The sequence below is a fragment of the Chionomys nivalis genome, chromosome 17 (assembly GCF_950005125.1).
Source record: "Chionomys nivalis chromosome 17, mChiNiv1.1, whole genome shotgun sequence".
NCBI classification, from domain to species: Eukaryota; Metazoa; Chordata; class Mammalia; order Rodentia; family Cricetidae; genus Chionomys; species Chionomys nivalis.
In genome coordinates, this window is record NC_080102.1 from 20,849,527 (window position 1) to 20,993,705 (window position 144,179).

General features: G+C 42.2%; 2 protein-coding genes across 3 annotated transcripts; both read right to left on the reverse strand.

The window, feature by feature from the left end:
* Positions 1 to 15,713: 15,713 nt before the first annotated feature.
* Lratd2 (LRAT domain containing 2) lies at positions 15,714 to 21,443 on the reverse strand. 2 transcript variants are annotated; one of them, XM_057792484.1, is made up of 3 exons: positions 20,968 to 21,443; positions 19,232 to 20,443; positions 15,714 to 16,756 (listed from the first exon to the last, which is right to left on the reverse strand). In XM_057792484.1, the coding sequence occupies exon 2, from the start codon at positions 20,345 to 20,347 to the stop codon at positions 19,415 to 19,417; it is 933 nt and encodes a 310-aa protein (XP_057648467.1). In that variant the 5' UTR covers positions 20,348 to 20,443; positions 20,968 to 21,443; the 3' UTR covers positions 15,714 to 16,756; positions 19,232 to 19,414. The 2 variants fall into 2 exon arrangements, with proteins under 2 accessions (XP_057648467.1, XP_057648468.1); XM_057792485.1 differs by having other exon boundaries at positions 19,214 to 20,443.
* On the reverse strand, positions 20,978 to 116,697 carry A1bg (alpha-1-B glycoprotein). Its single transcript, XM_057792194.1, has 11 exons — positions 116,664 to 116,697; positions 116,553 to 116,588; positions 116,149 to 116,454; positions 115,538 to 115,810; positions 115,078 to 115,374; positions 113,909 to 114,205; positions 112,875 to 113,165; positions 108,819 to 108,876; positions 107,602 to 107,707; positions 107,430 to 107,501; positions 20,978 to 21,388 (listed from the first exon to the last, which is right to left on the reverse strand). The coding sequence occupies exons 1-11, from the start codon at positions 116,695 to 116,697 to the stop codon at positions 20,978 to 20,980; spliced, it is 2,181 nt and encodes a 726-aa protein (XP_057648177.1).
* Between the last annotated feature and the right edge of the window lie 27,482 nt (positions 116,698 to 144,179).

Below are 144,179 nucleotides of genomic sequence, written 5' to 3' on the forward strand. Positions count from 1 at the left end.
ACAGGAAAGGGGAAGGGTGAGGAAAAGGTAAGCACATATACATCATGCTTCCAGTGACTGACCTGACTTCCTCCAAATTAGACCCCTCTTCCAACTTTCTACTACCTTCTAGATATCGATCATATTATGAATTAATTAAGGTATTAATCCTGATGAAATCAGAACTTCTATGATCTGATCGCTTTTGAATACCCCTGCCTCTGAACGTTTTCTCCATGGGAAACCAGAACTTCAACCTATGAACCCTTTCAGACTTATTTCATATCCAGACTATAACAACCTCCCCAACTGTGAACTAAACCAAATAGATATTTCTTGGTTGTCATAGAAAACGAGTGGATACAGGCTGTTAATAGTAAACTCCCTCAGGTTAGATGGCTGTGAGGCAAACAGGAAATGGTGTGATCAGGTTCGCATAGTCACCTGCTTCAGAGTTCTAGATGGCCAACTTCTCGTTACATTATTATTTTTTTTGGCAGAGTTTCCCTGTGTAAGAGCCCTGGAACCAGGCTGGCTTCAAACTCAGAGAAATCCACCTGTATCTGCCCTCCCCTTCTAAGTTCTGGGATTAAAAATGTGCACCACCATGCTGGGCTTCTCTCTCTCTCTCTCTCTCTCTCTCTCTCTCTCTCTCTCTCTCTCTCTTCTCTTCTCTTCTCTCTTCTCTTCTTTCTTTTCTTCTTCTTTCTTTTTTTTTTTACATTAAACACTAGCACCCTTCACGAGGAGTCTACCCTCAGAAGCTACCCCTCTCATCTATCAATACTGCCATATATTATTCCAGTACTATTCATATTTTATCATATGAATTTCTAAAAATTTATTCTTTCTTCCCATAGCTCCCTCCCACATTCACTCCTCAGAAAGGATAAGGTCTCCCATGGGGAGTCAATAAAGTCTAACACATCACTTTGAAGCAGGACCAAGATTCTCCCCCATATATCTCAGCTGAGCAAGGTATCCCTTTAAAGAGAATGTGCTCCAAGACGCCAGTTCAAGTATTAGGGATGATATCCTGATCCCATTGCCGGTGGCCCCACAGGCTGCCCAACTGTCCCCCACATTCATTGGGCCTAGTTTGGTCCTATGCAGGTTCCCCCACTGTCAGTGCAGAGTCAGTGAGCTCTCACTAGCTCAGGTCAGCTGTTTCTGTGGCTATCACCATTTTGGTCTTGACCCCTTTGCTCATATTTTCACTCCTCCCTCTCTTGGACTGGTCTCAGGTAGCTTGACTCAGTGTTTCGCTGTGAATCTATGTATCTGCTTCCATCAGTTGCTGGTTGAAGGTTCTATGATGACAATTAAGGTAGTCATTAGTCTGATTACAGGTGAAGGCCATTTAGGCATCCTCCCCACTGTTGCTTCGAGTCTTTAAGCTGGGGTCATCCTTGTGGATTCCTGGGGATTTCCCTAGTGCCATGTTTCTCGCTAGCCCCTTAATGGCTCCCTCAACCAAGATATCTCTTTGCTTTCTCACCCTCTCGGTTTTCCCCTTCTTGAGTTCCTTCATGTTCTCCTCCTTCCTCCCCTTCTTCCCTCCTTTTTTACTCTCCCTTCCCCCTCCCAATTTTCTCAGGAGATCTTATCTGTTTCCCCTTCCCAGGGAGATCCATGTATGTATCTCTTAGGGTTCTCCTTGTTACCTAGCTTCTCTGGGATCGTGGACTATAGGCTGGTTATCCTTTGCTTTACGCACACATAGGTGGATATTAGATGTAAAGCTTCTAACTTTCCAGTCTGGTTTTTCCTACTGGCACACACTACTGAAGCATCCCCTGTCCCCTACTGCCCTTACTGCAGGGCTATGGATATGCTACAGTCATGGTAAACATTTGTGTTTGAAGTCACCCATTCCCTTCATTCATGAAACCTGCCAAACCTCTTTCCTCTATAACAACAAACTTTCCCTTTTCCCAATTTCTTCCCATCCCTTAACTTTCTTCAGCCAAAACCCATCCTTTATGTTTTCCTTTCCTTTACTCTGAGATCCCCACTCTCTCTGTCATAGTTTCTCTACAGATGTACACAGAGTCCATCTTGAACCACCTGATTTTATTCCTTATTATCTTCTGCTGTCACCATCAATAGCGTAGCTACTTAAAATGACCCTCGTTTCCATTCTTACTCTCTTACCCCCAAATAAGACCGTCCCAATTATACCAACTATACTGGGCTTTAAAAATCACAAGCCAGCTCAAGCTGTGCCCCCAATTAAAAAAATTAATAGGTTTTTATTTAAAATAAAACAAAATATTTTGCCATTTTGAAACCCAAACATTTATATGGTACTGCCTATAGTTAGGTTCATTCACCAATGAATGTGTATTGTATATATGAGACATGCGGCAATTAAGAAGAACAGTAGGCAGAAGTCCTTGTCCTTATGTATAACCTTTCAGTGCAGTTCTCTTACCCCTTTAACCTCGACCCACAGAAGCACACTTCACTTTCTGTCCACACTCACAGTGCCGTTTATACGATGAATGGTTTGCCCAACCATGTAAGATAACACAGTAACCTAAGCATTTATCCAGTACGACTGTTGCTAAGATACCTATGGTGCACTCTGATGTTTTCTCAAAGGAATCTATTACCAAAAATGAAAATGTGTTTACAATGATTGGAGCTGATTTTTTGACTCAGTAGAACAAGTCGCTGTGCTCATCATTCTTACCAGGCCTCCTGATACTGACATTGTGACCCCAGAAATGTCACCTATCTTGTAAGACTCTTTTCATCTTTTTAGAGAGTAAGAAGCTTTCACAAAGAGGTGGATTAGCTTGTTGAAATGCCCAATGACAAATCCTGGAAAGAGGTGGGAACTTAGCACATGGCCATCTTAGCTCATGCCAACCTTCTCCATACCCAATTCATTTGAAGACCTTGGAGACATTACAGTTCTGTCTTCCCTGTGGCTCTTTTCCCCAAAAATGTCATCTGGTTGTCCCTCATTTTTAATAATGTTAGCTTTCCTATCATTTCACTATCTCTCCTGGATGACTGTCTCATGAAACTATCTGAAGTAATTGTTTTAGTTCACTATGCAACATTTTTCTGGTTTGCTGTTGTTCTGTTTTCCTCAGTTCATGTTCTTTCTCTTCCCCAGAGTCAGGAGTTGGTGTGGAAATGAAGCTTTGCCTCACTCTTCCAGAGCTCCGATCACACCACTTAAATGTCTGAACAAAGGTAGCTGCTGGAGACACACTCACCAAGTAAACAGGTGGTCCAGAGGACACACACTCGTCAGAGTCAGGAAGTATGGAGAAGCGTCAGTTGAAAAGACTCCCCCTGAAGATAACAGAGGATTTGGAGCTATAAGCGATGGATCCAGGTTTTCCTTTACTAGCCCCCTAACTGTCATATCCTCAGAGGTTGTCCCCAAAGTTCAAATGTCACAGTCCTAATACTTAGCTTCTCACACAGTGACTGCATTGGCACAGATTCTTTAGTAATCTGTGATGAAGTGAAGTAATCAAGATTAAATGAGGTTATTAAGATGAGTTCTAATTTAGGATGACAGCACCTTTTTAAGAAGAGGAATTTAGACTCAGTCAGAGAGAAGGTTGTGTGAAGAAGACACAAGGGAAGGACAGCTGTGTACAAGGGACCTTAAAAACCATTCCCACCAGCACCTTGATCTTGGGTTTTTAGTATGCAGAGCTGGCGGGGAACGGAGAGGGGCTAGATTCCTGTTGTCTGTGTCACCAGTCCCATCAGGACTAATTATGAAACATTTTTTTTCTGCTGCTTATTTTGTAACATGAAGATGGCACTTCATGCAGGAGTCAGTTTTGCAAACTCACAATCACAGATCCAAGTTCACAACAGGATGTTAGCACAGGTTTAAGCTCACCTGCCCCAGTCATTTTTTTTTCTTTACTCTTAATTTAAAAATATGGATTTTTGGAAGTTCATTAAAACCTGCCAGATCAGGTGGTACTGGGATGCGCACCATCCTGATAATCCTTGGGACTAGGGTACTTGCAGGCTGACTGGAGCCAGGGCATTTGCAGGTCTCAATCCACACACCCAGAAGAGGAAGAATTACCCATGATGTTGTTTTCCCTTAGAAGACAGAATTCAATCTAAACCCCCCAGTTTTCCATGGTTGAAGAAGAATTTCACAGAATCCTTTGACTTGTTCTCCATGCTAATTTATACCAACGTTTTGGGAAGGTCTTTGCATCTTGAGTCTCCTTTGGTCTTCTGGCCCCATAATTTCCAATCCTGCACTTAAGGGACTCAGGAAAATGCAGGACATCTTATACACAAAACATGACCTCTGAGTTCCAAGTGGCCACACTATATGTCCTAGATTCGTTCACACAGCCCTTCAAGGAAGGGCTATCTATCTATCTATCTATCTATCTATCTATCTATCTATCTAAATTATATGTGATGAAAAATTTAAGACACACTTGCAATTTGAAATTCACATTTTATTAGGTATCCTGTATTTTAACTGGCAATTTTTAAGTTAATTCCATAGGAAAATCTCTTTGAGTCAGGATTCTCAAACTTGAGCTCCCTGAGACCCTCCGGGGCGCTTGTTAAATCAGATAGCTAAGCATCACTCTAAGATTCTGTGACTTAATAGATATGAGCCAGGCCCAAGAACTAACTTCTTCAGCAGATTTCCAGGTAACAGGAATCTTGCTTGTTCAGGAGTCACGTGTTGAGAACAACTGTCCTAGAAAATGGAGGGAGAATAAAGTTCACTTGAGTTTAGCAAGTTACGGGACTTGAAAGTGTTTCTTTTATGTGCTGGCTAAATTCTGTTGTAAACTTGACAAGACTGAGAAATCCATAGGTTTAGGGCACTAGTGAAGCACACCGTGTGTGTGTGTGTGTGTGTGTGTGTGTGTGTGTATGCGCACACGTGTGCGTGTGTCAAGGTGGAGATTGGGGAAACATTTCCAGAAAGGATGAACTGAAGCCCCTCTCTGAAAGGGGGTAATACTTTCTCACGTACTGGAGTCTTGGGCCAAATGAAATGGGAATCAAGGGCAAAGGCATGTGTAAACATTTGCCTGCTTCCTGGCTGCAGCGGGCAGATCATGACTAGGCACAACACGCTCCTGCCCCCGTGCCTCCCTCACCAGGAAGGACTGCATCCCTCAAACTGTGGACTAAAACTGTGAGCCAAAGTTGAGAGGCAAACAAGTTCTTTCTTCTTTCTTTTCTTCCTTCCTTCCTTCCTTGCTCCCTCTTCCTCCCCTTCTCTCCCCCTCCGTTCCTTTCCTTTCCTTCCTTCCTTCCTTCATTTACTTTCTGTAGGTGTTTGATCACAGTGAAGAGTAATTTAGCAGCTATTAGAATAACTGTAGCATGGAAAGAGTAATAACAAAAGCCTTTACCTACTTCTTAGCATTCTTTGCAGGATTAAATGGGTTTACAAATAGAAATCTTTTAGTAGAGCCTGGCACTTTGGTGTACTGCACAGGCAGGGGTGAGCATTTTATTATCAATGATATCACCATATTACCTTTGTCTCCAGATTTAAAATGTATTATTCTTTCCCTAACCTTAATTTTCCTGACCATACGGAGTTGCCAAGGAAAGTCAAAATGATAATAGAATGAGTAGCTCCAGATTTAAAAATAGAAAGCATTGTATATTAGAAGTAATTAACTAAAAATGATAAAATTCATAGTCTAACTACTGTGGCTCTGGCACATGTTCAAAAAATTGATCATAGGATCACCATATGGACCATCAATTTTACTGTTACTGATAGTCCCCAAAGAAGAGAGTACAAATCAGGAATTCAGAAAGATAGCTATGCGTCAATAGTCATAGCATCATTTTCCCCAGAAGCCAAAGGATGCAAGTGGTTCAAATTTCTATCAATGGATGAGTGAATGAACAACGTGTGGCCCAAACCACAGAGATGCGTTCCAGTCACAGTGAGAGACGAAGGACAAGCACAGTGCACTATTGCTGCTCTTGAGAGATGCCAACTGAAAACATTCAGCCATGAAGAGCTGCATATGGTACAGTTACATGAAAGATCCAAGGTAGGTGTGCCTGTAAAGACAGAGAAGCTGGTAGTTCCTGGAACCAGAGAGAAGGGGCTTGGAGTGGCTGCATAATGCATATGGGTTTTCCATTTGTACAGATGGAAACGTTCCAGAACGACACAGTTATGGCTGTCCAGCACCATAAATCACATAATTTCCACTGAGTTGGACACCTGAACTGGTTGAAATGATAAATTTTACACAACACATTTCTACCTTTCTTAGAAAACAAAGTACAAAATAAGCCCTTGAAAGTAGACAGCTTGTGTTTTTTTTTTTTTTTTGGAGTTTACAAGACCCTAGGAAGCATTGCCTTGTGCCTTCTGGACTGGGTGGCTTCCCAGTTGAGTAGTTAACATCTAAGGCCTGGTTGCACTTAGCTCCTGTCTGCAGCCACTCCCCTCACATGTGCAACCAATGTGCATTGTGATTCTTCCTCTGTGCCTCAATTTTCTCATTAATAAATTGGTTTTAAGAATATTTTAAGGAGCACCAGATAATTGAAAACACATTATAGATTCTAACTCTTCTAAGGTATGGTGGTCATAAGGCAAGTTCAGCAGGTGTTTGCTGTTCAAATACGGTTATCCTTTTCTCTCCAGGCTAAAGTGGTTCTGTGGATACCCAAAATTTAAGATGTTCCAATTCCTTTTATAAATGCCATAGCAATTGTATATAACACTCTCCACACACAACTGGGATACATATACTATGAAATACAGAGTAAATGCTATGGAAAGTCTCATGCTGTATGACAAGGGATGAATCTTTGCAGTATAGAGACACTTACTTTCCAAATATTTACAACTTGTGGTGGGTTCAATCTGCAGATGCGTAAACCACTGAAATGGACAATTGACCACAATCAATTCACTAGCTCTATGAGCAAATACAGTGCATAGCTATAGCAAATTAGCACAAAACTCTAGACTTCAACATCACAAATGTTTTATCTTGTATTTTTAGTACTCAGAGGTCTGACAGAGGTCACGGTAGACTAAAGTCATTAGAATTGCTACATCGCTTCTGTAGGCTCCATGGCTTATTCGGTAAGCTTGCCTTTCCTACTTCTAGAAGTTGCTTGCCTGCCTTGGCTCGTGGCTCCTTCTTCTGTCTTTAAAACCAGCAGATGTACCTCCTATAATCTCATTATATAATTGATTGCCGCTACAGTCTAATTCTCAAAGACCAAAAGGTAAAAAAATAAAAATAAAAAAGAAAATAAGAAAGCTAAGTGTCAGTTAGTGTATAAACAAAGCATGCTGTACACCTACAACACAAATATTATTCCATTATTCAGCATTGAGAGAATGGAGTTCTGATACACGATGCTAAGTGCAAACAGTCTCATTCTCCTGCCTCCTTCTTATAAAGCTTTTGAGATGACTTTATGCAGGATAATCTCATATCTAAATCCTTAGTCTCTTGCACCCACAAAGTCCCCTTTGACAAGGAAGATAAGCTATTCACAGGCTCTGGGAAATTAGGTGTGGGTATTGTTCTGCTTTGAAGGGGAGAATTATTCTATCATCATATTACCACACGGTAGGAAAGCAGAAACATGGACCTTGTGACATCAGTCTCGCCCCTTAGTGGCCATGCTACCCTACCTACCTAATCTTCCGCATTACCCTTAACGTGGGGATGGTAGCTGCTCTTGGGGCCAGCATGAGGAAAATGGGATGAATTACTAGGAACCAGCACAGGAAACTTTCTCGGTGTTCTCAGCGCATCATAATAATATGTTATCATAATCCTCTTACCTTTTCAGCAGGATTACGATAAGGTTTAGATATTTGCAAAACCATCAGGTGAAATGCAAAGTTTTATCCAGATACTGGTTGTGGATTTTTTTTTTAAATCAACTTGTACAATCCATTTTTCTTTCTTTTTTTTTTTTTTTAACATTTTTCATTTTGTTCCCAGTCATTCTGGGACAACGAGGAAGGTAAAACTGGATGGACAATCTGCCTAGTAGTCCCTGCTCTTCATGACCATACATTCTGTGTCTGGAGACAGCATAAGCCTGGCTACCTTTTGATTTCTTATTTAGAGAGAGCTGGAGAGCTCCTGACTTAAAATTTTACTGAGACTTTTCTATGATCTAAAGCACTGGCAGCATAGAGGGACCTTGCTGGACTGTGACATGAAGGAAAACAAATTCTCAGTGTGTAAAATACAAGCCCTGCTGTTCATTGTAAGTATTTATGGCACGCTTACTATTTTCCAAACACCATCTTGCATGCTGGATGGACTGCAGTGAAAAATGCAAACTGGATTCTTGCCCTTCTTCTCATGAGGAGAGATATACAATAAAGAGATGGAAACATTATGTAAGTAGATAATTACAATTTTTGAAAATTGGTATAAAGCAAATAGAGTTCTGTAGTGGAATAATGAAATTGGCCAGAACAGCATAGTGAGATAATATTTATTCTGAGACACAAAAGGCTTGAAGGAGAGCCAAGGCCTCTACCTCCAGAGGGAGGAAGCCTGGGAGTGCTTCAGGCACTGTTTTGCAAACACTGGGTCTTGCATTAATAAGTTGTCAGATTCATTTAGTGGCTACTAACAAGTTTATTTCCCCTCCAATAAATGAGTCAGAATGAAGTAAATCAGACAAGGTGACATTAAAGTATGCCATGGAACAAGACAGAATGCCTAGCGATATTTTAGTTTGGTTACATGCAGACACATCCCTATGCGGGAAAGAGCAGTCATGCAGAGTTTTATTTCTTATGCAGGTCAGTAGTCTGGAAGGCTGAACGATGCTGTTCTATGATAAAGGAAAAGGCCTCGGTGTGTTTAAAGAAACAAGGAGTGTCATAGATGGACCCTACCCTTCAAGGGGAATCAATAAGAAACCACATGAACAGAAGCCAGATTGTGCAGGCTAACAGTAGGGAACTGAGACTTCAGGCTACATACCATGGGAAACCACTGGTTGATGTATGGTGGCGGATGGCACACTCTGATGCACATATTTTAAAAGAAGGATAATTTTGAATACCTACTGCTCGTGCCTCTCTACTCTTCATCTAATCTCATAGGTTGGATTCTAGAATTCACCACACTGATCCAACAACCAAATGCTTTGGTGGGCATTCAAATGTACAATATAGAAGAAGGTTGGTGGACCCACTGATTTCAGTTCTTGCCAAAACATATGTGACCAGGTGGTAAATGTGAAACACAGGGATGTAAACATCAATGCAGTATTTAAAAAAAATCTACCAGTGAGCAAAAATTTTTAAACACTTGAGAATGTCATCAGTATCCCCATAAACGTGAAGACTTTTGTAGAGGGTCACAGGGTCTTCCTATCAAGTTTAAATTGTGCACAACCTTTACCAAGAAATCTCATGTCAATGATTATATCTTTTACACACACACATAGGCACAGCACACATGCACCAGGAACAGTTATAGCAAAGTGCGTGTGTTACACTCATTATTATAAACCATTGGAAACACTGTTAAAGAGCCATTAACAGGAGAATTGGCAAATAAGAAATAAAGCTTTTACTGTGTTAGATAGTTAAACATATCCTTGATACTTCACATTATAATACAAAAGTCCTAAAGTACTGATGAGAAAATATAAATGAGAAATATCAATAGCATGATGTAATCTTAGTTCAAATCAAAGCAAAAACGGAAAAGGTCTGTGTGAGGTGTAATGAGAGCTGAATGGTTACAGAAAAGCAAAAATCTAAGCCGGACACTGTCTTAGTTTGGGTTTCTGTTGTGTGACGAAACACCATGACCATAACAACTTTTTTTTCCCTCCCACCCGACCATAACAACTTTTACAAAATAAAACATTTAATTGGGGTGGCAGCTTATAGTTCAGAGGTCCAGTCCCTTATTATCATGGCAGGAAGCATGGCGGCATATAGGCAGATGTACTGGAGGAAGAGCTGAAAGTCCTACATATTTTAGGCAACTTAGACACTAGGCAGTATCCTGAGCATAGGAAATCTCAAAGCCCATCCACAGGGTGACACACTTCCTCCAACAAGGCCATAACCACTCCAACATAGCCACACATCTAAGAGTAGATGAGAGTGTGAGGGGGTGGCTGAAGAGGCCATTCTTTTCCTTAAAAAACATTGACACTTGACTTTATTTTACATTAAGCACATCCTATTTTTTGAACATGTAAAAAATAATAACAAAATTATCTAAAGTAAAAAGATATTCACAGGCAAAGCAAGCAAAAAAGGGCAGTGATCAGGGAGATAAGAAAAGGGTCATCTATCTATGGTGTCTCGATTCCCCAGAGCTTCAGCCGTTAGATGCTCACTTTGAAGGAAGCTGTTAGTGTGTATATGTGAATACATTGTGTGTGTGTCTACAGATTACTTAGGTGTTTTCTCAAATGCTCAGGAATGTGATTTTTTTTCCCTCAGAAAAATCAAATGTTGAACCATTTTAATTGGATTTAATACTGAATGGCCAACTGCTTTAACTCCATTTGAGGTTGGCTGAATCTGTTCCAATCAGAAATAAATCTATGAGATTCTGGTGTAGATTCACAAGCCTTGAGTGGAAGTAAGAGAGGGACCAGGACTATGGACAATTATCCATCTCTGAGCTTGTAAAGCCTGCCAGGCCTCAGGACCTGGAATGCGCACCCTGACTGTAACTCTTACCTACTAGCTGCTGTGTTTCTGTAACTTTGCAAATGAAGACTTATGAGCTTATGTGCGTGGGTGGCCCAGCGATGAGAGGTCCTGGGGTGACCCTGTACACCGTGTAATACCTCTCAGTTCCTTCAAGATAGGAAGGTCTTGGGTCCTTACTGTGTTGGACCTTCAGTGCTATTTTCAAGGCAAGCTGAGCGAAGGTACTCAGATAAGAGATTGATTTTAGTGTAGTAAAGTGAAGATTGGTGCAGTTGGTCATAATGCATATGTTATAATAATATAGGTTGTACATAATATTATAGAACCTATGTGGCTGAAATCCATAGCGGAACTATGAGGGGGCAGTGGGAGAGCTTCTAACGAAATTATAGTACTTGTTTCTATTCCCCTCTTCCTATTTCACTAGCCACACAGAATTATAACCCAGAGTTGAAGAGAACAGACCAGAATCAGGCTGTCGACTGATAAGATCTCCAGCCCTTAAGCCATCCCTAGAAGTTTCTCCTGGGATTCTCCCCTGACAAGGTGATACTGCTCCTATGCCTGGAGCCTGCCTGGCCACTCATCACTCTGTCACGAGCCAGTCTGTCTTCTCTCAAGGTATGTAGGCGTGCACCTGGACCATGCAAGATTCCTGATGGTCCAGGCCTGGCAGGTCTCACGAATTCTTAAAGAATGAATGAACAGCCTTGTAGCAAGGAATGTTATAGGGACTGTTAAGGAAAGTTAGGTGGCTTACAGGGAAGTTTCTATTAAGGATGAATAGATGAATAAGAGGAGCTGAAAACAGCTCAGCCCGGGGAGGAGGAGGAGGAGATGAAGGAAAAGAGACTGGGGTAAAAGCTGTAATGGTGGCTACAGCAGTCAAAGTTTGTAGAGCACACCCCACACCGTGAGTCTTAATGTAAACTGTGGGCTGGAGAGTTAATGATGCATCAGGGTGAGCTCATGGACCAAGACAAGGGCGCCACAGTGATGCTCGGCGTTAGGTGCTGCTGATGTGGTACACAAAAGCTCTCTGTGAACCTAAACATAATTCAATATTTCAGAATGTATGTCAGTCCAAGGAACAACCACCATTTAATGCTTTATGGATTTATGGACAAACAACTCTGAAGTGTGATAAGAAAAAGACTCCCTTCCTAGAGATCATGTATGTCCAGTGAGACTATGTCCCATAGTGTATGATGCACTGGCCAGGAAGAGAGCAAAGCAGCAAAGGGAAACACTCTGATATGGAATTAGTATTAAATATAGCAATACTGAAAGCAAACAGAAACACACAATCCCTTTAAATGATTTTTTCAAAATAAAGAAAACTTAAATGAATTTACTATTTCCTTTTTTCCATTCACTCTCAGCCTCGGTTTCTTTCTGTCTTCTGTCTTTTTTTTTTTTTTTTTTTTGAGACAGGCTGGCCTCAAACTCATAGAGACAGGCCTGCCTCTGCCTCCCAAGTGCTGGGATTAAAGGCATGCACCACCATCGCCTGCCTTCAGCCTTGCTTTCTAATATTAAATATAGTGATAAATCTTGCTAGTACTAAAACAAATACAAGAAAGTAGTCTTGAGAATATTTTCTGAAAATCAGTCAATTATTATTACTATGTTAATTTGATACTTAATTATATGATGGCAGAATTAATTTTTTAAATAATTCTCCCTGAAAAGAAATTCTCCAAACCTAAAGGGAAGATTTCCTTCCTGTGTGTGTGTGTGTGTGTGCAAGTGCACACGCATCTGTGCCTGACTGCGTGCATATGTGGAGGACAAACGTTGATGCCAGGCATCTTCCTCCATTACTGTACACATTAATTTATAGGTCACTCTCTCTTGTTGAATCTCAAGCTTGCCAATTTGGCTAGACTGGCCGGCTAGCGAGCTGCGGGAATCCACCTATAACCCATGGGCGTTACAGATAAGAGATGTGTGCTGCTCCAGCCAGCTTTCACGTGGGTCCAGGGAATCCAAACTCAGCTGCCATGTTTTCCCAGAAAGCACTCTACCAAGTGCGCTACCTGTGACGGCCTGAATTTTCCTTCCTAATTCCAGTTGTTATTGTTGGGGGACTCTAAGGACTTGTTTCATTTTGCCCTTATGACTGACATTAAGATATAGTCCAAATGTATATTAATTATAATGTATATATAAATATTTATATTAACTTCTGTTATTATAAGTCTTAGATGCTACAGTGTCATATACACAGAGGATTATTATACAATATGACTGAAATAGTGCATTGTACAAAAGAAGAAATCTCGTATTACAGGAAGTATGTAATTTCTTCCTGGTTTCACGGGCTAATAAGCAGAGGCCACAGTAGAAAAATGCAGGTCCTTTGACTGTGAAGTCTCAGCCATACTTTGTGTCCAGGCAGACCTTTATCCTCAGGGAAGCATCCTAAGTTACAAGACTAAGAAGAATGTACTGAATAGTGAGAGGCACCCTGCGACTTGAGTTCCATGCTTCCCAAAGGACGTAGTCTAGAGAGCATCCTTGGAGCCATCCGTGACCACTCGTGAGATCATTACAGCACTAGCGGCTCACAGCAGCGGCTTACCAGCTGAACACAATTCTTTCCTCCCCAGTAATGAGTCCAAGACTGTAAATCCTGCTATTTACCTCTCATCTAGCCGTGTCCACCCACGTGCCACGTGTCTACTCTCCTGCATTGGGCCGAGGCATGAATCCACACTCTACTCCCTAACCTAGTAATCTAAAGCCTGCATAGTATTCAAAGGACAATCTCCAGCTCTGTCAGTCAGTCATTGGCTGTCCACCCCCAGGCCTCTTAAAAAGCCCACCGTGAGATGACAGAACATTTGATCCAGCGAAACCTGACTTGATACACATCCAGCCGTTCAGTCACTGCCTTTATTCTGCTCCCAGGAACAAAAGAACTCATGAATGAGTTGGAGAAGTCCATGAGTATCAGCAGGTGGAACAAAGGCATTTTGAGAGCATTAAAAGTCCATTCATTTACTCTCCAGTCTTCCTGTCTTGATGAATGTGTCTGTACTCGCTCCCAAGCGCATGATCCATCCCCTGCCTCTTGACATGTATGTAGCATTCTGACTCACAGGCGGAGAGCACCTCATCTGCACACGACACATCTTCCCTGAACTCCATCACAGCTTCTGTCATTTTGTTGTTGTTACCTGTCTTGTCTAGTTAAATGGACGGGACTATGGATATACTTCGTGGTACTTTAGGTACGCTATGGGAACTAAGGAGCCTCCCAGCTGGGGACTTAGTAAATATCAGCTCTGGTGGTGACTCATGATCTCTATCATTTGCACTTGTGCTTCTGATTCTATGACAGGCTTCTTTTCTGCCAGCTGCAAACTCTTACTTAAATGTGCATGTTTCCTTTATTCATATACCTACCTATAAAACGGCAGCCTTTTGCAGAACCATCTCTATTATAGCCTGTCCCACATAAATGATTTCCCTTTACCAACAAGTTCAGGGACTGGACCATTTCATATATATTTTAATAAAAATGCATATATTTTAAATTCCTTGTGTTCTGACTCCTAGTGAGAAAGATGAAAATTATATCGGAGTCAAAATGGAGTCTCTTGGCCAGGAAGTCATGACTAGTTATTATGTGAGTCTCTGATAGTCTCTAGAGCAAAAGACTCTGCCAAAACCACAAGCTTCCACAGAAGCCATGGAACCTTTGACCAAACGAACTCTAAGGGGCAGCTGCCTGGCAACTGTCTGCTCAACCACTCTTCTTATCTACTGTGGTTACTGCTTCCCAAACCCTGTGTTTAGGCCGTCCCCTTGGCCTCAACTTGTTTGAGCTCACTCATAGTTTAGCGTGGCACATGTATTGCTAGTCCCAAATAAGCATCATTCTTCTTTAAAGAATCTCTTTGCCGGGCGGTGGTGGCACATGCCTTTAATCCTAGCACTTGGGTGGCAGAGGCAGGTGAATCTCTGTGAGTTCGAGACCAGCCTGGTGTACAAGAGCTAGTTCCAGTACAGGCTCCAAAGCCACAGAGAAACCCTGTCTCGAAAAACAAAAAAACAAAAAAAGAATCTCTTTTTTTCTTTTTTTTTTTTTTTTTTTTTTTTTAACAGACTGACGCAGGGCTGGGCTCAACATCCTCTGGCCCTTCATAATGCTCAGAACCGTACCCTTACTGTGATTGCAAGTGCATTTATTCCCCAGGGAAATTGCTATATTTGTTTAATAAGCAGTTTCCCCAGCGAACTCAGTAAAAGGAAATAGAACCCTTTTGCACCTATTCTGAGCCGGTTCATTTTAGAGGTCCTTTTAAATGCTTTGGAAACATGTCATTTTCTTACATCAGGCAAGCTAAGTCCACTTAGAAAAAGCAGGAACAGCAGCCTCTACCAAGACTACCAAAGAATTAGCACAAATTCTACCTTAGGTTCTCCTCCTCAAAGCATCTTGTGTAAGGAGAACTGTGAGACTCCAGGAGGGAAAATGGCCTCTTGCTGCTTGGGCTTCTTGTCACCTCACTCAACTTTGTTACTTAGAACTCTCAGCCTGGGTTGAAATCTCTTGAGATGGTGGTGATAATTTCAGAGGCTGAGGGGCCTCCAAGGAACCCTCTTAGATGTCGTGTTTGTTCTCCCAACTACACGCACCTGTATCCGTTGCCATGCCAACCACATGATAAGGATGGTGCTTTACCCGAGGCTGTGAAACCAATGAAAGTTCAACACAAGTTGCCGAACACAGAACTTCCCATTGTAGACTCCATAAGTATATCTTCTGGCCACACTGACATTGTTTCTGAAAACTTCATCTTGAAGATGTGTGGTCTCAAGACCCTTCAAGAACACAGACAGCATAAAGCAATGGCTGATTAACTCCCGTCTGATAAATACATTAGTTTGGACCACTAAAGGAATCCACTAAACTGTTCCCTGAAGAACGCAAGGAGGACACACACTAATATTTTTCAAACATTATTACAGTAAGCTGCTGAGCAGCTTGAATTAAGATAAAAAATGTCAAAAGAAAAGGTGTGTATGTGGAGAAATGAATGCAATGAGCTCTGATAATAGATGGTTTATTGGGAACCCTCATAACATTTTTCAAAAGAACTTGACAGCTTTTATTTTAATAAGACAGAGTGAACAGGAAATGGCGTAAAAGATGCCATCAGTCTTTTATTTAGCTAAGTACTGCCCTTCATTTTGAAGGAAATGACACAATTTCAAACTAGAACCTTCTCCTCAAGAAGTGGTGAAAGAAAATTGATCTAACATACAACCTTCAAACAAAATTAAGGTTTCTACAATTTTCTGGGAAACAAAATGCATGTGGAGTCTGTATCCTGATGGTAATTCTACACAGGCCACAGAATTAGAACCAAGAACAAAACAACATAATGAAAAGATGGAGAAAGTGGTCAAATTTATCATTATCCTGATTTTTAAATAATTCACAAAATCTAACTTTCCAAACAAATTTGTCGGATGACTATTAGCACTTCTAATTTGTTTTTAAAAAAATGGCTAGACAAGCACATACTATATCAAGAGTCTTCAACACAGTGGATCCCATTTTAAGAAAAAGAAACAAAAAGAAAAACAAGTAGTTCTTAAATTTTCTTAGCTTTCCATAGTATATATCATATAAAATTAAAGTTTTGCTTCCAAAAAATATGTTTTCACGTGGTTGTTCTTGTCCAAGGGTGCCCTGAGGCCCAGAAGCACCGATGCTTTGAGAGGCTGAACCACTGAACCATTTTCATAAAAACTAAAAATCATCTTCAAGATCTGGAATAAAGTCTTCTGCTAGACATTTCACTGCTACAAAGTCATTTTAAATTAAACGTGGAATAAAAGCTACAAAAGTACCAGTTCTTCCCATAGAAAAAGTTGTGTAGCCGAAGTTGTAGGCTCCTTTGACATACATAAGCAGTCTCAATAAAATATTTGCTCAGGTAAGAAAATAGAATTTGTCTGGTTTCTTTTAGTGCGTGTTTCACAGGGTCCTGCTCATCCCTTCCACAGCTTCAGAAGAACATTTGAATCAATATTTCTTCCCTTCAAAGAGCGTCCATAATTCACAGTACAAAATAGTTTTATGTCTTATTCCTAAGGAGAAACAAAAATTATTAAATATACTTTTGTTTTCTAAAGTGCCAAACGTAGCCATTGCCAGGACATTAAAAGAAATCATTTTTGCCCTCACAACACGGATGTCTTAAAAACCAAGAGCTGACACAACCCTCTTCTTAGAGCCCTAAATTGATGCTGTTTTACTTCAAACCAGCGGTTCTCAACCTTCCTGATGCTGAGACCCTTTAATACAACCCCTCACATTGTGGTGACTTCCAACCATCCAATTACCTCATTGCCACTTCATAACTGTAATTTTGCTACCGTTATGAATTGTAATGTAAATATCTGATATCCAGGATACCTGGTATGTACCCCAAAGTGTCTCGATACACAGGTTCAGAACCACTAGTAAAGACCTTCTGCCCCCAAGAGGATTTCCAATGGGCTAGCTCTTCCTAAGTATTACACACTTGTCCTCACTGGTACCCAGCTGAATTGTTGGCACCACAGTCGAAAAAATACCACCTGGAAAACATCTAGCTCCAAAAAGCAAGAATGCGACAGGTGTGGTAGAAGAAGCTACGAGTTCTCCCTTTGGGGGCACTCCATGTATAATACAAATCACCTGCTACACTGGATGTGACCAGACTGTGTGTGGGGGGGGGGATGATGAAGAAGGCAGAGATGGGAGAGCAGGAAGAGTTGGCTATTCCAAAACCACTGGGGACAGCTGTTCTGTTGTTCACTAACTGAAATCTGTTAGACATAGGTTTTCCTAAATGTCATTGCCTGCTGTGTGTCTTGTTCTGCTCTTCCAAGAACAAGACCATATAAACAAATAACTATAGAACACCGAAATCAGATCTACATTCCCATCAGAAACTGATTCTCCCGCAATGTCCCAAACCATGGCTGGTATATACTCATCTTTAACATTCAAAGGAACAAGAACTTGTTTGGTAAATCACCATGAAAGCAGGAGATTTATTTAATGCCTTTATAATGAAAAAGTTTCATGCTGAGATACTATGAAAATCTAGGCTTTAAAAAAATAGCATATCAACTTTTATGTCTAAAAAAAAAGTGGAATTAAGAGATTCCTAAGCAAGGAGCCCAAGAATGGCCATGGCTTCAGGGCACTCAAGTAAGAACTAAGTCATAAATAACTTGTCCAGTGTAGTACAATGACTGTAGGAGGCAGGAAAGGCCTTTAACCATGCTCAACTTTTGAGAGCAGTTGACAGTACTCTGCTGTAAAAGGCCTGCTCACAATTTAGGGGACAGGCTGCAGCCATCATAAAGCTTTGCACTAAAGTGCATGGGAGTTCAGCAGCAGACCCAATTGCTGTCAATCAGCCACCAACACATTCCAGCATCACCAGCCTACATTTGGGACCATAATCAAAACCTGTGTGATTCATGTCACCACTCTTAAGTCACTGAGAAACTGAGTCCCATATAACAAGACTTTGCATCTTGAATGAAACTTCTCAACCATGGATGGCAAAGTAAACCTAATCCTAACCAGACCACAGCAACCGTCTGTTACCACCAGGCAGAACAAAGCCATGGTGAGGAAGGTGGACCAAGAAGAGAAAAACAAAAAGCAAAAAGAATCCTAGGTCCAGCTTTATTTTTACAGGGTTACTCTCACCATCGGCAAGGGGATAAGGAGAGATTTGATTCTTGCCAGGGCATCACTGGCGGATTCCCTAGAGGATATTTTATGGGGTGGCACAAGCCAACCCCATCTGTGACCTGCAGATGAACGTGCCAAGCAGGTTTAATTAGATCAGAGACACAAAGGGCTATTGCCTCCCTTGATAACACCGCCATAGCTCTAAGAGTCCACAACAGCAGGCCAAAAACAGAGGCAGCAGAAGGGCACCTTAATTGAATCCTTTCTCTGACTGGCCCTTGACAATGATTTACTTGTAACCGGGGAAAGGGTTGGGAGCCAGACTCTGCTTAGAGCCAGCTTCCCAAGAGGAGGTACTTAGGGATGGAAAGAACAGAGGTAGAGATTCTGTTTGTAGCCTGTAGCCTGAGTTTGCTAAAGTATTTGTTGCACTTAATAAGGGGGCTGTTTGGTTTCGGTCTGCTGCTCCCAGATATTGTGGTTTCAGCAGCCCTGTGCCCCAGGAACCCATAAAATAAATCACTCCAGCCTCTAGGATCCTAAGCACAGCTCAGTGGGGGAAGCAGATAAGCAGCTCTTCCAGCTGCCCCGTGGCTGCGCCTCCCAACCCCCTCCGGCCTTTGTACCCTTCATCCTCCAAGCAGAAAGTAGGGAGGGACACAGAGAGGCCAAATGCAGGGCACAGTTACTCCGTAATTCCCCAAGCCTGTTTGTATAAGGAAGGGTTGAATTTGGTCCCAGATCTGTCAGGGTTGAAACTCCAAGCAAGTTCACACTTTACCTCAACTCAGAAAGGAAGGCAGACGGAGGTCCCCTCCCCCCGGAAGAAAATGCTCCCCATGGCCACCTACCAGCCAAAGTGCTCCTACCTGCTCCCTCCGTCCCCTTCCTCCTCCCCCATTCAAAGTCGGCTGTGCTTTTCATAAACTCTGCGTTTTCCAGAAGGCCCAGGAATATCAAATGAGGCCCAGGCGAAGGGGGTAGGGTGGGGAGGAAGGGGGCGCGGCCGTTGCAAACAGCTCCCTTTTGCAGCTCTGAGTCTAGGCTAAGTATCAGTGCACCACCGAGTCTCCATTCTCCTCCTCGGAGCCCGGTGCAGGGGGGCGCAGGGGAGACGGTGTAGTCCGAGCCGCGTCGCTGTCGCCCTCATCTGGCTCAGCCGGGTGTAGGTGCGTGGCGAGCTCCTGTAGCACCGCCGCGCGTCCGATTTGGTCGTTGCGCCGCTTCTCCATGATCAAATCCTCCAGACTCTGGAACTCGAGAGTGTGGCTGCGCTGGGCCGAGAGCTGAATCTGCAAACGGTAGGGCTGCTTGCCGATGCGCAGCTCGCCACCGATTTTGAACTCGCGTTTGCCATAGCGGCACCAGGCGGCAAAGCTCTCCGAATTGCGCCAGCTGAGCTCGCGCTCCTTGGCGCCCACGTGGGCCAGCGCGTTCCTCACCACAGCGCTGGGGCTCAGTGGCTTGTAGCGATACAGATCGTTGACCACGCGGCCACGTCGACCCTGGCTTGCATCGGTCAGGAAGCTGTTGCTCACCTCCAACCGGTGCAAATGCACCACTTGGAAATTGCCCACGTAGACAGCCCAGTGCGGGTACTGCGCCTGCGACACAAACTCCACGAGGTCGCCCGGACTGCACTTGTTGAGCAGGTTCTCCGGTGTGTAGGTGCTTAGTGCTGCCGACCCCGGCGCGAAGCTTTTCTGGTAGATGCACTCGTCGCGATAAAACACTGAGCATTCCACCTCATGCTGCCGCGGGTCATAGGGCTGCGGCGGGGGCAGGGGAGACCGGTCCCCGGAGTCCGGCAACGCTCCGCCATCAGGCCCCTGGGGCGGTGGCTGCGGTTCCACGTCCTCGTCGTCATTGGAGAAAATATAAGAGACTCCTATGCGGGGCCCATCGTCTCGGTCCACGCCGGTCGGGTCGGCCGTGGGAACTTCCTTGTAACTTAGGTGGGTCAGTTTCTCCACCTGATTGCCCATCACGCTGTGGACACTCGTTCACAGGACTGCGAGAGGAGAAAGCGAAACCACCGCCAGAGTCATTGGCACTGGTCCCGGGGCAGGGGCTAAAGCCACCTGTTGGAAGAGGAGACAAGAAAAATGTATTTGTAGGTGCCACTCAAGGGAAAGACGTTTTGTTCCGGTGAAAGAAACGGGGGGGGGGGGTTACCTGGAGCCATTTTAGGGGGATTCTAGGGAGCGAGCTTCCTCGCGTTTCTCCAGCTCTAGGGTCACGACTACCGGAGACACGGTCACTCCAGCTGCCCCCAGCCTCTAGCTCTCACCTGGCCCCGGTCAAAGCGCATTGCATCAGCTGTTCCTACAGCTTCCGCCCGCGCCCTACCTGCCAACCCAGGTCAGGAGAGGGGAAGGAAATGGAAACTTTATTCCAATTTCCTTCTCTTTCCTAACTTCCCCTCCCACTCCGGGTCCTTACTAGCCCTTAGACGTCCCACAATGCCTGCACCCCCTAGAAATCAGAGAGGCTCCCCCGGCGTGGCCGTGGCAGGTGAGCCAACCCCCTGGCTCACCTGCGACAAAGTCCTCGCTGCGGCTTGCCGGCCCCTCCCCCGCGCGCCCGCCCTGGGGGTTCCGATTACCTGCGCCGACTCACTCGCGGAGAGGTGGAAGCCCTGGGGGACCGGGAGGGGCGCCCTGCCGCACCCTGAGACTTCTAGGGCGAGTTGGCAGGTGTGGGCTCCGCAGTGCCTCCTCTCCCAGCGCGGACCGGGACGAAGCCAGGCAGCGGGGAAAGACGCATTTCTCCCCTTCCCGCCCCGCACGGCTGCGTAGCACCCCAAGAAATGAAGATGGTGGGGGCAATGCCTGTTCACGCTCGCTGCTGTACAACCCCTCACTCAGATCTCCCGGAAGGTGGAGCACACGAAGAGGAAAGGAGACGGAGGTAGCTGGGCTTCCCGCTGTCCGCAGCTCCCGCTCGGACCGGGCGAGCAACAAGCGCCGGAGCGGGAGGGACGGGATTGTAGATCCGGCTCCGGGCAGCCGGGAGGGAGCGAAGCCCTTGGCATTTAAAGAGACAGACGCTGGCTCCCGGAGCTCGCGTCTTTCTTGCACCCGGCTTAGCCTCCCGGAGCCCCGCCCCCGCCCCGCCCACCCAAGCCGCGCCGCCTTTCCACAGCCACGCCCCCTCCGTAGCGGGTTTAAATCCCGCTGGTAGCTAGTCTACCCACCGTGGGAGCTGGCTTCCTGCACCGCCCTAGTCCGCCTGCCTTCCTGTTGGGGTTCTGAGAACTTGGAAGTTAAATGCCACCTGGAAGTAAAGAAATGCGAAATGCGAGGGGCCAGAAGAATTTGGTGTTTCTTCCTCATCGCCTTCCATTTCTTCTTACATGGAGTATCTAAAGAGGGAGGGTCTGCCTTTTCTTATGCAGAACATAATTATGACCTAAAGGATTCTATGCTGCAACAGCTATGGAAACGCCTCAGCTACGACGTTTCCAGAACAAGTAATATTTTGGGACAGTAGAAAACAAAACAAAGCATATTCGTCTTGTTTTGTTATCAGAAAGAGGAAGCAGTATGAAGCAGTTATTGGCTGACTCCCAAGGCCGGTGATGATTATTAGGTGTTCCTTCAAGTGAAGCCAAAGTTAATTTCATAGACTTCTTTGTTACCAGACTTTTTAATTTTTTATTTTATTTTTTATCTAGTTGTGAGAGGAAAGCCTGCAGAAGCTGGGTGGGAGTGTAGAATTGCCTAATTGTCCTTAAATTGGAAACAAATTAGCAAAGGCTGCTGGTGAATATATTTCCTTCCCCCCTGATTTAGAAATCACAGCCCTGTTGCTTATTAACCTCCCCAAGAGGATACTTTCCCCTCTGCACAGCTCATTTCTGTACCCCAGACCTAAACTTCTAAGTAACCTTTGCTTATTTTTTTAATAATGGGTCAGAATGGATAGTGTAGAATCCTTAGTGCCGTTCACAATGGACAAGCAAAGGAAGCACCCAAACCAGTTCACAGTGCAATTCAAGACCAGCACCTTGTTTTCCATGGACCAAAGTTTTCCAAGTAACATTATTATTTATTCATTCAGTGTACAGCAGCATGTGGAAACAGGAATATACTAACACTGCTATGATCCTTTTTAGTTTGAGAGGGGGAAGCAAAAATCAATCTACTTATGTATCTTTAAGCCAGAACAATCAATATTGTCAGGACTGTGATGGAAGTTAGTTCTTGGGCAAGCCTAAGATCACAGTGTGCACTAGACCAAAGGAGAGATTTGTGTGGGTTCTGAAGATTTAATTTCAATATTTTCTGACTGACTGCAGATAGATGAGGTTAGGAGAACAGTTCCTGGACCTTTGCAAAACATGATCCAGGGACCACTGTTCCTACCATGTGAGCACAGAGAGGCCAGGGTTATACTTAGAACTTGCCTGCTGAATAGGGAGTCTATGGTCAGATACTGTGGGGCCAGTTTGTCCCTGTATGACATTGGATAGGCTGGCTGGAGATAGAATCTATGGAGGAGAACAGATACACAGTAGACAGCTGCTGGCACCCTAGGGTCAAGTCCTAATGAGGGAGAGAGCTGGACTTCCTTGACTTATGTTCTCTTATAACCACAGTAGTGGTTCAGCTGTTCAGCTGGCCAACTGTAAAGTCCATTCAGTTAATAAGTGTTTAGAAGGTGGTGGAGGGGAACTCTGCCATAGACCAAGAATTGCTTCCTAAGGGCTAGATATAGTTTAATGATAGAGTGTTTGCCTAGAATGTGGGAAGCCCTGGATTTGATTCTCTCTCTCTCTCTCTCTCTCTCTCTCTCTCTCTCTCTCTCTCTCTCTCTCTCTCTCACACACACACACACACACACACCTCTCTCTCTCTCTCTCTCTCACACACACACACACACACACCTCTCTCTCACACACACACGCACACACACACAGAGAGCGAGAGACAGAGACAGAGAGAGAAAGAGAGAGAGAAGGAAAGAAGGAGAAAAATAAGTAATGTCCTGGTTTTATGAGGCAATCAGCAAGTCAACACGTGATACCTTTGATAACCAGTAGATTTTTTTTTTTTAATTAATGAATGTGTAGCTCTCAACCTCCATCTGGCCAGCTAGATCATTGGGTCAGAGGTTGTACAAAGGCTGCGATAAAGGCTTTATTCATCTCAAATAATTATTTAATAATAATTGAGGTTATCAGATTTATTGAAGAAACCTAAGGATATAAACCCATCAGACCTATTACCCAGAATGGTAAGCAACAAGGAACTGGAGCTGAGGTGGCTCACAAGAGTTCTCAACTTGTGGGTCATGACCCCACTGGGGTCAGAGGGCCCTTTCACAGGTGCCACATGTCAGATAGCCTATATATCAGACATTTGCATTATGATTCATAACAGTAGCAAAATTATAGTTAGGAAGTGGAAGTAGCAATGGAAATAGTTTTACGGCTAGGGCCACCACATCATGAGGCGCTGTATTTAAAGGGCCGCAGCATTAGGAAGATTTTGACCAATTGCTTCAGAGATAAGGCAGTCGTGAGTCGCTGCCTTCCAGATGTGTCCTCTGCAGTTGCTATATTCCTGTCCTGTTACCTCATCTACAAGGTCTGCCTGGCCCTAAAAGTCTCCCTGCTGACCCCTTTTCCCTATAGTGTACACACCCTCCATACCTTATCACTTGATTAGATATTATTCAGTTCATGATCATATGTTATTTCTCATTGTTTCCTAATTCATTTCAACACACAGTCTCACTAGGTTGTCTAGGCTGGCATTGACTTCTTTATGTAGCTAGCCGAGTCAGGCCTTGAACTTTGAATCTTCCTGCCTTGGCCTTCCAAGGACTCTGTTACCAGACTTAGCTCTAATTCAAATATTTAATATTCTTTTGTTTTATTTCAATTTTTAAGATTCATTTTATTTTTAATTGTGTGTGTGTGTGGTTTGCATGTGCGTTTGTTCTGAGCCACCTAATTTTGGTGCAAGAATAAACCCTTTAGTGCTGAGCTGTATCTCTAGCCTCTGTTCTGCTCAAAAGAAAGAATTTCATTCTAAATATTCCTGGAAGATATTTTAGATGTGTGGCGGTCACACCACGCATTCATTCTACAAGTCTACCACATACCTTACTGGATACTCTGTCCACCAAGAGCTCAGTGCAGAGGGGGACACAGACAGATGGAGTCTTTATGATTCAGTGTTCTACAGGAACAGAAAACAGGAGAGACTGGGGGGAGGGGCAGAGTGAATCCCAAAGCCTATGGGTGATAGATGACAAAGGGCTTGTCATTGGGATTTTAGACTGTTGGGCTAACAAAATGTGAAAATCAAGAGTAACTACCATTGAGTGGCCTCTGGGAGTGAAAGCTTTAGAGAAGCCACATCATCTCCCAAACTGGGAAGATGGAAAGTCACACCTGTCTGCTTTACTTTCAGGCCTGCGGTTTCTTAAGCTCTTATTGTAAAGCAGAGACAGAGTCTATGACATTTGACATATATTGGAGTGTCTGCTTTTATCTAGCTTATAGCATATCAGTTATTGTGTCCTTCTCATCTTGAATGCAGGAGTATGGTGGTTTGAATGTAATTGGCTTCCAGAAGCTCATAGGGAGTGACACTATTTGTTTTGATTTTGTCGGAGTAGGTGTGGCCTTGTTGGAGGAAATGGGTCACTATGGTGGGCTTTGCAAGTTCAAGGCACACCCAGTGTGTCTCAGACCACTTCCTGCTGCCTGGGAGTCAAGATCTAAGAGTCTCAGCTCCTTCTCCAGCACTGTGTCTGCCTGTGTGCTGCCTCGCTTCCTGCCATGATGATAATGGACTAAACTTCTGAACTGTAAGCCAGTCACCCCAATTAAATGTTTTCCTTTATTAGAATTGGCATGGTCATAATGTCTCTTACAACAGTAGAAGCCCTAACTAAGGTAAGGAGGCAGATGATAAATAAACAGATGAATATTAGATCAAGGGTGTGTGAAGGGTAAAATAGCACCCTGGGATTGAACAGCTGTAGTGAAGCAAACGGTTACAGGAAAGTGGGATACACAAGACAGTCCAAGAGGACCCACAGGAACTGAAATTTGGGCTAAGGCATGCAGGATGAGAAGGGTTGGCATTGGCATCCTCTCCAGAAGAAAGACTGAAAGTAAAAAACTTATCGGTAGGATGGAACTGGGAAAGAGGGAAAAGGGAAAAATAAGGCCTAGAGTACCTGGAAGGCAGGTCTGGGAGAAGCTGATAGAGAAAGAGAAGCCTAGGGTCCTGGCTTATCCCTCTGGTCACCCAGGACTGTAGGACAGAAAAGGAAACAGGTGTTGTAGATGACCCAGACATGAGAATGAGACAAAACCCCGAGTCCCAAAAATGGAGTCAGTAAAGACACCCCCTCAGTACCGTTTAGGTTTTTTGCAGTACTTTGTAGTTTTATAATTCAGCACAGTATACCAAATGTCTTATTCTCTACACCTCCTCTAAGAAGAGATTAAATGAAAACAAGCTGTATTGAATGCCAGCCAGTCTCTCTCAGAGTTCCTATCTAAGCCACGAGGATGAACTGAGAACCGACCTTTCTACCCCAGGAGACCGGGAGTCTGACGCTGCAGATAGGGTGAGCTATTGGGTTGAAAAGCGTGACTCTAAGAATGTACACCACAGGGGATTAGTGAACTGTGTGGTTAGGCAATCTAGACTTCTGCCTGTCCCCAGGCTGGGCCTCAGGCTCACAGACACAACAGCATTTTCTGAAAACCAGCTTCCTCTGAACTGCCCTCTGTCTCAATCCCTGTAGTCTGATCTCTATCTATTCTCCCTGAGGGGTTCTGGCCATCTTGGAAAGTGAACAGTGGCAGAGTGGAGCCGATAATTTGTTATTCCTGGTGTTTGCCAAGGGTATGATGCTATGATGTTAGGACTGTCCCTTCTCCATGCTCACCTGGCTTCTCAGCCTTCCCGGTGAGGCTGGCAATCTCTGTCTCACTGTAGATGTCCACAGGAAAGCGATGTGCAGAAGCACCCTGTAAGTCTTAAAGTTCACGTGCATGTTGGCTGTGGTTCACAAGCCAGGTAAAAGCCAGACGACAACTTTGTGTAAGGAGTAGAAGGATAGCCAACTGCCACTGGCTTCGCTGTACTAAATCTCCATGCAGTCCCGACTCTGTGTCTCCCCAGTAAGCACACTCTATCCAAAGGAAGTATGACTCCTGCTCATTATCAAGGAAGAGGTCTGAAGAGATCAGATTCAGGTATGAACCTGGCTGCGTCGAAGTCTGGTTTTCACATTGCATCAAGCAGACTGGGGTAGGGTTAGAATGCTCCCGTCCTGTGTGTGTTTGCTTGGCTCGAAACCAGTAGATCTGCATGACCAGCTTGTCTTGATTTGCTAGGGCCTTGCCTGGTTTTAGCCCTGAACATTTTCTGGTCAAATCAAATGGTGACAGTGGTCATCGTGGGTGCCTCCCTGTCTTGGTCATTGTCCTCCCTGAGCCAAGAGCTCTCATGAGAACTGAGTTGGGCAGGTTGCAGGGAGGGGAAAGAGTGGGCATAGTAAGCAGGAAAATTGGGTATTTAGATATCTCACTTTTAATAGGCCTTATATAGGGACAGAGACAGAATCATTCAACCAAATACTCTATACTTTGAACACTCATTCTGGGATTTTGCTTTTCAGGCCTGTTCTTTGGGATAGGTGATAGCTGCTGTAGCCACCTCACCTTTGAGAACTACTAACCAGAAACTATGTTCCAGAACCTTCCAAACCAGCTGGATGTTGGCTACAAAATCAGCATAGGAGCGTGACCCATCCACACAACCCCCAGCTTAAGGAGAGAAGCGTCAGAGGCTGCCCAATCAAGAGAGTTTCTGTTTCATTTGTCCTCAGCTCACCAGACCAGACTCTTCCCAGCAGACTGGGCAGGAGCCACTCCAAATATGGACAGGGATGGGGGGGGGGGAGCCCTGGAGAAGGGGCTAGGAGCTGCACCTGAGGACTGGAACCTCAGGCCATCCTACCTGCTTTTCATGTATTTCTCTTGATGGCAGGCTGTCTCTGAGAGTGAAGAGATGGAGCTGGCCCCTCCAGCAAGCCCACTGCCTCAGGGGGCCTGTGATCATATTGTCGATGTTGCTGAAAGCGTGATTTGTGCTCAGGAGTCGGAGCTTGTAGCTGGGCTCCTGCAGGAGCCTCATGAAAGATGCATTTTGCCAGGCAGTTCCAGGGGAGAGACTGGCTTAAATTACAGCACTCCGAATCCAAATATTGGCATATCTGCAAATCCAAATGTGGGGATTAAATGAAAAAAATCTAAATTTCAAGAATCTTATTCTGCACTTCTTGTGTATCAAAGGGAGGATGAGATATTGAGAAAGGAGAGACTGTCAGTAGTCTGGGACTTTAGAGAGTGCACCCCACCCCCCTTTCCCTTTCTCTTCCCCTTCGTGCTCTCAAGGAGACAGGCTGTGACACAAAATAAAATATAGCGTTTGTTCAGTGTGACGCTCCATGTCAGACCCAGAAGGGCTCAGCAATCTACAGGACCAATCCCTGTCTGCCTTCCTCGATCGAGCTACTTTTCCGGGCCTAGGACCAAGGCTACCCATGGATTAGTATCTGCACTGCCAATATTCAAAGCCCAACAGGGCCAGGGATCCTGCACTGCTGTGGGGAAAGCCAAGTTATTTCTGTGCTCAGAATCTTCATGTGACTCCCTATCTGCCTAGGAGAGGAGCAGGGTGTTCCCAGCGTAGTCTCCAAGGTCCTTCCACTAGCTTTCTCCCCAATACCTCAAGACAAAGTGGCCCTTTGATACTCCCTTCCCCATGGCAAGCACACTTGTCTCCCAGAACCTAAGCTTTCCCATGCCTTCTGCCTGTGTACTCGCTCTTGCAAATCCTATCATCCTCTTTCCAGTCTTGAGTCATATTTTAAGATGCCAGCTTCCTGATATGCATCCATGGTGATGTTTAAAAAACCCTGGTGTCTTACCCCGGTGTCTTCTGATACATGTTCTCATGCCTCTCAGTGACTGACATGTACTGCCAATGACCCCTGTGTCTGTGGCTTGGTCATTACCATTACTGAAATTGTGGCCCTTTAAAGAGTGACATCACCTCAGAGGTAGTTAGATCATTGGTGGCACTTACAGAAGATAGAATTATGTCAGTTCTGGATTCTTGATTAGTTCCCAAGAACATAAGTTGTTAGCAAAGAGCAAGTCTGAACTCAGAAATCTCTGTTTGGCTTCCTGTCTCATCATGTGACCTCCCTCCTGCACATGCTACAGCTACTGTGATGTCATCCACCATGAGTCACATGCCAAGCAGGAGTTGGTACCATGGTCTACCTTCTCTAAACCTGAATAAATAAACTTTTCTCTTCGAAAGTACCTAGCCTTGGGTGTTTAGCTATAATGGTGAAAATGGAGAATCTGTTAGGTATTATTTAACCTGCTCACTTGTTTCCTTTTGCTATTTTGTATAACTTAGTAACTTTATTTGGTTGACATCTCTCATATATTATAAGCTCTGAAATTATTGGTCCTTGTTTTGCTTCCTGGAATACCCCCAAAATCCAGGGAAATTTCTTGGTACAGTCTAGGTTCAGTCAACTATAGATGAATGAGCAATTGAGAGTACTTTTATGGGCCATCTCTGTCCATCTCTACAACTGTCTTCACAGTATGAATTCTTTTCAGTTTGCAGAGGGAATACGAATTCTAAAATTTAGTAAGTGCCTATATTGTGACCAGCACAATAGTCTAGACATTTGGCCTTCTGCCAAGTCTTTGAGTTGGATTCAGGTGCATTGAGAAATATAACTTTGTGCTACCTAACATGGTATCCCTAAATTGGGTATGGCTACTGTGTATCTGACTTGAAATATGCCCTCGATGCAAGGTGCTCGGTAAATTCCAAGATATAGTAGAACAAACCAAACCAAACACAAAACTTTACTTTGTATATTTATTGCATGTTGAAATGGTGATAATTAGGTTTTCGGTAACATGGAATATATTACCAAAATCAATATCATCTACTTCTGTTCCCTTTGAAAATGTGGCTGCTATAAGATTGTAGATTATATCTGTGGTCGTGTGTGTTGAACTGCATCTCTCCAGCTGTTTTCATTGCTCTTCTGTGTTTGTCTTCAAGGACATTACTCTTCAGACTCCAGAAAAAGATGGTGACCTTGTCCTTCTTATCAGAACGATGAGGAATAGAATGTATCAGGTCTCAAAGGTGCCAAAACACCTGCCCTAGTCAGTTCTGGTCTTGATAACAGCATTGGATAAGAAAGTGTGTGAAGAGGTGTGTGTGGGGGGGTAGAGACACAGAAGGTCACTTCTCACAATTCTGTCCTGGAGATGGGGTGTGTGCGGGTTAGTCTGGGGCGGTTGTTGGTTTGTTTTCTCTCTACTTTACACAAACTATGGTAATCCGGGAAAAGGAGACCTCAACTGAGAAAATGCCTCCATTTGTCTGGCCTGTGGGGAGATCCATTGGGCATTTTCCTGCATAATGGTTGATGCTGGTGATTTCCCCCGCCTCAGCAGGTAGTCCTGGGCACGTAAGAGAGCAAACTGAGCAAGCCATGCCCGGTAAGCAGAGCTTCTCTATAGCAGTGAGTCTCAACCTGTGGTGCTCAAATATCAGATATCCTGTATATCAGATATCTACGATTATGATTCATAACAGTAGAAAGAATATAGTTATGATGTAGCAATGAAATAATTTTATGGTTGTAATCACCGTAGCATGAGGAACTGTATTAAAATGTCCCAGCATTATGAAGGTTGAGAACCAGTGGTCTAGGACCTTTGTTTCAGTTCCTGCCTCCAGGTTCCTACCTGGAGTTGCTACACTAACTTCCCTTTATGATAGACTGTCATCAGAATATGTAGGTCAAGTTAACCCTTTTTTCCCCCAAGCTGCTTTTAGGCCATGGTATTTTACCACAGCAATAGAAAACTAAGTCGGACAGGGAACCAACATGACGGGGCTCAGGAGAGAGCTATCTTCCGGGTTGAAGACTGCCATCTTCTGGCTGTACTTCTTTAGGCAGACCAATGGCTAGAGAACTGTCTGGAATCTTGTACAGTGGCACTAATTTTATACATGAAGTCACCGTCTTCATAGCCTAAGCACCTCTCAAAGTTTCCACCTTCAATACCGTCACATTCTGTAGACTGATACCCAAATCATACATAAACTTTCTGACTATAGCAGCCAGCTCCCTGAAGAACCTGGAGAGGAGGGGAAGTGAGGAGGAATTCCCACGGGGATAAGTTGCCTGCAGCTGCCTGTCACTCACTGTCAGAGCATTCAGCATTCACTTGATTGAGCACTTTCAAGTCCCTGATGACAAAATGACCCTCTGAGTGGCATTTGGCTTCAATGTGGAAACACTTATAGAGACTGCAAGTCAGCCTGATAATTTATTCCCTTTCTTCTTTCCTTCCTTTGCTCCCTTCCTTGCTTCTCCCTCCCTCTCTCCCTTCCATCTTTCCTCTCTTTCTCCCTTTCCTCCTTCTGTCTTTGCCCATCAGCAAGCTGCCAGTCTGGTTTATACCAGATTCTGTGTGCTGTGTTACATGAACCGCTTCAATGAACTGACAGAGTAGTGATTCTGAGCTTGTGAACTTGAGGCTCACACTTCAAAGGACGTGACAAGTAGCAACAGCTAGTGACTTTTAGTGTTACTGTACCCCAAACCCCTGAGAGCCCCATATGTATCCCCATGCCCTTGCATGGGAAGCAATTATTGCCATTTCTTTATTTTACAAATGAAAAAACAGTGGAAGGAATATAAATAGCTTGGGCATGGGGACACAAGTAGTATTGTGCACAGTCCAAGTCAGACATGAGGCAGTGCCATGCTCTGGACTTACCTCTGGGCAAGCTCCTCACCCCAGCACAGACACCAGCCATAACTACTATAGCTGAGGGGCTCTGTCTTCATCTTTGCACCCTTCCTTGATCCTTGGGTGAGTCACCTTCTCAGTCCGCTGTCCACCGCCAGCCAAGTCTAATCTTTTCCTGTTCTTTTAACCTCATTTCCCCCTAGTTTCCTGTTTCCCAGCTCTGCCCGACAGCACAGGCCTTGCTTTCGGTTCCACAGAGAGGTCAAGGTTACCTCTGCCTAGCTGAAGCTGTTTTCAGGACCTGAGGTGCCTGGAATCCTGTGCATTTCTAGAACTGGATGCTTTGCATTCTTTATGCCTCAATTCAAACCCTCCAGGCACCAGGCACACCAGTATCTAATCTACCTCACTCTTCCTCCTCAGCCCTTAGCCTCTTATATAACAGGCACTGGGAGGCGTCTGACTTCCTTAAGCCTCCCGGTTAATTTCTCCTTTAGGAAGTCGGTCTTGGGCTGGACTTGTAACTGATAGATGGCTGACCCATCTAGAAGCCTACTCTATGAGATGCCACATCTGCACCCCCATCTTCCAGTGTTGTGACCTCTTCATTTTAAATGCTTAATCAATAAATGTAGTGTAAATGAATCTTTCTTTGGGTGAGTCCAGTAGTCTACTCTGGGACAAGGGGCAGGGTAAGAGAATACCTTCTTCAGACAATCATACTGACTTTTAAATATATATTGACTGCTTTTGCCAAACTGAGGCGTTCAGTGGAACCAGGAGAAAGTTAACAATAAAATGTAGTTCAAGACAGAAAATAGAGAGTGAGGGGGAAGGGAGAAAGGAAGAGGGAAAGGAGAGAGGAAGAAGGAATGGGAGAGAGAAGAGGCAGGGATGGAAAGCAGGAAAAACAGATGGAAGAGAGGGGGAAGAAGGGAGGGAGGGCAGGAAGTAAGAAGAGGAGAGCGATGAAGATTTATTAAGAATAAATATCAAAAAAAAGATTTTGCTGAAGGTGGTTCCATTGGAAGTAGGTTGATAGTTTCTTGAGTGACTTGAATGAGGGGTGGCATAGAGCTCTTGCTACAAATAGCCAGGAGTTGTCTTTAGTCTAACTAAGGCGAGGGTCTGTATTCTATAGAGCAGCCCAACAGAATTTGGCAAGATCCTAGGAGCCCTGTAGTCACCAAATTAATATGAAGGAGGCCTGAAACCTGGTTCGGCCCTCTAAGGCTCTCATTCCTATCATGCCAAGAGGCGCTTGGTGATCAGTATGCATTTTGAAGTAATAGATTATGAGTGTGTAGGATTAAACTATGGAAATCGGTGGAGGATGCCAAACAGGGATTATTTAGAGATGGAATCTAAAGCATAAATTTGAAAGCTGTATTTCCTTAGCTTCTGCAAATCAGAATAGCCTAAACTGCCCTATGCATAGTTGTTAACTTGCAAAAAGGAGGGAAGGGAAGGGGGGAATTATAATCTCAAAAAATAAAAAAGTAATAAAATATATAATATATATAATATATTAATAAAATATTTCTTCAATAAAATCATCTACTTTTCATGACCAAACCACTAGACCTGAATTCTTCCACAGCTTTGGATGCCATGATCCTGGTTTGGCCTGAGTGTGGTCCCTAAAAGCTTACTGTAGCTCCTCATTGTAGTAATGGTGGCATCTGTGTCTTTGTCCTCTTACTACTGACATTAGACCTTCTCAGATTTTATCATTTTGCTTTGTTTTGTTTTTCCTGAGACAGGGTTTCTCTGTGTAACAGTCCTGGCTGCCCTGGAACTCACTTTGTAGACCAGGCTAGCCTTGAACTCACTGAGATCCACCTGCCTCTGCCTCCCAAATGCTGGGATTAAAGGTGTGCACCACCACCTTCTGGACAGTCTTTATCATTTTGTGAATCTTCCCCCCAATGCATATCCTTTGTCTGTCTGCATACTTATCTACCTTTTTTTTTTTTTTTTTCCGGTTTTTCGAGACAGGGTTTCTCTGTGGTTTTGGAGCCTGTCCTGCAACTAGCTCTTGTTGACCAGGCTGGTCTCGAACTCACAGAGATCCGCCTGCCTCTGCCTCCCAAGTGCTGGGATTAAAGGCGTGCGCCAACACGGCCCAGTTCACTATCTACCTTCTTATTCACCCACCCTACTTATCCATCTCTGATTGGTTTGGTCTCTGTGGGGAACCCTGATGGTAACGCATCCTGGCACTGGTGGTTTAACAGGATCTGACCCAGGCAAGACTGACCCTGAAGCACAGGCTCCCTTCCCGCTCTAGCCGGTGTCCACCCTACCACTGTCACAAATGTGTGACAAGAGAGCGCTGTTGGCCAAGGTGAGATACCACTATTAGCAACGTCTCCCTTGCTCCTCTTCCATCTCAGACTCCAAGCAGACTGTGAGTCCCCAGAACAACCATCCAAGTGCTTCTGTTGGGACCTTAGAGTTCAGCCTACCCAGGGAGATTTCAGAAACAGATTGAGAGGGAAAGGACCAACTGGGACATGACCTCACCTTTCTATACAAAGATTGCCTGGAGTAGATAGGGTGGAGGGTGACCCAGGGATCCTGGCTAATTTGACAAATGAATTAATTACCAAGAGAGGATGTGAATCGTTAGAGCTCTGGGGGCATGCCAACACAGATAAATACATTGGATTTCAATGTGCTGTCCTGAATCACTGAGCTCCTGCAGGCACTTACACACAAAGCCAGACTGAGTGTGAAAGAGTCTGCCTTTTTGCCAAGGTCAAAACAGGTCCCTCCTATTCCTACCAGGCAATTTACCCTCCCCTAGTGACCAACCGATTACTGTGCAAATTGTCAAGAAGTAGATCCTTGTTCCACCAAAGGCTCTTTAGCTACTTCCTGTCATTATCCACAAGTCCCAGGAGGCCTTGGCTCCTTCATTCATTATGTAAATATCTTAGAGACAGAATCTAGCAGATTCATTTGCAATGCTCTCCTCTGAATATCTCTAGCTAACCAAATTGCTGTTTAACCGGAGCTAAGTAAAACCTGCCGGGCTGCATCCTTCGCTACTGAAAATCTTTCTAAACTGTGTTACTTCATGTACCTGCCTGAGAACTTGGAGCAGAATGAAAATAATTGCATTTTTGCTTCATGATCAGGTGTCTTGCAGTGCCCTCAGGGCACTATCCTGCCTCTCTAGGAGGATTCAAATTCAACTGCAGTTACAGAGTTTGGAGCGACATCAGCCCCGCCTGCTCTGAGTTGAAGAAGAAATCTGTGAGTCTTTGTGGGAACTGCAGACCCTGGCCTTCAGAGGCTTAGGAGCCTGCTCTCAAAATTGCCAAGGAAACCCAGGAGTACTGATATGGTGTTTATTTCTTGTAGGATGTGTTTCCCCATAATTGCAAGCACTTAGAATTTTATTTTTTAATGTTGCCGGTGATTGAGAGACAAGTTAGAGACTGGGTGGCATGACACGCCATTTCCTTTGAATGGTCGCGCAATGAGTGCTAGTCTTCGTGGGCTTTCTTTGTATTCTACAGATGAAGACGGACAGAGAGACTAGGTGACTGGCTTCATGGTCGTCCCAAACTGGCCTCACGGGTATACCTGGGAATGCAAGCAGCAAGATGACCCTGAACTGCTAAGATGTGATGCACTTTAACAATGTCTCCAGGCTGTTTGTGTGTATGTGTGTGTTGTGTATGTTTGGTTGGGTGTGTATGCGTGTGTGGTGTGCGTGTATGTATGTGGTGTGTGGGTATGTGTTGGTGTGTGTGTATGTGTGGTGTATGTGTGTGTGGTTGGGTGTGTGATGTGTGTGTGTATGTGTGGTGTGTGTGTGATGTGTGTGTGTGTGTGTGTGTGTGGTGTGCATGTGTGTCCTTGGAAGCACTGATTTAAAGCACAGCCTCGGGGAAAACCACTGGCTTTCCTCCAGCCTCTAGCACTTTCTTTTATTTCTCTGTGGCCCTAGGCGACTCACTTGCAGTCTCTGTGTTCAGTCCCTAATGTTTACAGCACTTTCCTCTCTGCACTTTTTGAGCCTCCCAGGGAACGTACCTGGAGGCCTGAAGACAGCTAAAAGCAGTACACACGTGCAGAGCACACACACGTGTCTGTAGCAAATATTCATGTATTCCCAGTGCTGTTTGTTCCCTAGGCTACACTTCTCATCTCTGAGGTCCAGGCGCCTACAGCAAAGATCTTTACCTTGATGGTTTGAATTACTTGTTAACTTTATAGATGGTTTTCCCTTTTTCAAATGGAGCCTGGCCACTTGGTATTGGGACTGTCAATGGCACTGACATCCCATTACACGTGTTCTTTGCCATGGGGCATCGTGCATTCAAACTGACCACTCCAAAACAGTGAATTTACCAGAGGCCAGGAAAGTTCTGGGTCTGGTTCCACAGTCTATCAGAGCAGGGCTCTTCTGCTTGAGTGGGTCTTCCCAGCAGCTGGAATCTGATCACACCCTTGCAAGGAGAGGTTCCTGCTGCCTCAGAGACTGTGACCACCCTCCCTTGTCTTCCATTGTCTCTAAAAGTGAGAGTGTCCTCTAGTGCAAATAACATTCAAGGGCCTGGAGCCAGCAAAAAAAAATCTTGAACAAAAGTGAACAGCTAACCAAGCAGAGTTTGTGAGAGATTTACACAGGAACCGATCGTCAGGAACAGCCATGGGATTTATAACAAGGCTGGGTAATTTGTTCTTGCATGCTAAGATAAGGGTAAACAAATTTCATGCTGAGATGTAAGCCCCTATCTGCAGAAGTCAGGGAGGAGTCTGTGCCCTGTTGCTCAATTGCTGGCTTGACAAATTGTCCCCAGAAACTCATTTCTTGCAGACTTTATCAAGAGGTCACACTGAGACCCAAGTGTGAAAGGTAGAGGTGACTTGCCTTAATGCAGAGCTGGTTCTTGTGCGCCTCTGAGTATAAAAGCTCAGAAATGGAAGTGACCACATTATTCGGAAGACCATAGAAGGGCACTGTGCTAGTCTTGAGCAACTCTGTGGCACCCAGGTGGGACGAAGATACATGTCAGAAAGCCAGAGTTGGCCTCGGGTTCTGAACCACATCCACAGGGGACCTGACTGTGGTAATTAAACATTCTGTTTCTTGTGGTTCTTGTCCGATCAGCGTGGAATGGACTATCCAGTGAGCTGGTGCAACTGGGCAGCTTTCCTTCCCACAGTGACATCCATCTGTCAGGGGATAGGACCACCCCTCTATTGTCTTAGTACTCATTATTCATAAGCATGTTCTGGGCACTGGTGATATTTTCAGAAATAAGAAATCTAGAGGTCTGAAGCTAAGCACCTTTGAAAAATATGGGCATGAAACCTAAAATTTGGACAGTATAGGGATGAGAGACATGGCTCAGTGCTTAAGAGGACATGCACTCAATTCCCAGCATCCACAGGGCAGCTCTCAATGTCTGTAGTTCCAAAAGGGGCTCTAACGCCCTCTTCTGGCCTCCTCAGGTACTACATGCATGTGGCACATGGACACAGAAGCAGACAAAACATTCATAGACAGAAAATAAAAAAAAATACAGGTTAAAAAAATTGGAGCATCATCATCCAATAAAAGACCTTATTTGGTATTCTCTGTGCTTTTTAAAAAAAATGATTTCAAGCCGGGTGGTGGTAGCGCACACCTTTAATCCCAGCACTCAGGAGGCAGAGGCAGGTGGGTCTCTGTGAGTTTGAGGCCAGCCTGGTCTACAAGAACTAGTTATAGGACAGGCTCCAAAGTTATAGAAAAACCCTGTCATGAAAAACAAAACAAACAAATAAATAAATGATTTCAAGCATTCTGTGATATAAGCATTATGACTCCCACATTACAGATATGGGAACTGAGGCTTCAGAAATAAGAAATTCAGCCCAGAAAACACAGCCAAAGAAGGTCAGAATAGGCACGGGGGAGCAGAGCATTGGCTGTTCTAACACATTTATCAGGTAAGTCAAGCCAGGCTGTTCACCTGATGCTGAACCTAGAAGGACTGAGGAATGTAAACTAGGCAGAGCAGATTCTTGTTTTGCTTTCTAAAAGGAGATAACTGCGCCTGCTGGGCAGAGTTCCCGGACTGCCCCATGCACACAGGGCTGGGAACTGGCTAGGAGAGAAGACTTCACTGAGAACTTCCTCTGGTAGAGACAGGGCCATGGTCTGGTAGTTGCAGGTCTTATTTAAATCTCACACAATCGTCCCACTCTATCCATGAAAAAAATCAAGACATCAAGACATCAACTGGCCTAAAAGCTTCTAACTAATGAGGTAGACTCACCATTTGACGTTAGGTCTTCGTGACACCAAGCTTTACCTAGTACCCTGTAGAATAGTGGTTCTCAACCACCCTAATGCTTCAACCCTTTAATACAGTTCCTCATGTTGTGGCGACCCACAACTTTTATTTATTTTTGTTGCTACTTCATGACTCTAAGTTTTGCTACTGTTTTGAATCGTAATGTAAATATCTGATATGCATGCTACCTCGTGTGCAGTCCCTGTGAAAGGATCGTTCGACCCCCAAAGGGGCTGCAACCCACAGGATGAGAACCACTGCTCTCTAGAAGCAAAGGCACTGGGATCCACTGCCCACCAGAAACTGGCAAGGAAGCATCGTAAAAGAATGGCTTTCACTGCTGGCTGCTTCAGGACCGTGTGCAAAGCTGCAGGACCATGTGCCAACCCTGCAGCTGGACCAACTGCCAGAGCGTCTAGTTCAACAGGTCAGGGATGGACACTAAGCCCCTGCATCTCTAGCAGCTGAGGCATCTCTCAGCTGATGCTGAAGTTGTGGTTGGAGGACTTCACTTTGAAAAACATTGCTTTAAGTAAAGATCAGAGCAGGGATTCCGGAGAACTTCTGTGGTGACACAGGGTCAAAATGTGGTGAGGAAGAGCAATTTCACATGGTTTAATTGTTTATATTCCTTTCCCTTGTATTAGTCTTTAGATTTCAATACTGTGGGGTTAGAGAGGTAGGAGATGTAGTTCCTTTGACAGAATGCTTGCCGAGCCTGGATAAAGTCCCGGATTCAATCTCCAGCCCCACAAACACTGAGGGTAGAGTACACCCCTGTTATCTTAAAAACACTCAGGGGGTGGCGACAGGAGTATCAGAAGTTCAAGACCAACAATGGCTATATCAAGCTTGAGGCTGACCTGGGCTACCACTGACCCTAACCCAAATCTAAATACTTTGTGTAAATATCTATCTATCTATCTATCTATCTATCTATCTATCTATCTATCTATCTATCTATCATCTATCTATCTATCTATCTATCTATCTATCTATCTATCTATCTATTTTTTGGTTTTTTGAGACAGGGTTTCGCTGTAGCCTTGTAGCCTGTCCTGGAACTAGCTCTTGTAGACCAGGCTGGCCTCGAACTCCCAGAGATCTGCCTGCCTCTGCCTCCCGAGTGCTGGGATTAAAGGTGTGCGCCACCACCGCCGGGCAAAATATCTATTTATCTTAAGCAAAAGAGGGACAGGACTTTCTGTTTACATATGTGCTCGAGAGAAAAATCAGATCCTTTTACCTTATGGTATAACCAGACTCAGTCATATTAATTATTAGTCTTCTGCTAGAAGCGATGGAAGTCAAATCCAATGTTCTTTCGAGATCTTATTTATCTGCATATAACTTTACACAGATGTCCAGAAAGCACACTTCTGTTTTTCTTGTACAATGGCATTTCTGGAACTTTAGTAGCCCCAAAACATTCCTTAGTAGTCCTTTAAAGCAACCTTTGCTGGCCTGTTAACATTCTCATACATTTCCTCTGATATTCAGGGTCTCAGTTGGCTGCTATGGTCCAGTCATCTTATGTGTGTTCTAGCGACTGCAGGAAGAAAACCTCCAGCATTCTCATCTGTCTCTGCTTTCTAACTCAATGCAATGTGACCTGCCATCTCCTGGACCCACTGCCATCTCTGTCTGTTGTGATGAACCCTGTTGGCTCAAACTGTTGTAGCCAGAACAACATTCCAAAATATGAGAGGGGAGGAGAAAGGAGGAAGAAGAAAGGGAAATAGGAAGGAAGGGGGCAGGAATGTGACCCATGTTATCAGGTGGTCACATCCACCTTTATGGTTTCATCTGTATAACATATGTAACCTTATCTACTAGCTGGGGAAATGGGTAAAGTAGGTGTTTAGTTGAGAAATTGTTTTTCTGCACGACATGAGAATTTTGCAGGGAGGAGGGGTGATTACCTATTAGGAATCCTCTTGAACAACTTGCTGTAACAGTTTGGGCAAGATCAGCAGACCTTGGCTCTATGAAAATGACAGGAATAGAATAGCTGCTGAGAAGATAGAGGATCTTTTCTACCCTCAAAGGATGTGACTTTTAAGTTTAAAGGTGAACTCAAACAGGCACCTATCTGCTTACGACGCTGGGTTGGAAGGCAGAGCTGGACTCACCTGGAGACACAACTCTGCTCCGTGTGGTCTCAGCCTGGTTTGATGCTCTCCAGGGGCTCGGCAGGACTGCTAGACAAGGGTTTTCACTCTACACAGTGTCCAGACCTACAGTCAGTCTTTTCACAAGGTAAAGGTTTCAGAGAGCTACAAGTTACTGACTATTGGGTCACAGAAGACTCAGAACCTGGTAAAAAATAACCATTTTATTTATTTGCTCATAGCTGGAAGTCCTCATTTGAGGTGGACTCAGGGTGATGAGTCTCTGCTAATCTCTTCTTGTGTCCTCTGTGTGACTTACAATGACCAGGGATGGTCTTCTCAGGACTCTAGATGGTACTGGGTTATTGGCTGGGATTCCTGTCCCTAGGAGGTTATATGGGCTTCACATGGCGAAAAAGTTCTTGGAGTCACAAGCAAAAGTTCCCTTGTTCAAGTGCTTCCCAAGTCTCTATTATCATCCCATTTGGCCACACCCACTGGCCAAAGCAGCACCATGGGCAAACCTATGGTCAAGCTCCACATCAGATCTGGGGTTCAGGTGAGAAGGCCTGAGCACAGTAGTGTGTGCATCAAGATTAACTTTTGGAGCAGTTACTATCTCTCCTCTACCATGTATGATTAAACTAGGCATGTATAGCCTACAGCCATTGAGCTGTGTGCCCTTAGGCCAGCTGGAAAGGTAGTCCAACACATTTCTAACTGATAGTGATATTGTGTCACAATGCTAAAAGACTGAACAACCTTGAAAGGACTCATATGTCCCCAGAACTTTCCCTGCCACAGATTTCCCTTTGGATGCATATTTTCCTCATTACTTTAAATGCAGTCCAGGCCCCCACAGCTGACCTCTGCCCCAGGAAGCACTTCCTTTGCTTCCCAGCCAGAGGGAAAACGCACTTTCTCCTTAGTTCTATTCTGAGGCTTGCTGGGGAGAAGGGGCTGATTAATGATGGGACAGATGCATGTCCTGAGGCTAAGCAAGTGGATGACTGTGATTGGCAGTTCCCATTTGAACTTCATGGTTAGACAGACACAGAGGAAAGAGGAGTTTGGGAGGCACCATTGTAAAAATGAGGGGGTGTTCTTCTGAAACGAGGGACATACTGGCCAGATAAATAGGCACAATGGTAAGAACTGTGGGCGCCAAAACACTTTCTTCTGGGAGTGTCCTATTTGTTTTGTTAGATGGCTAGAGTCTAGGGTCTAGTTTCAAGGAGAATTTTAGCAAGTTTAAATCCACTTTCTATCTTCTCTATTACTTTGTTAAACCAGTATCAACAACATATTCTTTGAAAAAAAAATGTGCACTGCCATCCCCTGCAGGCCCTGTAGGATAACTTTTGACAGGGTGTTCTGTGTGGAAAATGTGCAATAGCGATTACATTGTCTTGTCACTCATATCCCCTGAAGTTGTGCTAGGAACCAGAGCAAAAGGCAGAACAACAAAAGAGGATCCGGGGGTCTTAATTGCCTTTCATCTTCCAGTCTGGCTAAGACGTTAAAACACACTAATGATGCTCCATACCAGGCCCTATGCATATCAGATACATGGCAAACAGAAACAATGGAATCCTCTGAGCCGTGCACAACCTGTGAGCCATGCCTTCCCATTGGGTTGTGTTGAAGGGCCCCAGCATGTGTGGGCAGAATAGCAAACCCTCTCCTTGCCTCTTTGTTTGGAGAAGGCAGAGTAGGGAGAGGCAGATACTGAGTAGTGCTTGAGAGTGAAGGCATGTTGGCCTTGGGAAGATGCTCTCCAGCTTCCACAAATAGCATTTCTTGAAAGGCTCTGCAGCGGCTCTGTGACATAGGTAGCCATGGCGATGTGATGCCTCCGTCTTCTGCTGCCAGCTCCTTTCCCCGGGACCTGAGCTAGCTTTGCCATCACTTGTCTCACAGACTCTCTTAGACAAAGCACCGCTCACAGGCACTTCTTAATTGGTGGCACAGGCTCCTTGCTGTCTGGTGCCCTGCGGCATTACAGAGCCTCTCTGCCCAGCGAGAAACTGCAAAGAATTGTGGTGTCTCCTCTACGGTTGGCAGGTATCGGCTCGGCTTCAAGGAGTTGTGGAGTTCACCTGAATTCTTTCTTGGCAGTGGGACATACTTCAGCAGGCTGTCGGAGGAGTCTGGGCTGTGGCTTAGGAGTAAGAGAATGCTGGCTCCTCTCCATGTCCCACCAGCTTTCACAGCCCCTGGTCATCGGTGTGTCTCAGGAACCAGGGAGCAAAGTGAGAATGCAGATGTGTTTGTAAGTACCAAGTGGGACACGGGCTAAGATACCTCTTCACCCCAACAGAGCCAGTGAATGTTAATTTCTTTTTTCATGTCTTCAGAAAAAAATGAGTAGAAATACAAAGTCTTCATATTTCTTTCCTCCATTTTTTTCCTCATCATTAATATCTGGCACTAATGTAGCACATTTACTACGGTTAGAACTGATGAACCAATACTGATATATTACCATTAGCTAGCACCTACAGACTCTATTATGGTCCGCTCCTAACTGTATGTTAGCAAATGCCGAGTGCTGTGCACATTACAGCATCATATAGAAGATTTCCCCCCACCCTGAAAATGTCCTGTGCACAGCCTATCTATTCCTCCCTCATTCCTGTTGAACTTTGGTCTCTTCGTAGTCTACCTGGCTTTGCTTTTTCTAGACTGATTTATAGCTGCAATTACAGTGGTGGTAGATTTTTCAGGCTGGTTTCCCAGCAGTATCTTTTAGCTTTCCTCCATACCTTGGTGTCATTGACTGATATTCAATTGTATGAATGCATTATGATTTATTAGATAGATTCTATGTATTCCAGGATAGCCTTGAACTCACCATCCTCCTACCTCAGTTGGGATTTTATGCACATTTATAGACAATATGGTTAGGGCTGGAGACCTGGTTGCATAGGGAAAAGCTCTTGCCACACAAATGTGAGGATGTGCATTCAGATTCCAAGGGTCTCCTTGAAAGCTGGATACTCTAGTGTAAGCATCTATAATCCCACCGAGCCTACAGGAAACAGCAGGCAGAGACAGAGCTATTTCTGGAAGTTTGTAGGCCAGCTATCCCCCAGCTTATGTAGTGGCAAAGAGATGCTGTTTTAAACAAGGAGGAAAACAAAGAACTGATATCCAAGGTTGTCACTTGGCTTTCACATGCATGCCTGTAATGCATGCGCTGCACCCCCTATGCAAGTATATATTCAAACACAAGTATATACACATACATACTCATTACATAAAATACAATAAACAAATACATACATTCACAAAATATGGGTAGGAAAAACACCCATCATTTTAGTGCTTATGACTTGCTTTGATGAGATAGTCAAGATATAGTGTGTAATATACTAACATAATGTCCACAGAATCAGATGAGGGGTGAAATAAGAATACCTGAGTTACAGCAATCTCCTGCCCATCTATTTTAAATGGCCCATGTTTAGGACAAAACAGTGGACCAAGAATGAAACCATGTGGTCCAGTGTAAGTAAGCAGACTAAGAAATTATCCATCCAGCCACCCATTTATTCATGCATCTATCTGCATTCCCTCTGTTAATGTTGGTATTTTTGATGCCTGACTAGATATTATATCATACCTGGCTCTGGGAATAACACAGATGCAGATGCAGTTTTGACTGGTGGAACTTGCTAGCAAGTTGGGGATTCCTCAGAAATCCCATTACTGAGCATGTAATCAGAAGTAGAGGGAAGCCCTGTGAAGGAAGGAAACTCTCTTGGGGGTCAAGACACATTTCCTTGAGAAGGGACACTTGAAAGGACTCTTTATTCAACAATCAGCTTGGAGGTTAGCCTTCTTCTGAGACAAGTTCCACTATCACCCTGCTTCTGAAGCCTGACTTCCTCTGTCTCCTGCTAGGGTGCCTCCACGTTGGAACTGTCATTCATTTGGAATGACTAGGGTATATGGGACGTGGGATCCTATGACACAATCCCAAACTGCAGGCAAAGCACCTCCAAGAGATACAGGAGGGCAATGGTTAAGGGAATTTTATTTCTTTGACTGCATCCCCCACCTCACTTTTCCTACAAAATATGTCTTGAACAGCCAGGATGTTCCAAACACAGTGGTATAAAATTAAACGAAGAAAATGATCTCAGCCTTGATGGTTGAAGCTCTCGAGTCAACCCAGAGTTGCATAATGTGCTGTTAGCAGGCGTCACGGGGTCCTCTAGGGACATCCATGTATCTGTTCACCCTGTAGCATACACTGAGTGCATTCTGTGTGCCTGGTGTTGGGCTGGGCCAAAGATGGAGATGAGAAAGAGATACGCCATCCACCTACAGGTGCCTCGTTTTTTAGCGCGGGGGGGGGGCAACTTGTTAATGCTATCAGGGCAGCTAATTTTGAGCTGAAGACATGAGGTAATGGAACTTTGGGAGAAGGCACTTCAAGAGCCCTTGCTTCCAAACTGTTTTGCTTTCTGCAGAGGAAATAGTCCTCTTCCTATTTTACAGTAACATCACTTATGGAAATGTATATGACTGTTTTAGCTAAAATATTCTCTTCAAGCAATCTGAGACCTGGGATGACGAATTCCTGAACGTGCAGAGGGAGGCTTAGAATCCCGGCTCTAAATAGACAGCATTCTGCTTCCTGCAGTGGAGGACAGAAGCGGGCAAGCGGAGAGGTCAGTCCTGCTCAGATGCAAACAGCACTTAGTTATTTCCCAGGACACATCTTCCTGGTGTCTTATAAATGAGCTGGGTAGTCTCAGGGAAAGGTAGACCCGACTTTTCTTCTGATATAAAGAATTAATCGTTGTCTGTCCTGGTATGTTTGGTTATTCTCAGGTAGGCTCTGCCTCAGTTGTAACCCATTTTGGTTCACCCAGGACAATAACAGCAAAGCCAGTGTGGCATGGGATGTGTTCCTGACTAGGATTTGAATGTGGGTGGGGTCTGGCAGTCCCTCACAGCCTGTTTGTACTAGTAGACACTCCGCTGCACCGTGAGTCAGGCTTGAGGGTGAGAGAATCACAGGCACAGTGGAGATGCCATGCGTTCTACTAATGCCCTTCTCTCCGTCTGATGGATTTGGATAAGTAGCTATCAGGAAGGAGCGACCCTCCTTTCCCCACACAATGTAGTTCTCCCTCAGTGCACTGCTGTTAGGACTCCCTGCATGTCCCAAGCCCCGAGCTTGCCACACTGTCCAAAACTCTCCAGTGTTGCTAGGGCACTGCACCTGAGAACGGGGGCATGGTATTGGAAACTGAGCTCTGCTGCTAATTAGCAATGGGGTCACGGGCAAGTTGTTTTATCTCTTTAAGAGTTGCCTGTTAAGTGGGTTCCATTGTAGTAGTCAGGATCCGAACAGGAAACATGCAGCACTCACGTTAGCTTGTTTACCGAGGGACAACTTATAAATGTATAGGAATCGTTTAGAAAAATTACCAAAGGGCTTTGGAGAGATGGCTCAGCTGGTGGAGGTGTTTGCTGCCCAGAGATGGAAATCCTGTGACCTGAGTTTGGTCCCCAGAACTCATGTGGAAGAGCTGTTCACAGAGCTGTTCCTCATCTCCACACAAATACTGCAGCTTCCCTCCAGTCTTACACACACACACACTTACACACTTACACACATACACACACACACTTACACACACACCTTTTTTAAGCAGAAGGAAAACTGCAAAAGATGAACTAGGCAAGGCAACAGATTAGAAAAGAAAGAAATTCCAAAAGCTTAGAGCTGGGGGTTGATGCTTAGAAAAGGTGTCTTCTTCTTCTTCTTCTTCTTCTTCTTCTTCTTCTTCTTCTTCTTCTTCTTCTTCTTCTTCTTCTTCTTCTTCTTCTTCTTCTTCTTCTTCTTCTTCTTCTTCTTCTCCTTCTCCTTCTCCTTCTCCTTCTCCTTCTCCTTCTCCTCCTTCTCCTCCTCCTCCTCCTCTTCCTCCTTCTCAAAACAGTGTTTTTGCTAGTTTCATATAATCTATTCTGATCTTATTCATTCCCCTGGCATAGCTCCTCCCAGGTGAGGAAATGCTGACATTTAATAGAACTGCTTCTTAAAGAGAGGCCATGGTCTTTCAATCTACCAGAAATGAACTTTCAGGAAAGGAATCTAGCTTTGTTTGATTTCCTTCCCACAAAAATCCAAAACAGGGCTCTCCTGAGGCCTTCCAAGGAGAAACTAGAGGACAAAGAAACAGCCGACAGGATTTCTTGGAGTGGCCTCGCAGGGAAATGGAAAGGCGTGGCCAGGGCTGTGGAAGGCCGCTGGATGTACCCAGCACCAACTGCACTGCAAGCTGAGGAGCTGATTAAATCATGTGATGGTGTCAGGTGCTCTGCACAGTCCCTGGCACCAGGTGTTTAAAGAAAGGCCACTATCAGCATTGCTGTTGTCTAGATCAAGTGTGGAAGAATAGCTAATGTTGGAGCACTAAGGGCGTGCAGAAGGATGCAACCTATGTGGCAGAGGTTATTCAACCCTGCCCCAAGCACAGGTAATGATGAATTAGTGTTTCTTTTGCCGTGAGAAGAAAATTTGTGTTTTGACCTCTCTTCTGGCTTGAAGAAAGCTTCCATGTTTCTTCCAAGCTTGCTCACTCTCTGCATGTGTGCTGTCTTTTCTGTCCATTTCTGTTCCAAACATGCTCTTATGAAGAAAACGTGATTCCAGATATAATCAACCGAAGTCATAGTTTTCAGAAGAGCACAGGTTCTTGGGGTTTCTGGAGGGATGGGAAGTGGGGCCTCACTGTGCCAAGACACAGCTATGTGTGAATGGCACCCACAAGAGCCAGTATCACATCAGAGTCCAGCTAGTCGGGATGCAGAGAGATGTCTCCTGCCTCAGAATCCATACTCTTTCCACAGGGCCTTCTTTGGCCTTTAACTCTCTGTGTGACAACTGTCATATTACCTAGATTTCTGTCAGTCACAGTTTTACCACACAGCATCACACTGCTACAAATCATCAGGGAACAGGATAGTTTCTTTACATGAAGAGGAAGAATCCAAATGGTCACTTGACTTCCTACCACTCACCCCTGCTTTCTGGGCTGGGGGATTGTCCTGGAGGAAGGGAAGCTGGGATGAGCAGAAAGGAGATAATGATGTTTCTACTTAGTAACTATTTAACTGATTGCAGGAGGAGGGTAGAGGGCACACAGAGTTGAAAACCTCCAGACAGGCTGCACGAAAGAACGGCCAAGAATAGCTTTGGCGTTCTCTAGTCGAGATAGGCATGCCACCTGATTCGACTTCTTCCTGATGCTGTGAAGTCGGGAGAGCTGGTCATTTTCTTCACCTGCCTTCTCATTTGCTCAAGTGAGAGAAGAATATCTCACCTCCCGTCACAGGCCTGTAATTCCTGCGCTCAGGAAGTGGATACCCAAGGAACATGAGTTAAAGGCCAGCTTGGGTCACTTGGTGAGACCAAGTAATTGGTGAGACCAGTCTCAGAACAAACAAACACATGAATTGCTTGTTGGATATTTTTGAGCAAATAAGAGTCCGAGAGCAAAGAGCTAGTTCATGTTCTATAAAGGTTCTCTCTCTCCCTCTCCCCCCCCCCCCCAGTTGCTTTTATTGCACTTTATCTAAAACCAAACCAAGCCAACCAAAATAAAACCCCCAAACCCAGCAAGAGATGTAGCTGCCTTGGTAGGATGCTTGCCTAGCATGCATAAGACCCTTGGTAATTCACTTCTCAACTGAATATAAAGCCGGGCACACGCCTGTAATTCCAGGACTTTGGAGGTGGAAACAGGACGATCATCCTTCATTACCTAAAAAGTCCTATGCCAACCTGGGCTATATGAGACTCTGTCTGAAACATGAGAAGAAACAATGATAAAAGCAGCTATAAATGCACCAATATTAGGGAGACATGGAGTCCTCAGAGGCTCTTTAGTTTTCTGAACCACTACCACCATGGTGATGAGGCTTAAGAGGATGCTGAGCTCAGCACTTCAAAGGCAGTCTGCTGCTCCACAGAATCCCTCTTATGGAGAATACGATTCTGCATGCAGAAAATTCCTTTGCAGGACATATACAAGTACTGCGTGCGTGTGCGTGTGTGCGTGCGCACACACACACACATACACATCATACTTGCCATCGTTTTTTTTTCCTTAGGAAGGCATAGGGTGGGAGGATCAGAGAGTTAAGATTGTAACCATCTCTGTGCTGATGTAGGAAAATTCCAATAATTGCCATTTAGAATGTTGCCTGGGGTGAGACACAGCTAAAATCTGCACATAGGAGTGAGATTAAATGTTATCACTGTTCAGACTTGACTACAATTTAACCTCAAGGTCACTGGGAGGCCAGGGGAGAAGGAAGGAAGGAACGAAACGTTGGCCTGGGAACCAATTCAGCCTAAGGCAGTTAAGTTTGCCTGGTTTGTGTCTTAGCCTCCCCACCTCTGAGTTTCTAGCTGTGTCTGACAGTACCAGGCGTACACGAATTAGCCGGGTGCTTCTAACTCCAGCTAGGGAGCACCGCCTTTTTGCCAGGCAGGAAATGAACTCCCTGGGTGACCTGCACTCCTCCTTGCCGGCACGGCCCCTCTCCCCACTCACACAAAAGAGTCTTTCAGAACCTGGCTCCTGAGAGCTGAACTGTTCAACAAGGCTTTTTGTGTTTTGCCTTTAAGCTCCACGGCAGAAATACCAGATTCGGCAGTTGCTAAGATTAAGCATTTTCTTCTTTCTTTTCTCTTTTAGCTCAGTTTCTTTTGAGGAGGAGAGACCTAGAGATAGATTACTGTTTCCTTGGCAAATAGAGAGAGGGTGCTTGGGCCGCTGGGGCATTTGGAAGAGTTTAGCTAGGATTCGGACTTCTGTTACCAGTCCCTAGTTACTAGTCACACACATTTGTGTGGGTAACTAAGGCCTACTGCAACCACTCAGCTCTATGTGCACACAAGGGGACCATGCATTGGAGTAAGAGGTCATCTAGCATGAATATTTGTGCATTTGTAGCCTACATGCTGTGATCCAGTGAGCTTATTTCCATGTCGTCCATTTTCTTCCCATTTATTGCAAAGACAGGGTTATTAACAGTATAGCACATCAAGGTAGGTTTCCTTTTTCTGTTTCTTTTTAAATTAATTTTCCTGTTTTCTAATCTATTTCTAGGAAAGTGTGCCAAGACCGTCAAAATCTAGGAGATTTGGGAATTTCATTCACATTTTGGTGTTTTGTTAGGTGCTTATCACTTATCACAGAGATTGTGTGAGTCCTATAGCCAAGGTCACTCACATCAATCAACTGACAGGAATCACCATTCTCTATTTTTTTTGAGTGGAAATAGAAGAAAAGACATTTCTATTAATTATTACTACTACTACTATTATTATTATTAATCCTCATCATCATTATTATTAACTTAAGGTCTTACTTTAGAGCCCAGGATGGCATCAAAACTGTGACTCTCCTGTCTCAGCATGCAGAGTGCTGAAAGAATAGTTAGGTAGCATCGCATAGGCCTCAGGATCAGCATTTCTAGAATGTTCACTGGGTGCCTATGGCTTGGAGTTAGAACAGTGGCTTCACAGCCCAGCAATGCCACTGCTTCCCTCTTTGATGTTAGGAAATACTGTGAGCCTCCCCTTGCTTTTATAGGAAATTAAAACATTGGCAGAACTTTCTCCATAGAGATGCTACATATGAAAACACCTGAAATGCACACTGGTGTTCGCTTGCTTGGTCCTTTACAAACCTGAAGCTGGTAATGGCACACATATGATCTGAACAGTAGCCCAGGAGGAGGATGAGACACTGCCTGGTCTAGCAGGGAGATTCTTGTCCCAAGACAATAACGAATACAATTTGGAATGAGCTGTCTGGACCACGTCTGTTTCTTTTCACAGCTCTCTCTCTCTCTCTCTCTCTCTCTCTCTCTCTCTCAATTTGAAATCTGGCCATTTTGAGATTTTGAGCTTTGGGGGCCCCTTCTTCAGTTCTGGATCCAAATGATAAAAATGATTCACCTGGGGTTTTTCTCACACTAGATCCCATGTAAAGTTTAAAGTTTTTAGAAATGTTGTGTTACTTTTTTGAGTCCTGATGAGTTCCTTAGTGCTGGAAACCATGATCTCGACACCAACATTCCCTGGTATACTGCAGTGTGACCATAAACTGTTGAGACATTTGTCACTGAACCCCAAGTGATAATACCCTGTCCATCTCTTGATGACATTCCCAGGAATGGTCAGAAAGAGCCGTTAGGGTACTGAGGGCTGTGAGGGAGATGGGACAGTTGCCTAACCTGTGGGAACAGAAACTGGATGTTACCTCCCAGTTTCTAGGCAGCAGGCCATAAGCACTAGATGTTGTTATCGTGAGGAGCGTTTGGACTGAATAATGAAAGAACACTTTAAATCCCAAATCAGATCAGTTGTAGAATAAATTCCAATGAGTTAAATTTTGCACATTGACAACTCTGTTTTATGGTCTAGAAGCCATTTTTAAACATGCTAGTCCAAGAATTGTTCGTTGTCAAGAACATAACTAAGATGCCTTCTGTTATTGCGATATATCTGATGCCTAACCACTTGCAAAAGGCTTTTCTTTTTATATTTTATTTCACTCATTCATATGTAGGTCATTGGCTGGCATCAGAAAGCTACTCTGTCTCTGGAGACTGTAGACAGCAGCAGAAGTTATTTATTTATTAATTTAAATTATTTTAAATAAATAAAGAACAGTACAAAATAGTACAGACATGACTTGGAGATTCATGGGACAGGATTTCAAGGCAACCCCAACAATAACTAGTCTGTTTTCCCCAATAGTATAATAATAAATATAATAAATTCTCTCCCAAATATCTTGATGTTCATATCCAATCAAGGGCACAGAAGAATGTATGTGGAATATTCCTTTGAATATATGTTGCTATGATTGGGTTAGTAAAGAAGCTGACTGGCCAATAGCTAGACAGGTTAAGGTTACACAGGAGAACCAGACTAAGAACGGTGGGAAGGAGGGCAGAATCAGAAGAGCTGCTAGCAAGACATGAGCGAAAACACAAAGTACGAGATGAAAGATACATAGCACCATGTGGTAGAATGTAGAGGAATAGAATTGGGTTAATTTGAGTTGTAAGACCTAGTTAGTAATAAGCTTGAGCTATCTGTCAAACATTTATAATTAATATTAAATCCCCATGCCTTTATTGATGAGCCAGATCTCCCAGCAAAAAGTCCACCTATATAAAAGGACTAACTAACAGAGTTAATGGAGATATAGATATATAGAGAGATAGAACAATAGAGCTAGCTAGATAATAAATAATAGATAGATAAATGATAGATAGATATAGGTGATAGATTTATAGAATGATGATAGATAAATGATAGATAGATAGATAGATAGATAGATAGATAGATAGATAGCAGGCAATAGATATAGGTGGTAGACTAATAGAATGATGATAGATTAATAGGTAGGTAGATAGATAGATAGATAGATAGATAGAAAGAATATGAGGCATTGTTATGGAAATCTGAAAGAACAAAACATGCTGGGTATTGTAGTTAGCTTTAGCTGTCAGTCTGTCATGGCTCAGAGTCACTTGGGAAAAAGGGAACTCAAGTTGAGGAATTGCCTAGATCAGACTGACTTGGGTTCCTGTCTGTAAGATTTTTTTCTTAATTACTAACCGATATAAAAGAGGCCAGCTTACTGTCAGCAATGCCATCCCTAGGCCTCCTATAAGCCTAGTTCCTCTGAGGCCTCTGCTTCAGTTTCTGCTTCTGTCTTGAGCTTTCCTTCAGTGATAGACTTTAAAATGTAAGATGTAAAATTAAATTAACCCTTTTTTTCTCTCAAGATGGTTTTGGTCAGTGTTTTAGCACAGCAACAAAAACAAATGAGGACACTAGGGATCATAAGCAGTTCTGCTTCTGTGGAATAGAGTGTATGGAGTGAGTATTGAGAGGATATGGGACTGAAGAGAGGGACCGTAGGTGGACATAACGGCAACATTTTCTCTTTCCAGTCAACAGACCAAGTCTTTTTAGCCCTGGAGTTTGAGTTGCCCATGGGACTTGGATTAGCCAATGAGAAATTAACAATATGTCATAGGAGATTCTTGAGAAATGCCTACACAGGCATTCATGGTGCTGTTTGAACTAGAAACTGACATTGGTATAAACTTAAGAGTAGTCTGTCGGATGGGAAGAGACTTTTGTCCCAGTTTCTTAGTCACCTTAAGACATAAACTGTGAGATCCAGAATCCGAATGGCCTAAGTGACCAATGGGCAGTAGCCTAGCTGAGCTCAGCAGAAATGCCCTACTGAGCCCAGACCAATGTACTGATCTTTGGAATCGTGAGCTAAATAAATAGCTCTGGTTGTATTACAATTCATTAGGTTTGAATGTGTACATGCATGCAAGGGTGTGTGTGTGTGTGTGTGTGTAAACTTTGATTAATCCTTTCAGTAAAGTTCAGTGACATGCATTCATGGCTATCTAAAATCCATGCGAAGGAATTTGGACTTCAATCTGAGAGTGTCATGAATACTTCAAAGATGAGGATTCATGAAAGCAGGAGCATCCCAATCACATTTCAGAAACACCATTGGTCCTAGCCAAGGACATCGTGTGTCCTTAAGTACATTGCAAATTATAAATGCAAAGAGAAATGACGAGTTAAAATAGTGCACATGTATGACTTGGAGATGAATTTCAAGGTAACCCCTAAAACAACTAGTGTGTTTTCACTCTTGGCGTAGCAAGCTATGACAAATTCTCCACCAAGTGTCTTGGTGCTTGTAAGCAGTCCAGGGCATAGAAGGACCGGCTAAAGCAAAAACAGCAAGAAGAAAAGGCCAGAATGTTTCAAGACTACGGCAGCTTCATCAGTGTTGACCTGGAAGATAAGGTTTGAATTGGCTCATGTGACAACGGTTTGAGTCATGGGACCTCAAGAAAATCTTTTAGGAGACTGTCATTGGGAAGTAATCACAGAAGCACATAAGGTTTAACATGTTCTTTATAACTTATTCACAAGACGAAAGAACATTATTGATGTCTAAAAGTAGGAAAACGAAGATGTAAAGTATTACGGGATCACACGATTCAAATCTATGCGAACTCGAAAAAGTGTTCCGGGAACTTGGGCAAAGAGAAAGAGTTTATAACTTCAAAATAAAGAGATAGCAGCCAGCATGGCTGGAGACATGGATACTCACAGGACATCTTACTTCATAGCCTTCCTGGGTGAATGTGAGCACATGGCTAAATTCTTGCTATGCCAGGAGATCTGGAGTCAGGTGTGCTGATTCTGAGCTGTCTCCATCTGTGCAGAAGTTTACTTGCCCTTGTGCCTATTTCTTTTCCTGAAGGCTGACTTCCAGATATGATGGTGGGAGCCAGGAGACTCATCATGAACCCAGAGATTATGTAGGGGGTGTCTCATGTGTGCATGGGACCCTTGCATCCTCAAACTCATAGGACCTGTGGGCTGCTGTTAGAGGTACAGTTTGAAGCTCTGGAGGGCGACATGGAATGCTGGTCTATGCATTTAGTCCCAGAGTCATGAAGAGTCAAGCCTTCGCACTCCTGTCCCTTAGATTTCTCTGTTAGGTTAACTCTGGCCTTATAAGAGACTGGAAATGGTAAGAAGAGCAGAACGAAAAACTGTGGAAGGAACATAAGTAGATGTTTATAAAGTCTGAATCAACTTAACCTGTTCATTTTGGAACCCTTTCCTTTCCTTTCTTTCCTTTTTATGCTATCTCTTTTGACCTTGTGATCTGCTACTCATTGCTATATTTATAAGTGATCTTGAGTGGAGTAGATTATACATTACACATACACATACATACACTCATATGAACACATATGTATAGACACATATATATGTATATTGACACATGTGCATGCATAAAAGAAGTAAAAGAGCCATTGATTAAAGCTAAGTCCCCTTGCAGGCCTGCTATATTTTGTCTCAGGAAGTCTCTCTCTTTCTCCCAGGAGGACTGATGTCTACTCTCGCCAGCCAGACCTGTGTCTACAGTGTGTGCACATGGCTCCTGGCAGCTCACTTCATGCCCTCCTCTTGTTTCTTTGATGTCTTGACTGAAGTCATCCGTCATTGTCAAGGGATGATGGGGGTTCCAAGGATACTTTTGTCTGAAACTAAGATGTCTCCATCAGCCATCATATGGCCATTTCTTCAGTAATTGACAAATAACTAGCAATGGAATCTTGGGGAAAGTGATAACTTTAATGAAAACTACACAAAACAATTCATTTTTCATTCACTGATTTTTCTTTCTTATAATGTTGTATATGAAAATAGGATTTTGTAAATATAGCTCAGTGTTTTAACAAAGGTAAATACCTGTGTTAAACACTTTTATGGTCTGGTTTTAAGCATAATTTTTTTTAAAAAAATGGTTTAATTATGTGTGTATGTGTGTGGCTTTTTGCACATGAGTGTAGTGCTTGAAGAGACCAGAAGAGGGTGACAGACCCTCTGGAGCTGGAGTTACAGATGACTGTGAGTCACTTGACGTGGATGCTGTAACCAAATTCTGATACTCTGGAAGCGAAGTTCACACTTTTAACTCCTGAGCCATTGTTCCAGTCCCCACAATCAGTTTTTTGTGTGTTTGTTTGTTGGTTTGATCTTTTGAGACAGTCTCAGGTAGACTAGGCCGGCTATTTGTGGCTAAGGATAACCCTGAACTTCTGATGCTTCTGCTACTTCTTCCAAGTCGTGGGAAAATGGTGTGGGTGTGTACATCATATCTGACTTGGTTTTGTTTTCCATCTTTTTTTTCCACCAAAATTTTCTTTTTAACTCCGCATCCTCATCCTACTGCATCCTCATCCTGACTCCCAGATCTCTAGCTCATGCGTAGGCAAGATTTTTCCACCCAGTTGTAGTTCCATCTTCACAATCAATCTTCAGAAGTTTGTAGAATCCCATGTGATACACCTCAGTCACCCCTTCCTAAGTCCTTGCTTGGACCACTGCTCTGTTGTCCATCACTGTATGTTATTTTGTCATGTGGAGACTGTTAAGTGTTAAAATGGGCTCTCATGAGACTAGTTGAGCATTTTTTTTCACTTGGCACAGTGTCTTTACGATCTATCCAAACTGTTGGGTTCATAAATATTTCCTTCCTTTTAACGTATGGTACTCCGCTGGATGGGAACATGAAGCACCAGTTGTTTATTGGCTTGGGTACTGAAAAGCGCTTACTTTGATTCCCATTTTAAGCCGTTAGATATAGAGTCACTATAAATCTTTATGTACAGACATTCAAGTGAGTACAGTTTTTGTTTTCTAAGAGGAAATGGCCAAGAGTAAAACTGCTGAGTCATGTGTTGAACGCCTGAGTAACTTCCGAACAGTTCTGCAGGGTGAGTGACTAGGCCCTTTTCCATTCCCACCTGTGGTGTAAGAATTTCATTTGCTCCACCTCCTCCCTAGCACAGAGAACTAGCATCTTCATTTCAGCCACTCCAGCACATATGTAATAGCATCACAGGGCTCTGATTTGCATTTCTCCAATGTCCAATTATGCTGAACATCTTTCTATACACACATTTGCATCCTCGAATCTTATTTAAGGACACATCTGTCTTTTGCCCAGTTTGCGTTAAATGTGGAGAGCTCTTTTTATCCGCGTTCAAGTCTTTTGCTAGCCACTTAGTTAGAAGCTATTTTCTCTTCGTCTGCACCTTGCCTTTTCAATCATTTCGTCACATCTTTCCCAGGGAAGGAGGTGTTTATTTTCATGAAGTCCAGTCCACCTTTTTTCTTCTCCTACAAGTTGTGCTTCTGTTGTAATTTCCAAGTGTTGTAGTTCTTATTCCTCTAAGGTTTCTGAGATGAGACAAATATCTTGTGAATTTTTGCTGTATGGTAATCATATCTCTCTGACTGCTTTCAGAAATTCTTCTTCATCACCAGTATTCGTTGGTCAATTAGAAATGCCCTGGGGTTTTGAATGCCTTGGGTTTATCCTTTCTCAATCCATAGGCTTAAATGTTTTGTCACGCTTGGAAAGTTTCAGTCATTATTTCTTTAAATATTTTTCCTCCTTTCCTAAAACTTTGGTGACTTTAATGTCAGATTTTTTTTTCAGTTGCTCCATTGGTTCTGAGAGTGCTAATTATTTTCCTTTTTATATTTCAGATCAGATGATTTGTATTGATTTATCGCTAGGTTCATATACTATTTCCTCTGTCGTTCCTAATTCGGTATTGCACTCAATCTGTGACTTTATTTACTATTTTGCATTTCTATTTCTAAAATGTCAATTCAATCCTCTCTCTCTCTCTCTCTCTCTCTCTCTCTCTCTCTCTCTCTCTGTGTGTGTGTGTGTGTTGTGTGTGTGTGAATATATATGTAGCTCTGCACGCCGAGACCAGAGGATAACCTAGGAAATCATCTTCAGAAATGCCATCTACCTCTTTTTGAGACAGACTCTCTTGATGATTGGGAGTTCACCATTTAGTCTAGACTGTCCAGCCAGTGAGCGTTAGGGATCCTTTTGTCTCCACTTCCCTAATGGTGGTATTAAAAGTGTACATCACCATGCCTTAAAGTTTCATGTGAGCCCAGAGGGACCTCATGATTGCAAGGCAATCAATTGTTTTTTAGTCTCATCTATCTCATCATCTCCCCAGCCCCATTTAATTAAATTTTATATATTTTATTTTTTGGTCAAGGTTCTTTTTATAATTTTCATCTTGGTTTCAAGAGTATTTGCTATTGTTTATTATGGTAGTAGTGTAATAGCTTCTTTAATGTCTTCCAGATACATTACGTATGTAATAATCTGGTAATATTGCTGCAAGGAATATCACAGCCTGAGACATAAATAACAGAAATTTGTTTCTCAACGTTCTGGAGGCTAGATGGCCACCATCTGCAGAGACGCCCTTCTTGTGTAGCCATGTGGTCTTCTCTCCATGTGTCCTTCCCTAGCACCATTTTTCACGTATCCAAAATATCAAGTTGTGATCTTAGGCCCCAGCCCCTCGCATCTATCCCGGCCCCCAGGCCTGGTCTGGACTCCAAATCCCAGTAGGCCAGGTCCTGCCCTCTCTCTGGGGGTGGGGTCAGGACCACTTTCCCCAGGGTATTTAAGTGACCTCCCGAAAGAGGAACACGTGGTCTCCCTTTCTTCCTCCCGGTGGTCCATTCTTGGGTTCTTGTGGCTTTCTGGTTTCCCCCTCGGGGCCACCAGAGAGCGCAGAACTCCCATTAAACCTGGATATTTCTTAATTTGGCTTGTTTTGATTTGGCTTGATTGGGAATTTTGCATTGGCAGGGAGCTCGTGTTAGGAAATATTCCTAACACAAATCTCCTGCTTCTATAAAAATACCTGATCGTATTGATTAGAGTTTGCTTACTTTTTTCTCACTTACATTTGCAAACCTGTCTCCTGATGCTCAGAACTGAGAGCGGTGCTTCGTTTAGCCCTCAACACTCTCACTTTAATGTCATTGTCATCTATAGTTTCCTAAGTAGATTAATTTCTGATTCATCATATGTTGAGTATGTTTCAATTTGCACACTGGGTATTTTAATGGTTTATTTTGAGATTTAGAGACATATTAAACTCCTATGGAAAACATAACTACTTTTGTGTTGAGTAACAGTTGACTAGGTTGTGTTTGGGCCTCACACGTTTTTGGTGGGCAATAGTTTTGATGTCTGTCCTTTCTTTAAAGCCCTTGCAGTTCTAAGCAGCTCTATCTCATGAATACCTTACTCGGGGGTCACCGTATGATCCTTGTAGTGACCTGTGTGTTCAGGGCTCAGATTCTGATGAGTAGGATCATATTTGTACATGCAGCTTTTGGGGAAAAGCCTAGGAGTTCGTAAACAACCTTATGGGATTAGCTTTTTGATATCACTTCTTTTTACAATCTACAAAGACTTATTCTGTGCCCCATTCTATTTGCTTCTTCAACTAGAGGCTGTTTTTCTTCACAATGTTTATGTCCAGAGCCCATTGCTGAGAAGACACACATAGAGAACAAAAGCTAAGAACATGTTTCCCCAGGCTCCTTGGGATTGCTGCCATACTGATCAGAGAGGAAAGACCTGCACCTTCTCTTTTATTTGGCTCTCATGGCAGTCACAGGTCACAGATTACTTGGAGCTGAGTTTTGAGATAAAAGAACAAAGAAAAGAAAGGAAAGACGTTCCCATTTATTTATCAGGTGCTCTCTTTTTATACCTTGAGGCAGATTTTCTGGAGGAAACCAAAGGCAACCAAGTCTTCATCTTTGGTTTAGATACAAATCAAATTCTGACCTTTCTTTCCAGGCTTCCCAGAAGTCCCACCGGATCCTCCCCGTGTACCAGCTGTTGGAAGCGTTTTGTCCAAGTTTCCTGGCTGAAATGGGAACTCTTGGTGAGACACAAAGTAGAGAGGACTAACTCCATCCTGCCTGGGCCTGAACCACCTGAAACAGAACAATATGGAACAGTAAAAGAACACTTGGGACCCGTTTCTTCGATGCAAAAGCTTTGGACAAACAGGTACAATTGAAAGATGAAACTCCGAGAAGATATGAAAGAGTAGCCATTTTGAAGACCTCTAAACATTTAAGGTCTTCAGGCAATTTTGGAACTTGCTGTGTGAACTAAAAATAAAAAAACAAAAAACAAAACAAAATAAAACAACCTATCTGAATGAATTACCGCCCCTCCCCCATGATCGTGGACAAACTTTCTAGAACTGCCTTTATCTTTATGTTTATCAGCAATGATTAGAGTCAGTTTTTCACCTGGCAGGGAAGTAAAGGGTAAAGGGTTGGGGAAGTCATTCACAGAGAATTTAGGAATGAAATGAGAAAACTGTGGTTTGAAAGGGTGTGTGAGTATGTGTGCACAATGGCTGAAGAGAAGCCGGCAACAGAAGTGTGTATGTGTGTGTGTTGCTTAAGCATTGAAATCTTTTTAGTTACTTGTATGTTGCATAATTATTTTTACTAGTTTTAATTTTGTTTGTGGGGGATGTGCTCATGAATGCAGGCAGTTGGGGAAGCGAGAGACACTGGATCACCCTGCAACTGAAGATAAAGTCAGCTGGGAATTACCCAAGATGCTTGCTAGGAACTGAAGTCAGGTTTTCTGCCAGAACAGAATGTGCTTTTCACCAGTGGGTTCTCTCCAGCTCCCACGACCCCTTCAACAGGATAAGTAGAGGCATAACAAAACATCATGCTCCTTGTGTGTGTGTGTGTGTGTGTGTGTGTGCGTGTGTGTGTGCGCGTGTGTGTGTGTGGCCCACCTGGTGGCACTGTTGATATGAGACAGTTCGTGCTCTTGCCTCCAAAGTGGGGTGAATATATTGTCCCCCTCCTTTTTTATTGTTTCAGACAGAAGCTCCTTCTGTTTTCTGGGATGACCTAGGACAGATGATACTGTTGCAGCCGCACCATTGCTGGGATGGCATGCACGTACTCCTGACATAGAGTATATACATTTTAATCCCATCAGGTGCCTAAGAACATATTAAAACTTCAGTATGTATTTAGGTTGTGTCTTTAACGAGTAGACCATTTCCAAGCCGTGCTGACATCTCCTATATTGAGGTAAACTGACTCTGCCACCTCATCTGTAAGTTAGATAATTCTGTGTCATGTGGGAACTGCAAGTCTGTGAAAATGAGATCCCTGTAACCCAGGGCTTTGTACTTGCTCGCTGTGAATTCATTTGTTCTGGATAAATGACAACATACCGTGGATTTCAAACTCTTGATGAAATAGGTTTTCAAAGATGAGCATGGTGGTACATATTTGTAATCTGAGAATTTAGGAGGGTGGAGCTGGGGGATTGCTTCAAATTCAAGGCTGGGCTATGTTACATAGTCAAGGCTTACAAACAAAGATCTTACCTTAAACAAGATCTTTGTATAATATTATCATTGATTTCAACTAAATTCTCTAAAAATGCACGTGACTCAACATTTCCTGAAAATAACATGTGGTGCAAGTAGTAGTAATGATTCAAGCCAAAGTTATTAATAAGACTAAAAATCAAGATGCTTCCTCTTCCTTACACAGACCATTTCTCATTAATACATTATATATGTGTGTGTATTGGGGGTGTGGCTGTTAACAATACTTTTAAGACAAGTTTCACTGTATAACTCAGTAATTCACAATCACGCCTTAACATGGCACGTGTTGAGACAGCAGGCCTTCCCCACTGTGCCTATAATTCTTTACTTCTAACAAAAAGTGCCCGCTTAATAAAACTCTTTACCATAAAAATAACATTTTATTTATTTATATATTTGCTTATTTACTTATTTATTTTATATCCCGACCACAGTTTCACCTCCTTCCTTTCCTCCCAGTTCCTTGACCCACACACCAGGTTCCCAACCATCCAATCTACTCCTCTTTTTCTGTTCAGGAAAGGGCAGATCTCCTATGAGTATCAACAACAAATAGCATAACAAGTTTCAGTGAGACTAAGCACTAGGCAAGGTGACCCAGTATGAGGAGTAGGATCCCAAAAATCAGCAAAAGAGTTAGAGACTGTCCCTGTTCCCACAAGAGGATCAAGTTACACAAATGTAACATACATGCTGAGTGCCTAGCTCAATCCATGCACGCTCCTTCTTTATCATTTCAGTCTCTATGAGTCCCTGTGAACCCAGGTTAGCTGATTCTGTGGGTTTTTTTCTGGATTCCTTGATCCGTCTTGCTCTTACAATCCTAATGCCCCTTTTCTGCAGGATTCCCTGAGTTACACCTAATGTTTGGCTGTGGGTCTGCGACTGTTACCACCTGTTGCTGGATGAAGCCTCTCTGATGACAATTGGGTTACGCACCAATCTATGTGTATAACAGAATATCATTAGGCATCATTACACTGACATGTTTTCCCCTCCAGTCATATTTGGTTCTATCCTAGGTCTCTGGGTCTAATCTGTGGGTCCTGCTGGTTCAGGCTACATCATCAGTGGACTTACTCTCCTCACATGGATTTTAGACAAACAGTCATTGGTTGGCCACTCTCTCGATCTCTAGGCCATTTTTCCCAGCACATCCTATAGGCAAGACAGACTATAGGTCAAAGGTTATGTGGCTTGGTTTCCCACTCCCTGCACTTGAAGACTAGTCTGGTCACAGGAAGTGGCCAGTTCAGGCTATGTATCCACTATTGCAGGAGTCTTAACTGGGGTCATCCTTGTAAATTTCTGGGAGAGTCCCTTGTGCTAGGTTTTTATACAACCCCCAAATACCCCCCCTTTCCAGTAGCTTTTTTCAATAATCTCCCCATCTGCCCCTCCCCCACAAGACTGATCGTTCTTGTTTCTGTCTCCTCCCTTAGGCCACTCTAGAAATCTCTTCTATTTCCTCTTCCCTGGGAGATGCAGGCACCCCTCATGACCTCTCCTTGTTGCCTAGTCTCTCTGGGTCTGTGGGTTATAGCATAGCTATCCTTTATTTTATAGCTAATATCTACTTACATGTGAGGACATACCATGTTTGCCTTTTTCCGTGCAAGTAACCTCACTCGGAATTACTTTTTCCTCATTCCATCCATTTGCCTTCAAATTTCTGATGTCATTGTCTTTAACAGCTGAGTAATACTCCACTGTGTGAATGTACCACATTTTCTTTATTCATTCCACAGCTGAGGGATATTTAGGCTGTTTCCAGGTTCTGGCTGTTACAAATAAAGCTGTTATGACCATAGTTGAGAGTATCCTTGTGGTATGATTGAGCGTTCTTTGCGTATATGGCTAAGAGCGGTGTACCTGGGTTTTATGATAGGTTGATTCGCATTTTCTGAGAAACTTCCAAATGGATTTCCAAAGTGACTGTATAAGTTTACACCCCCACCAGCAATGGAGAAGCGTTCCCCTTGTTCTCCATCTTCTCTAGCATGAACTGTCACTTTTTTTTTTTTTTGGTCTTAGCTATTCTGACAGGTGTAAGATGTGTAATCTCAGAGTTATTTTGATTTGCATTTCCCTGATAGCTAAGGATGTTGAACATTTTTGAGTGTTTCTTGGTCATTTGAGATTTCTCTGTTGAGAATTCTCTGTTTAGATCTGTTCCCCAATTTTTTAATTGGATTATTTAGTTTATTGATGTTTAGTTTCTTGAGTTCTTTATATATTTTAGAAATTAGCCCTCTGTCATACGTGGGGTTGGTGAAGACCTTTCCTGGTTCTTTAGACTGGCTCTTGTCCTATTCATTCTGTCCTTTGTCTTACAGGAGCTTTTCAGTCTCAAGAGGTCCCATTTATTAAGTTTTGATCTCAGTGCCTGTGCAATTGATGTCCTGTTCAGGAAGTTATATTCTGGGGCAATGCATTTAAGGCTCTTTCCCACTTTCTCTCTGTCAAGGTCAATGTATCTGGATTTATGTTGAGGTCTTTTATCCACTTAGACTTAAGTTTTGTGCAAACTGACACCACCTATACCAGCACCATTTGTTGAAGATGCTTTCTTTATACCATTGTATAATTTTGGTTTCTTTGTAGAAAAACAGGTATCCATAAGTGTATGGATTTATGTCTGGGTCTTCCATTCAATTCCATTGATCCAACTCTCTTGTTTTATGCCAATACCATGCTGTATTTATTACTATAGCTCTGTAGTAGAGCCTGAAATACATATATGAGGTGATATTTTGATTGCTTCATATATATATATATATATATTAGATATTGCAATTTTCACAATTCCTAGTGGTAATGTATTGTATGTGTGTATATTACAACTCTCACACTTCCCTACATTCCTATTTAATAAATTAGAAGACTGAAGCACCGTTCTATTTAGAAACAGGCTCAACACAATTAGCTAGAAAGTTAAAGTCAAGATTTATTGGGGCTGGAGAGATGGCGTAGTGCTTAAGAACACTGGCTTTGGTCTTCCAGAGGGCCCACATTCAGTTTCCATCACCCATATGGCAGCTCACAGCTAGATTGGAGCTGAAAAAGTACTTTGGGTTATGGAAATAAGTACGATCATGGACCTTCAAGTAGAAAGTCGATAACAAAAGCTATGAAAGTGTAAGAAGAAACTGACTATGGACAAAGGTGCCACATTGTGAGATAACATCTCTGAGGTAGCAGTTCTCAGAAGAAAAGGTAACCTCGTGTCTTTTCAACCTTGTGTCTGTCAACCTTGAGTCTTTTCCTCTGAGTTAATCTTGATTTGGAGTGATTATGGGGCAGAGGACTACACCTCTTCTGCAAGCACTTCTAGCTGGACAGGGAAATTTCCATCACGGTGTCATGGGTCCTATGTTACTTCTGGGAAAGAAAGGTGAGACAGGGCCAGGAAAGACAGAAAGACCCTATTGGCACCGGGCTGTGATTCCAGCTACAGGAGAGACTGAAACAGGAGAATCACAAATTCAAGGAAATTTAGTTGATACCTTGTCTCAAAACAAACATAAAAGGAGAAAATAAGGATGGTGGTTTATACCTGTAATCCAGGCATGAGGAAGGCTGAGGCAGATCAGCAGTTCAAAACCAGCCTTGGCTGCTTAGTGGGTCAGAGGACAGTCCGGGATACATAAAACCCCGTGTTAAAAGAGTATAGAATAAATGAATAAATAAACAAATGTAAATAAAAAAGGACCGGGGTGTTCTCAGTGGTCGACTTTTTTCTGGTTGTGTGAAAGTTCCTGGGTTTGTTTAGTCCCCAGTACTGTAACTAACCAGGAACACCCACAGGAACCCTTCACTGTACTGGAATACTATATTTCGAAAACATTATTTTATGAGTATCCATGCCTAGGTTTTACTCAAGAACTCATAACCCTACTAACGATACAGTATATGCTTCCTAAACTGATTACAAAATAGAGCCTAGAGTTCATCTCTGAGAAACTGGAGGACAAGACTCATGATTTATCTTCCTTCCTTAGATTCAATACAAAGACCCCAATAACAGCATGCTTTGAACTTAATTTCATTAATTTGATCATTCTTGATTTTACAGATAAAGATACAGAAAACTGAGATTGAGGAAGATTGGTCCTTCTAGTGTGTGAAAGAGATTTGATCAGAATCCAAGGAAAAGAGATGACAGTTTGCTGGCTGCCAGCTGTTCTACCAGCCCCGTTCAGTTTATCTCCTGTCTTGGTCCAGGAATTCCTGGCATCTGTATCTGCTATGCTTGACAAACTTTTCCGTAAATGTCCCAGTAATAAATAGTTTAGCTTCACCAGGTCAACACTATGTCACAGTTACTTAATTCTGCCATTTTAGGGAGAAAGTAGCTAGAGAAGTCTACTAAGAAAATGAGCACGGGACTATCCCAATAAAACTTTACACACGAAAGCAAGCAATGATTTGGGTTTGGACTATGGACTATGGTTAGCTAATTCTTGATCTAACTCCAGTAGTGGCCTTTGTTGTTATGCCCTATACCTGAATCATCACGGATGGTTAGACTAAGGTGGGTGAACATTCAATATCCATCAAGCTTTGTGTTTACTAGATTATGCAGAACTGGATTAATAATGTAGATTCTTGTGCTGGGGATGTGGCCCACATGGCAGAATGCTTTTCTAGCATGCCCAAAGCCCTGATTTCATACACAGAACCACTCAGACCTTATGTAGTGGCTCATACTTGCAGTCCCAGTACTGGGAATGTGGAGACAGCATAATCAAAAGCTCAAGGAAAGCCTGGGGTACTTGATAATGAGACTTGGAATGGAGGCTTGAATAAAAAAAGGTTCCCTATGGGCTCAGGTGTTTGAACACTTGGTCCCTAGTTGGTGGTGCTGTTTGGGGAGTTGGTACAACTTTGATGGAGGAAATGCATCACTAAGGGAGGGCTTCCAGTTTGCTTTCTCTGCTGTCTCCATGTGGTTCAAGGTGTGTTCTCTAAGTATCTTGTTCTTGCTGCCATGCATTCTCTGTCATAATGGACTCCCATCCCTATGGAACTGTAAGCCAAGATACACTTCCTCTTCCATTAATTCCTTTTTCTCATGGCATTTTGATTATATCAAAATAAACAACTGAAGTGTATTTCAGACTCTCGAACCCCTGGCAATTGTCAGGATGGCCAAGGAAGAGCTTCATACCTGTAGATCTGGCTCTTTTTACTGATAAACAGCCAACTTCGAAAACCATAAGCCCACAGCCTTGGTGATGAATTTGGCAATAAAATAATGTTAAATATTTGTGTAATTGCATTGTCAACCACAACCCCGTCTTCATGCTAGAAACCCTGGTTTAATGAGGGATATCCATTTCATCTTGAAATACCCTATGATTTCATCTCCTCTTCACTTATTGTAGCAGATGTGTTTAAATAAAAATAATCTTGCTCAAAATATTAATGAAATATAAGCCAGTGTGAGGATATTATCCAGCTAACAGTAACTACCGATAAAATCTTCTTCTCTAAATTCTGTGATCCAGTTTAGGTCATTCCACCTCTGGTGATTTTTATTGCTTCTTTCTTTGTGGCGGATGGAAACTAAGCTTGATTGCTGAGACCTGGCAAAGCATGAATGAGAGAGAGAGAGAGAGAGAGAGAGAGAGAGAGAGAGAGAGAGAGAGAGAGAGAGAGAGAGAGCACTTCTACCATGGACAGTAGTGGGGTTTCTGTGACTCACTCAATCTCCTAACCATGGGTTGGTTCTACATGAATCTTTTAATAATTGTACTTTCCCCCCCTCAAATAAGGTAACGTCTTGTTCCATATCCATGGTTCCAGTATGTGACAAGTTTTGATTAAGATATGTAAGTTAAAGGTTCTTCTGCTGCTATGTTAGCCATAGACATCACTAACAGTGATCTCAACTATACTGCATTTATGTGACTGCATCTCCACAGAAGCAAGGATACACCCTCCTCAGTGTGCCATACAGCTGGTATGCCTCACTACCAATGGGGTAAACCATTTACATTGGCTTCATCTTGTCCACCTAGCTTTTCCCACAGGAATTGTTTAGAATAGCCATTTATTATTTGAAAGCATTGCATAAGAAGATGTTATGAGGATATGAAAACTTATGAATTGGGTTGTCTAAATTGTTTATTCCTAATATTTCTGACATGTGTTTTCTCCACACCCAAACCAGTCCTTCCATGCACTGGATAGCAACTGACAACTCGGAGTCCTGCAGTCTAGTGAAATATTGACAATAAAAACCCCTGTGGTTAGTGTTGAACTCCAAAGATTAGGAATCAATTTCCACTCTATTTTTTTATCCCTTCTAATACATTACAAGCACTTGGTGCTCAGGGCACTCTCACATCTTATTGTCTTGACAACAAAAATTAATTCTCTCCTCTTCTGTTTATATTTGGTTATTTACTGGAATAGGTCACAGAAAGACAGCTGCTTACTATCAGTGGGATGATGGTGCCTGTCAATTGCCAGTTTGGAGGTATCTAGAATCACCTGGGGTATGAGACTACAAACATACCTGTTGGGATTATCTTGATAACTTTAACTGAGATGGGGAGAGCGGCCTAATGTGGGAGACACCAATCCCTAGGCTAGGATCCTGGACTGTACAAGCAGAAGAAAGTGAGCCGAATACAGGCATTTCTCATTCTTCATTTCCTGAGATTGTGGGTGTGACTAAACCAGCTGCCTAGCTCCTGTTGTTGTGATTTGCCTGCCATGACGGATTGTAACCACAAACTCTAAGTCAAGAGAAAACCTACTTTCCTTAAACTGCTATCATGGATACGTTTATGTCAGCTTGACACTATAATCCTCAGAGGGGAGGGAGACTCAGTTGAGAAAATGCCTCAGAATATAGGGCTGTGGGCAAGCCTGCAGGGCATTTCATAAGTAGTGGTTTATGGGGGAGATCCAACCCACTGTGGGTCTAGTCATCTGAAAATCTCTAAGAGAATAGGTTGAGCAAACCACATAGAGCAAGCCAGTGAGCAGTACTCCTCCATAGTCTCTGCGTTACCTCTTGCCTCTAGCTTCTTGCCCTCTTTGAGTTCCTGCTAAGACTTCCTTCAGTAATGGTCTATGATATAGATATGTAAGCCATATAACTTTTTCTCCTCAGATTTTGGTAATGGTGTTTCATCATAGCAATAGTAACTCTAACTAGGGTAACTGCTTTTGCCAGAGTATTTTATCATGGCATAGGAAAAGCAATTATTATAACTTCTGTATTATAAAGAATAGCAATCATGAACACCTAAATAGGAGAGATGTATACCGGGTGTGTAAGGTAGGAAATGGAGACACAGACCTCTATATTCACCCCCGAGTACCACCTACCTTAGCACCTCTGTGTGTTCATCAACTAGGGAACTCTTAGAACTACCTTGTTTAGGCCATTGCTTAGGAATTTTATGGAAATTTTGCTTTGTTTGACAAGAGTCTCATGTTTTAGACCAGGCTGTCCTCCAGCTCAACGAAATCCTCCTGCCTCAATGTCTTAGGGTTTTGATGCTGTGAAGAGACCATAACTGGGTAACTCCTAAAAGGAAAACATTTAATTGGAACTGGCTTAAAGTTCAGAGGTTTAGTCCATTTTCACCATGGTGGAAAGCACGGTGGCATTCAGGCACACATGGTGCTGGAGAGGTAGCTGAGAGTTCTACATCTGGATCCTCAGACAGCAAGCAAGAAGAAAGGGTGACATTGGGTATGGCTTGAGTGAGCATCAGAAACCTCAAAACCTGCTCCCAGTGATGCTCTTCCTCAAGTCCACACCTACTCCAAAAAGGCCATACCTTCAATAACACCACCTCCTGTGAGTCTATGGGGTCTGTTTTCATTCAAACCACTGCACACTTAAGATGGAGAGAAGGCTCAGTGGTTAAGAGCACTAGTTGCTTTTGCAGGGAACCCAGGTTGAATCCCTGGCACCCACAAGGCAGCTTGCATCTGTCTGGAAATCCAGTTCCAGGGGATCTGGTGCCGACTGCTAGCCTCCTTGGACACATGGTGCACATACATCCATGTAGGCCAAATACTCATACACTTAAAATAATAAAATAAATCTAACAAACCACCACACTCGGTTTACTCAGTGTTAAGACTGCAGGCATCAGCCACCACATTTAGCTTATGGAAGTTTAATACCATAGGCATGACTGATGGAATTAGCAGCTGCTAGTGATTAACTCAGATTCTGGCCCCTTTCTTCCCTGAAGGTCCGGGGATAAGATCTAATGTTCCAATCCTCTAATTACATATTTGTTTATTCTGCTATGGAGACCCTATCTCAAGACTGGCTAACTTTCTTGAGGCTCCCAAAGTCACCTCATTAGGATAAACTCATGTACATAATTGGGCTTGCCATGAGAAAGGAAAAAATATTCTTATACCCATTAAAGAAATGACCAGGTTGTGTAGTCTTGTCCTAGGAACCAGAGCTAAATATCAATGTACAAGTGTATTTCAAGCCATAATTAGCTTTGAGGAAATACGGAAGAATTAACATTTAACTATGTGCATATTAATAGTGTGTATCAAAGAAATGGGTAACAAAAGTCACTTTATCGCTAACTTATCCAAACTCTAATATTTGAGACAGAAAGTGGCTCACCTATGGGTCCTTGGGCTGAGATAGTACTAAATTCTCCCCACTTGACTACAAAGTAAACCCATTGAAATTCAGTTCAGGGAGCATGGTAGTGCCCCAGGGAAATGAGTTGAAACTTAGCCAAAAACTGCCCACTAACCTCACATGGGAGGCTTTGTCCAAGACACACACACACACACACACACACACACACACACACACACACACACAAAACCAACCAACCAACCAAACAAACAAACAAACAAAAACCCAAAAAAACAACAACAAAAAACCCCTTTAACTATAGGGTTTCTGCTCCAGTCCCCCACCCAGACTCTCACGCTCCCTCCCTCCCACCCACCTGCCCTCTCCATGTGTATGTATGTGTGTAATTTTATTTTCCCCTAGCTTCTGCAAATAGCTTCCGATCTGGGATAGGGCTCGTGAATCTTACTGTCTGTGCAAATAAGCTTTTACAAAAATTTTAATATTGAGAGCTTTCCTTTTAAAAGGTCAACCAAACATTTGGACCTAGAGTATGGATGAACTCTGGCTGGACTCATTTCCCTCTTCAGAATCTCCCCCCTTTTCTGACCCCTGTTAGAATTTATCATCTTCCCATGTGCTCTGGGCCCTTGGTTTTGTTAGTGTTATGGAGACACAATGCATCCTTTCCTCTCTTTCTTCCACTCATCAGATAGTTACTTTTGGCAGGTCAGGGTCTCTCCATCCTATTTTCTAATGGATCCTAATTTTACTTTCTGTTTTAGTGCCTGGATTTGTCTGGGGTACAGAATGGAAGGGCACGTTGAGTCAGGAATGAGGAAATAAGCATGAAAGAGGAAGACCTTCTTAACTGGGTCAGGTGTTGGGTTCTCCTTTGGTCGCAAATCCAGGAAAGGAAGAAAAATAAGACCAAGAAGACATTGCCCACTGACAAATAAAGAGCTAAGATTTAGTCACAAGCAAATGTTTGGATGACCTTAGAATATTGAAAATTATTTTTGGAAGTTTATGAATGTATGTATTTGACCTCTTTCAAATAATTTGAAATTTAGAGAAATTGTGTAAAGCTGAACAAAATTACTATGTAAGTTTGACTCCGTTTTTCCTAATATTGATATTTTGCACATTGCAATTACTCAGATTAGGAAACTGACATAGACACAACATCAACCAAGCTGTCCATTTTATCTATAGTAAGGCATTGTATCTCTGGTCCAGGAGTCAATGCAGAATCCTACCCTCAGCTGGTAGTCATGCCCCTTTAGTCAGTGGATCACAGCTCCTTCCATTTATCTCTCTTGTTTGCTTTCCCAACCCTCTTAATTCCTTCTTCCCTCCACCTCTCTATCCCTCATGATCTTTATAGTGTTTATAGAATGGCAATCCTCAAGCTCTATTGGAGACTGTCTCTTGATCTGGGCCTGTTCCCTTGGGTAGTAAATTTTTCACAAGATTGCTATAGAAGTTACATTATGATCATCACCCTCCTTGGAGGATTCCACAAGAAGTAAGCATGATCGATTTGTCCTATCACCGACAACACTAATTTTTTTTTTTTTTTGGTGCCATCTGACAGCTTTTTCTCCTGGAATCACATTCTTCTCTTCCTTTTATGATAAGTACCTTATGATTGGCTGTGCAGACATCTTCTTTCCCATCACACCGCTACCCGTTCTTTTCATCCATCAGTGATTTCCCTCCTGCAGTGAATTGTCTGCTAAGGGTCATTTTTTATTTCCACTAGTCCCTACACAGCTATTAATTAAATTCTACTGCAGGGAAGATCAACTCCTGCCCTGCTCATTTGTTATTCGTTTATTTATACTGCTGTGGGCTTATGGATATTTATTGTAGCCTGTGGCTTATAGTCCATCCGTGTTCATTCTATTACCCAGATCACCCTAGATTCAGTCAATGGTGGCTGACTCAAGTTAGAATTTGTGTCTTTTTGACATACCCACATAGTTTTTTTTTTTAACATTTCCTTGTTTTTTAACATCACAGAATATTCCAAACTCATCTCACATTTCCCTATTCCTGCCCTAGACCTATATCTTTAGATGTCTCTAGGTTTTCCACTTACTTTTGTCAGAGGTGATATTTTGAAATGAAATCTGGGCACCAAATATGCTTGTTGCTACCGAGGTACTATGGTTTCTGAGAATGTTTATCAAAGAGAATTAAAAGATACAGGTGTACTTAATTATGCAAACAACACACATACATTTATTCCTACATCTTTGTGTTTTTGTGTGTGTGTGTGTGATGGACACATTTAAAAACTATGATACTGGACTCTCTGAGCATGGCGGACAATGAAGGCTGATGAGAAGCCAAGGACAATGGCACTAGATTTCGATCCTAATACATGAACTGGCTTTGTGGGTGCTTAGCCTGTTTATACGCTCACCTTCCTGGACATAAACAGAAGACCTTCGTCTTCCCGCAGGACAGAGAATTTGGACTGCTCTTCAGTATCGAGAGGGAGGGGGAATGGTGTGGGGGGAGGAGAAGAGGAGTGGGGATGGGGGAGGGGACTGGGGGGAGGGGGCAATATTTGGGAGGAGGGGAGGGAAATGGGAAACGGGGAGCAGGTGGAAATTTTAATTAAAAAAGAATAAAAAAAAAGTCTTAATCAAAAAAAAGAAAAAAAGAAATGAACAATAAAAAAACTATGATATTATATTGATTTTTCTGATTTCAATTAAAGATCTTAAGATTCACTTTCCCCTCTTAACTATTTCTCAATCATTTTCACAATTATGGAAAATCTGTACCTAAAGTGGATTCACTTACTTACACATTGATTTTGGCATTTTCAACTCATAGCTTTATTTGAAAAGTAAACATGCTAACTGGCGCACAACATCTATATGCAGGTCTCCTTATTTCGAGCCTACATTGCAGGAAAAGCCCATTTTCTAAGGTTGCATAGGCTTGGGGTCTATGGTCTGACCTCCCTCCCTCATCTGAGTTTATTTTTACCTGTTTGTGATATAGTTAAGTTGTACTGTTAGTATCTGAGTTTGATTTCCATCTCCTATCTTACCCATTTGGTTGATTTTAATAATGTAATTATTTTGTATAAGGTGGGAAACCTTCCCAAATCAGCGTCGGGGCTAGGTTAAAAGTATGCAGAGAAATATTCTACCCCATCCCTATAACACCCCCATTTTCCTTCTATCAGCTTCTCATTTACCCCTGTAAGGAAGTTCTTCTCTTGCATTGGTTTATCCTTGCTGTAACCCTGCTCCACAAGTGAGCAGCTATGTGCTTGTGGTTATTGTTATTATAGTCCGTTCAATCTTATATAAAGGATAAGGGCAGTCAACTCCATGGAAACGATTTTGTCCTTTATCGTTTTCACTTAAAAACAGGTCATTAAATCAGACGTGATGTTCATACCAATGATTCCAGTACTTGGAAGGGTGACTGAAGCAGGAGGATTGCCACAAGTTTGAGACTAACCAGGACTAGGAAGCGAGACTCTGTCTCAAAAACAAACAAACAAACAACAGATGAAAGAAAACAATCGAAAAAGCACTTCATATCAGCTTTAGAAATATCATTTGCTCTGTGACTGCATTGTATAAGCTCATGGGCAGCTTATCTAACCACTTTCCATGTATGCCAATATTGTAGATCTGCAGACAATGTCGCGGTACGTGAACTTCTGTGGGCCTTCTTGTTGTTGAAGGTTCAGCTTAGGGACAGAGCCTTAGAAGTGAGGTTACTGAACAGAAAGATGTCCTTTTCTTACCATTCCAGAATCTCTTGTAGAAGGATTGTACTAATGACATTTCCACTAGAAACATGTAAAAGACATTCTTGTCTTTGTATTTACTGTGCACAGGCTGGACACTGTGGAATCTTGGAGATAGACATTTTCTTCAGGTTAGTATCTTTGAAAGCGTATTTTTTCCCCCTTGGGGGGTGTGTTTTTGCTTTGTTCTACAAGCAACCCACACTTTGCTGTTTTTGCAGACATGCGGACATGAAGACTACAAGAGTTACAGGGTCACAGGGACTTCTACTCAGGTTTTTAAAGAAGACCCACGAGACCTGGCAGTGTGTGCAAATGGCAGCTTCATTCCTGTGAACCTCTGACAGGTTGATGTGTGATAGTGTAACAGTGAAATCTAAGGTGGAATGGAGACCTCAGGATATTCGAGAAGCCAGGAAGGTGGAATGCCTGTGGGGGGATGCCAGGAGAGGCAGGCTGAGAGAGACATGTGTTTTATAGCCAGTGATGCCCTAGGAACAGCTATCCAAGCCTGTGAAAGCTCATGTCGAAGGACCGTATGTTCCAGATATTAGACTTGGCATTAACTATGTTAATATTTGTCCTGCTTGATCTTAGTCCTTATTTTCACGTTATTCTTCTTCCTTATCCTACTGCCTCTCCCCTCCCACCTTCGAAATGGGAGTGCTTACTCTGTGCCACTGATATATTTGTGAGATTTTGGCCCACCTCCTCTGAGAAGGCTTCCTTGATTGCTTTCATTAAATATTTCTTTGATTAAATATGCATTGTGGCTCATATACTAGGATGTTAAACTTGTTTGTTTGTGTTTTGCAGTTTTATTATATTTGCCTTATGCCTCCTCCCTGATTTGAAATACAGAACCTAGATTTCAGTTATCCTTGCACAGTAGACAATTGTCCCTTAGTATTTATGGGAGATTCGTTTTAGAGTCTCTCAGAAATACCCCAATTTATTGACACTCAAGTCCATCTCATAACATGGTGCAGTACTACCTGAATTCTCTTCCATTCTCTACACAGTCTCTGGATTATGCATGTCACTTGACAGTATATAAATGCCACATAAAACACCATATAACTGTTACCTAAGGAGTTGCTTAAGTATATTGCTTAGAAAATGCCGACAACAACACAGACTCAGTACATATGCAGATTTGCTGTTTGTATTTATGTATTTAGGAATGTGTGTGTGTTTGTAACACCAATTAATGCCAAGAGGGGCTGTGAATTTGGAAAAAAAAAGCAGAAAGAGAGAGTGTGGGGAGGGAGGAAAGGGAAGAAGTAAATTATGTAATTATAATTGCAAAAAATATTGTAAAAAAAAGATTATTTTCAATCTGTAATTGTTTAGCTCCCTGGATGCCAGCTCTCAAAGGTATGAGGGACATGGCATGGCCACCACCCTTTCCTATCAGCTTTCTTAGTCAGCCCTGAGCAGTACTCTGCTGTCTTCTTGCTCTTCTCAAGACCTGGCCCTGAACCGTCCATGGAAAATAATTGTCACACACTGCCGAGCACATTTGCTATGGGTCCCTTGGGAAAATGTTCCAGTTTCCTAAAGCTTGTTCTCCACACCACTGGGAAAGGCGCTGGTTTGTCTCTCTGCCTTTGCTTTCTGCCTCTTCTTTGGGGCTGCACTTGGGTCTCCAGAGCAGGCTAATTACACAGCGAACCCCAGCACTGTTTAGTGCACAGGCTTAACACAAGCCCATCTGAGCCTCTTTAACACCAAGTGTCAGAATTCTTTTAGTCTTGTTAGTCTTGGTTTATTTTGGGTAGCCAGATGAACAGCAATCCACGTGTCTCACACCAGTGGTTCTCAATTTTTTTTCCCCACTGCTTTGTCCCAGACTACATTTAAAATTTGTCAAAGCAGGCTCTGGAGGGAATAAAAACAGGGTCAGGAGACTCTGCAAGGATCATCACCATGGGTCACTCTCTCCTCTTAGTCAAGCACACTGAGCCGTTAGGAGGGGCCAGGGCATGCTTGCTTTACCATAGTCCTGTGCTCATAAATACATTTTTTGTTAAAAGGCCGTGAACTTAGACATGATCACAGTGCATCTAACAGGGCTATAAGGATAAATTGTTTGAAAAATAAATTATTGGAGGACAATGTTGACAAAAAAGTCTCTGGGAATGGCATGGTTGCTGTCTTCTAACACTGTTCTAAGAAGTTGGAATTAAGCATGAATTCTGTTCTTTCCAGAAGGTAGATTTGGGTCCCAGGTTATGGTGGTTTGAATAAGAATGGCCACCAGAGGCTCATATATTTGGATGCTTGGTCATGAGGGAGTGGCATTGTTTGAGAAGGATTAGGAGGTGTGGTCTTGTTAGAGGAGGTGTGCCCTAGTTGGAGGAAGTGTGTCACTAGGGATGGGTTTTGAGGTTTCAAAAGCTCATGCAAGGTCCAGTGTGTCTCTCTCTCTTTCTCAATATGCTACTGCTCCAGCAACATGCATGCCGCCATTCTTTCCACCATGATGGTAATGGACTAAGCCTCTGAAACTGTAAGCAGATTTCCAGTGAAATGCCTTCCTTTATAAGAGTTACCTCGGTCATGGTGTCTCCTCACAGCAATACAACAGTGACGAAGACACAGAGTCTGGAGAGCTGGGGTGTAAGCACAAATGACTCCAGAGGAAGAAAAGGGAGAATATATTTTTCATTAATGCTTAAATTTTTTAAAAAAGAATTTTGTTTTAAAGCTTTACTTTATGGGTGTTTTTCCTGTCTGTCTGTGCACCATATGTGTGCAGTGCTCATGCAGGTCAGAGAGGGCACTGGATTCCTGCAGATCTATAGTTATGAATGGTTGTAGCTGTCATGTAGGTGCTGGGAACTGAATTTGGGTCCTCTGCAAGAGCAGTCAGTTGCTGAAGCACCTCTCTAGCTCCTACCCATGCAGTCTTAACTCAGTGCCTTCAGACTTCTCCGAAAGAAGGAAGAAACACAGGCTCTGAAGACAGTAAAAAACACCCATATTCCTTTACCAAGTCTCTACTCAGTCTTCAGTAACAATTTAATTCATCTTTTATTCTGACCCCACTATCATTATTTTCTTCAAAAGAATTTACATTTTGAAAAGAAAGTTCCCCTCAGAGACATTCATGAACTCACCCAAGAAATGCCAAAACTGCCTTGGCGCAAAAAATTCATTTCACACATTCCATGTTGCCTTCTGGACCTGGTAAACAGCTGTGAAAACTTATCATCCCTGGGGGATCATCAGTGGATTCTCCAGGTTCTTAGAGAGTCATTCCTTCAGGCGGTATCTTGTCTGGGTCACAACAGTAAATTCTCAGAGATGAAGAGTTATGTTCATGCCCTCAGTAATCACTATCTAACCAGGGAAAGCAGTTGCAGGGCCTTCTTTAGAAAGAACAATGCTAAGAAGCAATGTTGCATCAATCTGGAAAAAACTAAAGGAAAAAGCAAAGATGTATGCATAACATTTGCCTCATCTATATACACCAAGTTATGGGTTTATTTAAGTAAAAATAGACATCAGGAAATCATCTAAGCTTCTCTTCTTAAAGTGTCTTTGCTGGATTAGGAAGCCACAGGAGAGATCCACAGAGACCTGCTCTGGTTTCTGAAATATTTATCAGTGAAGAAATGTCTTGAACCTGGAGTCAATCCCAAATGATTCTGCCTACTTTGTGATGGCAAGACGTGTCAGCTTCAGTCTCCAGTGTATCCATTTATAAAAGCATGGCGTTTATTTACAACCTGGTTGCTCTCTTCCACTGTATTAATATTTGGATGAATAATTTTCTTCATAGGGTGAGAAGCTGCCTTGGGTATTTAGTGGTTTCTGTACTGTTGATGTGACTGACTAGCAAATCCACTTACAGATGCATCTTAAAGCATTGTTAATGCCCCCTGGGTGCAAAGTCACCTGTTGTTGAAAGGTACTGACTAAATGCTGCTTATACAGATAATGAAAGCAACCCATGAGAAGGCTCTGAGCTATTCACCTTCATGCTCATTCACAGAGCTTCTAGTACCATGGGGTAAAACATTTTTGTCACGGGATTATTCTGAGACACTGGAGAAGGGACAGTCCTCAAGCATGTTGAAAGCAAGGTATCTTGCAGGCCAATACCCCAGCATTACATAATTCCTGGCTATGCTTGTGATTTCTTAGTAAATATGTATTTGACCTGTTCGATCCTCAGGGACAGATGGCAATCAAGACCATATTTTGGGAAGAGCTATTTTAATGCAGCCTCACGACTAGGGGTGTAAGTGATGATTGAGTATACAATAGATACTAGGACAGACTTGCTAGTGCTTAAGTCTCACCTGTGGCTGGGGCAGGACCATGTCTGCTTTCCCCTCCTGTCCTCTCTACTCAAGAGGTGAGTGGCCTGGTGACTGGTGTCATTTTTCTTGACTTAATATTCATACTCTCTGTTTGCTTGTTATGGAAAGGAAGCATGAGGATAGTTTTGTTTGTGAAGGGGAAGAACACAGCACATCTAGAAAAAACAGCAGTTATTTAAATAGAATGTGGTGGCAAAATGTTTCATTGGTGGACACCCAGGATCCCAGGCTTGGGGGATGGGATAATTGGGCCTATTCCTGGTTTGACTACTTGAGAACTGGGCAACCTTAAAAAAGTTGTTTACACTTTTCTGTACATTGCTGCTTTTTTTTTTAAATTCACTAATAAAATTGAGAACAGTATTACACCACCAAAGACCACTGTAAAGATTCAGGCAATTTAAACAGAAATTGAAGTAAATCCTGGCAAGTCTGAGAATAACTGGGACACTTGTTCAAAGTCCTGGCTATTAGGCCACAAGCAGATTCATGTCTGTTCTGCGTCTAGCAAAACAGACTGTGTTCTTCTGGGTCCATTCCCGTTCTTCCCCCATTATAAATCTATAAAAAATAGAAAGTTAAGCATTACCTGTCTATAAAAAGGCAGGCATGTGAACCAAAAGATTTCTAGAAAATTCATCCCAGCTTTGATATCTCTGACTCTGAACTGTATTCTATTCTTACAAATTCTCCTCAGCTTCTTTGCCCTATAAAAACATAGCATCCTTTCTTTATTTCTCAAATTTCAGGCAAATATTTAGGAGAGATACATCAGCTTCTTGGGGAAGAATTTTGTGAATAACTCAAGGATAAAAATGTACCTCTTTCTGGTTAAATACTCATGAATTCTTTTCCTTTCTCCCTTACCACTTTTCTCTCATTTTGTCCCTTTCCCTATTTCCTTCATTTTCCTAATCCTTCACCCCCAGGCCTTATCCTGAGGAACAGATATCTTGAAGACGACTTCACCAGGACCAGAGCATTCCGTCAGCACTGAGTATCTGCCCTGCATATGGCAAAGTTGTTTTGTCTTTACAGAAGTGGAACATCTTTGAAAGTTAAGTATCTCTTTTCCCATTCTTTACCTCAACTAATAGACCCAGCTCATTTCTGTTGGCTGTTAATTTATGGGTTAAACAGCTCGAGCCAGCATAATCTGCACCGTGCTGAGAGTTACCTCTGCCTGGTTCTTATACATCTTATGATTGCCTAATCCTCTTAGAACTCAGACTGAGGGAGTCAGAGTTCCCATAGTTGATATGCATACTATTCAGGCACAAGCTGATTCTGAAATAGTACTTTTCAGAGAACAGGAAACCAGTATCCCTTTGCAATGACATCAAAACCCAACCTCCGCATGACTGAACGATCAGTCTAGGCACTTCTGTGAGCCTATGCTATGTGCCAGGGGCTGGAGGCAAATGAGAGTGGGCAAGTCCGCCAGGATCTGCATCATCAAAACATATCTAGTTACTTCAAGGAGATTTAAATAACAGCACACATGTTTATCAGACTGCAATGGCATTAGACACCATGGCATGGTAGCACAAACAAACTGTTGACCATACTGATGTGTGATACTAAAGAAAATGCCAGGGTGATTGCTTGGACCACCTGGTTGGCTCCACTCATAGCCTTGTTCATAGGCACATGACACAGTTGCAACTTATGTCCTGGTTCTGAGGTCTTTGCAAAAGAGAGAATTGAAATCACCAGGTGCCTAGCCAACAGGGCTAGGGATTCCGACAAGAAGGAACCAAGAGAGCAATGGGGTAGGGTTTTCTGACTTTACCTCGATGCCTCTGAGTTACTGAATTAGCTTTGAGAGACCAGAGCAGGCGAAAGGTTGAAGGGAAAAATCTAGAGTCATAAGATTCCCATAGGAACTCTAGGGGAGAAGGTCTGGAAGTTTCTTTAGGCTAAGACAATAAAAAGAATGTTCTTGACTAGAAAACAGCTGACTGGTCAGCTGTGTTTGTCTTGTAGTTCTCAGGCAGATGTCTTAGGAAAGCTAACAGAGGGAGACAAACCCTTTCAGGTAGCCAAATTGGGTCCCTCCACCCATGGGAGTGATACATATTGCAGTTTTCCCTCATGGCTGACCCAGAGAACATGAGTAAAGGGATGGTCCTGAAGCCGATTTCCCACACCCATTCCCAGAATTTCCCAGTTACTGTTTTTTTTTTTTTTTTAAAGATTTATTTATTTTGTATACACATGCCAGAAGAGGGCACCAGATCTTTTTATAGATGATTATGAGCCACCATGTGGTTCCTGGGTTACTGGGAATTGAGCTCATGACCTTGGGAAGAGCAGATAGTGCTCCTAACTTCTGAGCCATCTCTCCAGCAGTTACTCTTAAAATCAGAGCTATTCAACACATGGATTGACTAAGAATTAAGCCAGCCTCAGGGGACAGGACTCTGTATATTTTTAATCCATGTAGGCTGAGTGCCACATAAAGGGAATGTATGGGCAAGCCTTTTGTTGAGGATGCCATCAATCTGTTCATTATTTTAAATATAGCAATCATTGCGGGAATATTCCTTAGGAAATGATGATTTCAATATTTTAATTTATGTAAATTTATGATTCCTGGAATCAGGTCAGGAGACTTTGAAGACTGTGCCTCTTTGGGGAGTTTAAATGTCTGTTCTTAATCTTAGAATGAGAATTGAGTTAAACTGCCCATCTCTCTGAGAAGTGTGTTCGGACATGCATGTCTGTGCACATGGGTATGAGGATATGCACGGATGTGTGGGAAGTATGCTCACACACAGTGTGTTTTTAGTAATTCTTCCCAAACAGCTGACAGCTTGAGCCATACTCATCTCAGATACTATTTGCTAGTCTGTGGTCTCACTGTCCCCGTTGGATTGCTCAGATGCAAGACAGTGCACTATAGAGGGGAAAAACTACTACCGACTGCCATTGTGACTAATTTACTATTTGCCACCATAACTTGTGTGGGACCTTTCTGAAAGGTACTAAATCATTCCGTCAACAAATATTTAGGTAGCGCTCCCTACATGCTAAGGTGTTCTTTGGCGGTGATTAAGGCCTGATAAGGGAACACAGGGGCTTGGGAGTCAGTTGTGAAAACCTTCAGGTTAGGAGACTACTGCTTCGATGCGCTGTGATGATAAATTAGTGTTTAATTCTCTAGCACCCCACTCCAGAAGCTGCCACTTACCAGGTGCTTATTAAACAGAAAGGGATCCTAGGAGTAAACTGGACCAGCACCAAGAGATCTGGCAGCATTCGCCATTCTTTTGTTCCCCACAGGCACCTGAACTATGGGCTTGGTTCCCACGGCTCCCACAGGGTGAGACCAGCGGCTTCTGATGCAGCAGTGTATAGGCTGTTTCCATAGTTATGTGATTATAGTGACTAATTTATCAAACACGGTTTCTACAGCATTGTGTGTGTGTGTGGGGGGATGAGATCTCTGAGTAGAAGCACTCTGAAGAATTGTTATGCACTTACTATTTATTCTATGAAACACCCAAAACAATCCAGGAGGCCTTGAGCAGTTATTCCTTTTTGTTTCTCTGTATTGCGTCTCTGCACGCAAAGAATGTGGTCTCTTCCCATAAGAGACTTAACGTTTTGCAACAGTTATATGAGGGCTTTACCATCTTCATGTCGTAAATGGAAAAACAGAGGTACCAAACCCATTTGCCAAGTATGGAAGGAGAAGTAAAAGAACTAGAACTTGAATCAAGGTGTTGTTTTTGTGATTTCAAAGATCACAATTAAAAATCAAATCTCTATGCCCCTATATCGTTTGGCCTGTCTAAGATTTAAAGTTTTATTCATTATCAAACTTTAGGATTATCTAGGTAACAGCTAACTTTGAGTCTACAGGCAAAGTTCTCTATAAATAATTTTATCTGTTATCATATGTGTAATATTTCTAATTGTGTGCCTTGATATTTTACTAAACATGACAGACAAGACATTTGGAATGTCGACATGGTCTACTAAATTGGACAATTTCTAAAAAAAATTACAGAGCTCCAAGTGTACAGTTACTGCCAAAAAATTAATAAAATAAAGTTCTTGCTTCTCTTAGTCCTGGTTGAGGCAAAGAGCAACACAGACTGTTACGCCATAGGCCAATCTTTACACAGATCCTTTTTGGTCAGGAACTAGGAAAGAGTCCTGTGTAAAGGAAACTCAAAAATGGCACAGCCACCACCTCCCAGAGCCCGCGTTCAATGCTGAGGGAATAAGTCACGTGAACTTGAATATAAAGCATGGGTTTCAGTGAGAGAGAGAAAAATGAGTTCGTCTCTGTGGGTCGAGGCCTCCATTGTTTCTGAAGATCAATGGCATCGATTTGACTGCATGGCACATAAAGGCAGAGGCTTCGAGAGGTGGGTGTTGACTTAGAAACAGCAGGGTAGCAGCTGTGCTAATGAGTCGCTGCTTCAAGTCGCTCTGCCTACTAGTAGAAAGCCTTTGATTTGTCTGTTCATCCCATCCCAGAGTTTGGGGCAGTCATTTTTTTTGGACACTCTTAAGTGATGAATCTGACAGTGGTGCAGACACTGTGTTTATGGTTTCAGGATCAATTGCTAGCATTTATGTTGAGAAGGGGGAGTGGGATTGAAGGAAATGTCAGGGAAGTGTCTCTACATTGCATGACTGTAAATACCACTGGGGCATACACCAGCCACCCATCCTCACATTTTCCTCATGTAGCAACCACACAGCATCTGTTTCTACTTGGTCCACATAACATCTGACAGCAGGACAGAGCTCAATTGATCTGGATAGAGCTTAGCTGGTAGCATTTTCACAGAATAATTTCTGCATAATAATCTCTACAGAAGGCGCCCGAGTCTCAGATTCCTATCATCCAGTAAATTTGGATCCAAAGCAGAAATCTTTGGAGTATTAATTTGATCTGTTTAAATATGTACAAATGTGCACATGTATGTGACTCCAGTCATTCTAGAAGAGTCAAGGTAGCTACAATTTCTTCACAATGAAGGTGCTGAATCTTTCCTTAGTGGTTTTTAATAGCGTTATTGAGATATAATTTATATAACATACCATTTACCCATTTGAAAGTATTCCATTCAGTAGCTTTTGATATATTCCCAGAGTTGAGAAATCATTATAATAAATTCCAGAACATTTTCATCAACTCAAAGAAAAAAAATCTGTACCCTTTAGCTATGACTCCCCAAGCCATCTTTGCTCAGTTTTTGAGGCAGGGTTTCGGATAATGTTCAAAAGACATTTCTATTTCAGTACATCCCCAGAGTTTTAGAAATAACTGCATTATAACAGTTCTTACATTGCAGGCCTATAGTTTGTTTTTCTTCCTGTCTTCTGCTGTGAATCTCTTCCAAGAGGACAAAGGCTTCAGTTTATTAAGCTTTATATCTGTACTGCCAGTTCACTTTCTAGCACATCCTGAGTTACAAATAAAGGAGCTAAGAATGAAGGATGAAAGGAAGGAAGAGGGGAAGGAAGGAAGATGGAGTTGGAAAGAAGTTGGGGAAGAAGGGAGTGTGGGAGAGGGTGGGAGAGGAAAGGAAGGAGTGAAAGAGAAAGGGAAAATACATACACACACACACACACATTTTAGTTGTTGAATGTGATGCAGATATTTTCTGGCAAATATTCTTCGGAAATAGGACAGTGATTTTTTTGTGTGTGTTCTTTTTTTGTTTTGTTTTGTTTTGTTTGTTTCTTTTTTTTTGAAAAGGACAATCTTGAATTTCAAGTGGATTTTCTTTTGAATTTGCCCCATCCTGGAAGCTATGAGATATTTTCTTCATGGTGTCCATAGGATTTTACCCTTGAATAATCTTTGGCTACTGTTGTGGACAAATCCAACATAAAAGCAATTGCTACACAGTTGGGGCTTGTTTTGCTGTGATATAACAATTGTGTAGATGTCTCAGCATTGATAGGTCACCCTTGTCCATCCAGATCATTTCATATTGTACTCCATTATTCCCCAAGGTTTTATCTTTAAATGTATGGCCTCAGATGACTGTCCCTTGGTGTTTGCTCATTCCAGTCAACTTAAGAAGGTGAATGTACGGTTTTAAGGGTATGACGTGGACATTGCATGCATCATTTCTGGTTTCTGTATGCACTTCAATGATTGAACATGTAACCATATCCAGGTGTCAGGGGCTGTGAGATAGACTTTTCACTGTTTTGTTTTTGTTTAATCCAACTACACTTCAAGTTCAGCTTATCTTTTTAAAGGAGGAGTACTAGAGGGAAGATAGGACATAGCTGTGTACCTCGCCTTGCTTTTTACAATTTAAACCATGACTCCAGGTTCTGGTAATTTTCCTTATTTCCAGGTTTGTGTATTAGTAGACATTGAGTCTGAAAAAAATATTGACTTTCAGGTATATCTTGATATGTTTTCCATGTTTGGCATTTAAATCAACTTGGAAGGTTTATGAAATGTTTTTTTTTTTTACTTTTGTAATTCCAAATGTATTTCTAGCACTTTAGAGAATAAGTGGGTTTTCGTGAACTAGCCTAGAAAACTTTCATCCACTTATAGTATTATTTCTATGAGAAAATGATTTTGGCTTCTTAAAAGACTACAAAGAAATGTACTTTTGGTACATTGAAAAGTTGAGTACTGCTAAATTCACTGATGTTTGCAAACAAACTAGCAGAGAAGAGTCACTGGAAGGTGCTCTGGGCTGCCCCTATGCAATACTACAACATTGCCCATCTCAGTCAAGACAAGTCTGGCTAGAATGTCTTCCTTTATCATACATTTGTTAGGCTACAGTTGTGAACTTGATTTTGGACTTTAAACATTTAGCTTTTTATTAGAAGGTCGTTCCAGGGGAATTGGTAGCCATAGCACAGATAGTATAGGCAGTATGTCTTAAGATGTGAGGGTTAGCCAGGCAGTGGTGACACATGCCTTTAATCCCAGCAATCAGAAGGCAGAAGCAGGTGGATCTCTGTGAGTTCAAGGTCAGCCTGGTCTACAGAGCAAGTTCCAATACAGGCTCTAAAGCTACACAGAGAAACCCTGTCTTGAAAAACAAAACCAAAACCAATACAAAACAAAAAGATGTAAGTGATGTGGGATTCCCTCTGTATGCTGTGAATACCATTGGTTAATAAAGAAACTGTCTTGGGCCTGTGCAGGGAATAGAGGTAGGCAGGGAAAACTAAAGTGAATGCTGGGAGAAAGAGTCAGGGAGAAGCCATGTAACCCTGCCAGAAAGAGATGCCACAGCCTTGTGGCAACACACAGATTAATGGAGATGGGTCAAATTAATATGTAAGAGCTAGCCAATAAGAAGCTGGAGCTAATAGGCCAAACAGTTTTTTTTTTTTAATAATACAGTTTTTGTGTGATTATTTTGGGTCTGAGCTGCCGGGCAACCAGGAAACAAACAAGCACTCTCCCTACTACATGTCAGGGTTATAGTCTAGCTCAAAGCTTCAGAAAACATAGGTTTGATTTTAATTAGCATAACTTTGGCTATTTCTTATTCAGGATTTGTCAGAAATAAAATTTTAGAGGTTTTAAATAACATAATATATTCATATACCATAATGCTACCGTAGCTATTTAAGTTAGAATACAAATTTAGGAACAAAGCAGTTTTTCAAAAAAAGTTTTCATTTATTTTTATTTTGGTTCTCTTGAGACAGGTTTTTATGTACCCCGGTTACCTTAAATTTATCATTGTGTCTTTTTGTCTTCCTTTACCTCTCAGGTGCTAGGATTGCAGGCATGTGTCCTTGCATCTACCTATAAAGCTTTCAGTTGGCTCCTCCCCCCCCTCCAATGTTCTAAGTATGTGCTTAGTCTGAGATTTGGACACTTTGGCACTGATTGCATAGTTTAACTACCAGTTACAACTCTGTCAAACTAGAACATTCTTTCTCATACAGTTGGCAAATATTCACTCTATGCTGATTAATAAAGCACCCAAATAGTCTACCGAACTCCAGTATGGTAGTTGGAAAGAAAATGGCCCCTATAGGGAGTAACACTATTAGGAGGTGTGGCCTTGTTGGAGTAGGCGTGGCCTTTTTGGAGGAAGTCTGTTATTGTGGGGGTGAGCTGTGAGGTCTCCTATGCTCAAGTTACAACCAGAGACACAGTGTACTTCCTATTGCCCACAGATCAAGATGTAGAACTCGCAGCCACCTCTCCAGCACAGTGTCTGTCTGCATACTACCACATTTACTGCCATGAAAATAATGGTGGACTCAACCTCTGAAACCATAAGCTGCCTTCAATTAAATGTTTTCCTTTATAACTTCACAGCAATAAAACTTTAACTAAGACAACCAAGGAATAGACGTTAAACAAAACAATCTCAGGACAGACTCTCGGAAGCTCCCTCTCTCTTGAGGAGCCCAGATTTTAAATAGTGGCAACAAAGTAGGAGGAGGGTGATTCCTGGTAGACAAAGCATGCAGCTGGAAACAATTTGCAAAGACCCATGCCTCAGTAAAAGGGTTCCAGGCACAGACATCCACCTCATCTCAGTGCTTGGAGCTTCCTGTGGAAAGAGGCTACAACACACATCTCTTCTGAGTACCTCTCAGAGAAGCTGGAGAGTGAAGAGAAGTAAGAAATTGAACTTGATGTCTGTAGTAGTATTTGCCACAGGAATAAAAACAAAAACTGTAATCCAATGTGTGGTAACATTCCCCATACAATGTTGGTTACAGGAACAGTGTTCTGCTTATTTTAAGGTCCAATGATAGAATACAAAACTTTCTGGATAAAGCAGAGGTTTCTGATGGTTGTTTAGAGGTAACCCAGATGGTCAGAGGTGGAGATTTGTTTTAGACTTTTACAAAGGGAGCACTGGTGAAGAGATTGAAATTAGAGAAAGCACAAAACCAAAAGCAGTGATGGAACCAAGAGAGGTGCTCTGGGGGCAGTCATAAACAAACTTTTCTTCTCAAAGGTAAAAACGAAGTCTCATGTATGTGCATGTATGTGTGTGTGTGTGAGCTTACAGATTTCAGTGAGCAAGACTCTCAGAGTGTCTTCTACTATCAAAGGTATTCTTTCACAACTTATAATGAAAGTGACTTATGGTTTTGACATGACAGTAATTATTAATTATTAATACCAGATAAGTATTCCAGATTAAAGGCCAGGACAAATCGCTAGACTTCTTCTGCTCTTAGAATGTGCTTTAAATAAAGTCAGAGCACTGAAGTAAATTATCTTAAATTAATAAAAACAGATGAAATTTAATTTATTCATGAATAAACATTAGTTGATTCATTCCTTCAAAGATATTTCTTTAAGAAATCTTAAGTGGGGAAAGAGTGGAAAGAGAGCACCTTGGAACACATGAGACATGAAAGGAGAAGCGGAGTATTCAGAAGATAAAAGGTACCAGTAGGAGCATGACAGAAAAGTGCGAGAAGACAGTGGTAGAGAGAGAGGTAGGTAAGAACAAAGTGTGTAAGGAATGGTCTTGATGAAATGCACTATGTGCACTAAGTTTTGAGTTAAAAATACTTGGAAAGGATTTACAGGCATCAAAATGCACAAAAATATATGTAGATAGAATAGTTGTTTGAGGGTTGTTATCCTAAGTCTCATGTACAGCAAAATGTCCATGGTGCAATGCTTTTGTCTAACGCTGCCATTCCTCCAGCATCCTAGGGATTGTGGATCTTCTTCAATACACAAAAACATTGGTTCTGTTGTTGATCCTATTTATAATGAGTTTTTTTAAAAAGTCTGATTACTTTGAAAATAGATATATTTCTTGAGCAAGTAATACGCATTGAAGATGCAATAGTTAACAGAAATGGATTTTTATTTTCATAGAACCTTATGTCTGGTGGTAGATGAGAGGGAGCTGGAAGAAAGCAATTTGATTTCTAGGATGAAGGAGGCCTGTGAATAAGAGACAAAGGCTACTTGGTTGGATTTGGTGATGTATTTGTGATGGTGTTCAGTGAAGGCTTCCTGGGGGAAATCACATGACATAAATTCCATCTTAGAAAAATGAAAAATCATCATCAAATGAAATCAGGTAAGAATAGAGACAAGGATCAGGGAGTTCCAGTTATCTTGAGCAGCATGTATGAAAGCCCAGTAATCCGAGCATGCAGAGTTGAGGTGAGGCTATCCTAGACTGTCCACAGGGAAAGTGAGGCAGTATATAAATGGGGCCAGGCATAGGTTCTAAAGGTGAATGAGGTACGATTCCCATTTATCTGTAAATGGCCACCTTCTAATGCTGTACACCAGAAATTTAGAGTAAATCTAATCCACAGCTACTCTAGATCAACTGCTTCCACTCCCTGCTTTCTAAGTCAGAAGTCAGTAGTCTGTTTGCAGTTCCTAGAACCATGTGGCTGTTTCCCGACAGGGAGCTGTGAGTGGGAGGGCTGACTATAACTTCTGGTCCTGTCTTGATTTTGCTGTGATATTCCATGTGATGCCTACTGCATGAGCCTGTGGTTCAGAGAAAGTCCCCAATAGAAGACAGGGTCTCAGTTAGCACATAGTTGTCCCAGTATGAGAGAGAAAGAAAATGTTCACGGTAACTTGCTGTGATTCATTGAGATGTAGAAGTTGTACAACTCAAAGCCCTGCTACAAATACAAACAGGAAACAGGGCTTTCAATTAATCATTTAAATACTTAATCATTTTAAAATTACTTGCTCAGTATTTCGTGTTACAGCTATAAAGAGTGGAGATGGATGCCTGCTATGAGCTGAGCCATCTTGGAAGAGATGAGGGTATATTAGACTTGTTGAATGCCATGCAGTCAGGGAGGAAGAGATATATAAAGTCTTGTGGGTATACATAGGAGGGCCATTTGATTTTATGTGACCTCTTTAGGGATGTTCTCCCTAGAACCCTAGAGGTGAATAGAAGGTAGCAGAAACTGAAAGAGATTCGGAAATGATGCCCACGAGAGATCCAGGTTGGAAAGATCAGAAAAAATATTGCAGGCCTAGAAGGAACAGGTGCAATAATACAGGGGACTAATTCTTCAGGGCTGTAACAACTTTTCTTCATGAGTGTCAGGAAGCGAACCATATTTTCTGTAGAAGGATGAGATGAAATATAGAGTTTTTTGGAGGGTAGAAAATAAGGTACCATTTTAAACTATTTTGTCCCAGTGGATTTTCAGTAAGACATAAGTTAGAGATAAAAAAAAAAATAAATGGAAAAAACCATAAAGTAAGCTGACAAGCAGAACCCATAGAAGCAATCTATTAATTTTCAGGGATCTTACTTGAGAGCCTACTGAAGTTGAGGGTGGATCTTCACGGTTGCTCTAAGCAACCAATGGCCTCTACTGGTCTCTGAGAACTACACGAAAGGCAAGGAATCAGGGAACAGGTCTATGGTCACCCGTCACAACTGTACCATGTTCCACATACTCAAAATCCTAGAACCCTGAAGGAGTCATTAAGGGAATGAAGACAGAACAGACACATAGACACACACACAGAAAACTGGGCTTAGGTGTGCAGTGAGTACTCTAATGAGATCATACCAACTCTGAAACAATCCAGGACGTCAGCATATTTACTCTGCACACTCAATGGAAGGTTTAGCTATTCTCAGTAGGAGGTCTCTTTGGGCATGGAGTCTCAGGCTATAGGCATCTGGGGTGGGGAAACTTCTGTGTTTGGTTGCTAGTTTTTTTTCCCACACTGCCAACATTTGCAATTGAACCAGAAGAAACATTTTCCAACCCTCTAAGACTTGTCTGTGGGGCAGGGTAGGCTTCTGCCACTTTCCCGTGGGTCCCAGGCCTTGGTCCTTGACATAGCCAAGTTCATGACAGCAATACACTCAGGACTTCATACACTCCATACAGTCAAGATTTTCCTCACTCCCCACACATCTGTGTGGAGTTCTGGAAGCCAAAAACCTCATAAGACCGATCTCATAAGGGTTTATGCCTGAATAAACCCGTGGGTTTTTAATAAGAAGAGAATCATAGGCGACAGAGTTTCAGTTCTCCGTGTGACTTTTCCAAGTGTAGGAACAGATGTTGATGACAGTTATGGGGCACTATGTATGTAAAAGTTGTCCCATTTTTTTTCTTCTGAAATCTACCCTTTCTTATTCTATTATCAACAGCTAGCCATGTACCCAAATGCTAATTTTTCTTAATTAAACATATGACGGTTTAAAAAATGACTTCCCTCTCTCCTCTAATGAGATGTGAGTGATTCTGCTCTCTGCTAATTACCATGTGTCTTCCTTCTGAAGGTTATATGTATTTATATATACACATGCAGGAATGTGTGAACATTTGTATGTGCATACATTCACACACATGCATATTTGAAATTTTAATGACCTGCCTCTTGGGAGAGTGCATCATTGATAAAAATACTCTAGCTTTGGGTTGGGAGGTTTCCGAGATATCAATTTCCACCGCTTCTTCCATATTAGGCTGCTTTCATCTCAGAGGAAATAATTATACCCAGGCTTGGCTCTGTTCAGTGGGGCATGACTACAGCAGAATGGATCTCTTCCTGAACAGAAAAAGAAAATTGAAAAGAAAAAAAAATACAGTTTGACATACTAGACTCCAAATTATCTAAATCTATTTCCAAGAAAAAGCTCTGTGCCTTAGTGAAGATGATGACCTTTGAAGGAAAAATCCATTGGAAAAAATATCCATTTCCCATGCTGGAAGGTTAGGAGAATAAATTGTACTTGGAGAGGTGGGAAGCTCCTTTTGACATGCAATAAAGCAGGTGGCCTCATTTGAATTTTCCCATTAGGTCTCCTAGAGAGACCTGGGAAATATGTTGGTCTTGTTCATTGTAACTCAGCCTTGTCTCTCTGTCTATGGGGCTCATGATTTTTCAGCAGTGGTAGAATGAGTCTGGCTTATTTGAAGCGTCCAGCAGGAAGTTATTTGTTGCAGTATTCATATTTTTTAATCTGCAGTAAAATACTAAATAGGTTTGTTTTCTGCAGAATATCAGAGTGGGCGGATCTCTTCTCTCTGCAGCTACCCTGTTCCTCATTGTATATTTCGGAAAAACACGTTTTATTTAGACATTTAGAAAATGTCAAAATCCGTCCTAATCAGCTCCCTGTGCTGAAGCAGACTATGGAGAATTAGTTTCATTCTCTTGTATGTTTATTAAACCAATGACTACTAAAAAAACTGATGTGACACAAAAGGTCTAGCCCTTCTCCATACAGCATACAGTCAGGAAATAGATGCGAAAAATACACATAGTCAAAGCATGGGTTATTTGACTAGTGAAGTGGTATGATTAATAAGGGTAATACACAATGTAAAAGCATGTCAGAGGGACACATACATATAAGTATCCAAGCAGGCTAATACTTTATGATGTTTTAAAACAGGTTTACAAAAATGCCAGCTTTTATTTAGTAGAGGTTCATATAAGCTAGTTGAAAAATATTCACCTCGTTTTACCAAAAATGAACAAACAGAAAACTGCCAAGAAGACTTTGGAAAGATATGAAGGAAAGCAAGGGTACATATTAATGCAGAAAGCATGTTTTTTTTTTTCCAAGTGACAAAAGCCTATATTAGCTAGTTACCATCCATCTTTGCTTGAACAGGTGAGCCTGCTCTACCTCTGGAGTCTGCATGTATAATTTCTCCCTATGCCAAAGCTAGAAAGTCAATAAAATACTTCCAGTGTGGCTCACCATTCTCAGTGTCTTTTGCCTTTATTTTATTGAGCCCATTGGGCATGCATGACTATTGGCTCCTTAAGACATTCCTTGGGACTCGCAGAAGTAAATAGATGTTGTATTTGGAAGGACTGGGAGAAGAGGCACAAGGATTAAAGAAATGCAGTCTGTAACCTGCAAGGTCATCCCATCCCCTGTGCAATTATAAATGCTCAACTATCCAGCTGATGCAATGGTCTTTTGTGGAAGGGACTTTGGGAATCTAAATTCATGCAGTGTATCTTGCTCTGATAACGCTATCTCCAGCAGCATAATTTCCTCTCTAGTCTGACTACCCTAAAATGCCGCCACCTAACTCCAGCCTATGTATAAACCATCTTAGTCTTATTCTCTAATGTTTCATTGACAATAAGGATGTGAGTATCTAAAGCTGTTTGCAACAAACAGGTGAATTTGGTGCTCATCTTTATGTGTATTCCTTAGCAATGCACATAATTCTGGTTCCTTTAAATTCTGTTCCATGGGTACATAGTATTCCCTTACCCCCTTGGTAAGGGCACTCCTTAGAGGAGAGGTCTATTTCATCTTCCTGTGTTTCTTGACTCAGGGTGGGGCTGATGAGCAGTTGAAGGAAATATCAAGTAACTTATGCTAGTTGGCTCTTGTTAGTGTCTTCCAGGTACTAGGAGTCAGTAGGAATCCTTTGTGTGTATGTGTATACAGCAGTGGAGCCTGTGACAGTGGGGCTGGGTGTCACCCACAGTAGAGGAAGATGGGACCAGCAAAGCATAAGTGATATAACCGTGGAGTCTGCAGCAGCTTGCAACGCAGTCAGACTCGCAAGAAACTAATTTTTTTGTGGGGAAAAAATTGTATGCAGTGAGTCTAACCCATGACTTTACTTCATTTGACTGAAAGAGAATTAATAATCTCAACATTTCTGGCAGATGCTTTCTGATTTCCTGTGGTTTTTGTTCCATCACTTAAGTTTTCTGTTGCAATTTCCCAAGCTAGACAGTGTCTGAGGAGACACATTTTAAATGGTCCAAGACATTGATAGAAATATTTGTTCCTGTTTCACCCTGTGGGCTATTTGATTTCCAAATATCAACCTAATCACAACTACATCTGTAAAAAGCTGTACAGAACCATGGTAGGCTTGGAACAACGAGAAGCAATCGCTTCAGTGTGTGCTTAAAGGGGGTGACCTACTTTTCTGAAATCAAGATTTACATGCTGCCAGTGTTGTTCTCTCTCTCTCTGGGCATAGGATAAGTATGCATATATTATGTGTGTACATGAGAATGCAGATGTACATGTACATATATCTGTGTTTGTGTGGAGGCCAAAGGACAACTTTGGGGGGGGTGTGTTCCCACATAGCGTATGCCTTCCTTCCTTCCTTGAGGCAGGTTTCTCACTCTGCCAAAACTTGCCAATTAGACCAGCCTGTCTCATCTGTGAGTCTCTGGATCCACCTGTCTCTGCTTCTCCAGCTCTGGGATTACAAGCACATGCCATCATGCATAGCTTTTTTATTGTATTTAAAAATTTCACTTTTTTGAACATTTCATTCATGACTACCATATTTATATTATTTCTAAGACTTCTGCTTGTTTTTCCAAGTCTTCTCATGTTCCCCTATTTCCTCTCTACCTCATGACCTCTTTTTAATAATTATTGTTATATGCACATATGTATAATGTATAAAATCACATATATACACATACATATTATACACACATACATGTATGTGTGGGGGGAGAGAGATGCTCATATGTATATGTCTTTAAGACTGATCACTTGAGACTGAATAACCTAACAGGGAGCTTATTCCTGGAGAATGGAGAAGAGAGATTATCCCTCTTTCAGGAGCCATTGATTTCCTTTAGCTCTTCATCTGGAAGTGGGAACTTATGAAATTTCCCAACTTCATGTTAACTTGTCGACTGGTATCTTTTATTATGCATGTCTTCTCTAGGAAACCTCATTGCTGAGACTCCTTGGGTGCAGCCTTCCTGTCATTTGAAGAAGACAATATTTAGTACCAGTGTCAGGCTTTTTAAAAAGTGGATTCTGGTGGTCATGTTAGGCAACTGCTTTAACCACTGAACTATATTGTTAACCCTGTACCAGTCATGGAAATTGTTACAGAATTCCAAGGTAAACTTCTTTTGCTTTCCACATGTCAATAATGGCCCATAGAAAAGGTCAGTGATGTACTGCCCACAGGTCAAGTCTGGCTCATTATCTCTTTTATAATTAAAGTTTTCTTAGAACAAGGGCAAATGGATTCATTTGTGTTTTACCCAAGATTGCATCATGTTATGGTTTGAATATGAAATTTTCCCCACATAGCTTATGTGTTACGACACTCGGTCTACAACTGATGGTACTGTTTTATAAGAGGATATGATATTGGGAGAGGTGGATATCTGGTGGGTACAGGTAATTAGGGACATGACTCCAAAAGTCATATGCACTTTAGGTTTTGGTTGTTTTCTGTTTCCTATCACACGCTTCTGCCACCAGAAAGCTTTTCCAGCATGCCTTTTCTGCTATGATGGACCGGAATTCTCTGAAACCATAAGTCCAAACAAATATCTCCTGTTATCAGTTGTTACTATCAATTATTTGCCACAAGAAAGAGAAAAAAAATAAATGTCACAAGAACATCATTGAGTAGATGTTACACAAGTCATGTGGTCCACAGAGCTGAATACATTCACTCTCTGGTCTTTGCATTCTGAACGACTCAGTACTCTACACGTGCCCAGGCTGGGGAAACTCATCTAATTTGACCTGAGAGACACGTGAGGACCAAAGGTAAAGGTGGATGAGAAAGATGCATGAGACAGGCTGGGAAGAGTTTCCATCAAGGAAGAACAAGATGCATTTGGGGAGCTGAAGGCAACTATGTTGCAATCAGAACTGACAGTGTGTTGTAATAAGAGCGGTGGACTAAGTTCCTAGCACCCGGCCGCCCGCATGGCTAGCTTTATACCCGAAATAATTATACGGAAACTGTATTCTTTTAATCACTGCCTGGCCCATTAGTTTCAGCCTCTTATTGGCTAGCTCTTACATATTGATCTAACCCATTTTTAATATTTTGTGTAGTACCACGAGCTGGCTTACCAGGAAAGATCTTAACCTGCATCTGTCTGGAATGGGAGAATCATGGCGACTCACTGACTCGGCTTCTTTCTCCCAGCATTCTGTTCTGTTTACTCCACCCACCTAAGGGTTGGCCTATCAAATGGGCCTAGGCAGTTTCTTTATTAATTAACCAATGAAAGCAACAGATTAATACAAGACCTACCTCCATCAGACAGTGTAAGGAAGACTTGTAGGAGAAGGACAAAGCTCACCAAGCGTTGCCACAGAAATCTCTGTAAATCCTGGTAAACTTTCCAGATATTTTTGGCCATTTTAGCTGCTTATTTTTTATTAAAAACCCATTAGAGGTGGCATCTCTTCTACATCTATCACTACACAGACCTGTTCTTTCCATAGCCATCCCTCCACACTCCAATATATTCACTGCCGCAACGGAATTCTCTCGGGTGAACCTGGAACATCTAGAGACTTCAGTTCAGAGAGATAGAGATAGAGAGATAGATGATGTATAGATAGATGGATGATAGATAGATAGATAGATAGATAGATAGATAGAAAAATAGATAGAACCTCCTCTGAGAGCTGAGGAAGGGCTCTACCCACTGAGAAGGAAGAAAGCTCCTTTGCCTTTTCCATTTCTGGGAATTCAGTCCATAACGAGGCAAATGGATGGGAAAATAGTCAGAGGGTGAGAGTACAAAATACAGAGTTGGCGAGGCGGGGATTTCTGTTCCTATCCTGTGTGACATTTGGAGAGTTCCTATCCCTCTGGAATGAGAAGGCTCAGGTTAGTCTTGTAGAATTGGACTTCTAGGGAGGCATGAAAGAACGCCTAGTGCGTGGCCTGACTCCCAGCCCAGCAGTCATAAACAGAAGGTGGCTTGCTGCATTTTTGTTATGTTGTTTGGCTATCACTTTCCCTCCTCTTCCAAAAGAGTGCATATTACACAAAGATTTGGCTTAACTAAGCTGGTGGTAGAGTGGCACTCCAGGTTGGCACTGCACAGCAGGAATTATACCAGAGACATCACCAGCCCAGCAAGCCTTAGCGGCCTTCAGACAAGTGCTCCATCACAGAGACCAAGGAAAGGTTCAGGTCCCTTGAGGTGGGGGAAGAAAGCAACTGCAAAGAGACAAGCTATTGATATTAACGTTTCAGGAAGAAGGAGAGGCACGAAAGAACGTGGACACTCAGGAAGAACGACTCCATATGGCTTTGATGTGTTCATTTCCACAGGATGAGGAGAGTGAAGAAAATACAGACTAGCGAGCCAGTAAGGAGGAGGGGAGTGAGGAGGTGGAGGTGGTTTGGCAGGCTCTGAGAAATTACATGAGATGCAGGGAGTAGATTCTGTCTAGACAAAAAGTCAGCTGGCCATATGCCATCTGCATCCCCATCTGATGGAGGAATTTCATTGGTTAAATAAAGAAACTGCCTTAGCCCTTTAATAGGACAGAAAATTAGGTAGGCGGAGTAGACAGAACAGAATGCTGGGAGAAAGAAGCTGAGTCAGGGAGTCGCCATGATTCTCCCACTCCAGACAGACGCAGGTTAAGATCTTTCCTGGTAAGCCAGCTCATGGTACTACACAAAATATTAGAAATGGGTTAGATCAATATGTAAGAGCTAGCCAATAAGAGGCTGGAACTAATGGACCAGGCAGTGATTAAAAGAATACAGTTTCCGTGTAATTATTTCGGGGCATAAGCTAGCCATGCGGGCGGCTGGGTGCTGGGGACGCAGTCCCGCCGCTCCTATTTCAACAGAGTGGCGCCCAGCCCCGCCGCTCATATTACAACACCTATCCCCGACACTCTCAACAAAGGCAGGGCAGGAAGCGGAAGTGCCCCTTAGCTCTGTTTGCTCCAACTGTGAGGGGTTTTTGTGCTCATTCTAGAGGCTACTGGGTATGACTGAGATCTCTTCCCAGGGTTTCCTCTGAGAATCTCTCCAAGCCAAGAATTTTACTCTCAGTCTAGGTAGACCTAGAATAAATCTGTCTATATATTCTTCCGGTATTCGTACAGATCAACATCTCTCTTCCATCCCCCCCAGACACCTGTGTCCTCTTTTGTGAGTAATTGAAGGGAGTCATCAGGCGAGGAGGAAGCCTGAGAACAGTCGAAATGAAGACGTCGAGGCTATATTATCAGTGCCTGGCACTGTAAACACTGGTGCCCATTTTTGTTTTCTCTCTCCATAGCAGTAGAGAACAAAAAGAAAGACCACAGCACATAGAAAAGACTTGGGCTATGAAGTGAACTAGCGCTGATGTTTATATTTGTCGAAGACAAGTTTATTTTTACACTTATAGATAAAGCCTCCATGTCATAAAGATTTGATACAGGTAAAAACTGAAAACAGGCCACCTGAAGACTGTTACCCCATCCTGATGGGCTAACATCACAGGGTGCCCTTTGAGTCACTGTGAGATTGTCCAGGTAGAATATCAAGTGAGGCACCTTGACTGGCTAGGGCTCAGACACAGCCACAGAGCTTAAAGCTCTTATTAAGATTGAATCCATCATCCCATAAAGCTCTTATCAGGATTGAATACATCATCTGTCCTTACACAGAAGACTGCAGAAGTTGGAGGTACACGAGACACGAGATACTGGCCTCCTGTGGTTCTTGGGAAGTTGGCAGGCATACTTACATAGACCTAAACCATGGAGTATTTGTGACATGGCTCAGGAAGCATATGCGTGGTTCCCACTGCTCCTAAGATCTTATTAGTATGCAATAGAAACCCTTTATACTGGTAAAAAAACGTGCATGACTCTGAAGGACAGAAAATAACAAACATTAGACTGATTAGAAGAAACGGGAGTGGGAAGACCCGGCTTAGTCCTTTTGCCTCTGCGTTTAGAGTGGAGGAGATAAAATGATGAAAAACACAGAATCACACAGAAATAGAGTTGACAAAACGGTGGTTTCTGGGACTGAAGACAGGGGTAGTGACATTTTCTCAAGCATTAGAGGTAAAACTGAATTAGCAAGTTCATTAAGAACTAGGCTAATTATTATCCACAACAATTACTGTGTTCTACTCAAGAACAATCCCTGGGCACAGAGCACAGTGTAGTCAACATATGCTTGCTGAATTTTTTATTTTGAATATTAAAACTGCTGAAACTCACATGTCATCTTGTCTCCCCAAGAGTTTTAATACAAAGTATTTTTTAAATTTAATTAAGCCTGTAGTGACTAAATACTTCTCTTGCACAAATCTAGCTCAAAGGGTCAGATGAGGTTAGACATCAGCCATATCTCAAGCCTCTTCCCTCCCCCAGACTCTGCCTTAACTAAAGTCTTTCCCACAGGATTAAGATGAAAATGGGCACCAGCTGTATTGATTGAGAAAGACTTTTTTGGCTTTCTGGTTGTTTGCAAGAGTGCATTTGTTTTCAGTTTAGCCAGCTGAAAGATTTCATGCAGTGTAAAGACAGATATTAAGGGGAAGATTGATGGGAGGATTGTCAGCAAACGGAGTCATCAGTGTGATGTGGGAAATTAGGGGTGACTTTAATGACAGAGGACCATCAGCTGGTCACTGCTGAGGACAGTCTGGCAGAAGAGAGGGATGGGGAATGACTACAGCAGGGGAATAAAGCTACCCAAAGAAGTCCAGAGAATCATCCCAGCGGATGGGAAGCGCATGGACTCTGGAAGCAGTCCAAGTACCTCATCTTTTGACAGAAGGACTCTGTGAGCTTGACAAAGTTCATGACTTTGTGTTCATGTAGGCAGGGGATAATTGTCCCAACTGCTTGGGGTCTTTGTGGGGTGAGTCAGTCACAAAATGTGAAAGGACCTGAGGCGGAGTCCAGTATTCATCGTCCCCGTTCATATTTATTTATCTATTTTGTAATGCTTCCTGGTCTGATTCTTCCTTTCACTCCCAATACCTACAATTTTGAAATCGGTCATAGGTACTTATTTTGTTGACGTTTTCACTGGCCTCCTGTTGAGGAATAATAACGGTTCTTTATGTAACACTTTGATGTCTCAAAAGGCTTTCCTGACATCATTGCACTCTCTGGGCTGTGCTCTTACCCTAATTTTACAAATAGAGACATTAGGGATTCTCGAAACACAGCCACTAGTTAGTGAAAAAATTAGGTCTTTGGCTCAAAGTGCTTTTAATCCACTACAGAAAGTATATAGAGAGGCATTCCTGCGAACTTCCCTGGTGATGGCTTTTACATTCTGTGTAGTTATTAATGTTCTAGGGTGCTTTCTCTTGCTGTGACCATGACCAAAAGCAACATGGAGAGGAAAGGATGATTTCATCTTGCATGGACTCTGGAAGCAGTCCAAGTACCTCATCTTTTGACAGAAGGACTCTGTTCTGGACAACAGTATACCACGGAGAGAAGTCAAGGCAGGAACCTGAGGGCAGAAGAGAGCAGAGATCATGGAAGAAAGCTGTTTGATGGTTTCCTCTCTACGGGTACTCGTATTTTGTTTGTTTGATTTTTATGTAACTTAGGACCAAATTTTCCAGAGTTCACATGCCCAGAGTAGACTGTACCACCACACATAAATCATTAATCAAGAAAATGCTCTAAGATATGCCCACAGGCAATCCAATGAAAGCAATTCTTCAGCTGAAGTTCCCTCTCCACAGGTGACTCTATTTTGTATCACACTGACAAGAGCTAACCAGCGTAAGTGACCCGTTATCAGCTTGGTACACAAAAAAATCATTAATAAACCATAGCTTTTTATTTCTTGTTTATCTCTTAGATCTCACATTCATATCACAATATACACATATACACAGCACACTAGAACTTTAAAAACCCCACTGTTTTTAGATTTTTCAATACTTTTGAAGATGAAGGTTCCTTTAAAATCCCCATGTCTTTTAACTGTGGGTTCCCCTGAAACAAATAAACAAACAAAAAACCAAACAGCATATACTTTCTTATTCCAAGAGAAAAAAAATGAGGGCACAGTAACAATCGGATCAAGGCACAAAAAACAAACTTTAACACTGTGAATAGTTCATTGTCTGATGCCTAGGATTGACTCAAATCTGGGCTCCAATGATCTTGAATAGCCCTGTCTCTCCTGCTCTGCAATCTGCAACAAACCCAGCTTGTCTTGTAGGCTCAGGCTCTCTCTATCCCATACCTGACACTGTTCTTTGAGGTCATTCCACAGTCCCGGGGTCTTCAAACTTTTGGAATCTCCACCACAACTGGCATTACACCTTTATCAATAGCCTCTCCTGATCTTTCCCAACACCAGGCCTCAACAGCTCTCCATGATCCCTTAAGTCTTCAAAACCAGTAGCACTTGGAGACTCATACATATTGTTTGGTTTCTGAGCTTGAAATCTGCAACCTTGTCACCCCCGGATTTTATAGCTTTTGTATGCTGACTCTGAGGAAAAACTTACCAGAAGATTTCGCCTAAATACTGCGGCTCCCTTATTAATCACAACTGATTTTCACTACCAGCTAATCAGTGTAAATCAGCGGCTCTCAACCTGTGGGTTATGACACCTTGGAGGTTGAATGGCCCTTTCACAGTGGCCACCGAAGAACATAAGAAAACAGAGATATTTATGTTGTGATTCATATCAGTAGCAAAATTACAGTTATGGAGTAGCAATGAAAATAATTTTATGGCTGGGAGTCACCATAACATGAGGAACTGTACTAAAGGGTCATCACATTGAGAATCACTGGTACAGATTGTCCCAGTAAAGCAAATGCTTCATTTATATGGTACTGGTTTCTATTAGTAACAGTTGATTCTTCAGCCCCAGATGACAGAACCCATATATTCCTAGTTTAAATATCTCACAAATGGCCTAGATAGTTTTTTTAGGGAAACTCAACAGTCCTTTCAAAATTTCCCAAGCCAGGCCTTCATCACCTGCACGGTTATCTTCCAAGCTCCCTTGGAATAGCCCAGTAAGTCCGAGCACTCAGGGGATTTTCCAACCCAAAAGTTTCAAACATTTCCACACTCCTCCCTCCAAAGCAGCACGGTCAGGTCTGCCATAGCAAAAGTCTACTCTCGGTACCAGTTTCCTCTATCTTGTTTTCTGTTGCTGTGATAAACACCATGAACAGAAACAAAGTGTGTAGGGGGGAGCATGTATTTCGATTACAGTTTACTGTCCATTAATGAGAGAAAACAAAGGGGTCACTCAAGGCAGGAACCTGGAGGCAAGAACAGAAGCAGAGATTGTGCAGTAAAACTGCATACTGGCTTCTTCTCCATGGTTACTCAACTTGTTCTCTTATACAACCCAGGACCAGCAGGTGACATGACCCACAATGGGCTAGGCCCTCCCACATCAACCATTAATCGAGAAGATGTCCCACAGACATGCCCGTGTGCTAATACGATGGAGGCCAGCCCTCAATTGATATTCCCCTCTCCCAAGTCACTCTAGTTTGTGTCAACTTGATACATGGTATCCCAGGAACTACTTTGGCTATCTTCTTTATGTTATTTTTTCCAGAGGTAACTGCTAATTTATCTAGAGACCTAATAGATTAAGCTGAAATAAAAGCAGAATTGAGACAATCTGTATTGGAAGTATATTTCCTCCCATTACTAATCCTAAGTTATATCTATGTAGGAATTAGCTGTTAACTGCTTCTGACAAGATCTCCTGAGTAAATTGGGAGCCTGGGGGCCATGGGAGAGGAGCAGAGAAAAATGCAGAGCTCAATAAAATCAATTTAAAAATGTAAAAAAAAAAAAAAAAAAAAAGGAACTGCTTCTGAGTTACCTGAGGCAGTGGAGAGCCATGCACACTTTCTCCTGCTGAAGGTAGACACATGGGGATCAGAGCCAACATTGTAAGTCAGCAGCACAGCAGAACTCAGTGCTACATGTCTGTAAACCCACACCAAGTACGCTAAGACAGGGTGATAGGGTGATTACAAGTTCAAGGCTACCCAGGAACAGCTGGTGAGTTTCAGGCCATTCTGAGACACGTTGTGTTATTGACAGATAACAAAAGGTTAACACAGCAGCTTCGACAGCTGCCCCATGATACGGTGCTCACACAGATGGCTCGCTCACTGTCCTCTGACTCCTGCCCAGCCATGCCATCTGAAGTCTGTCGTCCCTCAAGTTTGGTTTCCTGCTTCTGTATGTTTCTATCCCTGCTCCTGTGGGAACTAAAGCTTCCACTCTTCTGCCTCAACTACCGATGTCATAGCTATCACACACCACCCCACTCTCACATCAGGAGGCCTGTCACCAGTTTTTACGTTAGGTTTTGGGGTTTATCTTTCACGTTGCTTACATTGATCCCTACCACAATGGCCTTCAACCATTCGAAAGCAAGCACTCCAACAACCTCTGAGATAGAACAAAGTTTTACAAAATATTATGACATCACCTCAACAGTGGATGGATCCACTACTTACCACACGTCCTTTCCATGGTGGTTTGTCATAATAACATAAAAATGAGAGAAAATTAAGGTCACACAAAAAAGGAGTATATAAAATAAAATCAACTTCATCCAAATCACTGAAATTTTGTCCATGGTATGCTAATTGTTACTTGATGTTTTCTTTGTCCTTTAAGCTTTTGTGAGTCATAAAATAATGAATTGTGCCGACTGCCCTGTGTCATTTATAGACAACTGTGGAAGCTAATTAAAAGCAAAACCAAATGCCACAGATATAATTATTACATAATGAGATAAGGGTAACATTATCTGATGCTGCTTATATATACAAAGGGTGAATTTTAATCAGAATATCATATTAAATGGTAACTGAGAAATCAAGCAAAAAGAAATTTTACCTTGAAAAAGCCAAACAAACAACCAATTACACATCACAATATTGCCTCAAAACAAACCAGATTTCTTGAAAATGTGCCATAGAATGACAGTTGTTCTTGCTATTTACCTGGGCAGTGGAAATAAACAACTGGACCTTATCAAGATGAGTTTTTTTTTCAGCCTGATACAGCAGGCATGCAAGATTTAATACCATTTGAAACATGTGATCATCTGGTACCAAAAGATTAGAGTCATTCTTCCTAGTTTCTGTAAAGCATGAATATCAGATGTATCTATAATGGCAATGAAATAAATATTTTAAAACATCTACTCCCGTCTTTGCACATAATTTATAATACTATTTTATGACTCTCTGTGTGTATAAAATACACAGTTCGTTCTAGTGCAATATATCAAAATAACAATAATATTCTTATACATATTATGTGTAGGTTGAAATGGGGCCAAACAACTGGCAAAGCTCTCTAGGCCTTAAGCCCAAAAAAAAAAAAAAAACACGTTTCTGGAGCTAACATGTATTGTCTCAAGTTTGTGAGTAAGGGAGTGGAAGGCAGTTAGAGAAAATCACAAATCGGATAGACAGTGGCACAGCCAATGGCAGACGCTGCTTGTGTGATGGAGGACCCTGGAGCCACATTTTGTTTCAGGGAATGGTGTAACGTGGAGATAGTAGATGATAAATGTTGGTCACGGTGGTGGCACTGTGGTACATAATGGTAAAGTGCATTCAATAGATAACCTAAATTTTGCCAAATGGAAAAATAATTCCTGTTTGGACTCCAGATCTCAGCCTTTTTATCCTCCATTGACTAAAGTATGGTATCACCTTGGGTGAATGGTTTAATTTTTCTGAACCCCAGCCTTCTTCTTTCTCAAATGGTAACACTTATAGCCATTCAGTCTTTTTGAGACAGACATAGAATAATAAGCTTGAAACTGTGATGTAGAACCTGGCAATGCAGCCAAAGAAGCCTACAAGAAAGGATAGAAAACAGCTGATTTTCAGCTTCTTTATCATTGAACTTAAAGTAGATTGAAATAAACCCTCAAGTAAGGATACATCTTTTTTTTTTTGAGGGGGTGGATAATTACTTATCTCTACTATTATAAATGTGTTTTCCAAAAATGTATATGTTGAAGCCCTAATTATTCCCAGTGTGATAGCTTTGGAATGAGGGGCCACTGGGAAACAATTAGACTTAAATTTGTCATACAAATGGTACCCCACACTATGAGGTTAGTGCCCCCAAAAGAAGAGAAGCAACAGTAGCTCACTCTCCATTTTGTAAGGACGGAGTAATCCATTTGCAAGCCAACAAGAGACTGCTACCAGGCCAGTGTCTTAGTCGTGTTCTTCTCAGTATCCAGAACTGTGAAAAATGCTTGTTGTTTAACCAGTTTATGGCTCTCTGATACAATAACCTTTATCTTCTTTTTAAAGATCTGGGACACAGTTGTTTGTATGCACAATATATACTGAGGCCCAAACATCTAAAATGGAATATACTTGTAAACAAACATTTCAGGGAGACTTTGTATATATGGTCTCTTCATTGTTCATGGCATGCAGCTGGCTCACTCCTAAGGAACCTTTTTTAAAATATACATATTTTTAAAGTTTTTCATTCTCTGTGAATTCCCCAGCCCCTTGCAGGACCCGGCCTGCTCCCCTTACCCCATACCTCTGTGTCAGCCTCCGACATCTGGAGACACAGTCTATCTAGGAACCTGCTGTCATGGAATCCAGACAGGCAATAGCCATTGTCCTTTCTGTCCCCCACAGCAATTCACCAGTCTCATCCCTAGCCTTGTAACAAACCACCTGCCAGGGACACCTTACCTTTCTGCCTTCATTCCCTGGGGACTCTACAATCTCTCTTAGGACACCACCTTCTTCCCTCACGCCATTCCTTTGAGTCAATGGCTAAAACCTGAAGACTATTGGGTAGGTGATCTTCACTTTTCTCCTTGTCATCAACAGAGAATTCCCCAGCCCATCACCTGCCCTGTAGCAGACTACCTGTGGGGGCCTGTCCTCCATCTCTGACTTCATTCCATGGGAACTCTGCAGACCCCACGGAAGGCCGAGCTTTGTGCCTCCTGTTGTTATTAGTCCAATGATAACCAGTTCAGACCCCCAAGACTATAACGTAATGCGGAGGCAGTGTCTGAGGTCATTAAAAGAGTAGCAACTTGTCATAACAGCAACAAGAGACTGACACAAAGGAAATCACCTCATCTCATCAAATATGCACCAGATTACTTCAGCTTTTAAAGCACCATTTAGAGTCTAGTCTTCTTTCTTCAATGTTTGGCTCTAAGCGTCCCATTTTGCTGCACTGTTAAAACAGCAGACTTTCTGAGTAAGGCAATACCATACCTACTCTGGGTAACTATGTTAATCCTTGTGAAGACAGACATACAGACAAGAACCCTCTTCTGAGGTGGTAGCAGTAGACAGTGGAGATCAAAACTCTTAAGTTCTGAGATTACAAACTCAGGGTTAACTTTAGCCTTGATACTTGCCAACTCTATGGACTCAATGGAAGTTGACCAGCCTCTTTAACCCTAAGGTTCCTCACACAAAATTTGTTAGTGGTGATGCTTATGTTATGGATCTGCTGTGAAGACTGACAGATGAAGAAGATGCAGAGGAGTGTATGAAACACACACAAGTTTGATGGAGGAAGGTCATTGGTTAATTAATGAAGAAACTGCTTGGCCTCATAGGTTAGAATATAGGTGGGTGGAATAAACAGAACAGAATGCTGGGAGGAAGAGTAAGTGAGCTGAGACACCATGCAGCTGCTCCCCAGGCCAGACGCCATGCAGCCAGCCGCCAGGTCAGACATGCTGAATCTTTCCCGGTAAGCGCACCTAGTGGTGCTACGCAGATTATTAGTAATGGGCTAAATTAATATGTGAGAATTAGCCTAGAAGAGGCTAGATATAATGGGCCAGGCAGTGTTTAAAAGAATACAGTTTGTGTGTTGTTATTTCAGGGCATAAGCAAGCCAGGTGGCCGGGAGCTGGGTGGCAGGAACGCAGCCCACAGCTCCTTCAACACAAGCTTTTGCTTGGGGCTGAAGAAATGACTCAGCAGTAAAGAGCACTGACTGCTCTTCCAGAGGTCCTGAGTTCAATTCCCAGGAACCACATGGTGGCTCGCAATCATCTGTAATGAGATCTACTGTCCTCCCCTGGCCTGCAGACATACATGCAAGCAGAATACTGTACACATAATAAAAACAAACAAACAAACAAACAAACAAGTGTTTGCTTGTTGAAGGAATGTGCCAAATGTTGACGATCTTGACTCAGAGCTCTTGCTCAAAATTCTAGTCCTGGGTTTGACACTTACAAAATAGAATTAACAATGAGTGTTGTATTGGTTACTTTTCTATTGCTATTACAAAACATAATGATAAAGTCAATTTATAGAATAAAGCATTTATTTGGACTTATAGTTCCAGAGGGTGAGAGACCATAACGGCGGAGCAAACACATAGTGGCAAGGTCAGGAAACTGAGGGTCCACACCTCGAACCGCAAGTATGAAACAGAGAGAGCTAACTAGAAATGACAAGAGGTTTTAGTTCTCAAAGCCTGTTCCAATTGACATGTGCACTCACACAAATTCACACACACCACCTAACCAAAGAGTGCACCAACTAGGGACCAAGTATTCAAATGCCCAAGACTGTGGGGGACATCATTCAAACCACCAGAGGTGTCTACCAGATTTAATAAAACAGAAGAGGTAAGCAGCTTTCATAGAATTCAGTATACATTTCCAAAATTTAGGTAGTAATATTTTTAGAGTTTAAAAGTTCTTTGAGAAACCTGTATATTATATTCTGATTATATTCATGCCCCACTCACTATTCTTAATTCCTTCCAAGTCCAACCCATCTTTCTACCCCCACAACTTAATGTCCTTTTTTGTCTTAAATTTAATAACCCATTAGCTCCAAATACTAATGTCTATACACTTCTTGATGTTGGCCACACACTGGAGCATGGAAGACATATCAGGAGCGATGACTTTAAAGAAAACTGACAGAAATCTCCCTTCCAGAGAAGCCATCAATTCTGTCAATACTGTCTCAGTTAGGGGTGGGATTTCCCTTCCTCGCTCAGTGCTACAGTATGGACTGTCTTAATCCTGTGCAGCTTTTATACAGGCAACCAGAGCTGCTGTAAGGTTGTAAATGCAGTCAGGGGTCTTGACCTGCCCAGAAGATACTGTTTGGTTCTGCACTTTTTCACTTCTGGCACTTAAGTCTTTATGCTCCTTCTTCCATGATATTTTTCATCTAATTGCTCACTTAAGAAGCTCCTGGGTGCATGGTGTTTCTGACCCAGATGGAAACCAGAAGCTGCTCATGCTTAAATAGACTGCCCAATTGTATGAACCATTAGGATATCAGGAGATAACCAACCTGGAGAAGAGTCAAACTCATTCCAAGACAGAGTTCTACACCAAAAGTTTTACAGTCTTCTATAGAAGTATAGTGGAGTAGACATTTCTAAGAAAATTCTGTGTCAGCTGAAAGGTCCCTTTGTTGTCAGTCTCCAGCAACCCCCTGATGGTTCTGCAATCAGTCGCCGGAGTTGAGAAGTACGTTAGTGACTATTATTGCTCAACCCAGTTTCTGATGAGAAGCAATGTAAACAATTGGTTTGACTCATGGGTTAGCCTGTCAGAGAGGAGAAGGCAAGATGGTGGGAGTGATTTTCATCTGTGACTGCAAAGACTGATGATGTTGGCTCATATCCGGCATTGGGGAGCAGAGACTGGTTGGGAAGTAGATACTGGCTATGAACCTCAAGGCCTGTCACCCACAGACTCAGTTTCTCCAGCTTGGAGCCACTGGTGAAATATTCTAAAGTCAGCACCATACTCTAGAAAGCCAGCTCTTAAGTATAAGAACCTGTGGGAACATTTTACATCCAACATATAATAGCGATTTTTCACTCTGTGCAATTCGGTTGGTGGAGCTGGTAAAGAAGAAGCTGGGGAAAAATTAGTTAGCTTTTGACCCAATTTGATTTCAAGTTTGGGCAGCAAATTCATATTGGGTAGATGTCAGTGGGGAGACATATCAAGGAAACTGTCAAGGCGAGGACTGAAGGGAAGATGCAAGAACCGCAAAGTGACACCAGTGTGTGCTCTTGCTAGGAACAGGAATCCAGAGGTAGCCCTTGGAACAGAAAAAGAGAAACAACCCTAAGGAGCCCACTTTCCATGGCACCGTTATCCTAAAGAAAGACTAGGAACTTGCTTGGGAAACCTCAGAAACAGAGGCATAGAAGTGCATTCCACGCTATCACACAATGCAGCACAGAAGTGTCAGTAAGTAACTCGAGGATTTCCAGTTGTGACTTATATGCAATGTTTACATTCTGTCATTTACAGAAGAGGCTAGAGAGTAGCCACAATGAACTTTTCTTTGCTTATGGTTTCTAGATAATTTAAAAGATTCTATTAGTGATGAGCAATACTCATTTTTATGGTGCTCCGAGGCCCTTTCTGACACTGCGGGCAGTAGTGTTTCAACGGCAATTCCTGCTCAGCTCTCTGCTGTTCTTCATTCAGCTCCCTCCACTCTGTAAGATGCACGAAGAATGGACTGCCTACTTGAGAAACAGTTTAAGAAACTCTGACCAAGTGTTCTCTGTGAGCATGGGAATACTGAGGAGAGCTGATGGAGGCCTGTGGCCACAGGTTTTTGTAATCTACTATGCTTTCTTTTACCTAGGTGTCTCCAAGGGCAATGTTTGCATGGGTTTTTCCTACCTAGATATATTATGTCCTGCCATAGGCCAAAGCAGTTTCTTTATTAACCAATGGTAAGAAAACATATTCAGAGCATACAGATGAGAATCCCACATCAAAGAGCTACACCACAAGAGAGAATGGAATGGATAAACGAATGAAGGGCTTAGCACAAGGGAAGGGAGAATGGAATGAATGAATGAATGAATGGCTACAACACAAGGGAAGGGGTTATAAGCACAGAACAGGGGCATCGCCAAACTTGACTAGGCATTTTCTCCCACTTCTGCTATAATCCCATCACCCATGTATTCCCTTCCAGTGTCCTGTCAAATTACCATTCAGATCAACTGGCTAATTCAGTCTGAAAAGGGAATGGAAAATCCCCACGTCATCTGATACACTTTACTTTGATGAATGAGGCTGGAGTTGCAGGGAGAGTTATGCAGCAAAATCTGGCTCTTTCAAACTAATTACTGCATATCTGATTCATTTCCCACCTTAATTTTGTTTATTTTGTTTTTATTCAAAATATAACATGGCTTCTTGAGTTGGGAGATTAATGGATTTTTTTTCTCTTTCAGCAAACAGATCATTTGTGGGCTCAGGTTATGAATAGGCGGTTAGAATCTGTGACACATTGTTTTCCCTGCTCATAACGGAGGTCTCCTGGGATGAACTGGGTTACATTATTTTTCCAGTTAGAGACAATTAATGTCTAATTATTCACTGGTTGTTTTGCTTGAGCCCTTTGTTTTTAGGAAAATGCAATGATTTCATTTCGTGCTGTTTTCCTGGAAAACTGTTTATCAATAAAGTGGAACTGTCAACATCATCAAGCAGTTGTGTGACTGATTGCACTTTTGATTGCTTTTATGATTTATGTGTTTAACAAATACGCATTTATTGTCTGCGAACACAATATAAGATATTGGAACATTCAGTTTCTTAGGCGCAGCCAGGCTCTGGATCTGAGGGTAAGAGGAGAATGGAGGGAGAAACTGACTCCCCAAGCTGATTGTTCTGGGTTTAGAGCATTTTATTTTGTTTATTATTTATCACTGATCCAACATTTCTGCCATTGCTGATCACACTAGGATGCGACACAAAGGGAATAGCAGTTCCCTTCTCTCCCTTCATCAAGAAGATGGAGACATAGAGCTCGTCAGTCATATTCCTGGGGTTAAAGACACAGAAATGAGTCTTCTTATGGCTTCCACACTTTGCAGAGACCACATACAGACTCCGTATGGACAACACCACAATGCCCCCTGTACAGGCTACTGATGAGATGTTTATTGTTTACAAAGGGAATATAGGACATGGGTGTCATAGGAAGATTGTTGTCATACGGTGCCACTATGTTTGGGGATCTCTGCAGAGGACATTTTCCATTAAAGAGACAGAGGTCAATTCTATTCCTTAGAGAAATGTGTGACACGTGACTGGCAGTCTGTGTTAGGAGCATGGCTGTGCCTTCTCAAAAGACGTGCCTCTTCCCACCAGGATTTGTGAGAGGGTTACACTCTTCCAAAGTTTATGTCAGAATGTTTTCTGTATTTCAGAGAGGAGGTTGTGAAACCCTCTTGACAGTGTCATGCCTACTTCTATAGCAGGAGGCGGAACTTCTGAGATCACTTTTTGAATAGAGCATTCTAGAGTCAGGTTGCCCTGAAGCTAGTCTAGGTACCAGGTCACCTACACAGAAAGAAGCCTGATAATGTCCCACATCTCTCTGGGATACACTCCATGGTTTGGCATCTGAAGTTTCAATCTAGACCAACTGAAATACCACCACACGAGAGAGATCTTAGAAGAAGATACCCACTCTGTCACCATCCTGCAAGGCAAATGAAGTCTCTTATTTCCTTAATCTTTATTTATCCCTGGGGCCCTCCTTGTGTATTATATGCATCTCTACATTTGTGTGTGTTGCTACTAGGCTATTTGTAATGGCAGGAGTCACTGTCAACTTGAAGTTCCCAGCTCCTCAGGGAACCATGGTCAGGTTCCTCATGCACTTCGCTTTCCTTGACTGTACAGAATCTGTATATCCCGTGTGAACTTGAGCAACAGTTGTGTGACTTCCAGGGAAGATACACAGAAATACCCACTTCCTTCAGATTGGACACCAGCAAACCTCAGGCATGTCTCCATCCAAATCTAGTTCCTGAACCAATGAGTATATGGGGTTATTTTTATGGGTGAGGGATGCTTATAGGTACATGGGTGACTTAACGAGAACTGCGTCTTTGGGAAACTCCATGCTGGTACTGGTGACAACTCACCGAAGGTGCACTTTCACTAGAGTTCCAAATCCACCACCCATCGTCTCTAACTCTAGCACTGGGCATGCTCAGGGAGCAGGAGAATCATGGATGGACTCTCTGGTGAGAGAGTCTGCTGGGTCCTGCCCTCTGTCCTACAACAGAATATTAATAGGCCTGGAAATGTGATTTTTTTGAGATTATCTTACCTGTCATCACACTGGCTTTTATTTCAAGCCAGCAGTGTCCATGCCGTGCCTAAAGGATGACATTTTACTCTATCGACCATCTCATTGGTGTTGCTGCATCTCACTAGCTTTCTAAACCAACAATTCTCAACTTGTGGGTTGTGGGCACCAAAAAAACACTTATTTCTGGATGTTCCTAGGAAGTGAGACACCACTCACGACCAAAATTACAGTTAGGGAGTAGCAACAAAAATAAATGTTTGGCAGGCAATTCCTAAGGTCTAACAGTTGATCATGGTTCTTCCGTGTGGAGCTCTGAGCATTTGCCTTTATTCTGTAACTTGGTTCGTCCCTTCTAAAGGTTCATGGATGACAATCCCCTGCTACATAGGCAAAGAAATGGTGTGTTTTATTACCATCCTGAGATTTTAGTTGGCAAAACACACCAAGTAGAGGACTGTGGAGTTGATCAGCTAACTGTGACTCAAATCATGGCACAAGGGCTTGATCCTAAGTTCCAGGGAAAGAGATAAAACCAATTTCAATCATCATAAGGGCATAATTAATCCCAGGACTTCCTGGTGCTGTCCCTTGTGACACATTGTTAGAATGAAAATGACAAAGTGGATTTCTTGTGTTGTTATTTCCTTGGGTAATTGTACTCATTTGAAGTAAATAAAAGTTGATAAAGGGCGGAATACCCACCAGGGCTTAATGTTTTTTTTTTTTTTTCCCCCTGGGTGACTTGGCTCTAGGAAGCAGTGATACAGCTTTTCTCTCCATCAGACATTGTGGAGACCGCGCTTCTTCACATCCCGAATTCAGAAATAGAGCTCTTCTCTGACACACCCAGTCATTTGTTTTCCAGGATTTGGAAGAGAATTAATTAGTTTGAGAGAACACTGGGACTATGCTAAGTATTATTAATGATACAATTAACTGTTCTTTCCCTCAGGGGATGGGTGGATCCTTGTTCCCTTGGTTATTCCTAAGGACGGACTCTATTCCTTCTATTTTGTCTCTAACAAGCAGAGCTCCGTGCCCTGAGGATCTATCTGAAGCCACTCCCTGGCAGCGTTCTTACTAGAATCTCTCCTGTTCTATGGAGAAGGGTCTCAGACTCTTTCCTGCTCTGTGGCTGAGGAAATGAATGGACCAGAGCTACCTCCTTTGGACTGAGGAAAATCTTTGCAAGGCATAGAAGAAGTTCATGAGAACTCAGCTCATGTGGTATACCAGTAAATGGATTTGGTACTCTCTCATTTGTTTATTACTTAATTTGACCTTTATTACATCGCCATAATATGTAGATCAAGCTGTAATCATTATATAGAAGAACAGTGAAGACCCACATTATGTTTTCAAGGAACACTTCCCTACTGACCAAACAGTTCAGAAGTCATCTCCAGTATGTTCCACTTTCAAATCATCCATGCTCATCTCCTATCTCACACATGCTCTCCCTGAACACCATGGCACCCCTGCTTTAAGGTAAAGCCTATCCCATCAGGGTGTTTCCCAAATCCCACACTAACCGGTTTCCAGCAGAAACCTCTGTGCTTAGGGTTTGGCCCTGTGTAGAACATCCCATACCTGTTCTGCTCTGTTCCTTCTGGTTCTTTTGTCTTCACAGTAAGACTGAGCACAGTGACATATGACTGCATTCCCATGGTTTGGATGCTGAGGCAGGAGGATTAGGAAGATCAGGAGTTCAAAGCTAGCTTGGGCTGTATAGTGATGTCTGTCTCAAGACAAAAACAAAAAGGTCATCCCCCTGGATCCTTTGTGCCTGGATTCCCAGGATAAGTTAAAGCCAGGCTGAGTTAATGAGTTAGAGACTGCCTTAGGCTGCTATACACTGGGATAGGAAACAGCCCTGCTGCTTGTTAACTCAGCATTTGGGGACACTCACTCAGTGTTTGCTCATCTCTAAACTGGGAATAATGATATTAGGTGAAATGGTTGCTATCTCCTAGAATTCCTGTCTTCTCCTTCACATCTCAGGCTATGTCAGGGGCCAACAACCCCAGAGAGCCTGTGTGACCTATTATGATGTTCTCAAGGAGTTCAAGATGGAGGTCTATGCCCAGCACTGTGCGCTCACTAGAATTCTTGCACTGCATCTCTGGCTATGAGTGCATCTTACTGCACATAACTAAACTATTGATTTATTATTAGATGTGTTAATGTGGGCACAGGTGTGTACATGATTGTGTCCCAACAGATCAGAAAACGGCTGTGGGGATTTTATGCTCTCAACCTCTCATGTCGAGACAGGATGTCTCTTCCTTTAGATCACTCTGAACTCCAAGCCTGGAAGTCTTCTATTCTCCTGTCTCCCTTCCATCTCACTGTGTGAACACTGGGATTACAGATGCCTGCCACCAACTACATCCTTCTTAGTTATCCATTTCATTATGGTCTCCGGGTGTCAACTGAGGTGGTCTTGCTTGTAGGTTAAGAGCTTTTACTCGCTAAACCATTCGTCCAGCCTTAGACTGAATATTGTTTAAGAACAGGGACCTTGTGTTGTTCATTTTTGCTGTCTCCATGAACCAAACTGACTTCTGGATTATGCTGCTGAACTTCCAATTAGAGATTGTTGGAGAAAAATAAATAATGGGAGGATCCTTCAGCTTTGAAGCATGGGTCAGTATTTTAGTATGCATGTGAGCAGTGAAGGAGAAGGAAGGACCCTCTCAACAAAGGACTGAAGGAGCAGGGGTCCCAGGGAGGCATGGAGTGTCTCTGAGTTATCCTGGGGACAAGCAGCAAGGGACTGCTCGTGTACAAGGCAGGGGGCAGGGTAGTTTCGAGCTGAGGGCCACTTCTGCTTCAGGGATCAGCCCTTCAGGTTTTAGTCTCAGGCTCCAGTGAGGCTTGAAGGGAACAAAAGATTGGCTGGGCTCTGAAGATGTTTTGTTGTTTTGGATTGTTCTAGCTGAGTCACTTCAGATAATGCATTGATTTGGACACACTCCGATGACACCCATCAGCGCTTATTCGTAAAACAAGAAAAACACAGGCAGAACTCTTTTTTTTTTGTATTTTTATTCTTTTTTAATTAAAATTTCCACCTGCTCCCCGTTGTTTCCCATTTCCCTCACCCTCCTCCCAAATATTGCCCCCTCCCCCACTCCCCTCCCCCTATCGCCACTCCTCTTCTCCTCCCCCCCCCACTCCATTCCCCCTCCCTCTCGATACTGGAGAGCAGTCCAAATTCTCTACCCTGCGGGAAGACCAAGGTCCTTCTATCTAGGTCCAGGAAGGTGAGCGTCCAAACAGAACTCTTTAATGTGGCGTTTTCTAACCGACTGCTAGAGTGGGGGCAGACTCTTCCAAGCTAAAACAGGCATGGCCAGCGCTCCAGGCTGCACGCATGCCTGGTAGAAGGAGGGAGAAATGCCAAGGAGCTAAGAGGTATCCAGAAAGAAGGGCAGAAGAAAGGGATCTTGAGAAATGGGGTAACAGCACCAGGCCTTCACCCTTCTGTCCTTGGAATCCAACTCTCAGCCTACCCTCTTTAAGGACGCAAGGTCTCAGGTCTCAATCAGCAGCCTGCTCCCCACCTGAAGCCACGCTGGACACACAAGTGGATGACACACTTTAAATAAAATCTTGTTTGACTTTTATTAAGTCCAGGGAGATTGAAGGAGAGGCATCTTACATCAGGAAGAACAGGAGTTCTTCCTGTCTTCAACCCTTTCCAAGGGTACCATTGTTTCCTGTGTCTGCAGCCACGTCAGATACCTAGACAAAAAAAGTGGATGCACTGCCTCTTCAAATTGCCACAGGACCTTTGCACACTGCACTTAATTAAGCAATTAACCAGTGTACAGCCCTTGCAATATCAAGAGGCAAAGCATTACCACAGTCCTGAAAGCCTTACCTTCTACTATAACCTCCACAGGGTCGCTGATTCCTGACTCAAAGGTGAAGGGTGACAAGGCTGTATAGCGGCAGCTGTAGTTGCCTGTGTGTTGGGGACCCACAAAGGGCAGCTTCAGTTCTGCTGAGGTACTTGTCATCGCTTGATTCATCCAGAAGGGTGTGCGGAAACCCTCACGTACCAGCTCCATGTTGACCTTGGGCACGTGTCCGTGGCAGCGAAAGTGGGCTTCGTGGCCCAGAGGTACAACGCCCGTCCACAGAGCTTCAAGCTTTGGCCGGGGTGGTGGCCCTGTCAGGGAGGATGGCAAGGAGGTTTTACAAACTTCTGCCAGGCCTTATGTCGGATCTGCTCCTTTGCACGGTCCGCTCTGAGGCAGGCAGCTCCCTCTCCTGCCTTGCGCCGCTGTAAGCACTGGTGCCGGAAAATCTACATCTCATCTAGGTGTCGGGACCCTCAAATCACAATGTCTATGAGATCCACCAGGCCCTTGGTCTGTCCCATGACTTTTTCAGATGCCCAAAGTGTTGGAGTAGTGAAGAGATCTTTCACAAAAGTGCTTGTAGCAGAAGCACGGTTCAAAGGTCTGAGTGGGGCTGATGCCTTTGTGTAGTCTTTTGTGAGTGAACTCTGACCTACTGAGACCTTAGTGAGGAAACTGAAGGATGGGTAATGCCCGGGCCTCTCCTGTGTAAATGGGCACGTTATCGCAAGGCAATCAGTGATGTGAATGGACTTGCATACACGCACTCCAGGGAATCTGAAGCACGGGAGAGTGCGTCTGAACATGAATACTTTGGATCCTAACATCATTGAACATGGTTCTACGCGATGCCTTCCACCTCAGGGCACAGAGAACAAACCAGGGTTTTACACCTCACCTGTGGGAGGCCACTTCAAGGTTCTCAAAGTCTAATACCTCATTAACTCATAACCCAGGAAGGATGACCGTTGACAGGATTACAACCCAGGAACTCTGGTGCTAAGTTAGGACCACATTGAACCCTCCACCCTTCCGGCCATGCTCAGCTCACCTTTCACATGGAGCTCCAGGAGTTCACTGGGAGCGGACCCTGAGAAGGGGGCTTCCCGTTCCATGTAGGTACAACTGTAGTTGCCAGAGTCTATTGTTGAGATATTGTGCAGCTCAAAGACAGCTTCGGTACCAGATGTTTTCAGCATCTGGAGCAGAGGCTCCTCGGAGTCACCCTGGCGTTGGAGGCCAAAGCGGAGGCCAGCCTTGGGTGCAGTACATCGAAGATGCACGGTCGAGCCAGGTTCAAGGTTCTGACTTGATGGCTCTGCTGTGAGCGTGGGTGCCGGCAGTGTCTCTGTGGAGGATTAGACACGTTGGCCCAGCCTGAAGGCATGACAAGCGCCGTCCAGTTCCAGTCTATGCTAACCTATGCTAACTCAGCCTTCTGTTTAAAGTGCCCTCCCTGTTCTCTCTCTTGCTTGCTTTTGTGGGGCACCAAAACAACACTGCTTAATACTGCATCACCCTCTCAATATCTCAGCCTTGACAAGCTCTGGGCACACAGCCAGCCCACCTCATCCCTGCTAGGATATCCTGACGTGTAGTGGTCCACTAAACTCTGTGCCAGACTTCTCTGGTGATCCAGTTCTTTGCTGGGCTCAAGGTTGCTGTATTAATTGTTCTATTTAAAGCTTGGGCAATGGTGGCTGAGTAGGTAATATGTTAAGATTTGGAGGTTCTGCTTTGGGGGTCCCCACCCTGCTTGCTTCTGATCACCACCTTTGACTTTTCAGCCCACTCTTGTCTGCAGTCCCACTGAGAAGCTCTATAGTGATATTTTATATATGGTTTATAAATAAAGCTTGCCTGAAGGTCAGAGGGTAAAACTAAGCCACTAGAGGCCAGGCAGTGGTGTTTCACACCTTTAATCCCAGCATTTGGGAGACAAAGGCAGACTCTGTGAGTTCAAGGCCACCCTAAGCTACACAAGATCAATTCAGCAACAGATCTAGGTGGTGGTGGCTTACACCTTTAATCCCAGTACTAGGGAGGAATGTAAGGTGGAATGAAACAGGAACTCATTCTCTTTCAGTCTGAAGATTTCTTAAAGAGCTCTTTAGTGGCTTGGTTGTTTTGCTTTTCTGATCTTCAGGTTGAACCTCAATATCTGTCTCTGTTTTGTTTCGTTTTTGTTTTGTTTTCTTTAATTCAGGCTACAAGACTCACCGTCAGTCCACATGAGTTCTATGGGTTCACTGTCTTCAGACCAAGTGTCCAACTTTCTGTGTAGACGGTAGCGGCAGGTAAAAGGGCCTTGGTCCTCCAGCTCGGTCAAGTTCAGGTAGTAGAGTCTGAGGTCTCGGAGAGGGCTCACCCCATGAATGTTTAGCACCTTCTCACCCCGCCTGAATTGGAATTCAGCTGCATTTCGAGGAGCTTTGCAGGCCAGGGTCTCATGTGTGCTCCGACGCTGGACCGCTGGGTAATTTCCCATAAAGTACAGAATGGGCGGAGGTGGTGTGGCTGTAAGGCAGGGAAGATCACTGAGCAGAAGGGCAGGACACCCTGGTTTGGAGGGTCCCCGAACCTCTGTCTTCTAGTGACAGCTCAGGGGGAGCCAGCTTATCTCTGGACACCACGCACTCAGTCTTATGCTGGCTTTTCACTGTTGGGGTTCAACACTCACCATACTCTTTGATGGTCATAGAAGCACTGGGCTCAGAGGGGACACCCTCTGCATGAGTTCGGTAGCTGCAGCTGTAGTTGCCAGGTTTGCGGACTATAAACCAGGCCTTTTCCATGTCTTGGGCTGTAGTCACCTTCAGGAAGCTATCATCTCCTTCCAACCTCAGCAGGAAAGTGACGCCCCGCAGTGCAGCTTGACACAGCAGGTATGTGCCCAGGAAAGGGGTGATCCAGGGCACTGGCTCGGCAGAAAGCCAGGGTCGGGGCAAGGGCTCTGCGAAGTGGGAGGGCAGAGTTGGTGAGTGCTTCAGTCTCTCTTCCGAGAAAGTCAGAGTATGGGAGTCCAGACTCAAAAAATAGAAGGGGGGCAGGAGCAGCAGGGGGTGTGGGTGTGGGGTTCAGATAAAGAGACAGGGAGCCAAACACTCCTCTGTGTCAGGCTGGTCCCCAGCACTCTATGAGAGTCATTGTTCACAAGCCTCTGGGGACAGCATAAACATTCCCACTTGGCAGATGAGCAAACTGAGGCTAAGAGCTAGCAGGTGACCCAGATGGGAGCTTTTCCATCTACTTCCCTCCGCTGCCTCCTGACCCCATTACGGCCCTGCTTACCTGTCCCTGTCACCTCAACAGGATTGCTTAGCATTGTCCATCTGTTCAGCTCAGTCAGTTTACTAGTGGGGGGCTCCACGCCATATCGGCAGCGGTAGAGGCCCCTGTTGCTGCTTGTAATTGCCCCCAGCTGGAACCGGTGTGACCTGACGTATTTATCAAGGTGGACTTGATCTAGACGCCATCCATTCATAATCAGCTGGAAGTCCTTGGTAGGGAATTCAGTCTGACACGTGAGTGTCAGGTTGGCCCAGGGTTGCAGCAGGGACTGAGGGTCTGCCCATAGGGTAGCTTCATTGGATGTATCTGGAGTAGAAAAGAGCCACGGTTAACTTGCTGCTGCTAGGAAACGGGTTTCCAAGTAGCCATAGGCCCCCATTCCCAGGCCCTATCGCTGAACTTACAGACGAACACAGCAGTGGCTGGTCCCAGAGTGAAACCTGTAGGAACAGAGTCTGTGAGTTTCCGTCCATACCACACCCGCCCCAGAGGTTCCAGGCCCCAGGACATCTTACCCCAGAGCAGCAGCCCAGCTGCCAGTGGAGACATGGCTGGGCCCTCAGTCCAGCTGGAGTGTCTGCAGGGAGCACCTGCAGCGGCGAATTAATCTGCGGGGCCGACCTTGCACTTTGTTTGCCCTTCCTGGAAAGTAGGGGCAGAGATTCAGTTGCTTGGCATGGGGACAAGGAGGATTCAGCAATAATGCTACTCAATAATAATGCGCAAGTATCGAGCCAAACTGATAATAACAGTAAAATCTTCTCTTCTTCAGATTAAAAAAAAAACACACACCCCCAGTATTTTAGACTCAATAAAAATGACCATTTTTTTTTTTTTAAATGTAAGAGAGTGTTTTATTCTAGGCCTGCCTGGGCTACACTGTGAGCCAGATCCTATTTTAAAAAGAGCAGGAAACAAAACAAAACCCAGGAATACATAAACCCATTTTGGTATCCAGAAATTATCCTCAATTGTTTAAAGTATTGTGTGCAAGTTTGGGGGTCACAGTCACCCTGTGCTTTCCCCCTCACATTCCCGTGGCTCCTTCAGTGAGAATTTCTTTCCCTTTGGGAATAGCAGGAAGGGGATGTCTGCATTTCCTGTCTCTTTCTCTCAATTCCCACTGCCTTTCCAGCAAAGAAAGAATCCTTTATCTCACAGATGACAAGGGAGTTTGACTTCTACAATCTCTCAAACTGTTCACACTCTAGGGTCTATGAAATCAGCAAAGGCTGAGAGCCCAATGAATCAAAATGAATAAAATAAACATTAATTTTGAAAAATTTTTATATTTTTGTGCTTGTCTCATCATGTTTGTATGTGTGAGTTCATGTGCGTGTGTTGGGTGACAAACATAAAATATTTATTATGGTTCTTTGTCAATACTTCCAGTCATTAGTTTGTGTCCACTGACTGTGAGATTGACAGGCCCCTGCTCCTGGACAGGTTTCCTCTAGAGAGACCATGGTTTCTCTGGTCTTTCATAGGGTCCTTCCCTAGTAAGCTGGACCCAGGAAAGAGTTTCAGCATGCTGCAGAATGAGGAATGAGCCCTTGCCTTTCATGCTGGCTACAAAGAATATGTCCTGACTAGAGCAAGGTGTGAGAACATGCTAGACCTGAGATGCAGCCCTCATTGAGAGTGCTAAGTCACCAGCCATGTGGCCACTCTCACCCAAAGAATAAATCCTCCTTTATTACTTTGGAAGGTTCCAGAGAGGCTGGCAGTCCTTGCTGCTCTGTAGACTTCACTAGGGGGGGCAGAGTGGAGATAAGACTTGGGAAGGAACTCATGTTAGGCATACTCCTTCTCGGTGGGCCCTTATGGTTCTCCACAAAACCTCCTCCACCAGGAAACTGACAGTGTATCTCCTAGCTGGCCACGGCTTCCTATTTCAGGACTCTCCACTGAGAAGAAAATGAGAAGAAGGCTGTTATTTCAGCCCTTAGACACCGCAGCTCCCATGGGCACAACGGAGGAAAGTTTCGTTCTGCACTCCCTACTGTCGAGAAATCTCTTGTTGAAGCTGTATGCTTCTTCTGAGTGGTGATAGCTAATGGAGAGTTGAGACAGGGAGGGGCGGACTCACGCCCATTACATGAGGTTCTCTAAGCTGTGTTTCGTTCCCTGGTGCTCTAACCTGGTGCCTTGAGACAGAACTGAAGGCCCTGCATGTTGAGATTTTTTTTCTAATAACTTTTGTCCTTTCTCCAATTTTAAAGCTATTCATTTCTTCCTCTCTGGTTTCCAATATCTCTCCTCAGATCCTCCTGCCCAATTTCTAGAACTATCAAGTATGACACACATCACACTTGACTTAAAATATACCCTTATCTCGTGAGGACCACATCATTCCCTAGATTACCCAGAGAAAAACAATCAAGATTGGAATTCAAAGAAAATGGCAGACATGTTTGTTTTTTTTCTGCACAGTGTCCGTTCCTCTTCCTGTTTTCATAGAGAACCTGCTGTGTAAGGAGCCAGGTGAAATCAGCGATTGCTAGGGTTTCTGTTAGGTGTGCAAGCATATGCCAGGTGACCCCACCCAGAAGGAAAGGTGAACCAGAAATAAAATTCCCACTACATCCTTCTATGAGGACTCCTACTTGCTCTTCCCTGTGCTATGCTGAATAGCCAGGCAGTGCACAGGGCTCAAGTTAGGACAGACTGATGCCTCCTCCTGTCCCTTCACAAAGGTTTCAGGAAAGAGCTACTTAGAGAGCAATGGAGCCCTGACTCATCTGAAGTCAGCACACATGGTGGGACCAGTGCTAACTGCTGGCAAACTTTCCTGAGGCTGCTGTATCAAGTTACAACATACTCGGGAGCTTAAAACAGCAGAAAGGTATTCCTCAGACTTCTAGAAGTCCTAAATATTAAATGAAGACTTTGGGAAGGTCCTGGTTGGTCCTTAACCTTTTTTTAGGGTCTGGGGGATGTTGGGAAACCTTGGCAGTGCCTAGCTTACACATGCACCACTTTGTGTGTCTTTCCTTCTCTTTGACTAAATTTCTCCCTTCTTATGAGAACACCAGTACCTGACCTAGGGTCCATTGAACCCAAAGCTTTAAGGTGTCTGTAGATCTACTCCTCTCTCAGGTCACACTCCCAGCTGGATTAGAAGTTGAACATGTGGAGAACACAGTGCAGCCCACAACAGCCGTCTAGAGGGCCGGTGAAGCTGCAGCCAGTCAGAAGACAAGAATCGGCCTGGTACTAATTAAGGGTCTTTTCGGATCACAGATACCAGAACCAATTTCTCTCATGTCCATTGTTCACCTTGGAATGTCTTTTCTCTGTGTGTGAGAAACTGTCAGCAAAGAATGGTGCCTTGGGTTGGGGCTTTCAAGGGAGGAGGACACTTTCCACAAAGTATAAACTTGAAGAGCTACCCAGTTTACTTCAAAAGTACCGTTATTCAGTACTTCAAAAGCAGGGGTAGATGGATCTCTGTGGGTTGGAGGGCAACCATAGAGAGTTTCTGACCAACCAACTAGAACTACAGAGTGAGATGCTGTCTTGAAAAAAAAAAAAAGGCCTTAAAGTTGTGTGTGTATGTGTGTTTGTGTGTGCATGTATACAAACACAGAAGCAAGGAAGACTGATATTTTGATCCAGGTTTGAAGTTTGATAATTTGTCCTAGCTCTGAAATTTGGGCCTGGCTCCACAACCCATACCTTCTATTTATCAAGTAACATTTTTTTTTTACATTACCTCTTTTCCCATCAAAAATGGTATTCAGATAAATAATTATTTTCTGAGTTGGACTTATATTCCAATAGATCTGATAGGTAATGGTGACAATAGCCACCACCACAATCTTAAAGCAAGAAGGGAAGTCTAAATTTGGACTATCCATCTTCAAAGCATGTGTAGTCACTCACTTCAGCCTGCTAAAGTCCCTTTGGAAGAGGCGGTCTTGACCTCTCCATTATCCAGTAAAAGGAGCCAGTAGTTCAGGAGTCCAATGTGGTTCTGGTGGATCCAAAGTTGCATGCAGATAGTGGGGTCAGTACAGCCATCCGAGTCTCACTCCCACAAGCCCTGCCCAGCTAGAGGCTCAGTGCTCCAGCTCTACTGGGAGTCCCTTTGGGGCAGAAAACCTGAGTGTTGGCAAGAGAAACAGCGCTGATCCCAATTACACACTTTCTTATCTACACCATGGGCCCAGCCAGCAGAAGGCACAGTTGTCTGCAATACCTAGGATCTTAATCCCCATGTTCCCCCAAGACTGTCTCCCACGGGAAGCTTTCTAGGTCACAGTATATGTGACTTTCCTTGTTCTTACACCATGACCCTTCTAAACTGACTGTGTCATGGGTTGAGTCCATCCCTGGCACAGGAGGAATGCAGTTTCCTCGTGTGCTCTAGTTTCCTTCCTGCTCTGCAGGTTTCTCAGGCTTCTCATTGACTTTCAAACACTTTTCAGGATTTATTAGCAACTCAGTCTTTTTCTGTCACTAAAACTGCATAGCCTACTAATCTGAAATAGAATAGCATCCTCTTTTGAGGCACACTTTTCAATATCAAACTTCTGAGTATTCTTGCAAGCTTGTATCAGGGCAGAGTTCGTGGTTTGACAAGTCATACCTGGACATTCGGACTGCTTCTTATCCTGCCATACTGTCTGAGAAATGACTAGGAGACATTATTTGTAAATCAAAAGCAAAGGGGGAAGCCCATGGCTAAGAAATAATAATCACTTCCAACTTCCTTGATGGTTAAGAGGCAGAATTCTTTCGGGGGTTTTGGTTTTTCAGCCTCCTGCCGGATCAGCCTTGCTCTAACATCTACACACACGAACTCAAATCCTCATCATGAGTACCAATTCTTTTGCTTGGCACTTCTGATGTCTTTGAGAGGTCAGTACATGCAGGATCTGCATCTGACAGTCCTGGCTTCCCACCATCTTTTAATTTTCATCTGTTTCAATTTTCAGAAGGACCATTATAGAAACGTTTTTAATGGCTTATTTAAAAAATATCAGGGGCCATAAAGCCCAGCATTCTCTTTGAGTGAGAGTATGGTATTACCATTACTCTTTCTAAGTTCATCCTTCCAATGCCAAGCACAGGACATTATAGAGCCTTATTATATCCCAGCCCAGTGTTATTTGCTGAGAAGTGATCCTTCCCAACAGTAATTCTCTTCCCTCTCCCATTTCCTCTAATCCCAAGGACTCATCCAAATAGATTCAGTCGTTTTGGCTACAAAATATAGAAATGGAATGGGTTTAAAAATCATGTTGGTGGGGGCTGGAGAGATGGCTCAGTGGTTAAGAGCATTGCCTGCTCTTCCAAAGTTCCTGAGTTCAATTCCTTCCCAGCAACCACATGGTGGCTCACAACCATCTGTAATAGGGTCTGGTGCTCTCTTCTGGCCTGCAGACATATACACACAGAATATTGTATACATAATAAATAAATAAATATTTTTTAAAAAATAAAAATCATGTTGGTGTATTTACAGAATTTTTTTCTCCTTTTAAATTTTCTCTTTAGATTTGGGTTTGAAGCTTTTCTTTCTGGATGAACCCAAGATTCTTCTTAAATTTATTAGTCACTTATTATATTTACTTATGGTTGATTCATCAGTACTGGGGATTGAACACAGAGACTGGAGCACGCCAAGAGTGCATTCTGCTACTGAGGTATATCCCTTGCCCAGACAAGCCTTTATTCTCCTATCTTCTGGCTTCAGTCTCCCAAGGAGCTGGTATCTAGACAATGGCATTAGATCTCCTATATCACTTTTAGAAAGGCAGGGACATTGGGAAAAACATTTAAACTCCCCCACTGCTAGTCTCTTTACTTCAATACCTCACAGAAACAGATAAAAAAAGACTCATTATTTTCTACTGTCCAGAGCAATCCCTTGAGACTCCAGGGTTCTTTATTGCTGTCTTACTTCAGAGAAGACATTTGCGGCATGATTGCAATGAGTCACAAGGTGCTGGCCCTCTAAGTGCACCTTTCCCTCATGTTCCTCGACATTAGGACGATGCTCACCCAGGTGACTGGCCTGGTGCTAGGACTCTGTGCAAACACTTACCACACACTGCTAACAGATAAGGATGGGTTACAAAAGTCCTGCTGGAAGAATTCAGGAGTAATTTGCACACATAAGTTTGGCAACTCTTTGGAGCATCTGCCACTAAGCTCATGCCTTCGACAATCCCCCCCCACCTCAACAGCTGTTGGCATCAGCCTTTCTGGGACTCCTGTTCAGTAATTTATGCTTCCTTTCTGCCCCTCTGCCCTCTCCACCCGCGGTATATCTTCCTTTCTTAAATGATGGTCATTTTGCTGGAGGAGTCTGGCTCATGCAGCACCATCTTCAGACTCAGCAGGTTTGAACGAGATCAGCAGTGAAGAGCCACAGAGGAGGGGGTCGTGGGTGGTCATCTCTGACTAACTCAGCTTAACATGGGTGGTCGTGAGAAGAAAGCGATATGAGGAAGTCAACTCTAGCTAGCTCACCTAAACATGGGTGGTCATGAGAAGGAAGCGAGTTTAGAAAGCTAATTCTGGCTAACTCAGCTTAACATGGCTAATCATAAGAGGGAAGTCAGGTTAGGAGGCCAACTGTAACTCACATTAACATGGGTGGTCACGAGAGGGAAGTCAGGTTATCTCTACTCCTCCTACAATTTACTTCTATTTTCATTAAAGTGATCCGTGAAGCCGGTTTAAGGAGTCAAGCAACCCTATGGCTTATTTAAACAAACCAAAAGCCTGTTTTCTGTACCTCTCCATTCCTTAAGCTCCCAGAGACAGCCCTTAGAAACCTGGCAGCCTTTTTCTCTTGGGGCAGCCTCTCTAGTCTTTCAGTCACATATTTTTATTGTTTTCTATCTACTGAGGACTAGAAACTAAGGCATGAGTTCATTTTCCTGCTCAAGCTGACACCACAGATATGTATAAAACTGTTTCTCCTTGCTCCTGTTCTCTTATGTATCTAATTGCAGTGAGCTTTCTGGAGTTCAGTGAACCAAAACATGCAAATATACATTTACATATTCATATCTTTATATAGACGCTTGCAAATAGCTACAGTGATGTGGCCCTTGATGCAGATATATTCTGAGAAAGGCATCATTCGATAGCTCCATAGTGTAGATGTCACACAGTGTCTTAGAGATAGTATTGCTTACTCTACACTCAAGTTCCATGGCTGACAGTGTGGCTCCTAGGTTACAACCAATGCAGTATAGCCCTGTGCTGAATACTGTAGGCAACTGTAATATAATGTAAACGACACTTATGTATGTCCACATATCTAAACATGGCAAATGGGTGGTAACCACAGTAAATCGTATGAATTTTTCAGGTTCATTGTAACTGTATGTGACCACTGTGTGGTATGGGATTGTATGAGATGTTATTGGCTGAAATATCATTGTGGCACAGGACAGTGTGTGTATCCATATGTGCCCTCTGCTGATAATGGAATAGTGGCTGGCCTCTTTCCAAAATGTCTGGACAATGATTATCCAATGATGAACCCAATAACCACTGAATGTGTGACATCTCAGGGAAAGCATGACCTTGGGCCACTGCATTTCCATAGCTGAGCCAGAGACAAGGAATTGAGACACAGTTATTCAAATGTACAGCCAGGTACATTTGATCTCCTTAAAGTGATCTCGATGGTGAATCTCTGTGTACTATGGAGCCATTCAGAGTCTCCAAGGGGACTTCTTTTTTCTTGCTTTCTGAGGATGACATTGTCCTGAAAATCAAATAGGAAGAAGGCTCTCAAAACAGTCTGCAGGTTTTCCCATTATATAATCGTTTATGGGAGGGATGTCTCGTTTATAGCTCTGTTTGCTATTACACATAGCAAAACTCCTTTAATTTATCCTTTCCAAAGGATAAACCATCATAGTGTGATTCATTCTTAAAGAAAGATGGCGTGTCAGCCTCTGCTTCCTCTTTTGTCTCTCTCCCGTTCTCCCTTCCTTCCTTCCTTTCCTGTTTTGTTAGTCTGTGAGTTTTTGCATTTCCCCAAAGAACCAGTGATAACTGCTGTTTAGAGACATATGTAGCATAAATCAGCCTGCCTGCCCAGCGTTTCCACAGTTCAGCATCCTTTAGTTAATCCACTCCACCAGTCATCCATCTACTTTGCGGCTTCTAATATGTCACTGTATTTACGCCCTCTTGGTCTCCTTGTACTTGAATGTATGTACTTAAAATGTGACATTTCTTTTCTCTTTGCTGTTTGAGACACTGAGAAATACGTGAATGTATGCTTCCTGTTTAACTGGATTTTCTCTTTAAAGAGACATGGCCTGTAAAGACTCAGTAACTGTAAAAATTCCTTAGCATAGATTAGAGAAGCCACATAGACATGTAAAAATAGCATGGATTAATGGAGTAGATTTTTGAACTGACCAGTAAGAATGTTATTCATCTGGGCCTCAAGAAATTGTCAAATGGGGAACACAGAATCAAGCTATGCAACATCAAATATATCAGTTGTTTGGTTTGTAGTAAATAGATACTAAATTTAATTCTTTGTTTTTTTTCTAAACCATAGATGAACTTGCCTTAAAATTAAAACATGACAAAGTGACAAAGATCTTCTACTTCCTTACCTCCTCTTTTGTCTGAGTCATGAACTTCCAGAGGTACTCCCTGAAAACCCTGGCCAGCATGGTAGGTGATCTTAACTCCCCTCCTCTCCTCCAATTCCAATCCCCGTCTTACTCCCTGCCTTATAGCAGATTACCCACTATGACCTCTCTGTCCTCTCTGCATTCCTTCCCATAACCTACACAGATCCTGGTGGCACACCCACTTTTTCTCCTTCCTGTGGATTTCTCAGTCCTTACTATTCCACCCCCATTCTTATGTGTCAACTCCCAATACCTAGTAACAAATTATACAGTGGATACACCTGGCAGGATCTCTGAATTAGTCCCTACCAGGAAACCCGTAATCACCACAGTCTCTTAAGAACCAGAGGAGGAAACAGAAACCAAGGAATGGAACAAACACCCCAAAAACATAAGACCAGATAATAAGCACCTAAAATTACAATAATTTCAAGTGCCCACATGCCTAGGTGCAAACAAAAAAAAAATCAATTAACATCCAAGGCAACATGTCCTCATCAAAGCCCAGCAACCCTATTGCAGCAGGCCATGAGAAGTGCAATATAGTTGAAGCACAAGACAAGATATTATGAATATATTCAAAGTTTTTAAAGAAGATGTGACTATACCTACTAATGAAATCTGTGAGAAAACAATGAAATGAAAGAAAGTAAGTGTTGAGGAAATGAGAGTAGAAATAGAATCCCTAAAGAAAACTCAAACTTAAATAAAACAGGAAGTAAAAAGCTTAGGTAGTTGAGCAGGAACCTTCTAGGCAAGCTTCACCCACAGAACACAAGAGATGGAAGAGAACTTCAGGCATTAAACACTGATGTGGGCCTCAAGAAATTGTCAAATGGGGAACACAGAATCAAGCCATGCAACATCAAATATATCAGTTGTTTGGTTTGTAGTAAATAGATACTAAATTTAATTCTTTGTTTTTTTCTAAGCCATAGACGAACTTGCCTTAAAATTAAAACATGACAAAGTGACAAAGATCTTCTACATCCTTACCTCCTTTTTTGTCTGAGTCATGAACTTCCAGATACGTGGAATGTATATGTGTTGCTTTTATTGGCTAATGAATAAAGTAATTTTGGCCAATGGCTTAGCAGAGCAAAGCCAGGTTGGAGATCTGAACAGAGATTAGAGAGAGAGTAGGCAGAGTCAGAGAGATGTCAAGTAACTGCCAAAGAAGACGGTCGCCGGAAACTTATCTGGTAAGCCACACTCTCGTGACAATACAAAGAATAATAGATATAGGTTATTTTAAGATCTAAGAGCTAGCCACTAAGAATCCTGAGCTAATAGGCAGAACAGTGTTGTAATGAACATAATTTCTGTGTGATTATTAGGGTCTGAGCAGTCGGAAAATGAACTAGCAGTCTTCTCTTACAAAAGACAGAATTGAAGAAATAGTTATCTCAGTCAAAAAATGTTAAATCTGAAAAACTCCAGGATCAAAACATCCAGGAAATCTTGAATGCCACGAAAAGACCAAACTTAAAAGTAATAGGAATAGGGGAAGGAGAAGAAACCCAAGTCAAATGCAGAGAAAGTATTTTCAACAAAATCAGAGAAGAGACATTTTCTAATCTGAAGAAGGAGATGCCTATCAAGGTACAAGAGGCATACATAACACCAAATAGGCTGTACCAGAAAAGAAAGTCCTCTTGGCATATGATACATTAAATGTACAGAACAAAGGAAGAATAATGAAAACTGCAAAGGAAAAAGACCCATTAGAATGACAGGAGGTATCCCAATGGAGACACTAAAAGCCAGAAGAGACTGGACAGATGTTTTATAAATTCTAAAAGACCACAGATGACAGCCTAGACAACTATACCTAGCAAAAATATCAATTACAATAGATAAAGGAAAATGTTCCATGACAGAAGTAAATTTCACAGCTCTCCAGAAACTGTGAGAAGAAAAATATTAATCAGAAGAGATTTCCTACGCATAATATCGCCCAATGAATAAATATTCTTTGACAAGAAAATCAAAAGAGGTAAAAAAAAAAAACACCAAAACAACAAACTAATAGTAATCAACATACACTGTTCCTTGATACCTCTCAATACCGAAGGTCTCAACTCCCCAGTAAAAAAAGACACAGACTAACAGATGGATTTGAATAGGAGTCATCCTTCTGCTGTATCCAAGAAATAATCTAACCTCCAAAATAGGCATTTCCTCAGACAAAAGGCATTCCAAGCAAATGGACCCGAGAAGCAATCTGGTGGAGAAACATTTTAATATCTGACAACAGATAAAACTAATAGAAAGAGCTTAGGGAAAAATCTACATAGTCATGAAAGAAAAGAATCAAGCAAGAAGATAATGCAATTTGAAGCTTCTATACACCAAAATTAGCTCAGCCAAGTTTAAAAAAGAAACCCTACCTCAGCTATAACCACGTATTGACCATAGCTAACAGATACTGGGTGACTTAAGTACCCCATTCTCTCCAATTGGCCTGTCATCCAGACAAAGACTAAACAGGTAAATTCTGGAACTAACACATATCATAACTTAAATGGACCTAGCAGATATTACAGAGCATTTCATCCAAACACAAAAGAATATACCTTCTCCTCAGTACCTCATAGAACATCCTTCAAAATTGTGCACGAACATGGGTACAAAGCAGATCTCAACATGTAAAGAAAATAAAATAGCACCTTGGAAAATATCTGACCCCCATGAGTTAAAGTTGAATATCAACATCAGAAATAACAGAAGCCTTATAAACCAATAGACACTAAACAATTCACTGCTGAATAAAAAAGGGAATCAAGGAGGAAATTAAGAAAAAAATTAGAAACATTTTAGAACAGAATGAAAATGAAAACACAAGATATCCAAACCTATGGGATACAATGAAGGCTGTTCTAAGAAGCAAGTTTATAATACTAAATGCCTACATATAAAGAATTGGATATATATATATATATATATATATATATATATATATATATATATCAGCACGCCTGAAAGCGCTAGAATGAAAAGAAGAAATAACACCCAAAAGGAGTAGAGCACAAGGAATAATAAATTTCATGACTTAAATCAATAAAATAAAGAGAATAAGTGCAAAGGATAGATGAAAGAAAGAGTTGGTTCTTTGAGAAAATCATTAAGATTGATAGACTCTTAGTCAAATTAACTAAAAAATTCAGAGGGAGAGAGAACGAAATTAACAAAATTAGAGGTGAAAAGGGGACAATGACAACAGATACCGACAAATTTCAGAGGACCATAAAGACATACATGAAAAAGCTATACCCAACTAAATCGAAAAATCTAAAATAAATGGGTAATTTTCTTGCTATATACCACCTACCAAATTTAGGTTAAGATTAGATAAGCTATTAAAACAGATTTATAATCCCTAGTGAAACAGAAGCAGTAGTTAAGTCTCCCAACTGGAAAACAACAACAATAACAACAAAAAACAAGACATAAAGCTCAGGATGAAATGGATTCAACAAAGAATTCCACCACACTTCCAAAGCAGAAATAAAGCCAATGCTTCTCAAGCTACTCCACATAATAGAAACAAGAGGAACACTACTTAATTTGTTTTTCAAGGCCACAATTAATCTGATACCCAAATCACATAATAATTCCTCAAAGAAAAGAAAGAGAATTGCAAATGAATGAATGAATAAATAAATAATGAAAGAGAATTACAGACCAATTTCTTTTATGAACATAGATGCAAAAATTCTCAACAAAATACCTGAAAACTGAATCTGAGAACACATTTAAAAAATCCTCCACCATGATCAAGTAATCTTCATCCCGGAGATTCAGGGGTGGCTCAACAAACATAAATCATAAAAATGTGATCTACCATATAAACAAACTAAAAGACAAAATCCCCATGATCATGTCGTGAGATGAAAAATAAAAAGCCTTTGACATAACCCAGCACCCTGAAAAGATAAAAATAAAGGCAATTTGCCACAAGCTCCCAGTCAACATCAAATAGAAAGAAACCCAAAAAATTTACACTAAAATCAGGAACAAGTCAAGGTTTTTCATCCTCTTTATACCTAATCAATATAATACTAGAAGTCTTGGCTAAAGCAGTAAGACAACTAAAAGAGATCAAGGAGATAATAGTTTGTAAGATAAGAAGTTGAAGTATCTTAATTTTCAGGTGATATTCATAAGTGACCCTAAAAAGTAGCTGATTACAAAACTAACCCACAGAAACTAATAGCCTTCCTGTATACAAATGACTAGTTGACTGAGAAAGAAACACCTTTCACAGTAACAGCAAAAATTGTTAGGTTCAGAGACGTGCAAAAGATGGAAGACTTACCACAAGAGTCTACGGAACCAGAAGCAACCTTCATTTCAGGAAGAAAAAAATAAAAACCAAAAAAATAGCACAGTGGGGCACCAAAGCTTATCAGCTATAGCAGAAACCACAGCCAAAGATCGGGCTTCTGAAATTGTGGCAATGGAAGCAGGTTTGGGGCCTCTTCTTATAGTAAAATCCAGCACCAGGTGTGGGTCAAAGTGCAATCTTGAGGTCAATCTTAAAGTCATATTACACTTTAAGTTTTACGGCTTTTGGTTGTAGGATGTTTGTGAAAGCCTGTGGCTGACACAGCCGCTTTCCACTGTCACTGCAAGAATGCAAGTAGAGTCACATAGGGGGACAGTTAAAAATTAAGGGAATACAATGCAAAGGGTCCCCTAAAGGAAATAGAAGCTAACCTTTGTCCGCTGTACCTGCTTAGCTGGGAAGAAGGGAGGCAGAACACAATTGCTAAAAGTTTATCTCTGTACACAGTGGCTGCCAGGATGTCTCCTCTTAAGGTAGAACATGTTTGTTAAAGGTTAACAGTGGCAGCCAGCTATATTTTCTTTTCCTTCCAAAATGTGTTTGGGCTCACAATTTTATATTTATATATTCCTAAACCATTTATTTCTATATTCTATTCCTGGACTCATCAAAATGAAAAACATCTTGTGGTTACTCTAACCAAGAAATTGAAAGACTTGTGTGATAAAATTTAAGGTATTAAGGAAAGAAGTCAAAAAGGGCTGTCAGAAAAATAGAAAAATCTCTCAGGCTCACTGACCAATAGAATTAATACAGTAAAACTGGCCATCCTACCAAGAGAAACCTATAGATTAAAGTCAATCCCCACCGAAATTCTTCACAGAAATTGTAAGGAAAATTTTCAGAATGTGGATCCATTTGTATTCTTCTACATGCAATTTGACCAGAACAATTTGTTGAATATGCTGTATTTTTTCCAGTGTGTATTTCTGGGTTCTTTATATATATATAAAAATCTTGTGTCCATAGGAGTGTAGACTTATATCTGGGTCTTCAATTTGGTTCCGCTGATCAATGTATCTGCGTTTATGCCAATACCATGGTTTTTTAAAATTACTATAGCCATGTAGTGCTATATGAAATTGGCAATGATGAGAACTACAGAAGTTCTTTAATTATTCAGTATTGTTTTAGCTATCCTAGGTTTTTTGGGTTTTTTATATTGTTTAGGATGTGTTACATTTATTTATGCTATGAAATATTTGTTTAATGATGTGAAGATGTGTTTAATTCTTTTATGTTGCATTTATTTAACACTGTAAAGCTGTGTTACTTTGCCTGTCTGAAACAACTGATTGGTCTAATAAAAAGCTGAATGACCAATAGGTAGGTAGAAGTCTATATTGCTTTTCCAAAGACAGTGTGAGTTTAGAATCCTGTCTTTTGAACTCATATGGCTTCTACCACCAATCATTGGGTCATTAAAAGTGCCCTTACTCTGAGCTGCATGCTCTGTCAAAGATCAATGATAGGCAATTTATGATTGAGTCCTAAGGTTGAAATTGTGGGAAAATTGCTTGAAGATATGAAATTAAAACTTTCCTTGTACTTGTATGATTTTAATAAGCTGTGGGCTCTATCCTGTTTCTGTTATAGGATTGGGTATAGAATCCATCCTCATGCCCCATTTAGTCTGAATGAATGTCCTTAGTCTAAATAAGAAATTAAATTTTAATAAATCACAGAATCTTAAACACCTTGGAGATTGTGTAGAGCATCCCCATTATATTCAGATGTAGAAGCTAGGCCAATAACAAAAAGAAAATATCCCATCTGAGGTCACTTGGTGGCAGATACTGGACACAGTTTAAAACATTATGATCTAAACCAGCATATGTGCAAAACTCTTTCTACAAGCTTTGCGAATTTTATTTGGAATTATTAATTAAATAACAAGAAATACCAAGTGTGTAGGAAGATGGAAGACTTTTACTCCAGTTTGGAAATCAGGCTATAAAAACAATGCTGTGACCATCAACCAACTTCTTTTGTCTGCAAATGTAGTTGACAGTAAATTATAGTGGTTGTCTTCAAATATTTAGAAAGACATTGAAAACACCCTCCTAAACTCCTTCTTAAAGACAACCTACAAACACAACCATGCAGTGTGCATGGCACTTCTTCTGGAGTATAATTGCATCATGGTGGTGACTGGAAGTAAGAGTCTTTCTATTTCAAAGGTGGCCATGGATGTGATTCCGTAAATGACTCTGTGGTCTCTCCTAAGTTTCTCTGGTTCTGTTTGTGGACTTAATCAAAATGGTCATCATTTCCATAGGCCATGGCTTTTCATTGCAGCCTATAATCTTGAAGGGATGGTTTATCTCTTGAAGAGTAAGGATGGCACTAACACTGGCTGAGGTGGATGCTGGTATATTTATTATTGACTTAAGCATCTACTTCAGAATCATTTTATTTCTTTATTATTTATTAAATTTATTTTAGTTATTTAAAGAAATGGCCTGCTTTGTTTTAGCAATAGAAGAAAAATCTTGCTTGAAAGGTAAAACCTATGATGTAGAGGAAAGATTGTCTGGCAATGGTGCAGAACCCATGCTGTAGGCGTCCCTATGTCTCTTCACTTTTCTCCTTCTCCTGCTCTTTCTGGGCAGGTTTCCCACTCGTTCCCTTCAATAACAAGACCAGTCACTTTTGCCGCATGCTTGTTACATTTCAGGGGGCATTCTCGATAGTTTGTATTCCTCAGCTTAGGTGTTTTCAGCTCTCACAGAAGCATAATGTTAAAACATATGCTATAAGATTGAGAAAGCACAATGAATACAAAGATGAGTAGAGTGCCTGATACACACTAGACAGCCACTGCTGGTAGCTAATATTACTACTGTACTTTCCTATGTCCTTCTAAAAACTCTATGGATGGATTTCATAATTCAATTCATAGGGCAGAGGATCTGCAGTAGTTTTTTTAGGATCACTTTACCAGTTCAGTCTAAATCTCTACTGGGTGTTGTGGATCACACCTTTAATCTCAGTACTTAGAGGCAGAGATCCGAGTTGCCATCGGTCTGATCAACATGGTCTGATCAACATAGAAAACTCCAAGTCAGCCAGGACTGTTATACATTACAATATTCTATAATGTATACTGTACACTATAATGAGAGCCTGTCTCAATAGATATTAAATCTCAAACAGACATTTACCAAAGATTTTTTTTCTTATATTCTTTGTATGTCTATGATGGAAATAACATTCATAAAGACATGTAGACATATAAACTTTCTGAGGAGAGTTTTGAATCCCAGAATCCATGTAACCCTTTAAACATCACGAAGTCATAAAGTACAGCCAAGATCAAGATGGGATGGACATAGCACATGATGGTTGGGTGGTCTTCCCCTATTCTGTTAGGCCCAGTGTTATTTCCCTATTATCTGCCTGAGAAAAAAATGAATATGGTCAGCTAAATGAGAGAGCAAGTGGGAAAATCTGCTGTGAAGGCAGATGCTTGCCCTGCCCTGCCATTATATTCTCTTCCTCTTCTTCTGCTCCTCCTCTTCCCTTTCTTTCTCCTTCCTTCCTCCCTCTCTTCTTCTCTTCATTCCTCTTCTTTCCCTCCCTCTGTCCCTCCGCCTCTCCATCCCTCCCTCTCTCCAGCTCCCTCCCTTACATTTTTCATATTCCTGTCTCTCTTCCTCTGTCTCTGTCCTTTCTTTATTGCTGCATTGATATATCTTCTAAAAACAGTTTCGATCAGACAGGGGTTACTGTGGCTCACAGTGGAAGGATGCAGACATCATGGTAGGAGAAAAGGTGGCACTGGGGGCAGCTTTAGATAAGGGTAAGAGTGTCAGGTCACATTCTATCCACAGTTAGAAAGGAGAGAGAGAGAGAGAGAGAGAGAGAGAGAGAGAGAGAGAGAGAGAGAGATCATGTAAAATTGAAGAACAGGTTATATGCATGAATGATGCAATGGAGGAATAAGGCATAGGAAGGAAAGACCAACCAGTTCAAGACTTAAACTATTCAGAGTGAGCATCAAACCTTGAAGATCTGTGTCCAACATCTGGGTCTCATGGTAGAATCATTTGGGTTCCAGCAGCCTTGGGAAGCTTCTTTCTCCCAGCACTACTGCCTATGGCACACATGACATTTGTCTGGGGCCACCACCACTCTATGCCTGTGGTTTTCTTAGACAGATGTTCCGTGTTCCTGGTATTTTCTTCAACATTTGGTCTCCACTGCAAATTAGGCCTTATGCACAGACTGCTCCAAGACTCTAGTTGGGGTTGAAACATTTAGATAAAGATTTATACACTTGTGTGAAAATTAGAATAATGTATGTGTGAGAGAGTGTGTGAATAGGAATTAGAACCACATGCTGATGTGTGTGTGTGTGCATGTGTATGACTTTATGGGATACCGGGAACACATCTCTGTTTACAAGAGGTTTTGTATGGATAATATAGGAGGTAAGGTTAGAGAGCTTTGAGAATTTGTGTTAAGATGTGGGATCGTGTTTATAGATGCAGGAGCTCAGTCAGGCCCATATGTGGAAGAAAGATGAGTAAATAAGATAATATGGGGTGGAACTTAGCAAAGCTATGAAGCTATTTGTAGTGTATAGATAATATACCTATCTCAATATGGGTTCCTCAGAAAGACAGAAGGGGAAAGAGCATATGGATGAATGGAGGAATGGAAGGAAGGAGGAAAGAGGGAGAGAACATCAGTTGATAGCATTCAGAACATGTGTGGGCCTGTTACATGTACATAGCACGCACGTGTGAAATTTTCTGCCTGTACAATGTGGAAACTTTTGCGCTTTTATTGGCTGATAGTATAATCAAAAATTTGAAAGTATAGAAATTGTTTCTTGCGTAGCTTATATAGTATTTCCTTCCACCTGTTAGACTCTGATGAAGTGGAGTTGATATCATGGGGACAATGGGTCCATTTTTGGATCAATGCTTTCATGATTACTGAGGTATAAAAATTCTCTATCTTATCCGTTGAACTCTACTACTTTCCTGTTTTCTTCTCCATTTCTTATCATTTCCCTTCTATCATAGTTGTTTCTCTTTATTTCCTTCCTTCTTCTGATAAGATAGGTAATGCAGGAATGTCCTCTGCCAGCGTACCTATACCTGGGATACAGTGAACTGAAAAATAAATATCCCCCCATGTCTTTCCAGATGTATCCTCTCCATTGTTTCTTTCCTAACAGAATTCCTGATTGCATGGAGCCCTTTTTAGTAGAATAAAGTCAGTCTAACAATATGATGGACATAACACTTGATATCTGATTCTCTGCCCTTATCATTCAGACCCAGTGACATTTTCCTGCATATCAGCCTAATGTACAATGATCTGCCTGCATATTTTGGGAGTCTGTCGTGCTGTTAGAGCTCCCCTTGCCCAGTAAATGATGGAGATTGACATCTATAAAGAAGACAACAGCCAGTGACTTCCATGTGTGGAATGTAAGCATCCCACCCTCTCCATCCCTCAACTAGAACAGTCTCAAGGCATGTTTCGTGCACAGAGAAGCTCTGATTGTCTACTGTGGTAACCAAATAAGCAATATATATTATTATCTATTTCTTCCAGATGGATCAGCTTGCCATTGTTCTTCCAAGATTTCTTCCAAAATAAGCTACATGCTCTAGGTCCTCCTCTGAAGACTTTTTTTCCTGTGAGCATTTTTCTTCAAAAATGGTGCTGATAGGACAGTATTAATGAATCTCTTTAGATTCCTGCGATACACACGTGTCAGAGGAATGGTTCTAGAAGATCTGGCCATTCTAATAAGGTAGCAAAACAGAGTTTTGAAATCACAGTTCTATGCGTAGCAATAAAGACAGTCAATCTGCCTTTGGAATACCTCACTTAGAATAAAGAGGTGATGCAGGGAAGCAATTGGTTGACTCATTGGGGCTTCAAAAGGGACTCAGCAAACATTTTAAATTCAGAGTCAGGTGGGAAATAGTTCAGATTTTAATGGGCCAGGTAGTCTGTTATAACTACTCAATTCTACTACTGTCGTGTGAAACCAACCATCAACAGTGTGCAAAGTACGATTCTGATTGTGTTGCAGTAAGATTTATTGACACAGAGTGGCGAATTTGGCCTGGCCCTGTGGTGTTCACCATTCCTGTTAGCTCTGAATTACCTTCATCTCCTTAAGCAAGCTTTGACCTTATGTTTATTTTCACACCCTTCCCCCTTGCCTTATCCTGTCCCTCCTCTTCCTCTTTCCCATCCATCTGGTATTTCCTGCTTATACTTAGGGGCATATCTCGTGTTTCTTCCTTTGCAGATTCTGTCTAAATGTTCCCATGTGCTACCATCCACACTCTATTCCTAATGTTTTCTCTTCTGTCTTGGTGTTTATTACATCTTATTATTCTTATATTTGCATATTGTTTGGAGAGGAGCCTCTGAGTCTTATCAAAGTAGCATCAATGCAGAAAAATTGTAAAGTGGACGTTAATTGGCCTCATAATTGAATTTTAAATAGGAGCCTGGAGCGCTTTTATTTTTCCAAAATCTGTTAACAACTGTGCTGTGCTTCAGTTCCTTTCTGTAAGGGCATGGTGACATATGTGCCATTTTTTCAGGGAATGTTTAGGTTCATACCTCTTGTGCCCCCTTTAACTCTCATTAGTGTCCTGGAATTTGCAATAAATTAATAGCTACCTCGTCAGTGACATTATCGTAAGATATAACTTCTCGGTCTCTTCAAATGCTAAGACTTAATATTCTCCAATTATAATTCCTGGCCTCCTATTTGCCTCTGTTCCTAGCTGGTGAGCCTCTGACTGGAGTTCCACATGCTTATCCACATCCTGATGACCAGTCTTTGCTTTCCTTGTTTCAAGCATGAGAAAAGAAGAGATAGAAAAAGGAATTCCTTACAAGACTATTCCTTGTTGTTTCCATGGAATATTTTATTTATTGTTGCTATTATTTTGGTGTAAAACCTGTTTGTCCTGAACATAAGGATTAACTTTCTCATAAGGTATATTTGATTATATTTTGGGGTCACCTTTTCTGAGAGGATCATGATTGGGGTTTGGCCTCTTACTCTTCAGCTACCATGAGGGGAGGTTAGTCAACCCCAACCTCTTGTTTCCAGAATCCTCAAGATTAGCGTGTGCCTTCTTGGGGGAATAATAGGGAGGTAGTTCAAGTCCATACAATGCACTGCAATACAATGAAGTACAACACAGCATAGCACAACACAACACAGCATAACATGGTTAGCTGATATACTACTCTGTCAGCTTTACCCACAAAATATCCCCTACTGCTCAACAAGGGCAGAGTCTTGTCCCGTCTTTCATTTTCTGCTTCCTACATCTGCTTTCTCGATATTCTGACAATCATAGTTTCTGTCCAATCCATGGCACAGATGGTTACTAATTAGTAGCAGAGAATGGTGTTCTGGTGGAGCGCTCTGTTTTGTGTAACTTTTGCTCACAGGAAGGAGGTTAGTGGTTCTTAGTTCTCCGATTTCCTTCATTTTCAGGGTACTAACAAAAATACAACTTTTCTTTAAACTCTCCTCTTCCAAGAGATAAATTCCAGTTCTTGCATATAGCTTCTAACATCTTTTAATGTTGTGGTTGTTTTGTTTTTCAGGACTGGATTTTTCTGTGTAGCTTTGACTGTTCTAGAACTCTCTCTGTAGACCAGGAGGGCCTACAACTCACAGAGGGTCACCTGTTTGATATCTTAACAAGAGTAAAATGATGGTGACATGGGAGGGTGGCTGTTGTCTTCTATGCTTGTAATGAGTATGGGAGAACATAGCATTTTTTGCATCACTATTAGTTACAAATCAAAAATAGATGAGTCAGCATTGATCTAGTCTAATGTAAAATAGGCTCATCATCTTATTTGTTGACTTTGAGATTCATTGTTCTGCCTACAGGATAGAAAGAACTATCTTTTCTTTTTAAAAGTATTTTTATTGTGCTATATATATTTTTTTGCTCCCTTTCTTTCTCTCCCCTCCCCTTCTACCTTCTTCCATGCTCCCAGTTTACTCGGGAGATCTTGTCTTTTTCTACTTCCCATGTAGAGTAGATCGATGTATGTCTCTCTTAGGGTTCTTTTTGTTGTCTAGGTTCTCTGAAATTGTGAATTTATAGGCTGGTTTTTCTTTGCTTTATGTCTAAAAGCCACTTATGAGTGAGTATATTTGATATTTGTCTTTCTGAGTCTGGGCTACCTTTCTTCAATATGATATTTTCTAGATCCATTCATTTGCCTGCAAATTTCAAGATGTCATTATTTTTTTCTACTGTGTAGTACTCCATTGTAAAATGTATCACATATTCCTTATCCATTCTTCAGTTGAGGGGCGTTTAGGTTGTTTTCATGTTCTGGCTGTGACAAACAATGTTGCTATGAACATAGTTGAGCACATGTCCTTATGGTAAAATTGAGCATCCTTTGGGTATATACCCAAAAGTGGTATTGCTGGGTCTTGAGGTAGGTTGTTTCCCATTTTTCTGAGAACTATCTTTTCTGTTGCTTAATGTATTTGGACCTCAAGGTAGATTTATGATCAGTTTTGATTAAATTATGTAACTATCATTCCAGGGATAGAAACTGCTTGTCCAGCTAGATCACAGCTATGGGTTTATTTCTGTGCTGGAAGCAAGGATGAGATTATTATGACTGAACTCCTCCCACCCTTACAAGGAAACATGGTTTTTAAAATGAATAGGTAGCAATATCACAAAGTGGGAAAAATAGAAGAGACAGTGGACTGGAGTAGGAAGATGGAAGAAGGAGAGAAAACTCACTCTAGCCAGAATCTTGCTATTATATCAACAGATTACACATTCTTAAGTGAACCAATAGAGACAAAAAACGTTACCCATTTGAGCATGACTAATTTTTTTTTACCCATAGAATCGTAAACAAAAGGCTGGCTATTGACTTGTCATGATTTGTTATTTAACAATAGCTAACTAATATACATGCCAAGGAATAGTAACCTTTTAGTTACTGTATAGATGTGCTGCTAAAAATTGATCAATATATAACTTATTTTTGCCATCACTAGCACAAGTGTGAACACACATGCATACACAGTGTGTCATATGGACCATATGGTGTTACAGTAAGGTTTTCTGGCACATGCAAAGGTATGTAGATGGTGGACATAATTTGATGAAAACTTGACAGTGAAGAAAGAGTCTGAAGTATCACAACATTCAACAAATATTTGTTCATGGGTTGTAAAAATAACACGTGATCAGAACAGTAAATCCTACTGAAAGAATGCCCTGGTACTGAAGGATGATCAAGTTGACATTACTCAGGTAGACTCAAGGAGATATGAGTGACTTTCGATCCTGTTCATTGCCTTGGTCACAGCACTGCAAGACTCTGAACAGAAGACTAAAGCTATAACCAGACTCCTGACCCATGGAAACCATGAAATAAAAAGCATGCTTTATTTTAAGATGTTAATTCTGTGCAATTTATTATACATCAATAAAACATGAGTATGTGGAAATGTAAGCCAGTTCAGGGTCAGCTATTACTATATCTGAATTGAACTGTAAAGTCCGTGGGGGAAAACGCTATTCCTGTCAAGCACAGCAGTTAACTTCTTGAGTCCTGTGAACAAATAGAGCTACTTACTAGCTTCACGGCTTTGGATGATATACATCAGGTTACTAATATTTAAATAGGAATGGTGACATCTTGAGTATTAGAAGCATTAAATGTGGTGGATCAAGAAATGCTTAGTCTAGCACAGTTCAGCTAATAAGCACTTGGCAAGCATTAGCAATCAATCAACTGAAATCTGTTGTATTTACCACACATACTTACAGGGCATATCTATGTAAATACTCAACTCATTTGTATACAAAGCAAGGCTTGAATGGCTGAGTGACTTACCAAATAGAGAAATTGGGTAGATATTGAATTGCTACTCAAGAGACTCAAAACACATTTATTTAGAAAGTCACAGCTTTTAAAGTCTAATCCTGCCACCACTTGTGGGATAAACAGCCAGGCAAATGCAGAGTTACACAACACCCTTGTTACTCTACAGCAGCTGAGAAAATACAGGACTCAGATGTAGTGTCCAGTGACTCCCATAAGGACTACCACCAGACAGAGAAACTTCGTATTGCAACAGAGACTCAGACCTGGTTAAAATCCTGATTTTAAAAAATTGTTGGGAATAAACTGCAGTGGAGTCATTTGTATAAGTGGGTTATCTGTATAAGCCCTTTCGTAAAAGTTATGGAGGAAGAGGCGGGAAGAGTGTAAGAGTTAGCAGATGGGGAGACATGCTGCAAAAAGATATCTTCTTGTCTTTACATGGTATCACATTCATGAACTCACCGCGTTTGTGTTTCCCTGCACAAGAGCTACTCAAGACTGGGCTGATCAATATTTAAGCATGGTACAGGCAATGATTAATGAGACCCCAACTTATCCTAAAAGACTATTGATAGATGTGGCTAAGCTCTTTAGTGGTATAGTCATGGATGAGTAGTTCATGGCCCAGTAAAAACTTTCCACCCATGCTAATGCATGCAACCTCAATCAAACATGCTGATTCACACACAAAGAAAAGAAGGAAAGTTGAACATGGATTTGGGAAGAAGGTATTCAGGGATAGCATGAAGGAAGAGAGCAAAAGATTAACTGAGGGTGGAAATGAATGCAATTTTTTATAGACATGTATGAGATTTACAAAGAATAAAAAATAAAAATGAGAACAGTATTACATAAGGGAATGGAGGTAAGAGTATTTTGAGGACTTTGTGAAGTTGTCTTGTAGTAGTTCCTCCCTCTATCTGGGATTCTCTTTCCTCAGTGATGAAATTCAGGGCCTGGTCTGAATCAATCTGAACTGCAAGCAGTGAAACACTTGAGCATTCTTTGTGGAGGACTCAGAATTCTTTGGAAAGTCCTACTGAACTCTTTCTAAAATTTTTGGTCAAAGAAATTCAACCCACTGAATTATTTTACAACATAGATTTCCTGATGAAATTTCTTTTACAGCTTAGTGTTGTAGGGGGCCGCTTGTTTGTTCCTAGCTGCTCAGCCCCAACATAACCAAACAGAAACTATATTAATTAAATCACTCTTTGGCCTATTAGCTCTAGCTTCTTATAGGCTAGCTCTTACATCTTAATTAAACCAATTTTTATTAATCTGTGTATTGCCACGTGACTGTGGCTTACTGGCCCATCCCGAGTCTGTCTCTGCTGGGGCTACATGGCTTCTCCTGACTTCACCTTATTTCTTCCAGCATTCAGTTTAGTTTTCCCTGCCTAGCTCTAGTCTGTCCTGTGCAGGCCCAAGACAGTGTTTTTTAAATTAACCAGTGGTATTCACAGCATACAGAAGGGAATCCTACATCAGCTTATAATAAAAAATTACCTGTGTTTAGTAGATTGATTGGTGTCTACAGTCTCACAATTTGAAACCCTCTGCTATCACCCACATATGAAACAGGGGGAAACCAAGTGGTATTGAAGACCAAAGCAAATACACTTAGCATGAAGGTCAAAGGATGCAGGACCAGAGGAGGCAGATTTGAGGCTTAGTCCTGAGTATTCATATTGCCATTGCTGACTCCTTAACTTTTTGATTTAGTTTCCCCAGTGTTGAAGACATTTCTGTAATGTCTCACTTCGTCCATGGTCTTAGTTTTCCCAACCATTTAATATCAGCCACTCTCTCATGTGTATTCTAGGTGTCCTGGGGTGGGCAATCATGAAGATGACTCATATGATTCTTTGCACCTAGTCAAGGAATTTCCAGGAGCTCTGCTCCTTTGGTTAGGTATGTTATTAAATACTAACTCGCCCTCGTCTTTATGGTAAAAGTTGGGATTTAAAAGCACTTAGAGAGATGTTTAGCAGCAGGACACATTATATGTACGTGTATGTGTCTGTGTGTGTGTATGTGTCTATATGTGCATGTGTGTGTATGTGTGTGTGTGTGCGTAAGTATGTACGTATACATTTCCAGATGTTGCTTTGCTGACTTATGAAATGCATCATATCAGAGTATTCTGATTGTGTTGCCTGGTGAAAAAGAGGAACAGCTAAACTTTCCTGAGCATCAGAGACAGGGTTGAATAGTTCATATTTCTCCTGTTATCTAGCTGGTTTGTTTTTTAACATTTAGCCTCTCTTCTCTCTATGACATTTACTTTTTGATTAAATAAGAGTCAGAAATATTTTCAAGGCTTTAGCTGAGGTGTTGCCTGACCCTTGGTTTTACATTTAGGAGTTGAACACAAGTGTTGTGTCTTCTTGCTGATTTAAGCTAGAGCAAGGTGTGTTTTCGAGATGGTAAGCTAGAGGCTTATATGATAAAATGCGACTATCCCCAAGGAAGGAAGCTGGAAATCTTGGCTTGCCTTTTCCTTGCTGTCTAGTGGATGTAGAAGTGAAGGACTATACACAATCAATCTTGATTGATAATTGATTATTAATCACTCATCAAATGCCTTCCACATGGTATTCACCCACTGTGACTTCTTAATCCTCTGAACATTCTTATGTGTTAGGCAACAGCATTGTCCCTGCTTTATTTAAATGAGCTACAGGTATCTGAAGTAGTGTCAGGTTTTGGTTATGACGTAAAGAATTCAGTGAAGATTACATATGCTGACAGAGGCTGAGATTTGTAGGATATTTAGGAACTGACACATTGAAAGAAGAGCACATTCAAGTGATTTATGTGGCAATACTTTTTGATCATGAAGGGTAGATATGTTGAAGACAGAAGAGAAACTTCAAGTGAAGTGGATGAGTGGCTGCACTGTGTAAACTTACAGGTACATGAAAATAAGTACATTGACCAATAACACAATATTTTAGGGAGACAGCAATATTTTCTATATATACCCCAAGCTTCTAGCCATAGTTTATAATTTGGTCTTGTCTTCTTTCTTTCTTTCTTTCTTTCTTTCTTTCTTTCTTTCTTTCTTTCTTTCTTCCTTCCTTCCTTCCTTCCTTCCTTCCTTCCTTCCTTCCTTTCTTTCTTTCTAAATTTTTTTTTTTTTGGAATTAGTTCTAACATTTTTTTTTTTCTGCTGGTGCATCCACAGGCGCCTGTGTAATCAATAAAGACACCTCTTGCTGATTGCATCTGTTGGCCTGGATTATTGAGTTTGGGGAACTCTCCCACCACCCTTGAAAACGAGGGTCTTTTATCCTGGAGGTCCCACCGAGATGGATTTTTTGGGGAGCGCCCCCTCAATAATTCAGATAACCATCAGGAGGTAAACTGGCCGGCCATTGTGTGTTTTGTTTTGTGGTTGTATGTTTCTGTCTGCCAGTCTGTCCGTTTGAAGTCGTTTGTACATACAAACGCTTTGTAGGCTAAGCAAAGGAGGGAGCTGACGGGTTCCGAACTCCTCACTAGCCACCCTGGCAGACGTGCCAGGGATTCCGGGAGCCTGATTTTTCGGGGTCCAATTTGTTTCTGAGAGTGAACAGGCCACTCTATTGGAGAGCAGGGGTGATGTAGTCCCGCCTTCTCCGCCTGAACTTCTGCTTTCCGCAGATTTCGTATCGCAGCTTCTGGCCTGTGTTTGTAGTTTTGCTTTGTGTTTCGTGGTTTTATGTCATGTCTTTGTATTTTGTCTGTCCAAGTCAGAGAACACATCTGTTCTCCTTCCCTTGTGGGCTCAGAGCCTGAGTATCCACATTGCATTGCTCCAGATCCTTTGCTTTCTGTCATGTGGCTGGATTTATCTGATGAACCTTCTAGCATAGAGGGAGCCACTCTTACTTTAGATTCCTTACGGCTGGCTTCCTAACTCCAATCACTAGGTTGTTCTCATAGTGAACTCCTGCTGCCAACGTGGCACAGCGTTGCAGTGTTATCCGAGGGAGTCTCAATGTGGTGTTGTTTGAATCAGATTGACCTGTGGGCATGCTTATGGGGTGGGTATTTTCTTGATTGGTGATTAATAGAGGAGAGCTCAACCCACTGTGGTGTGTGGTACATCCCCAGGCAAATGGGCCTGGGCTATTATATACAACGCTAGTTGAGCAAGCTGAAAGAAGTCAATAACAAGCATTCAAATCCTCCAGTGTCCCTAGCTTTCAAATCCTCCAGCTTCCTTACTTCAATAACAGATTCCAGATTCCTGCTCAGTCCAAGGCCTGGCTCCCCTAGGTGATGGACTGTAACCTGGAAGCTGAAATAAACTCCTTCCTCGCCAAGTTGTTTTGGGTCGGTGTTTTATCATAGCCACAGAAAGCAACCTAGAACAGATGTTTATATAATTCTTATTAAAACTGTTTGGAGAGTGGCATTTATTTCCTCCCATAACCTTGATTTATCCAGATATCAAATTTCCAGCAGTATTTCCTGAGAAAGTTTATGCAGCTTTTACATGTGTTAAATGGGGGTTTTTACAGCTTTCTCCATCATGGTTATTGTGACGGCCCACAATTAATATTGGTCCTCCTTTTATCTTCCTCTTTCCGGGTGCTTATAAAAAGACCATGGCCAAAATAATGACTTAAAGACATCAAGGATAAACAGGTATTTTGTACCTCAACTTAGAGAAAGGTATTGTTTTTGTATGTGCATTTATGTTATTTTTTTAAATCAATTATTTAATGTTGACTTTGACCCTTTCTCTCGTTCTGCTCAAGCAATGCATTTCCTGTGAACCATTTTCCTTTCTGGTTGAGCACTTACCTTTTTCACCTTGACACAGAGATTACGTGGGAGGGGGACCCAATGGGACTAGATGTCTGTTGTTCCATTCATAATGATGGTTTAATCACGTGTCTGTCTTTTGTAACACTAGCCTGCTTACTATAACTTACACCCCAAACTCTGTGTCTCCATAAATAACCCCTGACAGTTTCATTACAGCCTGGGGTACCCTAGCTAATACTGGTAGCTAACTTAACTCCAATCAATCTTTCTAATGTCTTGCATGGTTTGGTTTCATTAGGAGTCAAGGCCGTCACTCACCTGGTGCCTGCGCTACCAACATCTTGATTTGTGGCTCTTGGTTGTGGGAATGAATATGCATTCCAGAAGAACCGAGGTTTCCCTGGAAGATGGTCCTGCTCAGCGTG

Coding starts and splice junctions, on each gene's coding strand:
- A1bg (XM_057792194.1), bottom strand. CDS start 116,697: ATGTCTCCACTGGCAGCTGGGCTGCTGCTCTGGG. Junction 116,589..116,663: donor AGCTGGGCTGCTGCTCTGGG/GTAAGATGTCCT, acceptor CTGTTCCTACAG/GTTTCACTCTGGGACCAGCC. Junction 115,811..116,148: donor TGTTGAGGTGACAGGGACAG/GTAAGCAGGGCC, acceptor CCCACTTCGCAG/AGCCCTTGCCCCGACCCTGG.
- Lratd2 (XM_057792484.1), bottom strand. CDS start 20,347: ATGGGCAATCAGGTGGAGAAACTGACCCACCTAAGTTACAAGGAAGTT.